Genomic DNA, 114,444 nt, shown 5'->3' on the forward strand with positions numbered 1-114,444 from the left:
TAGCCTTATGACCTGCCTATGAGGAACGGGTAGCATTGTTGCCTAGTGGGTAGGGCACTGGACTGGGACTCAGGAGACTTGAGCTTTATTCCCAGCTCTGCACTGGCCTGCTGGCAAGTCACTTCCCCCCTGTGCCTCAGTTTCCACATCTGTAAAATGGTGACAATGATACTTTACCCTCCTTTTGTGAAGTGATGAAAAGCTACTGATGAAAAGCACTATGGAGTTGGGTATTGTATGGACTACAAAGGAGGTCCCTTGCACTCACACCTGTGTTTTGAAGTAAAACATTCAGAAATGACTCTATCCGGGAATGTTGAGTCCTCCCTGCAGTGCTGTGTTCTTCTGCTCATCTTCACTGAGAACATGCCTATCCTCTGTTTCGTTTCAGGGGGATTATGTATGGATGGACCTCAAAACCGGTCGGGAATTCGACGTTCCCATCGGAGCTGTGGTCAAACTTTGTGACTCTGGGCAGATCCAGGTGGTGGACGATGAAGGCAACGTATGTATGAAGGAGAAGAGGATTGTGATTGTGTGTCCTTTGTATTAGTGTCAGATGTAGGGGCCCCAAATAGGGTTAAGCACTGGGTGCTGTACAGATGCACAGTATGATCCAAAACCCATTGAAATCAATAGGATTCTTTCCATGAACTCCCATAGACTTTGGATCGGGACCACACAACACGAGATAGTCCCAGTCCCCAAGGACATAGGTGGAAGACAAGATACACGGAGGAGGTGTAACAAACAAAAGGAGAGAAAGGGGGCGGGGGGAGTAACTTTGACAAGGGCGACCACAACAAGACAGTGCAGTAACACAAAGTAGCTAGTGAACAACTTGTCTATTTCAGAGCCAATTAAAGGGGCTTATTTAAGCCTTTTCCTGTTTCCAGTTTATTTTATTGGAGAGGAGGGATAGTCCAGGGATTAGGGTGCTAGCCTGGGACTTGGGAGACCTGGTTCAATTCCCTGCTGTGCCATAGGTTTCTGTATGACCTTGGCAAGTCCCTTACCCTTTCTGTGCCGGAGCTCCCAGCCACCATGGCAGGTGAGGGGACCCCCGCAGCAGCCCATCTCCTGTGGGTGACCCCAGAGCTCCCGCTTGCTGCAGGTGGCGGGGAACCCCCTGGCGCTCCCTGCTGCTGTGGCCGGCGTCCCCACCACCAGAGCTGCTCAGCCCCTGCGACCCTGGAGCTCCCTCTCACTGCAGTGGCAGGGGGACCCTGAAGCCTCAGCAGCAATGAGTGCTGAGCTGAACCCGCCTCCCCATTTTGTCAGGGATGTATTCCCCCTTCCAGGGTGGGAGCTGGGAGCAGTGCAGAGGCCGGTTGGGAGCTCCAGCCCCGGGGCAGAAAATATCACCGAGGTCAATGGAAGTTCTGGATCCCGTGACCTAATCGGAGCCTTAACAATAATACATAAGCCTTGCCTTTAATACAATGGACTCCAAAGAGATTTAAACTTAGTACAATGAGGTTTTCCAAGGATACTGCAGGAAATTGCAGTATCTGTCACATGCACTGCCCTGCCTCACAGGGGGAGGAGGGTTGAGAGGATAAATACATCCAAGATTGTGAGGTCAGACATGACAGTGATGGGGGGGGGGGGGGGGAGGAGGCTGTGACAGGGCCTTGTCCTGCTCCTGTCTCTTTTCTAGCCACAAACCAACCACTCGGAGAAAATGCTTTGTGCTGTTTATTTACACTGTTCTTTCCTACCGCCTGCCCAAACCTTTGCAGCTCTGTATTTATCATAACATACAGTCCTTAGCTCACCCAGCCAAGGAGAGGGAAAGACAGAGGGTCTCTTTCTCTGAGAAGCCTGTCACTCTCTCATGTCCTTCCTGTGCCTTCTCTACCTCTTGGGTAATGAGCTAATTAGCCTTTGGGGCTCTCCTCAGCCCATCCCAGTCCACCAGTGAGGTGCAGCTCTTCCTAATCAGGGCTACTCCAGGGCAACTACCTGTGGTTGTGGTCACCAGAGGGCTGCATGAGGTGCTGTTTCCCAGCACTCTATCACAGGCCTATATAAATACTTTAGATTAGGGCTTTTAGTTACCACTGCTCCTGCTAGCCACTCCTCTTCTCCTATAGGATCCCCACTAACATCTTCCCTAACCTGCTCCTGAGTTCCCACCGAGCCCTTCAGTAGCCAGCCCCAGTCATCTGTACCAGTTTCTTGGTTTTTTACCAGTAGGGTTGTCAACCCTTCTGGATTGGCTGGGAGTCTCCCAGAATCAGCCTCCATCTCCTATTAAAATCTCCCGGATTGCCTTTAATCAACAGCACAGTGGGGCTAAGGCAGGCTCCCCACCTGCCCTGGCTCTGCGTGGCTCCCGGAAGCCACCGGCACATCCCTCTGGCTCCTAGATGCAGGAGGAGGCCAGGGGGTCTCTGTGCGCTGGCCCCGTCCTGAGTGCCAACTCCGCAGCTCCCATTGGCTGGGAAACGCGGCCAATGGGAGCTGTGGAGGTGGTGCCTGCAGGCAGGGGCAGCAAGTAGAGCCGCCTGGCCACCCCTGAGCATAGCAGCCAGCGGGACGTGCCGGTCGCTTCCGGGAGCTGCCTGAGGTAAGCGCTGCCTGGCTGGAGCCCGCACACCTCACCCCCTCCTCCACCCCGCCCCAGCCCTGAGCCCCTTCCTGTACCCAAACTCCCTCCCAGAGCCCGCACCCCCTCCTCCACCCCCAACCCCCAGGCTCAGCCTGGAGCCCCCTCTGACTTTCCAAACCCCTCTGCCCCAGCCCAGAGCCTGCACCCCAACCCTCTGCCCCAGCCCGATGAAAGTGAGTGAGGGTGGGGGAGAGTGAGCAATGGAGGGAGGGGGGATCGAGGGAGCGGGGCAGGGCCTTGGGGCGGGGCAGGGTGTTTGGGTTTGTGCAATTGGACCGTGGACAACCCGAGTTACAGAACAGCTTTGTAGATCATGTCATGCAGCACAGCCTCTGAGCAAAGTCTCCATGAGCTCCCGGCTGGATCCGTCTAAAGTGCCCGTTTTTGGCTCCAGAGCCAATTAAACCACAGGAATAATTTGCCAAACCTGAAAGGACAAACTTGCTTAAGGTGATGTACAAACCTGAAGCTCCAAAACCTCGAGAGCAGGTCAGGGATGAACCGGGCAGCCTGTGAAACCCAGTGGATCTGGCTACCAAGATCAGAAAAGTGGCTGAATGCAGTAATTATTCTCATTGTTTATATTACAGCAGTGCCTAGAGGCCCCCGCTAAGATCAGGCCCCATTGTGCTAGGTGCTGTACAAATAGGGTGTCCAGATGGCCTGGTTTTATTGGGACCATCCTCCCTCTCCCCCCCCACCCCCCCGACATCCTGATTTTTCACACTTGCTCTCTAGTCACCCTATGTACAAATGCTGGCTAAGAAATAGTCCCTGCTCCAAAGAGAATAAAGAATAATAGGTTTTCAGGAATCAAAATGCCTCTGCACTCCTCCTCAGAGCAGCTCAAGGAAAGGGTAAATGGAGCTTTGACCCATTCATCTAAATCCCCATTTCATGGACACAGGAATTGTCAGACCAATGGTCCCTCTAGTTTAGTAACCCATTTCCACAACTGACCAGTAATGGATGTTTCAGAATCATAGAATCATAGAATGGAAGGGACCTCAGGAGGTCATCTAGTCCAACCCCTGCTCAAAGCAGGACCAATCCCCAACTAAATCATCCCAGCCAGGGCTTTGTCAAGCCTGACCTTAAAGACCTCAAAGGAAGGAGATTCCACCACCTCCCTAGGTAATGCATTCCAGTGTTTCACCACCCTCCTAGTGAAAAAGTTTTTCCTAATATCCAACCTAAACCTCCCCCACTGCAACTTGAGACCATTACTCCTTGTTCTGTCATCAGCTACCACTGAGAACAGTCTAGATCCATCCTCTTTGGAACCCCCTTTCAGGTAGTTGAAAGCAGCTATCAAATCCCCCCTCATTCTTCTCTTCCGCAGACTAACAATCCCAGTTCCCTCAGCCTCTCCTCATAAGTCATGTGTTCCAGTCCCCTAATAATTTTTGTTGCCCTCCGCTGGACTCTTTCCAATTTTTCCACATCCTTCTTGTAGTGTGGGGTCCAAAACTGAACACAGTACTGCAGATGAGGCCTCACCAATGTTGAATAGAGGGGAATGATCACGTCCCTCGATCTGCTGGCAATGCCCCTACTTATACATCCCAAAATGCCATTGGCCTTCTTGGCAACAAGGGCACGCTGTTGACTCATATCCAACTTCTTGTCCACTGTAACCCCTAGGTCCTTTAATGCAGAACTGCTGCCAAGCCATTTGGTCCCTAGTCTGTAGCAGTGCATGGGGTTCTTCCGTCCTAAGTGCAGGACTCTGCACTTGTCCTTGTTGAACCTCATCAGATTTCTTTTGGCCCAATCCTCTAATTTGTCTAGGTCCCTCTGTATCCTATCCCTACCCTCCAGCGTATCTACCTCTCGCTCCAGTTTAGTGTCATCTGCAAACTTGCTGAGGGTGCAATGCACACCATCCTCCAGATCATTTATGAAGATATTGAACAAAACCGGCCAGAGGTCCGACCCTTGGGGCACTCCACTTGATACCGGCTGCGAACTAGACATGGAGCCATTGATCACTACCCATTGAGCCTGACAATCTAGCCAACTTTCTATCCACCTTATGGTCCATTCATCCAGCCCATACTTCTTTAACTTGCTGGCAAGAATACTGTGGGAGACCGTGTCAAAAGCTTTGCTAAAGTCAAGGAACAACACGTCCACTGCTTTCCCCTCACTCACAGAGCCAGTTATCTCATCATATGACAAGGATGAGCCAAACCCCTCCGTCCATCACTAGCAGTGTTGGTGGCTGGTTTATACCCAGAAACATGAGGTTCTGTATCCCTTATCATTTTGTTATCCTTGCTAATAGTGTAGATATTCTTCTTTTTTCATGTAAGGCCTGATTCTCACTTCACTACAGCCCCTTTACACCACTCTGGCAGTGCAAAGGGGGCTTAAAGTGGGCTTAAATTGCACACCCACTTTTAAAGCCCCTTTATACTTCCAGATCAGTGTGAAGGGGTCTGTAACTCCATGAGAATCAGGTCTATAAAAGTCTAATTCCCTTTTCTTTTCTTTTCTTTTCTTTTCTTTTCTTTTCTTTGATCCTGCTAAGCCTTTGCTCTCAATAGTGCTTTGGGACAGTGAGTCCCACATGTGAACTGATGATGTTAAAACACGGCTATATCCTGGTCTTGCAGGGATCTGAGAGATCATTTCCTTTTCACTATGATCCTTTAAAGTTAATGGCTGTCATGCCCATGTACTGCATACATCCTTTCATCCTGTCCTTTCTGAATCTGTCTCGGGTGCATATCATGGTAGGCTCACTTTTGACCTCTTTCCCCTTTTTCTCTCCAGGAGCATTGGATTTTCCCTCACAATGCCAGCCACATCAAACCCATGCACCCGACCTCTATCCATGGGGTGGAGGACATGATCCGCCTGGGGGACCTGAATGAAGCTGGGATTCTGAGGAACCTGCTCATCCGTTACCGAGAGCACCTTATTTATGTGAGTGTCCACCCGGAGAATGTCATCTCACCCCAGCTTTGTTGTGTTTATTTTCATTTCTATCCTGAACTGGTCCAAGCCCCATGCGTACCTATTCTCTGCCATGTCTGCTGCAAAGTTTACATGCTGTTCCTGCAGGACATGAGATACCATTACACGTGGAGGTTTACTGAATTGGGGAAAGGATATATCTTCTGGATGTTAAGAAAATCTAATTCCTTTTATGTGACCAAATGGGGAGCGCCCCTCACCACTGGGCTAGCGAATTCAAGTCCCACATGGGAGCCTGGGTTTACACCTGAGAGTGGATCCCGAGTGCAGGGAGTTTCTGCAGTTATGAGCAATGTGCTTTGGGTGAAGCATTAAACTGAGTTTCTCATTGTCCAAGTGGAACTTATAGATCCCATGGTAACAACTAACCATCCCCAGGTATTTGCCTGGGCGCGCTTTAAGATCGCAACATGTTTAGCTGACCTAACTGAGGATTACATGCATAGGGGATGTGGTTGAAGAATCCCCACAGTGTGACAGGCTCTGGGAATTAAATAACCTGCGATGTGACAAGGCAGTTTTCCCACAGTGACCTTGCAATACCTGGTGCGTGCACTTAAGACTTATTCATTCTGAATTTCCTGGTTTCTCTCAGCTGCGGTTTGATTGCTACGATATTTTTCTTAGAACTCTTAAATTCCCGACATGCACACGCCACCTTAACGCTCCTTTAAGTGCTGTTTGACTCAGCAAAGCGACTGTAAAATCAGCATTGTGGATTTGCAGGTTTGTCTCTCAATGATCTCATGCCTGGTATGCTCAGTTCCCTAGCTTTGCAAACTCAACTATTTCCTCCTGACGCCGCATTGCTGGTTCTAACACTTCCACAACCCAGATTCTGCCCTACGTGGCACTTGTGCAGCTGCACGGGTTTTCATTTAGGACATAATGTGGAGGCAAATTGAGTTGCACGGTCGTTCTGCTATAACATTACAACTCCAAAAGGAAAGGAGTCGGAGATCAAAGGGTCTTGGTTTGTTTTATCAGAGTTGCGGAATCGCTGGCTGCGGGCTTGCAGGGTCATAAGATGCACAGGTTTGTGCCTGAAGTAAAACATACCTGGAGTGCATGCAAGCATGCTATTTGATGTTGCCAAATAGTCAATGTGACCACATAAGAATGGGGCATTTCCGGATAGCTCTTAAATTGTAAGGCTTGCAGGCACTCAATGGCAGAAGTACATCGTTTTGTGCCCTCACCAATGCCTATGCTGCAGTATAAACTCAGGGCTCAAGCTTAATCTCCCTTTCGTATACACACAAATCATGCTAACCCAGGGCTCGGGCTAAGATCCTATGGGGATGAAGTGTTGGAGTTAAACCAGGGTTCAAGCCTGATTGCATTGCAGTGTAGATGCAGCCCCACTGGACTTGTGTTCTGGGATCCACCAAAAGTATCCCACAATCCCCCAGACAGACATTCTTTGTCCTCTGGACAGTCAAGTTTGGTGGGCTGTCAAGTTTTCCCATGCTGCACCACGAACAAGGCGTTAGCGCGGCCATATTTTGGGAGGACACTAGGAAGTCTGGGACATGGGTGGTTGGATTTGGGCCTGCATAATGCAGTGAGGATACGGGGTTCAACAATTCCTAACCTGGAGTTACAAATGAGTGTAGACGCTTAAGCCCTAGGTTAACTAACCCAGGGTCTGCTAACTTGAGTTCTACTAACCTGGGCTTACATTGCAGTGTAGACATACCCTCTAAGGTCTTTTTTTAAACAATTTAAGGATTTCATTTAAAGATGAGTGATTCATAGGCTGGTAGACTTTAAGGCCAGAAGGGACAATTATGGTCATCTAGATGCTTGTTTGAATCTTAGGAAAACTATCCAAACCTCTTAGGTCAGTAAGGCCCGGCTGGAGAACTCACAAGAACAGGCTTTCCTAATATCTAGAGAGAGCACTCCGCCACAGAAGTAGGGGCCTGTTTGCAGAGCCAGATCTGACACACACTCTCTCACTCTCTCTCTCTCTCACACACACACACACACACCCCTTGCAAAAGTTTGAGGTTGTTCAGATGCTTGTGTTTGGTCTCACACACGCACACTCACTCACACACACACACACACACACACACATCTTGCAAAAATTTGAGGGTGTTCAGATGCTTGAGTTTGGTTCGGGCCTGTCTCTACTTGTGAGATTTCTAGCAGACCCTGTTTCCAGGTAGGTCAAAAATATGGCAAGAGCAGCCTTTCCTTTTGGTATTTTGCCAGCTCCGCTCCTTGCCTCAGATGGAACTGGGGGTATGTGAAAATGAGAAAAAATGTTACATCAGCATTTTCCAAATCTTTCATAAATGCTGGGTTTGGTTCCAGAGCTGGGTGAATTCTCTGGCCTATGTGATGCAGGAGATCAGACCACATCCTCCTAATACTCCCTTCCGGCCTTGAAACCTATGAAGAACCAAGGCAGTCAGAATAGGTTTAGCAATAACTAAGGATACAATTTACTCATGGAGGTCACTGATTCCGTGACTTTAAGGAACCCCGGTGACTTCTTCGGCTGCACCCCTGCCACAGTGGCGGGGGCTGGAGCTGTCAGTCACCTGCAGCAGCAGTGGGGCTAGAGCCCCCCTTCCCCCGTGGCGGGCTCAGGCTTCAGGTCCCTCAGCGGTCAGCCCCTTCTCCCCTGTTATTTTTAGTAAAAGTCAGGGACAGGTCACGGGCCTCCATGAATTTTTGTTTATTGCCCATGACCTATCCTTGACTTTTACTAAAAATAGCCAGGACAAAATATTAACCTTAGCAATAGCTCACCGTTCCAGATGTTGAACAACGCACCTTCAGCTTTGCAGGAATCGGTCTGCAGTTGTCTCACCAGCTATTGCATTGTACAGATTTTGAAGGGCGGAAGACAGTGGGGATGGGGCAATATCCTCCCAATAACTTTCTGGTCGCTTTGAGTGGAAGATAATTCCCTCACATTTTTGTTTCATTAGAGAGAAATGTGCTGATGCACTGGGAAGGGTTAACATAGCCTCTTAGGTTGGAATATGCATTTTTGGGAATTAGGTGAGGTGAGCTGGTTTATATATAACAAACAGTTGTCTTGAGTAAAGGTAAAGGTCAGCTGCTTTGCAGTCATGTCTTCACTCAGCGTTTTTGCGGCTGTCTGTTGCTTCTTAGTGGTATTGACTGAGGACAGATTCTCCTCTTGGTTCCAATATTCTGCTTTCCCTGTGTGTGGGGTCTTTAATAGGCATCAATGAGAGTAATACATCCATCTTCAAAAGTTTAACTGACTAATTCCCACAGTCTGTGAAGCAGGTGATTAGTATTATCCCGTTTACAGATGAGGAAAAGGAGGCAAGGGAAGTTAAAGCCAACATTTACGAATCCACATTTAGGCATCTGAATAAATGGCCAGATTTTCAGATTTTAATGAACAGAAGCTACAAGCATTCAGGTCCTCTGATGCTTGTGCCATTGATTTAGGAGCCTAGGTTTAGGCCCCAAATCTGGAAATGGTGGCCCAAGGCCCCACGGGATTCAGTGTCTAACCCACCATTAGCTATCAGGACTTCCAGGCCCCCAGCCCTGCAGTCAGGCCCTGCCGGTGATGGCTGATGTAGGAGACTGGGCTGCCCCTTTCTCATAGGCTGGCTGCAGACACAGTCTGGGGGAGGGGGAGTCAGGATGCCGGCTGTGGCTGAACGGCAGCATTCCTGGCAGGTTCAGGTAGTGGAATTAATGGGCTTGTCCAGGCATGTATGGGGGTGTCAGCCCAAAAGGCAGGGCGGGATCCTGTGGTCGTTTTCTGGGAAGTGGAAGCCCCCGTGGGAAGAAAGTCCATTGAAATGTCCTGTCCCTAGTTTTCGGTGTGCGGGAAGGGCAAAGAGGGAGACTATTTTAGAGTGAGTCCGAGGAAGAAAAGTGACAGAGACAACAAACGGAAACCAAGAAGCAGGAAGCCAGAGGAGGGTAACGCGAGGGTGCTACTGTGCCAGGAAGCCAGTCTTGTGCTGATGTGCACCTCTCCAGCAGGAGAGCTGCCGGGCATGAGGCCTCTTGGAGCCCAGGGCTATCACGCCTGGGTGCAGCCTGAATCACCCAGCTAGATGGCCCTGTCCTGGGCCCTGGAGAGGCTGGTGCTCCTGTGAGCGCTCGCCAAGCTCTGACTAGGGCACAAAGACTGTGAACAGCTGCTGATTTAGAGGCAGGAGTGGACGGATCTCCTCGTGTGGGTTTCTGTGCAGCAGGGAGGAGGCCCCCTCTTTCACAGGAGATTGGTGGCTGAGTTCTGAGTGCTCGGTGGATGCTGGGTGTCTGTGCCTCCAGCCAGTGCATTAACCTTTTATTAGATGTGCGAAATGCAGCCCCAGGTATCTGTCTCTCATTAGGAGTTTACCCCCTACGCAATGATGCCTTTTTAATCTCTTTAACAACTCCAGGCTTGCCAGCGCTCGCTGAAATACTGCCCCATTCCCTTAGCCATACGCTGCTTCGGTTCTACAGCAAAGTGAGATGGCTGCTAGAGGACTGCGCCTCCCCAAAGCTGGGAGAAGGAGACAAAGGGACTAGCACAGGCTTGGACAGCTGGGCAGTACAGCTGGGCCAATCCTTTGTAGCAAAGAATGTAGTCAGTGAGCTTTGCCCCTGTTTCTGTTTGCGCATTGTCTGCAAAAAGGCTGCGGTGATATTTAGGCCAGGTCTCCGCTGCCAGGGCACTCCCAGGACAGGAACACCAGTGTGCTGTCTGATCGACAAGGTGCTTCTCACGCGGACGCAGCTATACCACCTAAATATGTCTACATGTGCATTCAGGAGCTTAACTTTAAGCATCAACTTTGTAAGATTTTGGTCAAAGATTTTAAAATCTGTTTGACTAACGAAGCAAAACAGATTGGCTTTTAGTTCTCACATCACTGAGGGGCTTTTGGTGGGGGGAGGAGAGGAGGAGGTTTGGTTGGAGAGAGAGAGAAATTTTGACAGGTGAATAAACCATCCCTTTACATTATCTATCACCCTGGCAGAGGAAGAGTGAGTAGAGTTTTGGGAAGTGTGGCTGGCAGTTCTGCGCAGCTGCATATGTCCCTGTGAATGGAGCCGAGGTGGTAGAGACCAACCCAGCAAGCAGCGGTTCCATGAGGTACAATTTGCTCTCACCAGCTGAAAGTGATAGTACTCAGTGTGGTCCGTGACAGGCCTGCGCTGCTTGAGGGGGTTCCCGGCGCTGCTGAATCACGGATGAATCCTGCAACGAGGCTTCCGACAACCTGTGTCTTTCCCGGTTCAGCTTGGGGAAAAGATTCGCCATGACTTGGCGAAAGGCTTTTGTAATCCTGCTCTAATACAATACGTATTTTCCTTTTTCTCCTTCCTTCTTTCCTTTTTAACCCTCAGACTAACTGTGGCGGGAGGGTAAGTATAATGCACAGAACTATCGAGCCACCTTCCATTGCCGCAACGCATTGTGACATCATCCACTGGCTCGCTCGTTTACGTTCACCATTCCTGGCGTTTCTCATTTGTCTTGTGCTGCTTTTCTGCTGCCCCATGAATGCACCCAAACCATTATCCCTTTGGCTGCAGTGCTTTGCCGCAATGACAGAAATGTGGCCTTTTCCTAGAAGAGCAAAGTACCGAGTCTGCGGATGGGATGCCAGATGGACAGGGCTATCACCAGCTATGTGTAAGGAAATAAGCAGATATGTGGAGGAAATAAGCAGATATGACAAAATGAAAAGGGTGATGCAAGCGCTGTTCTGCATGGCTCATGCTTGTGTGTGCTGAGAAAACCTGTGCTGAGTAGCAGGGGTGTTTTGTCATGACACTTGGTTACTGAGCAGGGTTTTGTCTATCTGGAGATGAACTCAAAGCCATCTGCTACTGAATAGGGGTTGCTAAAGTGCAGGAGTATCTGGTCATGGTATGACCCTGCATTCTCTGAGCAGCAAAAACTCCAGTTGAAGCCAAGGCGAGTTTGGGGTGCTCTGGGAATCAGGCACAGAGTGGATTTGTTACGTGGCTAATGAAAATGTAGGTCACACGGGCAGTAACAAGTTTGCAGTGGAACAGCATTTCCTGGTGTAAACTGTCAGCTTTTGTAGAACCATCACCCATATGTACAGCCAAGCTGATCTTTACACCAAAACAGAGGGGCTTTACTCTTAACCAGACTTGGAAATGGGAATTGCAAATATTTTCTTGTAGCTGCCCTTTGGCCCATCATCAGTTCGGGGGCCAAAGTCTTGAATGCTGTCAGCTGTTAAAATTGGGCAAGCTGTTGTATTTGTCAACTAGAAACAAGTCAAACCAAGCTTGTCTCTTGAGATAACACAGGAGTTTATGCTGACAGACTCTCAATGATCACAAGAGAAAGGTCAGTGGGAACATCAAGAAAACATTCCGGCCAGTAATCGTTAACTCCTTTAAAAGGATCTTTGGCTGTAGTCAGAATCACGGGTCTTGGCCGGGACATACAAGTTACCACCAAAGGTTGGAATATAGGGATGTCACAAACTTGCGCCAGAAGCAAAGTCAGTCTTTCTGAGAATGAGTTAAGAGAACATGAAATGGGATATTTCTGCCTCTATGCACTGTTAAACATTACCTAAAATTGCCTAGAAATGCCACATAACTTGTAAATCTCACCAAGTTACGAAGCAGCATGAAAACTTCAGACATCTTTTAGGTTGTGAGTTCAAATCCAGCCCAGGATTCAATCAGAGAGTTACTCCCTTTTGTTGACTGTGAAATGAGTTCGGGGGTCCAGTCCAGCTCCCAGTGGACAAGGGTTCCTATGACAAAATCCTCCACAGCTGGCACTAATTGTCAGCCTGATTGAAAGTCTGAGCAGATGCTAAGGATTGAGTGGGCCATAGAGATGGAGATGGAGCTACCCTCCCATCCCTTCCAAATCAGGATTGAGGCACATTAGCAGGATTATGTGGAAGAAATTTGAACTGGGGCTGCCCATGCTGGTCTCTTGGTCTCTTAGTCCGGCCTTCTCAGGAGTGCTGGCCCGGTATGCTGATTCCAAAAGTGAGTAAAAATTCTAACTCACTCTATCTGCAATTTGCAACACATGTTAGCAAGAGAAAGCTGGACTGTGCCTTACTCTGTAATAGGGATCTTTTATTAATTGCCTGAAACCACCACAGAAACATTCTAGCTCACTCTATGTAAGCTTAGGGTCAGTCACCTATTGGCTGTCTAAGAAGGCTAGCTGCCATGGCTGCATTCCCAGGCAGCTCAAACCCCTGTTAAAGCCTAGTAGAGTTCTTTATCGAGGGAGGGGTCCCATGGAATGGGCTACTTGGCTCCTCCCATCTGGTGATAGTAGAACATGCTATTAAAAGGGTGTAAGGCATTTTATTTATTTATTTATTTATTTATTTATTTGCATTAGAACGACCAGCTCTTTCTTTGGATAGCGTATTCTAGGCAGTATTGGTCTTTTCATTACTTGGTCCACCAGGAGACAAATTGTGTCCTTAACCTTTGGCTTGGGATACATGACTCTTGTCCTGGTCTGTTATCTATATAAACTGGATATTCTTCTTTGAGTTGTGTCCCTGTGGGTGCTGCACTCTAGGGATCTTCATATCCTGGCACCTAAGATCGGAGATTGGTCCTGCTTTGAGCAGGGGGTTGGACTAGATGATCTCCTGAGGTCTCTTCCAACCCTGATATTCTATGATTCTGGGTAGCAGTGTCCGTTTGGCCCGCACCTGCACTCTCTCTGTCTCGTGCTGTGTTCTCTTGTTATATAGCGTTGTGCGGGCAAACCGCTCTCAGATCCTTCTCAGCTGCCCTGGGCCTGAGATGGAGCCTTAGCAGAGCCTGTTGGCAGAGGTTCTACTTGGTGTTTTTTCTTACTAATTTTCCACAGCAGTAATAGAGCTTCAGTTAGTGTTAATACTTCCTTCTTCTATTTTATTTCTTTCCAAAAATTTTTTTATTTCGCTTGTAGAATAGTTGTCTCCTTCGTGTACGTTAGCTTTCTCTGGTTCTTCCCGTTCAGTCGGTGGAGCACTTCTTAAATTGCAGTAGGGCCCTTCAGTTAGAGAGGCTGCACTGAGGTGCCAGCAGTTAACTTGGCACGATCACTCACGCACATCATAGGATATGTAACTTGGCTCGCGGTCAGTTCCTGTAACGGGTTTCATATAAGGGGCCATGGTGCATGGCGGGGGGGAGAAAGAAGGTGCACCTTGAACAGTGCTGTCTAGCGGCATTATGCCCTTGTCTTTATACTCTCCTGAGGCACTAGGGGGGAACATGGTGAGAAGCAGCACCTTTAATGAGCTGCAATCTGAGCTGTCTGCAGTGCTGCCTGGAGTCACCAGCGCAAACAGGGAGTGAGCCTGTGGGATCCCTGCCCCCCGACACTCCTCCTTTGGGGCCACTAGCTTTGCCAGCCATGCTAGCATGTCCCCCATCTTTGGATTCCCCAGCACCTCCTGCCAAATGAAGGCTGCTCTTTGCATGATTGTGCAGAGGAAGGGGCTGCTTGCACCCTCTTCCTCCTCTGCCGCCCCCATGACATCCCCAAAGGAGTATCACAAAAGGAGGGTCGTAGGAAGGTGACAAAGGTCCCCAGGGAGTAGCTGTCCAATATCACAGCACAGCTCCAGGCTCCTGAGAGATCTGTGGTAGAGATGGATCAAAGGCCTTTTCTGTGACATACCTTTATTATTTGGGCTGTTTGTCAAATTGTAAACAACAGGGCTACAACAACACTGCAAACAACTGTATTATTTGGGCAGTCAAGGCAGTGGTCCCTCGTAACGCACCTGACAGATGTGGGTCTCTGGTGGCTCTGACCGTGTTTGTTGCAGAGACGGTCCCACGTTGAAAACCCGGACCTAAACTTCACAGTGATTGAAATCTGGCTCAGAGTGCGGGGTTTGTTTGTGTTGATTTGCACAGTTGGGGCTTTTGCTTCATTTTGACTCCAGAAGTCACCCTGCAAATGGCTTTTTGAAATGAGCAGTGCCTTTCCGGTGGCTGTTGAAAATCCCTCTCCTGTTTTGCCTTTGCCTTTGGTCCTGGGTACCAAAGCTGCTCAGGTGGGGCGCCTCATCCCGATAACCTTCTTTGTGCTTCTCCCCTAGACGTATACAGGCTCGATACTGGTGGCAGTGAACCCCTACCAGCTGTTACCTATCTACTCCCCAGAGCAGATCCGGCTGTACACCAACAAAAAGATTGGGGAGATGCCTCCCCACATCTTCGCAATAGCTGACAACTGCTACTACAACATGCAACGCAACAACAGGGACCAGTGTTGCATCATAAGGTGGGTTTGTGAACGTCAGGCCCAGCACGGGTCCCGAATTAGGACTCCATCCTGCCAAAGGTGCTGAGCATGCTCACCTTGGTTGCTTGTGAAAAGTGCAGGGTAGACCGCACTCCCGGCTAAAGTCCAAAGAGTATTTAGCCAAACAGCACAGCATAGGCAGTGTCCGTGTCAACTTCCTCACACCAGCCTGTTAGTATGGCTCCTCCGGGAGGAGTGTACGGGGCGTTCAGAGTCTATGGGAATATCTGCGCTGGAGCTGGAGGGGTAATTTCCACTTCGGGGAGACGTGTGTCCTCTAGCTTCGATTGAGCTATCCCACTAATCAGGGCTACCCGGAGGATTCTGGGGGCCTGGGGCAAAGCAATTTCGGGGGCCCTTTAATTAATTAAGCGCCTTTTTAATTTTTACTCACCCGGTGGTGCTCCGAGTCTTCGGCAGCGTTTCGGGGCGGTGGGTCCTTCACTTGCTCTGGGTGTGTTTGGCGGCACTGAAGGACCGGCCGCCGAAGTGCCGCCGAAAACCCAAAGCGCCGCTGAGTGACTAAAAGCGCCTCGGGGGGTGGTGCCTTTTTTGTGATCGCTCCCCATGTTCGCTCCCCTTGGCTACGCCACTGGCCCTTCCACACAAAAAAGTTGCAATACTATAGAATACTATATTCTCGTGGGGGCCCCTGTGGGGCCCGGAGCCTGGGGCAAACGGCCCAACTTGCCCCCTCCCCCCACCCTCTGGGCGGCCCTGCCACTAACAACAGAAGTGTGGCTACTGCAGTGCGAGCAGCAGGATGGGCTAGCCACATTCCTGCCCAGGACCCTAGGTACTTCCTTGGGTGGCTAGCCCAACCCACTGCCATTCCACTCTGGCTGTAGTTCCATTTTTAGCATCTTAGCGCCATCACAGCTAGCAGGCGCCTGTCTTGCTGAGGTGGGAATTACACAAGACGTACCTGTGGCTTGGCCTTTTTGCTGAAGCTGATTGGTTCAGCAATTGTGTTCAGTCACAGAAGTTAAGGATGGAAAAGACTTATTAGAACATCCAGTCCATATCTCTCCCCATGAAGGGTTGGTCAAGCCTAGTTTTTAACATTCCAAGTGATAGGCCTTCTACCACTTCCTTTGATAATTATTCCACAGCCTAATCAAGGTGAATCTCAGGATGTTTTCTCTGATATCCATCTTAAACTTTCTCTTTAATTTCATCCCATTATTCCTGGGGTGACTATAGATGCAGAGATCTATAGCTTTGAAGACTAGAAGGGCCCATTATCTTCACCCAGTCTGAGCTCCTGCATAACACAGACCATAGAATTACACCCAGAAATTCCTGCCTCCAGCCATAACTTACTCCATAGTTAAGCTGTCTAAGCACCTGATTCTGCCAAGCTTTGGAGCAGTACCTTGCTCCCGAGTAGGTTGGCTGAAATCCATGGGACTACCTGCACTGTAAGACACTGCCCAGTGTGAATTAGAGTGGCAGAATCAAGCCTCAGTCAGGTGCTCTGAAACTCTTTTGTAGTCTGGACCCGATCTCAATAGAGAGATGGTCAGACAGGCGATCTCCCCTCCTTCTCCCCTCCTATTTACGCTCAAATGAATCGTCTGCAATAGCATCAGAGCCCCATGGCATCTATAAAAATGGCTTCCGTGGAATTGTAATGTTTTAGACGTACCGTGTGTATTCGTCGCTGTCTTTTAATGCAGTTCGGCAACTTGAAACAAGACAGAGAACTTGCTTCACTTGGCCAGCCAGCTGTCCTCTGAACACAAACAAGTATCTCTGATCCAAACTAATTCCTCTGTCTTCTCGATGTTTACACTCTTCAGAAGGCTATAATGCTGGACTGAATTCGCTTATCGACAAGGCTGTAATTCTGCCACGGAGGTCACGGGTTCCCTGACTTTCCGGGATGTCTTCTGGTGCAGGGCTGGAGCAGCTGTCAGGCCAGGGGCCGCCGGAGCTGGTGGCCCCTGCTCCGGTGGCCCCTTAACAGCTGACTGGCAGCCAGCCCAGCCCTGGGGCTGCCAAAGCAGTGGCTGGGGTTGGGTCAGCCCCTGCCACAAGAGCAGCAGTAGTCAGCCCCTGCCACAGCAGCAGCAGCGGGGCTGGAGCAGCTGCAAGCCTCATCAGCACTCTCTTTGCCCCTGCTCAGGAACAGGTCACAAGCTTCTGTGAATTTTTGTTTATTGCCCACGACCTGTCCCTGACTTTTACTAAAAATACCCATGACAGAATCGTAGCCTTACTTATCAACGGTGTTCAAACTGGACACAGGCCTGACCCCAAATTTAAGATCCAGGCCCCAGAGAACTTTGGGTGGTACTCCTGATCCAAAATCAAAGCTGGATCCTAAGCCTGAGGTTGATTCCTATCCCTGTGATAGGCCACACACAATCCCCAGATCCAAACATGAATCACTTTGAGGACGTTCCATGGTCTGTATTAGCCAGGAGGTCATCGTGGTCCCCTTTGGTCTTTGAATTTAGGAATCTGTGAATACATGTGAAGTTTAGGGGGTTTGAAATCCAAATGTAGAATCCACCTGTACTAGAAACACATGCCTTGAGATTTCCAGGTCGTTCATTTGAATGCAGAGTCCAGGGCCCTGGCAGTGGTGAGACAGGGCATTTACTCACATGCATTCCTTTCAACTTGTACAGTGGCGAGTCTGGTGCAGGGAAGACGGAGAGCACTAAACTGATCCTGCAGTTCCTGGCTGCTATCAGCGGGCAGCATTCTTGGATTGAGCAGCAGGTGCTGGAGGCAAACCCCATTTTAGAAGGTGAGCCTTGAAAAGACGGTGGGTGGAGGGAAACACTTCTGCTATTAATAATATGGAGGGGGCTAAGATTAAACTGCATTCCCAATAATTGCTTTACAGCAGGAACCAGAATTGCAAGAGCTCAACACCTGCCCCTGGGATCAGACTTTCAAAAGGGCTCAACCCTAGAGCTGGTCAGAAAATAGATTTTCCATCGTGTGGAAAAAAAAAAAAAAGAGATTTCAGCATTTTTCTCCTCCCTAACTGGAACAAAATGCCAAAACGTTTTGAAATTTTTTACTAACTGAAATTCCATGAAAATTTCATTTCAGGTCAATCAAAACATTTTGTTTTGATACATTCACAGCTTTTCGTTTTGATTTCAACCCTTTTTTCTTTTAAAAAGATGTTTATATATAAAATTAAGAAACTGCTAAACAAAAAGCAGTTTCGAAACAGAAAATCAAAAGAGTCGATGTTTTCAAAATGTTTTTTTCCAATTTCTTTTCCTAGATGAAATATAGTCAAAATTCGTACAATATTGGGGGGGGAAAAGGGGGGTTTAATTGAAGCTGCATTTTCCAACAGAAAACTGTTTCGACAAAAATTTTCCAGTCATCTCTACTCAACGTACAGTATACAGAGCTGTTCTGAAAATCTGTGTGCTTCTTCTGGGGCAGAAATGGGCCCTGTGCTCTTCTTAAAATCTGTCACCATCCTGATGTAGACACGCTGCTCAACTAACAGCTGCGAAGGTTTTGCTCAGTTGTGATTCCGTACAGCACCTTCCATTGGTTTCGCTCACTGGTTAACATGAGCCTGTGTTTAACTTGATCAACGCCTCAGAACCAAACGCTTTGTAGTAGAAAAAGTAATAATAGCCATTCCACCTTGTGCTTTGATCAGGTTTGAACGCTTTAAGCTGCTTGTACAATAACACAGCTTTCTGATTCTAGAAAGCTGCTGTGGAATGAATGTGGAGAGCCAGAATTCTGAATGAGTCAGGAGGAATAAACAAAAGAGTTCAAGGAAGATTCAAGACATAAGGAAGGCCAGATTGTCAGCCCTGTATTTACATAGGTGAGCAGGGACTCCCATGAATAGTCCGATTGACTTCAGCGGCACTAGTTTTGTGAGTTAACTGCTCATTGCTGTGAATACGGATTCACAGTCTTGCCCCAAAAGATGGTTGCAACTTAGAGTTGGGGGCCCGGTTCTGCCACCCTGATTCAAGTCGAGTGATACCTTACTCAGCAACTAGTCCTGTTGAAATCAATGGGAGTGCACACGTCGTAAGGTAACTACTCTGCAAGAACAACGAGGAGTCCTTGTGGCACCTTAGAGACTAATAAATTTGGGCTTTTGTTTGGGCATAATCTTACCCACTTGGTAAAGCAACTCCCATCTTTTCATATGCTGAGTATTTATACCTCTCTACTGTATTTTCCACTCCAAGCATCTGATGAAGTGGGTTTTAGCCCACAAAAGCTTATGACCAAATAAATTTGTTAGTCTCTAACGTGCCACAAGGACTCCTTGTTGTTCTTGCTGATGCAGACTAACACGGCTACCACTCTGATACTCTGCAAGAGTAAGGGTGGCAGGGTCTGGCCCAGCATCATTGAAAACATTGGGCAAGAGTCCGACGTCCTTACTCAATAGTGCTTTACTTCAAAAGGAGTCAATAGGAGTTTGTGTTACTAAACCAGAGCAAGGGTGCCAGAATCTGGCCCAGTGTTACTGAGGTTCTAAAACGCTGCCATGTGCCATGCCAGCTGTGATAGGCACCCTGGTGGACAGGCACATAACAAGATCAACAGCTTATTTCAGTCGGAACAGACTTGATCGAATGAAGTAATAAGACTTAGAGGGGAGTTTTGTCTGTCTAGGAGATTCAGCTTTGGGCCTTTAATTTGTGGGTTAAACTAATTATCTTTCTGAAAAAAGAAAAGGAGTATTTGTGGCACCTTAGAGACTAACAAATTTATTTGAGCATAATTAATTGTATCCAGTTTGCAAATTAATTCCAATTCAGCAGTCTCTCGTTGGAGTCTGTTTTTTGTTGAAGAATTGCCACTTTTAGGTCTGTAATTGAGTGACCAAAGAGATTGAAGTGTTCTCCGAGTGGTTTTTCAATGTTATAATTCTTGACGTCTGATTTGTGTCCATTTATTCTTTTACGTAGAGACTGTCCAGTTTGGCCAATGTACATGGCAGAGGGGCATTGCTGGCACATGATGGCATATATCACATTGGTAGATGCGCAGGTGAACGAGCCTCTGATAGTGTGGCTGATGTGATTAGGCCCTAGGATGGTGTCCCCTGAATAGATAGGTGGACACAGTTGGCAACGGGCTTTGTTGCAAGGATAGGTTCCTGGGTTAGTGGTTCTGTTGTGTGGTGTGTGGTTGCTGGTGAGTATTTGCTTCAGGTTGGGGGGCTGCCTGTAAGCAAGGACTGGCCTGTCTCCCAAGATCTGTGAGAGTGATGGGTCATCCTTCAGGATAGGTTGTAGATCCTTGATGATGCGTTGGAGAGGTTTTAGTTGGGGGCTGAAGGTGATGGCTAGTGGCGTTCTGTTATTTTCTTTGTTGGGCCTGTCCTGTAGTAGGTAACTTCTGGGTACACTTCTGGCTCTGTCAATCTGTTTCTTCACTTCAGCAGGTGGGTATTGTCATTGTAAGAATGCTTGATAGAGATCTTGTAGGCGTTTGTCTCTGTCTGAGGGGTTGGAGCAAATGCGGTTGTATCGTAGAGCTTGGCTGTAGACAATGGATCGTGTGGTGTGGTCTGGATGAAAACTGGAGGCATGTAGGTCAGCATAGCGGTCAGTAGGTTTCCGGTATAGGGTGGTGTTTATGTGACCATAGCTTATTAGCACCGTAGTGTCCAGGAAGTGGATCTCTTGTGTGGACTGGTCCAGGCTGAGGTTGATGGTGGGATGGAAATTGTTGAAATCATGGTGGAATTCCTCAAGGGCTTCTTTTACATGGGTCCAGATGACGAAGATGTCATCAATGTAGGGCAAGTAGAGTAGGGGCATTAGGGGACGAGAGCTGAGGAAGCATTGTTCTAAGTCAGCCATAAAAATGTTGGCATACTGTGGGGCCATGTGGGTACCCATGGCAGTGTGCTGATTTGAAGGTATACATTGTCCCCAAATGTGAAATAGTTATGGGTGAGGACAAAGTCACAAAGTTCAGCCACCAGGTTTGCCGTGACATTATTGGGGATACTGTTCCTGACGGCTTGTAGTCCATCTTTGTGTGGAATGTTGGTGTAGAGGGCTTCTACATCCATAGTGGCCAGGATGGTGTTTTCAGGAAGATCACCGATGGATTGTAGTTTCCTCAGGAAGTCAGTGGTGTCTTGAAGATAGCTGGGAGTGCTGGTAGCGTAGGGCCTGAGGAGGGAGTCTACATAACCAGACAATCCTGCTGTCAGGGTGCCAATGCCTGAGATGATGGGGCATCCAGGATTTCCAGGTTTATGGATCTTGGGTAGCAGATACCATACTCCTGGTCGGGGTTCCAGGGGTGTGTCTGTGTGGATTTGTTCTTGTGCTTTTTCAGGGAGTTTCTTGAGCAAATGGTGTAGTTTCTTTTGGTAGCCCTCAGTGGGATCAGAGGGTAAAACTATTTCCCCATGTTTATTTTTCCCCCGCACTGTTCCTCAGATGTTCTTGTCAACTTCTGGAAATGGCCCACCTTGATTATCACTACAAAAGGTTTTTTTCTCCCCGCTCTCCTGTTGATAATAGCTCACCTTACCTGATCACTCTTGTTACAGTGTGTACGGTAACACCCATTGTTTCATGTTCTTTGTGTATATAAATCTCCCCACTGTATTTTCCACTGAATGCATCCAATGAAGTAAACTGTAGCCCACGAAAGCTTATGCTCAAATAAATTGGTTAGTCTCTAAGGTGCCACAAGTCCTCCTTTTCTTTTTGCGGATACAGACTAACACGGCTGCTCCTCTGAAACCTATCTTTCTGAAGTTACAGTTACAGGAGAGGCTTGAAGCTGTTAGAAAAAGAGCATTATTGTACTGGTCAGCACAGGACTGAAATTGATGGAACTCCTGTGGAGTTACCCTTGTTAGAGCTCTGCACTAACCTCCCGCTCTAATGTGACATATGACAAATTATTTTAATAGGTGCTCTTTTTATGGGGATAGCTGTAGCCAAAATTTCAGAAAAAGCCTTTCTTTCTTGGTTGTAGAAATAAAACAGACATTAAGGTCAGTGTGATTTTCCATTCGGGTTTCTATGTATATAGATCTTGCTGTGATCTGGAGGATGCACTTGGTTTGAGGCCTATATTCCTTAAATTAATATCTGAATTAATTAATCTCTATCGTGCTGATTTGTATTGTTTGTTGAACATGGGCTTCCTCTGGTGGTTGGTGTAGCACCTGCATATTTCCCTGGATGACTCACCATTCCTTTCTGTCCCACAAGCCAAATCGCATTCTCGTGTACTTATCGTCCTCCACCTCACCACCTGCAGTCTCCCCCTTTTGACGTCACCCCACTAAAGTCTATCCAAAATGCTACTGCCAAAATCATCTCTCACCCATCACTTAGCTCAGATCACCCCCTTCTCCTTGAGCTGACAAATGTCTCTTTCTTCACACTGTCTCCTATGCTCCCCATAAACATCCCGATTTTTTCTGCCCTGGGTTGGATTGGGACTTATGACCTACAGGTGAAAGGCTTTGCAACCTGGTACCAATCCCCTGAGCCATCCTTGCTCCATTTTGTGTCTTGTTTCTGTTGCCCTAGACAAGAAAGATTCCTTCCTGAGTCTGGGTACAGATCTCACCTCTGCCATATTGTGTTGCTTATTCACAGCTTTTGGAAATGCGAAGACGATTCGTAATGACAACTCCAGTCGATTTGGTAAATACATCGACATCCATTTCAACAAGCGGGGAGCCATCGAAGGGGCAAAGATTGAGCAGTACCTGCTGGAGAAATCTCGAGTCTGCAGACAGGTGAGGCTGCTGAGAAAAGGCAGGGGTGTGTATTGGTCTTTCCTTTGTTTGGCTATCGGCAGGCTCATCCTCCTAGCAGAACTGATTCCCTCCTCTTCTGCTCCAGGCCCAGGATGAGCGGAATTACCATGTATTTTACTGTATGCTGAAAGGAATGACACCAGAACAGAAAAAGAAGCTGGGCCTTGGGAAAGCCACTGATTATAACTACCTCGCTATGGTAAGAACAGCAGAGCAAGATCTTGGGGAGAACAGCTTAGGCCTTGTGACATGTCCTGCTTACCTTTGTATATAAGGGAGTTACAACCAGAGCTGCGAGAAATGTTCCCTAATCTGAAACCGTGTCGGACCCACATGGTAACTTTGAGGTTTGTTGCAAACTTGAGACCCAGCCTAGAGGTCTATGGTAGCTCTGCTCCTGCAGGAGTGAGCCCCACAGCCTTAGATTAGCAGCTGAAGAAGTCCTGTCTCCTGCATGTAGGGGCTTCTCTACTTCCATTGTTCCTGAGGAGTGGGACAGTTGAGGTGCTGCTTTTAGGTATGCTCGGCCCAGACCATTTAAAGTGTATCTGGAAACGAGGGCCGAGACCTTAAATGTGACGTGATGTTCTAGCAGAAGGCAGTGGAACGAGTGGAGACCAGGGCTGATGAGCGTGCCGTGATCTGTGTTCTGAGGAGGCATGCTGCTGCAGTCTGCACTAGCTGGCTATTTCCCAGGGCTGGTGCTTTCAAGACCAAGTAGATCTCACCGCCATAACCCAAGTGGGAGGTGGCAAAGGCATGTGTAATCAAGTTATCATCAGCATAGGTGGGACAGTTGGAGATAGTGGAAGGTGATCCTTGCAACCCAGTATCAGTGAGGAGTCCAGAAGGGGAGGACTCCTGTACTGCAGTCTGTCTTGACCATCTTTGGCCATGTGTCCCAGATCAGAGGGGACCTGTGACGTGTTTTCTTCTGTCGCTATCTTGCTAGGGTTTAATGTCGGTCAGCCCTTTCTCATCCATATGCTGATCTCAGCCAGACACTGGGACAGATGGATGGCAGTGTTGTCATTGTAGGTTGCAGGTCTGTTTGGACCGTACTTTTGTAGAATACTTACAGTAGGGCCAAATCCAGAGGTCCATAGTCAGTTTTCACTCATTCATTGCTTAGAAAAGGTCCATGGACTTCAGCAGAAACTTAGCTGAGTGAGAACTGAGGATTTATCTCATAATATAGTCAATTGACTTTAGTGGGGAGAATGCGAGGGCCCAATATACAATATGGCTACAGATTTCTGTATCTGTGCTCTTATTGCACATACGCTGCTTCCTGCATGCACTGCATACACTGTGTCACTGCCCTTCCTTCCCAGGGTAACTGCACTACCTGTGATGGCAGAGACGATAGTAAGGAGTATGCAAACATTCGCTCTGCAATGAAAGTCCTGATGTTCACTGACACGGAGAACTGGGAGATCTCAAAGCTTCTGGCAGCCATATTGCATATGGGGAATTTGCGGTATGAAGGTAAGTGGAAAATAGTTGCATATTTACTTATTTTAAATGCCGAACTATCTCGGATGCTGATACATCGTCCAGGTGCCAAAGCCGGTGAGATAATCAAAATACCTAGCTCTTGTCTAGTACTTTTCATCTGTTGCTCTCAAAGTGCATTACAAAGGAGGTCAGTAGCATTATCCCTGTTTTACAGATAGGGAAACTGAGGCACAGGGCAGGGAAGTGACTTGCCCAAGGTCACCTAGCAGGTCAGTGTCAGAGCCAGGAAGAGAACCCAGATCTCCTCACTCCCAGTCTAGTGCCCTGCCCACTAGCCACACTGCCTAAAGACAGAGTCTCTGCCCAAAGAGCTTGCAGCTGGAATTGAGTTTGTACCTTGAATTTCATACATACTGAGCCCCCAAAATTGTGCTTGATGTCAGTGGTAGCAGCAAGTGTTCAGCACCTCTGAAAATCAGCCTGGAGCAGAATCTATCTATCTACCTACCCCACAAACGTCTGTGGTCCTTAATACAATGGTATCTCACCACCTTACAATCTCTAATCAGCGGTATCAAACTCATTCCATATGGCTGGCCTGATCCGATACCCTACCATTTGGCATGGGCCACATTCAGCAGAAGTGATTCAAATAGAAATAGATTAATATAAACCATGTTGGCAATTACTTTCATTTATTGTATGCCCCTCCAGCACCTCTTAAATGCAACCATGTGGTTCTACACCTGTACATGAGGTCCTGCTGGATTGCCATGCCAGAGTCAGGACTATGGGCATGTAATTTGTAGATTGCACCAGTGTGTTGTGCTCTAACTTCCCCAGGTGGAACCTGCTGGTGCGCACTAAATGTTCCTTAGTGTCCTGTTTGAAACAGGATTATATCAATGCACACTTGCAGGGTCTACACGGGGCAGTTAGAGTGAAGCACGCTGCAATCACACCCCTGTTGTGAGGACTCTGGGGTTGCGTAGACAAGCCCACAGATCCATGGAGAGTCGGCGGGCCGGATGAATCTGTTCGTCTGGCTGGATCCAGCCCACGGGTCATACGTTTGACACCCCGGCCTGATGTATTGATCCTCACAACCCCCTGTGAAGCAGGGCTGTGCTGTTATCCCACTTGCCACCTGGAGATCTGAGGCACAGGGAGCCTAAGGGTAACACTTTCCAAAAGCACCTCAGTCTTATTTTCAGAAGTGACTTGGGAACTTAGGAGAAACAACCCCGCTGACAGTCAATGGGATTTACTCACCTAAGTGCCCAAATCACTTTTACAATGAGATTGAGGCTCCTAAATCAGTTAGGCATTGAGAGACTGAGCGCCGCCACCACACCTAAATGCCTTTAAAATCGGGGCCTAAGTGACTTGCCCAAGGGCCAATAGGAAGCCTGTGTCAGAGCAGGGATTTTAACTAAGCCCAAGGCTAATGTGCTGCTATCAGACCATCTTTCCTCTCCTTTTTAAAGGCCCTGTTGTGCCCGGCTAGCATGTGCGTGTGATGGGGGTGGTGCCTTTCCCCTACCCTGTGCCACTTTCTTAAAGGTCAGGCACTTCTGAAACCCCTCCCTACTCTTCTGAGCAGTGGGGAGGAGGCAGGATCACGGCCTTGCCTCCCTCTGCACAGTGCCATGGAACGGGACCATTGACGCTCAGGAATGAGCCTCACCCCAGGAAGGGTGAAGGGGTGTAGCAGCAAGGACCTGCATCGGGAGCTACGAGAGGAGTTTGGCCTCCTCACCCCCAGGGATGGTGCAGCTCCTCACTGTCCCCAGCTGAGCCATAGATTACAAGCTTCTGATCTAATCCATTCTTTGAGACTGAGTGTGGGTGTACGGTGAGTGGCAGTCAGAAGTGGTCAGATGCAGCACCCTGGCAGGGAGCGCTCCGTAACCTAGATGAAAAGGGACTGACCACACAGTCAGCTTCTGCCCATGTCTTCTCTGTGACTTTCCCCATGCAGCACGGATGTACGATAACCTGGATGCTTGCGAGGTTGTTCGCTCTGCGTCGTTAATCACTGCAGCTTCGTTACTGGAGGTCAGTTGCTCTTCTGTCATATTATCTTGTTTGTTTCTTCCTGGGATTGCTTATTCCTTATATTATGATAGTGCCCAGAGACCCTGATCTAATCAGGACCCATTGTGTAGGGTGCTTTGCTGACAGAGGTAGAAGCAGTCTCTGCTCATGAAGAATGTAGAGAGCCCAATTGCCGTTTGTGATCCAGCTGCTTTACCCTAGTCTGACAGCCTAAAGTGGGTGCACACTGATTGAAACTCTCCCTGGGGAAAACCCCAGGCATAAGGAGGTTCCCCTGGTGACATATACTTGCTGGAATGGCCCACACCTTTTGTAGCTCCGACCATTGGGCTCCTGGCCCCTAGAGAGCGATGTATAGGTTAGAGCAGCCCTGAGGTCGCTCTCATTTACATCCAGGGTTGGACATGCTCCTGGCAAGATTGAGATTACAGGGTACTGTAAAGTTACTCAGGTGTATAAGTATTTGCAGGATCAGGCCTATAAACCCTAGGAAAAGTGGTTTTGTTGTTCTAGGTGCTCTCATCACATTCCAGTTACACCTTGCACTGATGTGCAGTAGCACTTCACAGGTTAAAAGGGCTTTACAAACATGAACTAATCCATCCCTGCAAAAACCTCTGTGGCATAAATATTAGCTCCCGGCTGCGGCTGGGTAAACCAAGGCAGAAAGGCTGAGTGAGTCACCCAAGGGACTGACTGTGGAGGGAGTCAGTGTCTGAGCTGAGATTGGAGCTCAGGAGTTCTTCGCTCCCAGCCCTGCGACCAGGCCAGCAGACCACATCTTTCCAAAGAGCTGTTTGCGTTCTGAATCAATCAGCTGTACGTGTTGTTGTACCATGCTCAGGTGGACCCTCAGGATGTGATGAACTGCCTTACTAGCCGCACACTAATCACGAGAGGAGAGACCGTCTCCACCCCGCTCAGCATGGAGCAGGCGCTGGATGTGAGGGACGCTTTTGTCAAGGTAACACCCCATGTGCGCTCATTCTGGCGTTTTCTTTTTAAAACGTGCACCCGCCCGTTTTCGAACGGATTTAGATTCTCCATCACTAGGAAGTCATTGATCTCAAGCGGGGCATCAGTTGCTAGGTGGACTTCTCTGGCCTATGTTATGCAGGAGGTCAGATTAGACCTAGTGGTCCAGTCTGGCCTGGCCATCTATGACTCTGTGTTAGTGCCAATTATGGGGAGCACATAGAGAGCTGTGTCATGAGCTGAGGTGGGCCTATGCCAGAACCCCTGGCTTCATGAGGTTTCAAATCTGGACCTGAGCCCATCTGGACTCCGACAGCATCCAAATTTAGCTCTTGGGGTCTGTCTCTGTACTTGGTTGAACCAGCACCGTGAGTCTGAGCTCTTCTGAACTTCAAGGAAGTGCAACAGACCCAAACCCACGGTCAGATCCTTAGCTGGTGTAAAACAGAGAGGCTCCAGTCGCCCCCAGAGCTGCACGTTATGCTTTGGGCTTATCTGCAACAGTGAGGTAAAGAAAGACAGACAGCATAGAAATAGTATGCTGTGAGTAGGTCTGTGTAGCATCGGAAAGGACACAGCGCCGTGGGGATTCAGGGCAATGAAGGCTTGTGTTATGGTGTGAAGGAGGCATGGCGTTTGCTTCACAACATAGGGTGTACCACACAAACAGTGCCCTGATCCTCGATGGCAAGTGTGGACCTACCCTACCCCCGAGCTCCGGGCTCAGGTACAGCAGGTCAGGTCCTTGGACTGCCTGACTGGCGTGCAGTGAGGATGCCCCCACCCTGCAAAGTTCAGATCTGTCTCCACTTCCTCCAGGTTTGTGGGGATTTGAATCTGAGGTTTTAGATCAGGCCCATCTCTGTGTAGTACTACCTTGGATTATGTGACACAAGGTGATGCCTGCAGTCCCAGGAATGCTGAGGCAGCGCCCGTTAACGCTGGCTGGCTGCTGCTGTACCATTTAAGGAAGCAGGGTCTTACTGAGGCAGGACTTCCTTTATTTACATAGCAATGTAGCATCTCTACTGATCTGCATGCGGTAGATAGAAGTCCAGGAGGATTGTTTAGAGGTGTGGGCAGCCTGTGATAAATGGATATTTCAACCCCTGATCTTAAATAGAAATTGCATCCTGCAATGCAAACTAGAGATGGACCTGTAGCACATAGTTTGCACCCAGAGCCAAGGCCACCGAAGTCTGGGTGTATTCAGATCTGGGATTTTGCGCTGGGCTGTCTTTAATATAAACTTGCAAGCTGCATGTTCCTGGGCTGCAAGCTGGGCAACTGAAGCTTTAAGCCACCTGTTCTGTGTTAATGACTGCCACTCTGAAGCAATCACCTTGCTGTGGAATGTGTCCTTTGGGGGAAAGTCTAGTTTGTGGGGCTCGTACTGGAGAGGGGATGTCACCACAGGTTGCAGGCCAGCAGGGTGAACAACAGCCATGTGTCACCGAGCTCCATCTCTTTGATGATTCAGGGAATCTACGGGCGGCTTTTCGTGTGGATTGTGGAGAAGATCAATGCTGCCATTTACAGGCCTCCCTCCCACGAACTACAGAGTGTCAGGAGGTCCATTGGTCTTCTCGATATCTTCGGCTTTGAGAACTTCACTGTGAACAGGTACAAATCCTGAGACGCCATTGCAGAGCCTGCACCTAGGACCCACCTTAGTGTGTACTCTCACCAGATCTCACAGGCTAAGCAGGGGTAGGCTGGATAGGAGACCTCCAAAGGTGACGTGTATGGTGCTAGGGTCTCAGCAGCTGGTGCTCTTCCTTTTGAGTTAATACTCAGCCAGTGTCAACCTCACTGAGTGGCCTAAAGTGCTTGTGAGTATCCCGTAGAGCATATGAAGTGAAGGGATGAACAGCTACGTGGAAATCAGGGGGATACACTGAATCTAATCTGGTTTTGTCAACCTCATCTCCCCAGTTTCGAGCAGCTCTGCATCAACTTTGCAAATGAGAACCTCCAGCAGTTCTTCGTGCGCCATGTCTTCAAGCTGGAGCAGGAGGAGTACAACCTGGAGAACATTAACTGGCAGCACATAGAGTTCACCGACAACCAGGATGCCTTGGACATGATCGCCATCAAACCCATGAATATCATATCACTCATTGACGAGGAGAGTAAGTTCCCCAAGGTATGTTTGGGGCCAACCATTCATCCTAGCCACTCCATCAGTTTCACCTCTCTGTGTGTTGTTAAACTGACTTTGAGTTTTACGGTTTCAAAATTACGACACAAGTTTCATGCGAACCAATTTTAGCCAATGGGCTGATATGGTGTTATCTGTGTGTTCAGTATTACCACTGTGCGATTGGTCACTTGAGTCACATGGTATTGTTTCTCTTCCCTGATTGCATGACTGCAACTTTAATAAAAAGTGGGGAAGCCATCCTGTATATAGCCCTATATCATATATCTACCAAGTGCATTTGTGACAGCTGCCTTCTTGGTTGACACACCAGAGACTGAACCAGAGCTAAAAGCACAGCTTCAGAGAAAGAGCTGACCCTATCTAGGTGGGGCTGTAAAAGACTTTTATTATCTGCGGATCAGGCACAGAGGAGTTTAGGTTCCATATTTGTTGCCTTTACTGGCATCTCAAGTTTTCTTTCACCCTTTGTTACTGTTGCAAACAAACTCATATTTATGGTGGTGAGGGTGTACGTACAACAGCCTTGTTAGGGAATGGTGTGGTCAGATTGTTTTTATTTTAAATTATTCTCCTCACGTTTTCTCCCCGTGTTTCTCTCATTGAAACAAACTCTTATCCCACTGCCCTAATGAAAAAGAAACAATGATTATTTGAGAACTATTTTAATGGGACAAGAATTGGCCTTTTTCTTACTTATGCAGGGTACAGATACCACAATGCTGCACAAGCTGAATTCCCAGCACAAGCTAAACACCAACTACATCCCGCCGAAGAATAACCATGAAACCCAGTTTGGCATTAACCACTTTGCTGGTGTTGTCTACTATGAAACCAAAGGTATCTGTTGTTGTGGGCTGGCTTTAGGGAGCTGCTTGGTTAGGGTGGGGGAGAGGGACAGGGCGGGTTTCCATTGTAGACCCCTCAGCTCTGTGGATGCCGTTTGTTATGACAAGGGAGCCAGAGGCACTGAGAGGGGAGTATCCTGGAAATATTAATGATTTGTGCTGTCATTCCTGCCCGGTTTGTTTCCCGTTATTTCCTTTCTTTGTGTGTGGGTCTGTGTTTAAAATGCCAGGCAAAGACCGATTTTGGCCACCTTCTGGGATTAGAAGAAAAGAACTTTGGCTAGCATTTCTACCCCTTATTGCCAAAAGTTAAACATCTAAACGCTGCAGTGAGAATGATCATTTTTCTTCCCTCCTCTCCTTCCAGGCTTTTTTGCAGGGCCGGGTCTGTAGGTGTCTGTCTATTGCCTAGCACAAGGGTGACCTGATCCCACTTGTAGGCCCTACTGCAATACAAATAAATAAAAATAAACTGGAGTGTACGTAGTGTGACTACCCCTTACACCAAACCCGCCGGGTGCCAGCAGCATGCCTGGTGTACCACAACTCAGAGGCAATCACTGTAAGTGCTTCAGCAGCTAGGGCCATGTAGGCGCCAGCCCTGGTGGGTCCCAGTAACCACTCCGACGTGGCTAAGGGAAAGGGTATATTGATAGGGCTGGCAGGAAAGGGGAAGATTGTAGATTCCTTAGGTACAGAGGCTAAAACAATCACAGTTCAAGGTCAGAAACAGCAGTAAATGTGTGGGTCCCTGGGGCAATCCACTTGCAGGTCAGGGCTCTGCAGACATAGTGCCTGGGGTCCCCTCTCCTGCCCAGTCTCTATTCCAGCAAACAGGAGCTCACAGGTTTCCAGGCCAAGCTCAGTTAATGTCTCTCACTGGGGGCCCCACTGTGCTGACTCTCTGTCCACCTGTTGCTGCTTTCCCGTAAGTCCCACTCAGACCTGCACCCAGCTCTGATGTGTGGCCCTCACAACCTGTTCTACCCACGCCTCTGTGCACAGCTCCTGGGGCTTCTCTCCAGCTCCCCGCCGTCATTCGGCTCCCACTCACAAACAGAGCCCAGCCTCTTTCTGGTTCAGCACCTTTTCCCTTACCAGGCATGGGGAAAAGAAAGCGCAGGGGGCTGATGGGAGTCACAGGAGGCTTCAGTTGCTTTCCAAAAAAACAAAAATTTAAAGTATTTTTTTAAAGAACTAAAATCCTTAAAAGTCACTTCTTCCTTCTGACCATACCTGAGGTTGGGTTTGATGGCCAGGAGCTCCAATGTTTTTGCTAAAACGTTTCAGAGTAAGCCCATTTGTACAGTGGGTGTACGGACTGAGCAGCACGAGCATATACAGCTGTAAGTGTGTTTCTTCACTGCCACTTTGGGCTGTGTGATGGGGTCAGGACTCAACACCGCTGGCGCCTCCCGCTGGTTGCCCCGGGAATTAGCTCCTGTCAGCTGCGGAGCACCCTTGGCACGTGGTGGCTCGCCCGTTGTCTGCTCTGCTGCCTTGAAACCCGGGTTGCTCCCTGCTCGGTGGCGTCCTCTTCGGGACACTGCCCTCCAGCTGTGTCCACTGTTCCAGTCTCACCCCCTTCCGGCAAGTCTTTCGGCTTGCACCTGCCTCAGTGGCCAACCACAACCCCAAAGTCTAGCCCCTTACTTCAGGAGCAGATTGCAGTCTGTCTTGGACCCACTCCCCTGTGGCCAGGTGCAGTGTAAGGGGGGGACCCAGGCCAACTCGCTACTCTGGGTCCCGACCCAGGGACCCTCTAGCAGAAGCCTCCCTCTGCCCTCCTTCTCTCCGCTCTTGTCCGACTACGTTCCCTGGGCCACTTCCCCTTTGGCCCTGTGCACCTTCTCGACCCTTTTTAGCAGGGCCCGCAGCCTGGCAGGTAACTGGGCCTCTGCTCCCCCGAGCCTGCCCAGCACTGCTCTGACTAAGGTGCTACCTCCCTCACCTCAGGAACCAGTCCTCCCTTGCTAACCAGGGAGAGACTACCCTCTCCTCTGCTAGGCAGCCTTTATATAGGACCCAGCCTGGCCCTGATTGGCTGCCTCTCCCTTTACCCTGATTGGCTCTCCACAGGCCCTTGCTGATTGGCTGCTGGTCTGCACAGCTTCTCTGGCCTGTTCTAGCTCTTTTTCTCATGGAGTGGGGCAGTCGCCCCACTGCAGGCTGGATTTTCAAAATGTGCTGTGTGATACAGTGCTTTTGTGCTCTATCGTTTGTTCATAAAAATGACATGGTTACACGCCTGAGCCCAATTTGCCCATTAATGCCAATGCAAGTGGCTGAGGCGTATGGAAATTCAGTCATTTGCACGTGGAAGTAAATGCCCTGTGCATACAAAGGATGTGTTCTTAATCCAGGTTAGCTAACCCCTGTTAACCCACATGGGTTAAAATAGCAGTGAAGACACAGCAACTCTGCTCTGAACGTGGGTTATAGCTGAGACTGGGGTTGAATTTGAGCTGCTAGCCTGAGTTAAATGCCAGGTTGCCATGTCTTTGCTGCTATTTTAACCCCAGTTAAATGTCTTGAGTGAAGAACACACCTTTTTTTGCAGTGTAGATGTACCCGAAGTTATGCATACACAAGGAGTCTCATAGTCTCTTCAACTCAGCCTCACACCACGTCTGCCCTTCCTCCTCTCCCTCTTCTCCGCTGATCTGTCCCCCTCACCTCTCTCCCTTCCAATGTCTTTCCATTTAGCTGATCCCTTCCTATCTAACCCCATCCGAAAACACAGTTATGGCACAAACATAGTTTGCCACCAATACATCATTCACTGTCTACTCCTCTGTGTATGCCTACCACAATGGGACCTCATCTGTGGCTGGTCCCTAAGCACCACCATAACTGTGATTATAATTAATAATAATAACAAAGGGAAACTGAGGGTCAATTTTTCATTGGCACTTCATGATCCTTAAGGGCCCAATCCAAAGCTTGTTGAAGGCAAGAGAAAGACTGTCATTGACTCATTGACAGAACAAGGAGCAATGGTCTCAAGTTGCAGTGAGGGAGGTCTAGGTTGGATATTAGGAAACACTATTTCACTAGGAGTGTGGGGAAGCACTGGAATGGGTTACCTAGGGAGGTGGTGGAATCTTCATCCTTAGAGGTTTTTAAGGCCCGGCTTGACAAAGCCCTGGCTGGGATGATTTAGTTGGTATTGGTCCTGCTTTGAGCAGGAGGTTGGACTAGATGACCTCCTGAGATCCCTTCCCACCCTACTCTTCTATGATTCTGTGACTCCAACAGGCTTTGGATCAAGCCGTAAGTGTCTGCAATACGATCAGGCTGCAAAGTGGCTGAACAGCTGGCTGCGGGACATATTTTAGCTCATGTTTCACTCTGCCACCTAACACACATGTTCTTCCTTTGTTCCTGTAGGGTTTTTGGAGAAAAACAGGGACACGCTTCATGGAGACATCATTCAGCTGGTCCATTCCTCGAAAAACAAATTTATCAAGCAAATCTTCCAAGCAGACGTGGCTATGGTAACACGCCTAGGAAGATTCTTAATTGTCCGGTCTCATGTAGTTGGGATTCCTGGGTGGAGAGGGAAAATTTGCAAGGAAACCTACAGAAGTGATACTATGTCTTGCATACTCCAAACCTGTTTTTGTAATGGATTAACGTAGTATTAGCATGGGGTCCTAGACACAATCACTCTAGTAGTCACAGCTCAGCAGGACCGTTCATAAAATATTGTTATCTAGCTCTCATCACCTAGATAATGCAGTGATTGGCATGATAGATATTAATTATTTTTATTGTTTTATTTCATTCTACAAGTATGAAAGATCTATAGATAGCTAATGCTGCATAGCAGACCAGATATCCAAAAAACAAAACCAAATCTTTGCTCTGAATATTAAAGTCTTAGGTCACAGACAGGTCCAGAACAGTTACCATCCAGAGCAACAGTGAAATGACACCATCGCTAGATATTAAGCCAAGAAAGCACTAAGCGCAGGACTGGGGGAGGGGCTGGCGAGAAGTGAGGGTCTCCAAACAATGGAAGCGGAGAGACAAGTCACCGTTTCTGCTTTTCTTAAAGGTGAACTATAAAGCTTACATCCCCAGAACTGTGCCCATGGAGAGAATATAATGTATTCCCTCCAGACAAACCACAGTGCTAATGGGTTGGTTGTTCAGGTTGTGAGGGGAAGCACTGAAGAGTTGGAACTTCCTAATGTGGAGGTTGCAGACACAACCTTAACTCTTGTGAGTACGTGTCACTACGACACGGGCTTTACTTATGGGATCATAGAGTATGTCTCAAACAGTACTATGTGAGAGACATTTTTTCTTGAGCAAGATGAGCATCTACAATCTCCAGAGACTCTTCTGGGAGCTCAACAACCCTGCGCCCCAAAGTAAAGGAAAAACAGCTTTTCATGATTATTATTGGCTTTTGATATGTAAAATGTCATTGGACGTCTTGTCATTGGATCTCTACACGTATATTCCCTGTGGGCAAGTCCTGCAATCCAAAACTGAAGGACAGCAGAAGATTTAGGGATAACATTTTCAAAAGCAACTAAGGACCAGATTTAGGTGCCAAACGATGCAGATAGGCGCCTATTGGGGATTTTCAATGGCGCTTAGGTGCCTAACATGCATTGGTTTCAATGGGTTGTCATCTAGGCAGTTCTGAAAGATTTGCCCTTAGCATGATAGTTGTGCTCCCACTGAAATCAACAGCAAAGCTCCCATTGACTTCAGGGGAGTAACATCAAGAATATAGGCCCCATTCAGTTAGGTGCTGAAGTAAATGTCTAACTTTCAGCACACGAGTGGCCCTACTGACCTTGATGAGATGACTCGTGTACTTAAAGCAACACACATGCTTAAGTACTTTGCTGTGTTTTCTTTTCATATTTTTGTTTGTTCTTTTTTTATCATCCTGAAAAGCTTGGCAGTTCACCTTGGAGATGATTCTTGCTTGTTTGGGGCGTGGGGAGGCAGCATAAATTTAAACTTTCGTAATCCAAAGGATCAATAAAACAGATCCTTTCGGGCTTGCACGGCTGTCCAGACTTCTTCAGTGACACCTTCAGCCAGCTATCGCCCCCTAAATTCTAGCCCGCACTCTTCAGCAAATTCTAAACAAAATACTGGCGATCCATTTCAGCAGAGTTGAGCTGCATACGCAAGCTTGGCATTGTCTCAAATGTAAGAATAGAGAACTTTTAGAGCATCAAGTGACTTTCTTGAAAATAACCCCTTCTTGGATAGTTTTAGCTTTCTGTGGTGGTCCTCTGAATCTGTCCCTGGTGTCAGTCTCTGCTCCCTGGTATTTTAATGATGACTGCTCTTGGGTTTTTTGGAGTAAGGATATGTCTGCACTGTAAATTAAGGTGTAATGGTAACACAGGTTGGCAGACCTCCACTAGCTTTAATATGGCCAGCGGGAGCAAAAATAATGTAGACCTGGGGTATGGGCTTCAGTGGAGGCTAGCTGCCCGAATAGAAGCCTACCAGATACCCTAGGTACGTACTCAGGGGGCGAGTCTGGGCCAAGGTTCTCTGCTATTGTTACCCATGCTAATGAGATCAAAGCTAGCACAGGTATGCCCAGCTGAGCTACAGTTGCACCTTAATTTGTGGTGTAGACATACTCTATGAGATTTGAAAACACCTCTCCGATATGGGACTGGAGGAGGAGAAATTGTTGCATTACAGCCAGAGACGAGCCCTGCCTGCCGATAGTTGGGGAGCATTGTGAGGGCAGCAGGCCTCAGAAGTGTTACTGAACATGCTCGGTCTGAGTGAGCATGCTCAGTACAAGCCAAACAGCAAATCTGGGGTGGCACATGACCCCACATGCTCCCCCTGATTGCAGTCCACCTAAAGCGGCCCTACATAAGATAGTTTGGGAAGAAGCCTCCAATACCCAAATCCAGCTTTTGACCTTAAAAATATCATGCAACAAAACTGCAAAGAGATTAATTTTGTAATGGTTTGAACTGCTTTCGATGTTTTCTTTCAGTAACCGTAAAATTTTGCAGTGCAGCAGAGTTGTGCACAAACGATAAAGGCATGGCTGATTTGGGCTGGGATTTCCTTCTTGTTCCCTCTGGTGCTGAGCGTTGGTGAGACAATCTCTGGATGTACCTTCCAGAAGAGACTCATATAGGAGTTGCCATAACAGATAAAGCCACTGGTCAATCAAATCTAGCATCCTGTATCCAGCAGTGACCAATTTTTGACGCTTTGGAGCAAGCTAGATAACTTACGTACCTAGCCAAATGTATCTAAAAGCGGCTGGCAGATGGAAACCATGACGCTGCCTGGAGGCATGACATTTGATCAGCCTAGTCTCAGTGCACAGGGAACTTTGGATGCTGCAAACTGAGTATTGCTATAACACAGTGCAATTTTAGGCCCTAATCCACCAAGTGTTAATGCACGTGAGTAGCTTTATGCCCAGTTGTGTTAAGTTATTCACGTGTGTGTTTGCAGAATTAGGGCCTTTCTTTGTACAGTGTCTCTCATACAGCTCAGTCCTGCAAGGCATTGGATGTAGTCGGAGTTGAGGACGTGGAGTATCTCCCAGGATTGGGGTCTGCACCAAAGCACTTAGACTCATAGGCCTGGTCTACATTACACAGTTCGGTCGACGTCAGGCAGCTGACATCGACCTAGGTATGTCAGTGTGCACTCTACAACCTTGTCCCGCTGGCGTAAGTGCGCTTCTACACTGACATTATAACTCCGCCTCAGTGGCGTAGCTAGGATAGGAAAACTGGGTGGGCTCCGGCTTTCAGGTGGGCGGCAATGACAGGGGATTATGGTTTTGTGGGATGCTGGGCCAGGACAAGTGGGGATCCCTCCCCACCCTTTCCCCCTGCAATCCGCCCCCGCCACCCCTGCTCCTGCCAAGGAAATGTGGTTGGAGTTTGGGGGCTTGCCCCATCCCCCAGTCCAGCGCTCCTGCCGGGGAGCTGGTCCCGGAGTGGGTCTTGACCCGCTCGGAGCTCCTGCCAGGGAGTAGGGTCAGGGCGCAGTTTGGGTGGGCTTGGATGCTAAGTGGGTGGGCCATGGCCCACCCAGGCCCCCTCATGGCTATGCTCCTGCTCCACCCCCACGAAAGGTGTACGGCTTATATCGGTGTAGTTAGGGCAATGCAGAGGCAGTGTAGACACTACGTTACTTACCTCAGCTGTTGGCTTTCTTGACAAGGAAACTGGGCTGTTAGAGCCCGACTGCCCCTGGCTCCTCGCTCAGGGAGCTGAGATGCCTGGGAGACTGTCCCCAGCTCCCGGCAGGGAACGGAGAGGCGAGAGCCTGGGGGGCAGCTGGGCTCCCAGCAGGCAGCTGCATGGAGCTGAGAGCCCTGGCTCTCAGCCCCCCACACTGCCCCTCTTCAGTCGGTGAAAGTGCTCCTGGTGAAGACGCGCACCTCCCACGGAAGGAAGGTAGTGTGGCCATCCGCTGTGGTGGCTGTAAGTCAGCCTAATATAGGTCAACTTAAGTCTGTAGTGTAGACATGCCCTTAGACTTTAAGGCCAGAAGGGACCCTCATGATCATCTAGTCACACCACCTGCACATTGCAGGCCACAGAACCTCACCCACCCACTCCTGTAATAGACTCACAACCTCTGGCTGAGTTACTGAAGGCCTCAAATCATGATTTAAAGACTTCAAGTTACAGAGACTCCACCATTTACACTAGTTTAAACCAGAAAGTTACCCGTGCCCCACACTACAGAGGAAGGCAAAAAAAAAAAAAAAATCAAAAACCCGGGGTCTCTGCCAATCTGACACAGGGGAAAATTCCTTCCCAACCCCAACTATGGCGATCAGTTAGACCCTGAGCATGTCGGCAAGACCCACCAGCCAGACACCTGGGAAAGAATTCTCTGTAGTGACTCATTGCCTTCCCCATCTAGTGTCCCATCCCTGGCCTTTGGACCTATTTGCTGCTAGCAGTCGCAGGTTGGCTATATGCCAATGTAGGCAATCTCATCATACCATCCCCTCCACAAATGTATCACGCTCAGTTTTGAAGCCAGTTAGGTTTCACTTGACAGAGTTTGGTTGTACGGTTGCAGAGAGAAAGCTTATGACAAAGGGGGATGGAAGTTAAAAAATAGAGCAGGCTGGGGAAAATATCATCTAAAGTTTTGCAATATTTTGTTTCTGATTTTTGGGGGAGGGGGCCTCAAACTTTAGTTTATATGGAAATTTTCTGACCAACTGGCACTAAAAGTGGGGGAAGAAGGGAGAGAGTTAGGGAAACTTCATTAGGTTTTTTGTCAGCATTTTGTTGTTGTGGACATTTCCCAGCCAGCTCTGTATTAAACATTCTGGCTGAAGGGGAGCAGTTGTGTTTCTTAGCGGGGTTTGAAAAGGGATGGAGAATAAATGATTCGGAGAGAGGCAGGAAGGTTGTTCCAAGTGGCAGGAGCTGTGGGACGAATGCCCTTTCACCAACAGTAGTGAGAAAGCTGTGAGGAGGCCAGTGTTTAGATAAGTGGAAGGAGAGAGGATAGAAATAGACACGGTCCCGAGAATTATTGCATTGTTCTGGGAGGCACGAGTGGTGCCGAATCACAAGGACTGACCGAAAACTCAGAACTCCCCTCTTAGTTATTCCTTCTTTTCACTTTTTTTCTATTCTCTATCTCTCTTTTTTGCCTTTGCTTCTTGTAGTTTCTCTGTGGCTATGCATCCAGTACTTTTGGCCAGTCACCAGCACCCACTCCAAAGGTAAAATAAATACATGAGTTCCTCTTTGAACGTTCACTTCTCTTTGATAAATACTGTGCTCCTTCTGGTTCACTCCTACCCCTGTGTTGTTTGTGATGGACCTGTCACAGCTGTCCATCTTGTCCACAGAATCTGCTTAGGCTGTGTTCAGTAGATAGAGGAATATGAGCCTTTGTGTGTATTTGCTAGATTCAACCCAGGAAAGCTGAGGTTCTGCAGAGGACCCAGCGATGATGGAAAGCCAGTTTGGATAAAGTCATAACCAGCCCACACTCTTGGTCTTTAAACCAAAACCTTTTTTGAGCTTTGAATAATTATGGTTAACTTTCATTGAACTCGATAGGCTAGATCTTTGGCTGGCCTAAATCAGTGTAGCTTTGTTGACTTCAGTGGAACTACGCTGATTTGCACCAACTGAAGATCTGGGCCAGTTCCATTTTCACACAGCTCTGGCCTTCTGAGTTTCATTTGGGAGAAGAGGGGGGCTGTTTGATTGTATTGGCGGCTCAGTTGGAAGTACCGCTATTCTCATGAGCCGGCTTGTTCTAAGGATAGCTCAAACTGACCCCAGAGGATCAGATACTGTAAGTATTAAACTTTTGGGTGCTTATCCAAACTGGAGCTCTTAACCTGTCAGAGGTCCTTCCGAATTAACCTTTAGTCTTCGCTCTCGTTCTGATAGCTTTCCAAACCTTCCCTGCTTCTTGTTTGGCTATAGTGTAGCATATAGTATAATAGAGACTAACATTTGTGGTGCTAGAATTGTGGTTGTGTCAGCATTTCCACGACAATCCTCTGATATCAGGAGGGTTATATTAGAGATGGGCCTGACTTGCAAACTTCAGATTCAGATGTGGGTCTGAATTTTAACCTCTCCCAACTCTGCAACAGTCCAGGGTGGCTGAATTTGGAATTCCAGTGTGGGCACTTATAAACAGAGGCCCTGATTTTAAAAAAAGAAAAAAAATTCACATCCAAATTTTGAAACCAAATCTTCTTCCTTTCTGCTCTCCACGTTCCAGGGCATGTGGGCTGTAGAGTGTCATTTGGGCCCATCTCTAGTTTTAGAACTTCGCTACACACCAAACAATCCCTTCGAGGCTGAAACGTGATGGGTTCTAAACACAGGAGAGAATTGATGTGGAAAATGTTTGAGAAATGCAGCTGCCCAGTTTGAGTTTGAGGAAAACAACAGGACAAACAGGTTTTACCAACTTCCTCCATTTTTCTGCTCTCTTCTAGCTCAGAATAACTTGATCTTTTAAAAATAATGAATTAAAATAGTAATTGTTAAGCACTGAGTCAAGCGGTGGAATGGTCATGTGGGAGCATATTTTTAATCTGTGCTGATTTTGATGATCTGTGTAACAGAGATCCTAGGGCGACAATAATACTTAGCACTATTAAGTAGCATTTCAGTATTCTTCAATCTCAAAGCACTTTCAAAGATTGTAAGCTGTTTGGGGCAGTGACGATCTTTTCATTTGATGTCTGTACAGTACCTAGCATAACGGGCTCCTGATCCTTGATTGGAACCCCGAAGGACGTCCCACAATAATTTTTTTAATAATAAAGAAGGGGTACGTATCACTGACCCCAAATTTCAAATGGGGAAACTGAGGTACCAAGAAGCAATAGTGAATTATTGAATTCTAGTGAATACAGCACTCAACACTGACTTGGGTGACCTGAGTTCTATTCTGGACTCTGGCACTGACCTGTGTGTAACCTTGAATGAATCACTTTGCCTCTCTGTGACTCGGTTTCCCCTTCCACCCTTTCTCAGTTTGGTCGTTTGGATTGTAAGCTCTTCATAGCAGGGTCTGTCTCTTACCTCACCTAGTACAATGTGCTATGTTAGTACAAATCGTAATAGCGAGCAGTGAAATGACTTGCCCAACACACAAGAGCTCAGTGGCTGAGCTGGGAACAGAACCCAGCTCTCAGCGCTCTGTCCTGTGGGCCTCATTGGTTCACTCACTCACTACTTACAGAGATGTATGTATGTAGCAAAATATACGGTAAGACAGTGGTTTTCAACCTGGGGGTCCGTAGACTATGTCTAAGATTTCCAAAGGGGTCTGCACCTCCCCTTGACATTTTTTAGGGGGGTCGTCAAATGAAAAAAGGTTGAAAACCCCTGCTGTAAGACAATGGTACAGAATTGCTATGATCCCTCAGTGCACATCCCTGTCTTCTTGCATCCTGAAAACCTGGATCCTTCACAAGCTTCAGGAAGCAAGCGAAATAAGTTTTTTTCTGTCACAAGCTCAGTTAGTTACCTCAGCTGCTCAGAGCCATGTAGGTGCTTCCCAATTGAGTGAACTCCTTCCATTCCTGAAATAGACAAATCCTTTCTTAAGGGGAAGATTCCCTCGTCTGGAACCTCAACCTGCCACATGTCTTGCGTTGCTGAGGATGTGTGTGCGTCTCTGCCTTCCCCTCCATTAATGCCAGTGTTCTGCGAGCGCAGATCCTCTTCCTCTTTGAAGAATGTCACTGTTACCGTGAGGTATTCAGTGCCTACCCCTGCGTTCCTTGCACACCCCGAACTCCAAGGGAAGTCAGTGAGAGTGAAGCTACTGAAGGACTGTCAGGTTGCACCCACACCCTATGGCTTGGCATTCATTCACAATGTGCCTCCTTTCACTTGGACCTTTGGTGACATGGGCCTGGTGTCAGCTTAGGACCGGTGCATGTCTTGAACGCTGCAAAGGCAAAAAGCACTGTGTCTGCCAGAGGAATGGGCTAGTAACCGTCCTCGCTGGTGCTAAGGAATGATGCCCAGGTGCTCCAGCCTTGACCATGGAGAGACGCAGGCAGTCAGCACTGGGCGAAAGCCTGTGTTATGTCCCGCCAGCGGGGTCAGTGCTGATTTGTATCCCGCGCGGTGTTACTGCATACGGCAGCCTGCCGTTTTCTGGCTGTAGAACCCAGGCTGATCTGAGCTGCTGGAAGAACGTGCCTCCAAAGCGTGTATGAACACTGTGCAGAACACATGCCTTCCCGCATCTCCCTTCTGTACCTGTATTTCCCACCTATATCATCTGAGTCCCTTTGGGTTTTTTCAAAGTGGAGAAATTATTTACTTTAGGCCAGCCTAGTTTGAGACCCAAATCAAACTTCTGTCTTGGCTGGCCATTAGGGAGGCCTGCTAGCCTTCTGCTGAGGTACAATATTTATGGCATTGTCCAGAAGCCCCAGTTCCAATTGGGGCACATATAGTGCTGGGTGCTGTACAAACACAAGTAAAAAGATAGTCCCTGCCCCAGAGACTTTTACAGGCGAAAGCTGCAAAAGCTAGGAAGTATATTACAATGAGAGAAGCTATGTGAATGCTGGTCTTTCTCCAAGGGATACCTTCTGACCCATGGAATTGTGCTGCTTTTGGAGCAAAGGAATTTCTTTCTCCCAGGTGACACTGACCTGGCCTTAACCAGTCTTTCTGGAAGGTTCTTCTACTCCTCTTTTTGACCCCTTAGTTGGAATAAAAGAAAAGGGCCTGATTCTCCTCTCCCTGACACTGGTGTACACAGGAATAACACCATTGAATTGAGTGGAATCACACCAGCATGAGAGGAAAGTCTGGTCCAAAGCCTTGCTTGAGGTTTGGTTGTATAATTTAATTTCTCACCCGGATCCCTGGCCCTAGTGTTTGTCACACTGCGTTTTTCATAGTGATCTGTGTATAGAGGTGAGATGCAACGTGTGGGGATCCTGCAGCTGCTGAGCACTCTATTCTGATTGGTCGAGTCGTGGACTACATAAGCCCTGCCTGTATATAGAGCAGTGGTTCTCAACCTATTTACTGTTGTGGGCCACATCCAATACTACCTGAATGGCCCTGAGGATGTCACATGGGCCGCAGCTCTGTGCTGACTGGCCTCAAGCGGCCTGTGGGCCGCAGGTTGAGAATCACTGATATAGCGGCTGGAGCGTTTGGAACCTAAGTTGCTTTCTGGCAGCTTGTGTTAGAACCATCTCCCCAGTCATGCACTGGATGAGGCACTGAGGCCTGGAGGTGAAACCTGCACCATGCCCCTCCGCAGGCGTGGGAAGAGATAGGAAGAGGCGGACGCTGAGGAGAAGCTGGGCAGCAATCTAGAGAGGCAGCATCGCCCTCTCCCCATTTTAAAATGTTCCCCATTTTAGGAGGCCTTGGAAGGCTTCTGATGACCTCTCCGCCGCAGCATGGCCGAACAAGGGCTCCCGGTCAGGCCCAGATCGTTCTGCTGGGAAAGGGGCACATTCACTTCCAAAATGGGAATTTGCTAAGCCTGGTTTCTGCCTCTGTGTCTGCTTCTGACCCCTCCAGCAGCCAGCCCGTGGTGCTGCACTGGAGGTGGCTACTTACACTGTGGTGCTGTTGATCTAAAGCAGCCCCATCCCATTGCCCTCCTGCTATCCGAGCAGTATTATTGCTGACACAACCTGTCCTCCTCAAACCAGACTCTGCTAACAGGGTATTTATCACCAACTCCACAGCGCTCGCAGGGGTCCGGGTCTGTGCCTGTTGATATAAATGACACATGTTAGCAATGTATCCCTGTGTGAAGGTTTGCTGGGATAGCTAACGGCTGCGGCACTAAACTCTCCTGTTCTGGCATTGCTGGGTTTTTCTGGTGTGTGCATGAGCTGGGTTTGAACTGTTCACTTTCCCTTTTGGAATTCTATTATGACTTTCTGTTTTGTTGTTTGGGCTTCATTGTACAATCACCTATGGCCAGAGCTGTGCAAAATTCCTGAGAGTTTTCCTGCTGGGTAAAAGTCTTCACTGTTGATGTCCTCCAGAAAGGTGCTACTTGTATGTTTAGTGCAGTGCCCAGAGACTTTGGTGATGGGCAATTTTAGCAACTGGGAAAAATACATAAAATTTGGCAAATATTGCCAATGATAGTGGGGCCACTTTTTGTCTATAGCCCCTGTTCATCAGCCAGTAAAGAACACAAGGCCTTTAGAAAAGACCTGGCAAAATCCTTTCTTTTTGGACCTTCCACCTGCTCCTCTGGAATCCTCCCAGGATTGATTATCTAGTGATTGTCTAGTGGGATGTCCATGTCCCATGGAGTTACAGTCTGATGCCCAATTCATCCGAGTCCACTGGTGTTACCTACATCCTCCATAAGCTTTCTTTAAACATCTAGATAGCTTTTGATGGATAGTTGAACCCCATAGATCTGAATAGGACAAGGGACACACGATTTATTACTCTGCTTTATCAGTCTAATTGATGCACATTGTAGGACGTAACCCAAACACGGTTAATAGAGATTTCTTGATAAAAAGGACTCAGGTAAACTAAATTCTGCGGCACTTTCCTGGGGCTTAATCTTACAAGGCTTTCAAGACCTGCTCTGTTCATAGTTTTCACCAGCTAGGGAGAAGTAGCTAGCAGATTGAAATGTAATGTACACTAAGCCAGAGCGCTAAGGCTTGAATGGATTTTTTAAAACCTACCCAGAAAATAGCAATTGAATGGACATCCACAAAATCACCCTAACTCACCCCAGATTAAGTTCTCCCCCCATCAATCCAGTTAATATCCTCTTCCAAACACAAAGAAGATGCTCCCAACATGAATCCACTCAATGGAAGCTGGGGAATAAACAACCCTTGCCAGCATCCCCTGAAAGTCAACAAATCCAAGTTCAAGACTCTTCAGTGAAAATGCCCTGGTGCTATTTAAGGGCTTGATTGTGCCCCTATGGGCCTGAAAATCCAACAGTCAGTAAAGGTAATTGGAGTCTTGCATGACACTATTGGCAAATTACAATACCCCTGGCATTGGGTCTGCTGTGCTGCCCGGTGCATCAGATAGGGCAAGAGCCACTTCCTACCTATGTGCCCAGACTCAAGGTCCACATAGCCCACACAGAGTGTAAGGCTGAGACACCTCACTCTCCACTGTGGTCCAAGTCTCTATTCACAGACTTTATAGACGGATACGTTTTAAGGCCAGGAGGGACCATTAGATCTAACCTGACTTCCTGTATAACACCTTAACAATGCAACAAGCCAGTGCAGATCCTTGTTTGGAGCATCAAGCAGGTCCATGAGAAATAAAAATTGTGGCCTTTTCTTTACTATGAAGCTCCTGGGTTCCTCTGCCCGGAGCTAATTCCAGCACGCTCAGGGATTTCCTCTAGTCCTCACTAAGCAAGCATTATGTAAGGCACCTTTGGCTGACTGCATGGTCTCATGCCACATGCACTGTCTGGAACAGGGAGATGGAAATATGCACAATTGGGCCAGATCCTCCACTTGTGTAAATAGAGCTGTGCTGACTTCCACCAACTGAGGAGCTGGCCCAACTCATAGCAAACTATGAACCTGAAATCCTCATGGGCAAAAACCTCCATGTAGTTTCCAGAAACAGATGATATTTCAGCTCTCCCCTTTGCTTCCTCAGCCAGTAAGTCTGAACGCCATCCGTGCACCACATTTGACACACACCCCGCCCCTGCTCCAGCTAGAGAGGAGGTTCCCAGTGACTTGGCTAGAGGGGAAAAGCTCTGTTATCTTTTCATTTCCTGAGACAGATTTGTTGTGGTTCCACTCTCTTCCAGGGAGCAGAGACAAGGAAGCGCTCGCCGACACTCAGCAGCCAATTCAAGCGATCTCTCGAGCTGTTGATGAGAACCCTCAGCGGGTGCCAGCCCTTCTTCGTCCGCTGCATCAAACCTAATGAATATAAGAAGCCCATGGTAAGCGCTGGTTCTTCCTCTTCGCGTGGTGTGTTTTGAGTGTCCTTATAGAGGCAGGTTTCAGAGTAGCAGCCGTGTTAGTCTGTATCTGCAAAAAGAAAAGGAGGACTTGTGGCACCTTAGAGACTAACCAATTTATTTGAGCATAAGCTTTCGTGAGCTACAGCTCACTTCATCGGATGCATACTGTGGAAAATACATAAGATGTTTGTATACACACAGACCATGAAAAAATGGGTGTTTATCACTACAAAAGGTTTTCTCTCCCTCCACCTCTCTCTCCTGCTATTACCAGCAGGACAGCAGGGGGGAAAAAGCCTTTTGTAGTGATAATCAAGGTGGGCCATTTCCAGCAGTTGACAAGAACGTCTGAGGAACAGTGGAGGTGGGGGGGCGGAAATAAACATGGGGAAATAGTTTTACTTTGTGTAATGACCCATCCACTCCCAGTGTTTATTCAAGCCTAAGTTAATTGTATCCAGTTTGCAAATTAATTCCAATTCAGCAGTCTCTCATTGGAGTCTGTTTTTGGAGTTTTTTTGTTGAAGAATTGCCAATTTTAGATCTGTAATCGAGTGACCAGAGAGATTGAAGTGTTCTCCGACTGGTTTTTGAATGTTATAATTCTTGACCTCTGATTTGTGTCCATTTATTCTTTTATGTAGAGACTGTCCAGTTTGGCCAATGTATATGGCAGAGGGGCATTGCTGGCACATGATGGCATATATCACATTGGTAGATGTGCAGGTGAACAACAAGTGAACAAGGGAGGGATAGCTCAGTGGTTTGAGCATTGGCCTGCTAAACCCAGGGTTGTGAGTTCAATCCTTGAGGGGGCCATTTAGGGATCTGGGGCAAAAATTGGGGATTGGTCCTGCTTTGAGCAGGGGGTTGGACTAGATGACCTCCTGAGGTCCCTTCCAACCCTGATATTCTATGATTCTAAGCCTCTGATAGTGTGGCTGATGTGATTAGGCCCTGTGATGGTGTCCCCTGAATAGATATGTGGGCACAGTTGGCAACAGGCTTTGTTGCAAGGATAGGTTCCTGGGTTAGTGGTTCTGTTGTGTGGTGTGTGGTTGCTGGTGAGTATTTACTTCGGGTTGGGGGGCTGTCTGTAAGCAAGAACTGGCCTGTCTCCCAAGATCTGTGAGAGTGATGGGTTTCAGGATAGGTTGTAGATCCTTGATGATGCGCTGGAGAGGTTTTAGTTGGGGGCTGAAGGTGATGGCTAGTGGCGTTCTGTTATTTTCTTTGTTGGGCCTGTCCTGTAGTAGGTAACTTCTGAGTACTCTTCTGGCTCTGTCAATCTGTTTCTTCACTTCAGCAGGTGGGTATTGTAGTTGTAAGAACGCTTGATAGAGATCTTGTAGGTATTTGTCTCTGTCTGAAGGGACACCATCATAGGGCCTAATCACATCAGCCACACTATCAGAGGCTTGTTCACCTGCACATCTACCAATGTGATACATGCCATCATATGCCAGCAATTCCCCTCTGCCATGTACATTGGCCAAACTGGACAGTCTCTACGTAAAAGAATAAATGGACACAAATCAGACGTCAAGAATTATAACATTCAAAAACCAGTCGCAGAACACTTCAATCTCTTTGGTCACTCGATTACAGACCTAAAAGTGGCAATTCTTCAACAAAAAAACTTCAAAAACAGACTCCAACGAGAGACTGCTGAATTGGAATTAATTTGCAAACTGGATACAATTAATTTAGGCTTGAATAAACACTGGGAGTGGATGGGTCATTACACAAAGTAAAACTATTTCCCCATGTTTATTCCCCCCTCCCCATTCCTCAGAAGTTCTTGTCAACTGCTGGAAATGGCCCACCTTGATTATCACTACAAAAGGTTCCTCCCGCCCCCCCGCCCCCCGGCTTTCCTGCTGGTAATAGCTCCCCTTACCTGATCGCTCTTGTTACAGTGTGTATGGTAACACCCATTGTTTCATGTTCTCTGTGTATATAAATCTCCCCACTGTATTTTCCCCTAAATTCATCCGATGAAGTGAGCTGTCTCACAAAAGTTTATGCTCAAATAAATTTGTTAGTCTTTAAGGTGCCACAAGTACTCCTTTTCTTCTTATAGAGGCAGCGTTTACATGTGGACACAATACAATAAAGCCCTGGACCCATTGAAGTTGATGGTAAAACTCCCATCGAGGTCCATCTGTCTGTCTAGAAACCTGATCTGCACTCCTTACTCATGCCTGGAACCCCATTGATGTCAATTGAAGAAGGGTTTGCAGGATCGGGTCCTTTCTTTGTAAAGCATCTTCTACAAACTGTCCCCCAAAATGTTTTACAAAGTGAGGGCCTCATCCCGGCACCCTTAGAGACCCATGCTGGAGCCTCTTCCCTTTATGAAAAGCCCTGTAGATTTCCATAGAGAATGGTGGTCTTATAGAATGTTTGAATGAAGCTGTAGAATTCAGGAGCAGGGCTGCAATTCTCCGTTCAGTTCTATGGGAGGGTTTAAAAATTCTGCAGAAATCATCTCCTTCTATAGGTTTTTAGGTTGATAGCTTTCAAATCCTATTTGATTTCAACAGAACCTTCGTAGTTTCACCCCTGTTAGAGCAAAATCTAAGAAGGTTCTATAGAAATTATATAGGATTCTAAAGCAATCAACCTAATAACCTACAGAAGGAGATCATTTCTATAGACATTTTTCATGTGAGTCAGGCTTGCTGGATTGTGTCCCTAAATGCAGTTAAAAGAACAGATGTTAGAGATATTGAGAGGCACAGGTGAAAGGTTAGCAATGTTTTCAGCTGCAATTTCCAAGAAGATGCAGAGATGAGCTGGAGAGGCCTGTTCCAGTTTTAATGTTTTCAATCTAATGAACATATAACAGCCCATTAATCCATCACCTTTGGCAGGCAGTGAGAAGTGCATTTTCACCAAGCCGATTGACCTAGCAGCTGAAAGTCAAAGGAAATAATTACTCAGCCATTGAAAATTACTAATACATAGTAAAACGATGATCTGTTTATTTGGGTTTGTTATGACTATTTAAAATTCATTAGTACTTTGGGGACAAATTGCAGTTACCAGATGAAAGGGAAGATAACACTTATACATATCCCCCAATAAAGTAAACTCTTTAGGGTCTGATCCTGCATTCTTTGCACACTCATAGTTCCCACCTAAGTCCCTTGGGTGTGCAAGGACCATGAAGCATTGAGCTCCTCATGCTGTGTGCTGAGCATCCCCAATTCCACACTTTGCAGGGCTGGACCCTAACTTTACTAAAAATCTCTACTGGTCACTAATCATTACTTATAATACTTGAAAAGAGATTCTCTTACTTATTCCTAGTTTGCTGTGTGTTATGGTTTGTCTGTGACTGGTGTCTTTGTAAGTTATGTATACACTGAGCAAAATTATGCTGTCTGTTACATCTCTGTCCAGATTTAGTAGCTATGGGCAGAATTTAACTCTGAATGTTACCAGGGCAAAATGGCACAGAAATTCTAAAATCATAAACTTCAGTTTGGTAATTTTATCTATATATTTGCAGCGAACATATATGTGTGGATCTGTTGATTGGCAGAACAAATATGGTCAGACAAATATTTTGATGGCTGTCTATGAGCAGGTTGTTCTGGCCCGATGTTTGTTTAGTGGGAGAATGGGAGAGACCGAAATTTAAAAATATATATAAGTGCACTTAATTGCATGTTAACCTCAAAACATAATACTAGTGTTTGTTTATCAGCAGAGAGGATCCCAAATCAAAACCACGTCACTCCAGAACTTGGAGTGTGTTGAAAATTACAACCTGGATCCAGATGCAATTTTAGCAAATTGTTCCAAAACCCCAGTTTTGAACTCCCCTGAGTTTTAAAATGATCTGGGTTTGGAATTTTGCATCTATTTAACCACTCTGTAAGGACCAGTTCTTGCAGCCCCCAAATCAGTCGTGCCTACTCACACCAGTAGCCACAGGGGTGTCAGTGAAACTATTCATGAGCGTGCGGATTGCAAGATTAATCCAAAAGAGACACACAAATTGGACAGTTAATGCTAAGCTCCGTGCTGCAGCTTTGCAAGATGTATAATGTGGTTTTATGCTAAAATGGGAATGTTTATTTTTTGAATGAGTTTAAAAATACAGAACTGAAAAACAGATCATGGAACCTAAGGCTGTGCAGAAAGGTTGTGAAAGAAAAACATTTTCTGTGAGTTAATTTTCTGTCCCAGGATATAAAGGAAAGTGTGCTGATAATGATAGGAAATGGGATAGCAGGAAGTGAAAGGCCAGCGGAAAGCCCTGGTCATTTGTTATTTTACATCAGGAGTCAGCAACCTTTCAGAAGTGTTCAGAGTAACAGCCGTGTTAGTCTGTATTCGCAAAAAGAAAAGGAGTACTTGTGGCACCTTAGAGACTAACCAATTTATTTGAGCATAAGCTTTCGTGAGCTACAGCTCACTTCATCGGATGCATACCGTGGAAAGTGTAGAAGATCTTTTTATACACACAAAGCATGAAAAAATACCTCCCCCCACCCCACTCTCCTGCTGGTAATAGCTTATCTAAAGTGATCACTCTCCTTACAATGGCCCAGAAATGGCCCAACTTGATTATCATACACTTTGTAAGGAGAGTGATCACTTTAGATAAGCTATTACCAGCAGGAAAGTGGAGTGGGGGGAGGTATTTTTTCATGCTTTGTGTGTATAAAAAGATCTTCTACACTTTTCACAGTATGCATCCGATGAAGTGAGCTGTAGCTCACGAAAGCTCATGCTCAAATAAATTGGTTAGTCTCTAAGGTGCCACAAGTACTCCTTTTCTTTCAGAAGTGGTGCACCAAGTCTTCATTTATTCACTCTAATTTAAGGTTTTGCGTGCCAGTAATACATTTTAATATTTTTAGAAGGTCTCTTTCTAGAAGTCTTTAATATATAACTAAACTATTGTTGTATGTAAAGTAAATAAGGTTTTTTAAAATGTTTAAGAAGCTTCATTTAAAATTAAATTAAAATGCAGAGCCCCCCGGACCGGTGGCCAGGACCCGGGCAGTGTGAGTGCCACTGAAAATCAGCTCACCTGCCGCCTTTGGCATGCGTGCCATAGGTTGCCTACCCCTGTTTTACATGATTTTCAAACTTTTGTCCATAACTTTTTTGAATGTTTTGCTTCCCTGTGAAGCTAACTTTGGAAAATGACTTTGTTTTCATCCAGGTGTGTCTGAGTGTATTCTCTTGCTCCCGAATGGTTGTTTCTGAATAGTTGTGTGGTGTTGTAAGTAGTGTGAAAGAAACAAATGTGATTAATGAACAGATTGTGGGAGGAAAGAAAAGAATATCCATAAATTGGCGGCAGGCTCTGTAACGTAGGAGCTCACTTAATGCCCAATTCAGGAAGATATGTAAGCACATGCATAACTTTCAGCATGTGAGTAGCCCCATCAACTTCAAGAGGACTATTTGTGAGCTCAGTTACACACACACACACACACACACACACACGTAAGTACTTTCCTGAATCAGGGTGTAACAGGGTGGGTCTGCCCCTTTAAGATCCTGGGGCCAGCCAGCCTTGTTCAGTTAGCAGACCCAGCTAGGCAGGGGTCAGGTGATGCCTGTAAAGTTCTGAGAGAGCTCAGTTCTGGGGAGTTGCAGGAGGGAGGTTTGCTCCTGGGTCTGGATCAGAGAAAGGGGTACAGAGTGAGAGGCCTCCAGGCCCTTGCAGCTTGCATTGGTCAGGGGAATGGCCTTGTTTTTCGTTACTTTGGGAGTTTATTTCAATTAATAAACCATGCCCCGGGGGAAGGGCCCGAAAGCATCTCTGGCATGGTGTTAGTCCTGCTGGGACTGGGGAGACAGGCCAGCAGCCCTGCCCCGGGCTTGATCCTAAGACTGCTGGAGTCAGTGGGAATCTTTCTATTGACTCCACGGGGCTCTGAGTCAAGTGCAAGGGCCAGATTCTGCCACCCTTTGTTCACAGCGAGTTGCCCCTGAATCTGCAAGCAGCGGATGGTTACTGCTCGGTATTAGCAAGGGTGGCAGAATCTGGCCCTTTATGAAGAGGAATTATTATTAAGGGCACTCCTTGCAGGCTCTCCAACAGCAGAAGGTTTGAGACATGGGCCGCTCTGTAATCTAAAACTCCTGCTTTGTTAATTAGGGGAAGGATTTTCTTCCCTTTTGGCTTCCTGAATGACAGGGCCAAATTGCCACAAGAGAATGGTATCAAGGCTGCTACTGTGGCCTCAGGGCTCCCACCCATCCGCTCCGTGAGGAGAAATGACCAGACAGTCCCCCAAGCTCCCTCTGCATCTCTCCTGTCCCCAATCCAGGAGGCCCACCTCGAGCAGTGCCAGCACATAGTGGCGAGGTGGGGGGTGGGCTGAGACCAAGCCTGCTTGTGTTACAGTCACTTCGTCTTTACCCTGAGCCCCACACTTGGCTTTCACCCACCTGTTACACCTTATACTAACACTGTAAGTTCTTTGGGGCCAGGATATTTGTACAGCACCTAGCACAATGGGGCCCTGATCTGCCTGGGGCCTCTGAGCACTACTGGAATACTTGAATAATAATGACTAACCCCCACATGATCCCTCACAGAGCACAGCTCTGAGGTGCTCAGGGTGTAGAGACTTGTGCAGGGTCCCAGCAGCATCCTGCCCCCCTCCTCTCCAGCAGGCCTGAACTGGTCCCAGTAAGTCAGACCCCCCCACACACATGGAACAGGGGGCAGGATTTGCCCCTCTGAGTCCGAGGTGTGTGTCTGTGGTGTCCTGAGAGAGCTGGCTGGGAAGGTCCCTGTAGTGAGTTTCCCCTTCTCAGCTCATTATTAAGGGTTTTTGTGCTTCCTTTATTTGACATTTGAAGCTGAACACTTGCGTAGGGCTGGTAACACTGAGCTGGGGCAACGTGCTGTTGGGGATTGAGCTGGGGAACCAGGATTCCTCGGTCCTGTTCTCATCTTTTGTGCTAATTCCCTGAGCCAACAGTGGACAGGCTGTTAACATCTCTATACTTTGGTTTATCTGCTTGTACCTTGCCCGATGCGGTCATCATTGATTATTGTGTTTCAGTGCTCGGCGAGAGAGAAGGCGCCTTGGTGTGTGGAGAGGTTTTATCAGATGCCCTTTGGGAGGGCTGCATTACACAGGTCGGCCAGGCCATTTGGAAACTATCAACCACATTAAATCAGAACTGTGCTGTTGCTGAGCCAGGCCAGGCACAGCCACACGGCAGAAGCACTCCTGAGTTCGCTCCTTCTCCGGATCTCCCAGTGTGTTTTTGCCCTGACCTATGTCTGTCTGTCAGAGTTTAAGCTCTTCAGGGCAGGTACTTTCTTCTTCTCCCTGAGTGGAAGGATGGCTCAGTGGTTTGGTAGATTTCAGAGTAGCAGCCGTGTGAGTCTGTATCTGCAAAAAGAAAAGGAGGACTTGTGGCACCTTAGAGACTAGCAAATTTATCTGAGCATAAGCTTTTGTGAGCTACAGCTCACTTCATCAGATGCATTCAGTGGAAAATACAGTGGGAAGATTTATATACACAAAGAACATGAAACAATGGGTGTTACCATACACACTGTAACAAGAGTGATCAGGTAAGATGAGCTCTTACCAACAGGAGAGAAAAAAAACCCTTTGTAGTGATAATCAAGGTGGGCAGTTGACAAGAACTTTTGAGAAATGGGGGAGGGGGGGAGAGAATAAACATGGGGAAATAGTTTTACTTTGTGTAATGACACATCTACTCCCAGTCTTTATTCAAGCCTAAGTTAATGGTGTCCAGTTTGCAAATTAATTCCAATTCAGCAGTCTCTCGTTGGAGTCTGTTTTTGAAGTTTTTTTGTTGAAGAATTGCCACTTTTAGGTCTGTAATCGAGTGACCAGAGAGATTGAAGTGTTCTGCGACTGGTTTTTGAATATTATAATTCTTGACGTCTGACTTGTGTCCATTTATTCTTTTATGTAGAGACTGTCCAGTTTGGCCAATGTACATGGCAGAGGGGCATTGCTGGCACATGCTAACCCAGGAACCTATCCTTGCAACAAAGCCCGTTGCCAACTGTATCCACATATCTATTCAGGGAACACCATCATAGGGCCTAATCACATCAGCCACACTATCAGAGGCTCGTTCACCTGCACATCTACCAATGTGACACATGCCATCATGTGCCAGCAATGCCCCTCTGCCATGTACATTGGCCAAACTGGACAGCACGAGCATTCCACATTAATGGTTTGCTTTGTGTCCCCGAGCAGATCAGCACAGCACCCAACGGCTGTCAGAAACGGTGCTTTGAAAGGGGAAGGGCGCATGTCTCCAGGGCAGCCAAGTTCAGAACAATGAGCAGAGAGGTCACTTGAGGCATTATGGGACCACTTTGGAGGCCAATTACAGCACAGAAAGCAATCAAGTGTCTACACGGGCAATAGAGCGCTGGGGCCTCGTCGAGGTGGTTTTTTTGCAGCTCTGCAGCTGCTGAGTTTCTGCACACAAAGTGGCTTGGCCGTGTGTACATGCCTGCAGTTTGAGCGCACAAAGCTGCTTTACTGCGCAGAAACTTGGCAGTGTAGACAAGCCCTTATTGTTGTTGTTCATTAATAAGAACAGCCCCAAACAGTTTGAACCCCTCTATCCCTAACGACAGGTTTCAGAGTAGCAGCTGTATTAATCTGTATCCACAAAAAGAACAGGAGTACTCATGGCACCTTAGAGACTAACAAATTTATTAGAGCATAAGCTTTCGTGGGCTACAGCCCACTTCATCAGATGCCTAGAATGAAACATATAGTAAGAAGATGTATATATATACATACAGAGAAGGTGGAAGTTGCCATACAAACTGTAAGAGGCTAATTAGTTAAGATGAGCTATTATCAGCAGGAGAAAAAAACTTTTGTAGTGATAATCAAGATGGCCCATTTAGACAGTTGACGAGAAGGTGTGAGGATACTTAACATAGGGAAATAGATTCAATATGTGTAATGACCCAGCCACTCCCAGTCTCTATTCAAACCCAAGTTAATGGTATCTAGTTTGCATATTAATTCAAGCTCAGTAGTTTCTCACTGGAGTCTGTTTTTGAAGCTTTTCTGTTGCAAAATTTCCACCCTTAAATCTTTTACTGAGTGGTCAGAGAGGTTGAAGTGTTCTCCTACAGGTTTTTGAATGTTATGATTCCTGATGTCAGATTTCTGTCCATTTATTCTTTTGCGTAGAGACTGTGTGGTTTGGCCAATGTACATGGCAGAGGGGCATTGCTGGCACATGATGGCATATATCACATTGGTGGATGTGCAGGTGAACTAGCCCCTGATGGCATGGCTGGTGTGATTAGGTCCTATGATGGTGTCACTTGAATAAATATGTGGACAGAGTTGGCATCGGGCTTTGTTGCAAGGATAGGTTCCTGGATTAGTGTTTTTGTTGTGTGGTGTGTGGTTGCTGGTGAGTATTTGCTTCAGGTTGGGGGGCTGTCTGTAAGCGAGGACTGGTCTGTCTCCCAAGATCTGTGAGAGTGAGGGATCATTTTTCAGGATAGGTTGTAAATCTTTAATGATGCACTGGAGAGGTTTTAGTTGGGGGCTGAAGGTGACAGCTAGTGGCGTTCTGTTATTTTCTTCGTTGGGCCTGTCCTGTAGTAGGTGATTTCTGGGAACTCTTTTGGCTCTGTCAATCTGTTTTTTCACTTCAGCAGGTGGGTATTGTAGTTTTAAGAATGCTTGATAGAGATCTTGTAGGTGTTTGTTCATGCCAGGGCCCAGCAAGCTGCACCATTTTCCAAAGCAGTTTCATTTTCTGCTTGAAGGGGGGGGATTTAGCGTGAATGCTAACACACAACCTTCCAGTTCCCTGCAGCACACTATGGGTCATTTCTTGATCCCATTGTGCAAGTGGGAGTTAAACAAAGGGACGGAGACTAACGTGCTCAGCGCCCCACTGATCAGGCCCTCCCATGCTGCAGTCCTTAAAGTTTCTATGGAGAAGATGTTGTATTTGTTCCCCCCACAAGACTTCGGATTGTCCCCCACATTCAGTCTGGCCTCGGCTGGATGGTACGGCTTAAGCCAGTCCACAGGCCAGCGAGGTTTGAAACCAGAACCAAAAGAGCCCCTGATGTTCTGGTCTGATTTTCCCCCTCCCCAGTTGTTTGATCGGGAGCTGTGTGTTCGCCAGCTGAGGTACTCAGGGATGATGGAGACCATCCGGATCCGCAGGGCTGGCTATCCCATCCGCTACAGCTTCGTGGAGTTTGTGGAGAGGTATCGTGTCCTCATGCCCGGGGTGAAGCCGGCGTACAAGCAGGTACAGGTTTAAGCAGAGGCTTGGATTTTTATCAAAAACCATCATGCTAATGCCCTGGAGAAAGTCAAGAGGAAGGAAGACCCAGTGGTTAGAGTGCTAGCCAGAGACCTGGGTTCAGTTCCCTGCTCTGCCACACTTACTGCGTGACCTTGGGCAAGTGGTTTTTAGGACCAGATTTTCAAAGGTGCTTAATTCCTGTTGATTTTAAATGGGAGTTAGGCACCTAAGTGCTTTTAAAAATCTGGCTCTTAGTCTCTGGGCCTCAGTTCTCCAGCTGTAAAATGGAGATCGCACTTCCCTGCCTTACAGCGGGGTTGTGGGGATGCACACATGAAAGACTGTGAGGCCCTCAGTTACTATGGAGTTACTTAGATAGGATGGGGTGTCTGCGAGACTATGATTCAGCTGAGCTCAGAAGCCCCAGTAAGTTAAACTAACTGGATGAGCCTGTACTGCCTGAAAACTGCAGGCAACACATTCGCAGGGGCCACCATCAGCAAGCAGGACCTCTCCCCATGCTCCCCACAGGCCTCGGTAGGTGTTACTATCAAAGGCATAATGCCTCTGACCCTGCCATTGGGGCGGCGTGCCTCCTCCGTCTTCCACCACAGCCCGGGCCTCTGCAAGCCACGATGCAGCCCACTGTGTTGCTCCATCACTGCACATCTACTGTATAGACACTGCAGTCAGCAGTGACGGCCACTGCCATGGATCAGGGATTGAGACTAGAACGAATCGTCGTCTTCATTCACCGCTTCTAGGCCAGCCAGGAGAGGGAAGCATGCAAACGAGGAGGAGCCTCATTAATGTCACTGGATTACGCCAGTGTAAAACAGGTGGAAGTGAGATCAAACTCCACCCCATGTTTATAGCTGGTAGGGGCGGCTAGTGTTCATCTGAGGCATAGGCTAAGTCCCGCTGCCCCATTTCTCCTAGGGCGACCTGCGTGGAACGTGCCAGCGAATTGCTGAAGTGGTGCTTGGGAAAGATGATGATTGGCAGATTGGCAAGACAAAGATTTTCCTGAAGGTAAGATGCTCTCAGGCTGTCCATGCATTGAGGTGCCGTTAGAATAATAGAATCATAGAATATTAGGGTTGGAAGAGACCTTAGGAGGTCATCTAGTCCAGGGGTGGGCAAACATTTTGGCCAGAGGGCCACATCTGGATATGGAAATTGTATGGTGGGCCATGAACGCTCACAAAACTGGGGGTTGGGGTGCGGGATGGTGTGAGGGCTCTGGCTGGGGATGAGGGGTTGGGGTGCAGGAGGGTGCTCTGGGCTGGGACCGAGGGGTTCAGAGGGCGGAAGGGGGATCAGGGCTGGGGCAGGGGGCTGAGGCACGGAAGGGGGTGAGGGGTGCAGGCTTTGGTCAATGCTTACCTCAAGCAGCTCCCAGAAGCAGCAGCATGTTCCTGCTCCGGCTCCTATGCAGAGGCGCAGCCAGGTGGCTCTGCATGATGCCCTGTCCCAGATGCTGCCCCTGAAGTTCCCACTGGCCACAGTTCCTGGCCAATGGGAGCTGCGGGGGTGGCACCTGGAGCGGGGGCAGCTTGCTGGCTGCCCCTACGTGTAGGATTTGGAAGGGGGGACATGCTGCTGCTTCTAGGAGCCGCATGGAGTGGGGCAAGCCCCCAACACCACTTCCTGGCTGGAGCACCAGAGCAGGGCAAGCCCCAGACCCTGCTCCCTAGTGGAGCATCTGGAGGGCCATAGTTTGCCCACCCCTGATCTAGTCCAACCCTGAGCTCAAAGCAGGACCAACCCCAGCTAAATCATCCCAGCCAGGGCTTTGTCAAGCCGGGCCTTAAAAACCTCTACGGATGGAGATTCCACCTCCTTAGGTAACCCATTCCAGTGCTTCACCACCCTCCTAGTGAAATAGTTTTTCTTAATATCCAACCTAGACCTCCCCCATTGCAACTTGAGACCATTGCTTCTTGTCCTGACATCTGCCGTTAGCTCTGAAGGACTCTAACACCCATCCCAGTCGCAGGTTCCATAACTAGAACTAATCCCCATCCACCACCCAGGTCTCTGGCCTGATTTGATGGGGACTGGGCCAGGAGATGGTGTTGGATCCAGATCAGGTGAGAGTTAGGAGTCAGAGAATGGGTGAAATCCTGGCACTCTGCTGGCACAGAGCCTGTCTGGGATGTGCACACGCCCTCATACCCGCACGCATGGCACTGGTCATATCCTGAGCGGCGCAGGCCTCTCTGTGAGAATGCAGGCAGCTTTGTGGCTGCCCAGCTGTATCCCCAGAGCAGGGACAATGACTCCACTGCCAGACGTGGCAGCAGAGTCACTGAGGAGGGGCTTCAGGGCTCAGGCAGTGCCCTGCCTAGGTCCCTGCAGAGGACGGGTGAGGGGAAGCTCCCTGGCTGACTGACACCCATGGAGACAGTGAGAGAGTTGAGCTGTTGAGTTGCTCCCTTCATTCCACCCCCTGCCCAGGCTGGCTGACAGCCCCGGAAAGCTCCATAAGCCAGGACAGGGGCCCACTGCCCCAAAGATCCCACTCTGCGCACAAGCAGTAGGGGATGGTGGGGCAGCACAGGTGCCCTGTGATCCCCTCCTCTCCACCACCTGCTGACATTTCCCAAGGCTCTTCCCGAGGCCCTTATCATCAGGCCCTGTCAGGCAGATGGCGACATTGGTCCCCAAGGCTGCCATAACCCCTGGGGCACCTAGGTGGGGGAGAGAGAGGGATCTGGCTCAGCAGAAAGCCAGTGGGCGTGACAGAAAGGTCTGCAGCACCCTAACGCACCGAGCGGAAGATCAGCAGCTCTGTGTCCCTTGCGATCGGCAAGGCCAGTGCAGTGCTGCTTAAGGAACCCAGGGCCCTGAATGGCACCATAAGACAGCGGCAGTGTAACAAAGAGCTGTCTTGTTCTGACGGCCCTACTCACGTGCATTTGTTTTTACGATCCCATCTCTAAATCCCTCCAGGAAAACAAAGCCAAGTTGTCAAGGAGCGAGCCAGGAGGCAGATGGGATTTCTCTAGTGTTTCTCAGATGTAATCCTGTTCACTTATTTTTAAACATCTCCCCATCTATTTCTTAGAAACTGCTCCTGACATCCCTTTAGCTTTCCTTTCCAGAGAGCGTTATCAGGACCCTGCAGCTGTCCAGGCAGGAAATAGGGAAACGAACAGGTTCTGAAGGGCAGTGCAAGGTCGGGTAAAACGGGAAGCATGCAAAGTTGTATCGATGCACCCAGCTCTTGTAGCAGCCAGGAAAGAAATTAGTACAGAAATCAATTTGGAGAATACAGAAAGGAGGCTAGAATCATGTGACTTGACTGAATTCCACAAAAGCAAGGAAACACAGAGTGAAGGGGTGCCATTTTGTCCTTAGCCTGCCTTACTATGTTCAGGATTTGCAGCTCCTCCGCTTTACTGGAGGAGGGAGTGACGTCTAGTAGTCAGAGCAGTGGACCAAGACTCAGGATGCCTGGAGTTTGCTCCCAGCTTTGCCACAGTCTTCTCCAGTGCCCTGCTTCTGGTGTAGTCATTAGTACCTGCACAACGTGGGTGGGGAACGCTACTGAATCAGGTGCATGGAGCAACCTCACTTGACTGACTCTTCAGCTGACAGTGTAGTGAGCCAAACGTCAGAGGGCGACATAATTCACACACACGCTGTTACTAAGCCCTGCAGTGCATGCTGCCTCTGGGATGAAGGGGTAATGCTCAGCAGTGACCCCTTCTGGTATATTAGGAGTGGCATGGATGAGCGGGAAAGATTCAAGTCCAGTTCTTCTTGATAGGAGGGGGAATGGCTGTGCTGTAGAGCCTCAAACGTAGTGAGTTGTAAAGTGGGACATCCTTAGATGTGACTGGGATGCAAGAACCTCTCTGGGGTGGAGCCTTATACCATCCCTCTGTTCCTGTCATGGGATGGCCAGTGGTCACAGGGTAACTGTTGTGGCGGTTCATTCCCCAGGATCACCATGACATGCTGCTGGAGATTGAGAGGGACAAGGCCATCACTGACAAGGTCATCCTCATACAGAAGGTGGTTCGTGGGTTTAAAGACAGGTATTATATGCCAAGGAAATGCCTGGTGAATATTGGGGGATCTGTTAGTGCGACTGACTAGCACACCATATTGCAGTTCATGGCACTCTGCTAAAACAATGTCCTCTTTGCCTCTGGTACCACTAGCTTACTCTGCCCATTCACAATGTGACTGGCCTATTGCTTTAGCTTGCAGTGAGCGCGATAAAGCCCCCCAGGGGTTGACATTATGATATAACTGGTGCTGGAGCTGCTCAGAGCACGAAGGAAATTATTAATGTATATTTTCAGGCTGTCAAATTTCAGAACAACGGGAGTAAGGATTTCTGTCCACACTCAGTTCTGCACTTGACAGAGGCACTCTTCATTGGCCAACTTTAGTCATACTAGCAGACTATTCCAAGATCTCTGCCAGATCTTGGTCCCATTGAAGTCAATGACAAAATTCCAGTGGGAGACTAAAGGGGGGTGATATTTAGTCTTATGGCAGCAAAGAGCAATAGTATGTTACAATGCCATTCATCCCAAGGCGCTGTACAGCCATTCCCACTGAAACCAGGCACCGCAGAGATCAGATGCAGGAAGCCAACCCATGTAAAGCACACTGCATAGCAATGTGGGATAAACAGAAAATGATGGCCAAGGACTCCAGGACGTAGTCCTGTCCTTAGAGAAGCAGCGCTGAGTATTGCTCAAAGTCGGGGACTAGCAATCAGGGTTTCTGTCACCTGTCCCTGACTCTGCCGCTGGCTTGCTGTGTGAGCTTGAACTAGTGACTTCTTATTTCATTCAGGCCCCAAATGTGTGCTATGCACCTCTTAGAACATTGAGAAGACAGAAAGGGCCAGATCCGCACCTGGCATCAATGGCGGTGGGTGCATTGATATCAATGGAGCTACGCTGATTTATGCCAACTGCAGATCTGTCCCACAGTCCTTATTCGGATGAGGTTAAAATCTAAGACTAGAGGAAACAGAGTAGGAAGATTCCAAATGCAAGGGATGGGGAGGAGGGGGGGGCGAGGGGTAAGTCACAAGAGCCTGGGCCTGAGGTGTCATCCAACAGTTCAGGGCAGGACCGTTGATCACCTAGCCCTGGATTGGCACATTTGGACTGCTCTTCCCATTCCTGTTTTGGACAAAGCACAGGGAATGGGCAGAGAAGAGCATGATAGCACCACTACAATGCCTCTGCTTCCTCTTGCATGGGAAAGGAAAGCTGGGACTGGCATTATCCGGCAGACGACTGAGCTCAAGGGGGTGGAGGTTACTCCAGCTTCCTCCCTTACAGTCTGTGAAGAATGTGGCCGGCTTTCCCTGCGGGCCAAGGTGACGCTAACCCCCAGCAGACCAGCACAAAGTGTTGTAATGCCTTTCCAGGTCCAATTTCCTGAAAGTGCGACGTTCGGCCCTGATGATTCAGAGATACTGGCGGGGACATAACTGCAGAAAGAACTACGGTGCTGTAAGTGTTGCCAGTTGTCCTTTATGTTCTTTACCGCCTTGGTCTCATTGTCTAGGATCCAGGTATCAGTTTCCCTTTTGGTCCAGTCAAGCTCCCCTGAGGAGAAAGATCAAAGGGGGGAGAGCTGGCTAGTGTGTTGGGTGGATGGAGGGAAGGGGGGGAAGCTATACTCTCATTGCCCTCTGTTCTGAATAAAGGGAGCGACCGTCTCTTTGGTTGTCCTCCTCATGCCTTTGTCATGAGTTGAACCCATCTTACAGCAGCTGATCACCTGTGGTCCTGGATGGCTTATGTTGTTTCTCAGGAGGCTGCAAACTCAGGGCCAGTATTAAAGCTGCTGGAAGTGGTATAGCTCTGTCCTTGGAAATGCACTGGATCCAGGTTGTCCCTCAGACTTTACTGCAGCTGCAGCCATATTTTTCTAACAGTCCCCCCACTCCACAACCCCATCCAAAACTGCGCAGGTGTGGCTGACATCTTATGGTGTCCTGGGTATTTACACAGGCCCCCTTAGCATCCCCAAGCATGGCAGATCCCAGAACTCAATAGGGAGTGTGGGACGGAAGAAGAGAATGCACCCGACATGATATATGACCCTCTTCTGGACCCAACCCAGCAGAAGACCTGCAGGGGGCCCACCATGACATTTGCCCTGCTGAAGTGTGCAGGGGGCAGGCTGAGAATGGGAGGGTTCAAGGCCAGAGGGATGGCCGTTCTCTGCAGTATCATCCTCCACGCAACCCAGCTTAAGCTATGCCTGACTGAATCAACGTAAGTGCCCGCTCCTGTGATGTGGAACTGCTTGGAGGAGACAATGTAGTGGTAATAGCCATGACAGGAGGCAGGGGGAGATGCTGGGCCTCCTTGTGCATGGCCCTTTCTACCTGTGATTGCCCTGAGATCTGCGTAGATCTGGGGGATCTTGAGAGTCAAACCTCTGGAGGGAAGCACAGGGAGGAGACTGTGCTTTATGGATCACTGAGCCCATAAAGACTTGGATCTCTAGCCCGTGGGAAAACTCCCATTGACTAAGTGAGCTTTGGATCAGGCCCCCAAATCCAGGCACCCTTTGTTTCTCTGCCATCTCACAGCAGTTTTCCCCTGCTTTCTGTGGGGGGGAGCGGGGGCTCTTTGCTTGTTGCTAATGTCATCAGGTTTTTATTTTCAGCTGCGAGAGGGCGGACGAGCGAGGAAAATCTGATTATGGCCAGTGAGACCCTCAGGGGCCCCCAGTGTCTTAACTCTGTTTCCTTTGCAGATGAGGATTGGGTTCCTGAGGCTCCAGGCCCTCTACCGTTCCCGCAAACTCCACACGCAGTACCACATGGCTCGCAGACGCATCATCGAGTTCCAGGCAAGGTGCCGGGGCTGCCTGGTGCGCAGGGCCTTCCGCCATCGCCTATGGGCTGTCTTCACGGTCCAGGCTTATGTCAGGGGCATGATTGCACGGAGGCTGTATAAGCGCCTTAAGGGAGAAGTAAGTACCATGCAGGAAATGCTGTTTGCTAGCACGTTTGCTGGAGAAAGACAGCAGCCAGTTAACAGGACCAACAGGGCTGGTTTCCCCAGAGCATGATAGGCTTTATAACATCCATCCTATGGCCTTTGTCTAGCTGTCAGTGTCTCTCTGTCTAAGGGTATGTCTACACTAGATTTTTTTTAACCTGGAGTTAATTGATTGCCAATTAACTTGAGTTAGTTAACACTTTGGTGAAGGCTAATATGGGCATGCCCCAAATGTTTGTTCCAGGATACAAAAGTCTGTGGTTACCCTAGAGGTCAGCTCCCTAAATACCATAGAGAGAGGCAGATCACAGTAGTATGTGGATCACTGACTCTGTGCAAGGGAGTGCAGAACACAAACTCTTTCCTCAAGGTCTTGACAGAATGAAATAAAAATCAGAAAGGAATGTGAAAGCTGGTAGCCTCTCTCGGGCTAGAAACTGACTCCCATTATGTTAGTGTTCCTTGAGACATACCAAGGGATAGACCTGTGTTTGTGTCTGTACTGCGTGCTCCTGTGATCTGGATGTTAGTAGGGCAAAAGTGCTAACTGCCTTTTTAAAAGCCCACTTGTGTTTTCTTTCCCAGTATCACCGCCGTCTGGAAGCAGAGAAGCTTCGTCTGGCAGAAGAGGAACGGCTCAGGAAGGAGATGAGTGCCAAGAAAGCCAAAGAGGAAGCAGAAAAGAAGCACCAAGTACGTCCTGACTTTTCTCTTTCTTGGCTTCTCTTTAGGGCCTGATTCTACTCCCGCTGAAAAGTGTAGGGGCAGAATAAAGTCAATTGAAGGCAGCATCCCAATAAATAGTATGAGGACTTACTGTCCTGTTGTACTGTTCGTATTTGATTCAGTAAAGGCGTCCCTATTTTAACTTGAATGAAGCTAGCACAGATTTTCCAATCTGCTACACCAGAATGCCACAGATTATGCTTATTCTTTTGGGTACTATGGGACTGCATAAAGGACCCCTCCTGAGACTGGAACATTGCTACTGTGCTAGGTGTTCTATGTACATAGAGTAAAAGTTCTGCACCTGGGACCTCGTGCTCTAAATAGCCAAAAGAAGAGAGAAAGAAGCATTGTTGTGTCCATTTTGCAGGTGGGGAACTGAGGCACAGCTTTAAGCATTGTCCAAGGTCACACAGTGAGCCAGTGGCAGAGCTGGGAATTTATCTCAGATCTTCTGCATCTCAGTCTAGTGCTTTAACTCCAAGACCTTCCTTCTGCTCTAAAGCCAAGGGTCCATGCTGCAGAATTTAGGACCAGCTTGCCAGAGAATGCACTCTAGTCAGCGTAACCATTCTCTTCTAGGTACGCCTTGCCCAGCTGGCCCGGGAAGATGCTGAGAGAGAGGTGAAGGAGAAGGAGGAAGCCCGTCGGAAGAAGGAACTCTTAAGCAAAATGGAGAAGGCCCGAAATGAGCCAGTGAATGACTCAGATATGGTGGACAAAATGTTTGGATTCCTAGGGACCACTTCGTCTCTGCCAGGCCAGGAAGGACAGGCACCCAATGGCTTTGAGGTACTGCATAGAGAATGGAGCAACAGACAGGGCTTGCCAGTGTTGCTCAGAGTAATATATTGGGACAGATGGCAATCCATCCCATCTTGGTTCAGCATCATCACCCTATTACCCTAATGGTTTGCTCTTGGAGTGCTCATCATAACTCTTTTTCCAGTGTGTTCACACTTGCTGCTTCTCCTACTGCCTTTGGGAGTCTGTCCCACAGAGGAATTCTCCTCAGGATAAAGAAGTATCTACAGACCTCACGTGGCCCGGATCCAGCTCCCCTTGAAATCACTGGTTTCAAGGGGAGTTGGATTGGGTCCTTTGTGCCTATTCTTGTCCTAAGAACTGATCCTGGTCCTATTGAAATCAGTGGCAGAACGGGGAGCAAGGTCAGGTGCAGGGTGAGGGAGCTTTAAAAAACACAAAACCAAACAGGGCGTGTATATTTTCCTCCCTCTCCAGGACCTTGAGCGAACCCAAAAGGAGCTAGAGGAAGAGGATTTAGATGCAGCTTTGCCCCTCCCCGAGGAAGAGGAGGAAGACCTCTCAGAGTACAAATTTGCAAAGTTTGCAGCCACCTACTTCCAGGGCACGACGACGCACACATACATCCGCCGGCCACTTAAGCAGCCCCTTCTGTACCACGAGGACGAAGGAGACCAGTTGGTGAGACAGGAAATAATCCAGAAATGTCCTGGTCATGAAGAATGGGGCTGGATGGTTCAGCGGGTTGGTAATAGGCTACAGAGCCCTTCATTTCTAGGACACCCATTTGAATCCATCCCAGTAGAACACACGAGTCTGAAGATAGTTTAGGAGCAAAGTCCTTATCTGCTATTGGATGTCCCGTGTGACATTCATTGATGGCTTCTCTTTCTATTGGGCAAGTAGCCACCAGCCTTTTTACAATAGTCATGTGGCGCACCCTAAGGAAATTTCATTTGCGATGTGCTTGAGCACCATGTTTAAGAAATAAAACAGTGCAAGCCAGTAATAAAACAATCCTCCCCAAGCATTCTGAACCTGAATCTAGTACTTGTGTAGCAGGCTAGAGTTAGAGCTTAGGAGGCAGAGGGCCACCAAACAGGTATAAATATACAGCAGTAGGACAGTCTGGTCCCACACTGTCCCACCCATGTGCCTCAGGATGGGAAGTCAGTCCACATGCCCATTCAGTCCTTGATGTCTCTGCTGAGATGCTCTGACAGTCAGGGCTGGCTCCAGGCACCAGCGAACCAAGCAGGTGCCTGGGGTGGCAAATGTAAAGGGGCGGCAGGACATCGGGCTCTGGGGCGGCAATCCTCCCTCGGCGGCGGCGGGAATTCAGTGGCCGCTCCGTCACAGCACGTTTCGTGCTCGGCAGCAATGCGGTGGCAAGAATGTGACTCTTCTTTGGTTGCCGGCAGCAATTCGGCGGCCGCACCATCCACCTCTGTGTTCGGCGGGCAGGATTCCGCCTCCCCATTCAGCGGCAAAAAATTTTTTTGACCGCTTGGGGTGGCAAAAACGCTGGAACCGGCCCTGCTGATGGTGCCCACTGTGCTCGTGGTGACCAGTCTGTTAAGGATTGGGCCAAGAGCCACGTATACAGGGTGTGCACAGGAACTATCTAGGAGACTTGTGCCCAAACTCCTTAATGGCCCTACATTGTATAAAAAGATGGATCGTAGTATCCTCCCTGTTTGTTATTATTCTACTGGCCTTTCTGTTCGTGCAGCTGAGAAATGATGGGACAGAAAACCTCAACTTAGTAAGAAACCCTTTTTTGATACTAACAGTCTGATTGTTCATTTTGGGCGGGAGGGAGCAGAGGCAGGGACTTAGTTTGTTTTGGATGATCTAATTTGAGTAGTTTCTCCTTCATACACGACTTTAATGGAGAAGGGTGTCATGTATTTTCCAGACTGCAGTCCATGTTGCACAGTTTTAGTTTAATTTGCATTTACAGTACACGTAATGAACTAGTCATTTTGCACTGTATACTCACCACTAGCCTCTCGTGGACGGATTCAGAACTGCTCAATGGTTTGTCATAGACCTGCTAATAACCAAAGGAGAGTCTCCTTTAGCTCAAGTAGCAGGGGCCTGTGCTTTTCGAGCAGGGGATCTGAGTATTATCCACGCTGTCATGAAGTGTTTAGTGCTGGGATGGGACCAGTCACTGGTGGCCATGGCTTTATTACAGTCTAATACACACAATTAATTATATTAACCCAGACCAAGCTAAGAACTCTAGTAAGTTACATCTTTATTGCAAATAGGCAGCACTGGCAGTATGGATCACTATTCTTCGTTTCATGGGAGACCTTCCTGAGCCTAAATACCATACGGCTATGAGCGACGGCAGCGAGAAGATTCCAGTGATGACCAAAATCTATGAGACTCTAGGGAAAAAGACCTACAAGAAAGAGCTGCAGGCTCTGCAGGGGGAAGGAGAGGTGAGAATGCTCTTTCCTTTAATGTTACAGCTGTAGAAGAGCCCATATTCTTGATGTACCATTCGTGAAAGTAGAAATTTATCTATGGAACAAACTGCTGATGGGATTGATTGAGGCAAATAGTTTTGTAAATTTCATCCGCCACTATGCTAGCAAGGAGAAAACTACAAAGGCTCTCATCCCTTGTGTTTCAAAGTATAAATTCTATTCCATATAGATTCTTATACCGCCCTCCTCACCATAGTATTCTACTGATGCAAAGCACTCTAGCAGAACTAGGTATTATTATGATTATTAGTGCGTTAAGCTATGTGGCTAACACTTGTCACATGTGGTTCATTCTCTCATCCTCTCCCCAGGCATGTGTGTGCGGTGGAATGTTTTTGGTTGGATTTAAATGAACATGTGGCTCTGTGTTTGTGTTAGTCAGGCCAAAGATGTGTGGGAGCGGTGAGGTCTGGGATTGTCCCACGGGATTCAACCCCTCTTGGGGTCAGAAGAAAATTACTCCTATGGTAAATGGTATTGCACCATTAGGTTATTATGGGACAAGTACACTTCACCATAAGAATCCATCTTTGGCTGCTGCCAAAAGCAGGACAAAAGACTGGATAGACCATTGGTCATTGCACTCTGGCAGTTCGTATGCTTTCGTCTTTGAGAATCTGCCTTATACAAGATGGCAGGACATTTTCAGTGGCCTGGCTTGCTGGTGGCAGGATGTGATAAATGGTACTGCTGCTCTTAGATGTGTTTGTCAATTACATCAAGGCCCTCTAGAGCAGGGGTCTCCAGAATTTTTGAATCGCGCACCTCCAGGGCCAGCTCTGGGGAAGCAAAAAAAAAAAAAAAAGAGTGGCCGCCGGTGTGCCGCCGAAGACGGAGCGGGGAGAGCCGAGCGGGCGCCGGCGTGCCACCGAAGATGGAGCGGGGAGAGCCGAGCGGGCGCCGGCGTGCCACCGAAGACGGAGCGGGGAGAGCCGAGCAGGCGCCAGCGTGCCACCGAAGATGGAGCGGGGAGAGCCGAGCGGCCGCCGGCGTGCCACCGAAGACGGAGCGGGGAGAGCCGAGCGGGCGCCGGCGTGCCGCCGAAGACGGAGCGGGGAGAGCCGAGCGGCCGCCGGCGTGCCGCCGAAGATGGAGCGGGGAGAGCCGAGCGGCTGCCGGCGTGCCGCCGAAGACGGAGCGGGGAGAGCCGAGCGGCCGCCGGCGCACTGCCCAAGGATCAAAGGTCCGTGCCGGCGGCACTTCTTCGGCGGCGCTCCTCCTGCCGCGCACCCCCACGGATGGCCTGGCGCACCCCACTTTGGAGACCACTGCTCTAGAGTCTAAGAACAGCCACCTTTGTTTGCCGCTTTTGGTAGATCTAAATAAATAAAATGCCTGGTTCTAGTCATATTCCCAGAAACAATGATATAATGTAGCAATTTCATTAAAGCTGCTGGTGAGGAAAGTAATCTCCATTGGGATCTAATTATGTTAAAATATACATGAAGAATCAGGCTTGGTTCTGTATAATTAACCATTTTTTAAATTTTTTTCATTGGACAGAAGATCATATTTCAGTCGGCTGTAGCATCAGCAGAGCCCCTAGAGAAGAGAAATAAAATTTAACAATGTATTTTTATCTTAGAGACAAACTGTTCTTCTTGGACAGTAATATTCTCATTTCTCTGGGTAGTATGAATGCCTGGTTAGATTGAATTAGAAATGGATGGATGGATATTCATAAGCGGCCAGCTGCTTCTAATCCATAAACTACATATTAGAGATGGGTTTGAGCTGTAATTTACCTTCATGTCAAACTTTCCTAAAATATGAGGTTGTTTCAATCCAGGTTTTGATTTGGCCCATTAAAGAGACAGAGGCCAGCTGCAAAATTGAGATCCAGATCTGAGCATTACAGTGGGTTGGAGGAAATTAGATATAGGGGTTTGGTTCTGGCCCATCTCTCAGAAATATCAAATCTGTGCTCCGAATCCACTGAAAATGTTGCCATTTCTAAAAGCTGATGAGCCGAATACACAGGAAACCCACTCTGCAGGGTTGTGTGTGTCTCAGGAATAAGGCTATATTTCTTGCCTTTGCAGAGCGCTCACATAGATGGCCACAAGAAGAACAGTGTGCGGCACAAACTGGTCTCCTTGACTCTAAAGAAGAAATCCAAACTGACTGAAGAGGTGAGAGGAAATGCTTTGCAGCTGGTTACCACAAGTGGTATTATATGATCTGCAGGGCTCTCTGACTCTCTCCTGCTGCTAACACAACCAGACCTTCTCTGGGTTTGCTGCTCGCTGTGTCTTTGGGGGCCTGAAAGATTTAAAAGGGAAAGGTTGGCTCCCCGTGTCTCCTTGAGTCATCCTGCACCTCATGCCTTCTTCCCCACTGTTCCCTATGCCTGGGACAGCTCCCACTCTCCAGTCATCAAGCCGTCCATCTCCTCTTTTCACACCCCTCCATCTGCATAGACTTCCAGTGAGAGTCGCCCATCCCTCTGTGTTGGCCTGTACATTCTCGGTCTTTCTCGCTTCAGTCCCACCCTGCTCGGCTTTAGATTCCAAGTGGATTTTCACAAGCACTCAACATTGGCCTAACTCCTCTGCCATTGATATCTGTGGTCAAACTCCCATGTGAGCCATGCGGCCAGTGCTGAGCACTTCTGAAAATCCCACTCTTTGGCTCTTGGGGCAGAGAATCCTTTTTCTTGACACATCCTCCTTTTTATACGGTATGGTAGAGAGGAATTATCAGTGGTTCACAGTCAAGCTGGAAGGGCATATCACGTGGAGTCCCGCAGGGATCAGTTCTGGGTCTGGTTCTGTTCAATGTCTTCATCAATGATTGAGATAATGACATAGAGAGTACACTTGTAGAGTTTGCGGATGATACCAAGCTGGGAGGGGTTGCAAGTGCTTTGGAGTACAGGATTAAAATTCAAAATGATCTGGACAAACTGGAGAAATGGTCTGAAGTAAATAGGATGGAATACTGTAAGGACAACTGCAAAGCACTCCATTTAGGAAGGAACAATCAGTTGAACACATACAAAATGGGAAATGACTGCCTAGGAAGGAGTACTGCAGAAAGGGATCTGGGGGTCACAGTAGACCACAAGCTAAATATGAGTCAACAGTGTAACACTGTTGCAAAAAAAGCAAACATCATTCTGGGATGTATTAACAGGAGTGTTGTAAGCAAGACACGAGAAGTAATTTTTCTGCTCTACTGCATGCTGATTAGGCCTCCACTGGAGTATTGTGTCTAGTTCTGGATGCCACATTTCAGGAAAAATGTGGACAAATTGGAGAAAGTCCAGAGAAGAGCAACAAAAATGATTAACGGTCTCGATAACATGACCTATGAGGGAAGACTTTAAAAATGAGTTTGTTTAGTTAGAGAGGGGATAACAGTTTTCAAGTACATAAAAGGTTGTTACAAGGAGGAGGAAGAAAAATTGTTGACCTTAACTTCTGAGGGTATTACAAGAAGCAATGGGCTTAAATTGCGGTTTAGGTTGGACATCATTAAAAACTTCCTAACTGTCAGCGCGGTTAAGCACTGGAATAAATTGTCTGAGGAGGTTGTGGAATCTCTGTCATTGGAGATTTTTAAGAGCAGGTTAGACAAACACCTGCCAGGGATAGTCTAGATAATACTTAAGTACAGTCACAAATTGTACCATGAATTCTGAGGGCTGGATTAGATGACCTCTCAAGGTCCCTTCCAGTCCTACAATTCTATGATTCTATGATGTGCACTTACAGAGGAAACCAATAACAGTGATCACAACCACGAATGTGCTTACACCCTTACAGCCATGGTGTTGTGGTTTTGGCTGATGGAGCATCTTTTAATTGTGTTACTGGTTTTTTAATGATGATTGAATAGAGATGAGATGAAGAGCCAGATCCTCATCAGTTATAGGCTGGTGTAACTCCACTGCCTTCTAATAGAGTTATCCCAAGTGAGGGTGAGGCTCGGAATTGTGGCCTATGGTGCTGTTGTGGAAAAACTGGGGCAAAGGAGTGGTCTAAGACAAAACAGATACTATAAGAAGATGCTCTAGGTCAGGGGTCTCAAACACGCAGCCCATGGGCCGCATGTGGCCCGCGGAGTTATTTGCTGTGGCCTGCCAAGCTCCCTGCGCTCCCCCCTCGAGTTATTTCCTGTGGCCGGCAAACTCCCATCCCCCGCCACCACCCCCAGCACACCGCGTCCCTACTCCTCTGCCTTCCTCCAGGTGCTTCCCACTGCCAAACAGCTGTTTGGCAGCGCTGAGGGCTTTCCAGGAGGGAGGAGCGGGGAGCCGTACACTCAGGGGAGGAGGCGGAGAAGAGGTGGGGCAGGGGTGGGGATTTGGGGAAGGGGTTGGAATAGGGGCAGGGAGGGGGCGGAGTTGGGTTGGGGACTTTGGGGAAGGGGTGGGAAGAGGTAGGGTGGGGTCTCATGGAAGAGGTGGAGTGAGGGTGGGGCCAGTGGCGGGGTGGGGTGTCAGTAATCCTCATGTGGCCCTCCTGGTGATCTGAGTTTGAGATCCCTGCTCTAGGTAGATTGATTAGACAGAACTTGGTTCACCTTTATATGTACTATACAAGGATTTGGGGGATTAAAAGCAAAAGAGCTGCATCCAAATTACTGGTAAGTTAGAGGGTAAAATTGAAGCCCTCTGAATAAACAGGAGATGGGGTTCTCCTGGGAACTGTCATGACTAGATTATAGTCCTACTTGGGCGGGGGGCAGCTGTTCATAAAGGCCTGGGTTGGAGGAGGAGAGAACCATAGCAACAAGTTATCCAGAAAGAGAATAATGTCTTTGGTTGACAGGTGACAAAGAGACTCCATGACGGTGAGTCCACCCTCCAAGGCAACAGCATGCTCGAAGACCGACCCACCTCCAACTTGGAGAAGCTGCATTTCATTATTGGTAATGGCATCCTCAGACCAGCATTAAGGTTAGAAATCAGTGCAAAGAGTCGACCATCATTCTCTGTTTTTCCCCCCTATTAGTTAAGCTGCTCTCACTAAAAAAAAAAGGGTTTTGCTAATCTGTGCGATTGATTAAAACATGTATTACACTGTTCTTCAAGCTCTCTTCCTCTGTATGATTGGGGCTAGGCTCCCATCATGTTTGTTAGATGTTCATTTCAGGCTTGATCCAAAGTTCACTGGAGTCAGTGGAAAGGCTGACATAGACTTCATTGGACTTTGGATCACACCCCCGGTTATAAGCATTCCTTTTTTCTTTTCACTGCTTATTTTTATCCAAGCCATTACAGCCTAAGCTGCTGGGTCTTCTTTTGTTAGAAGAATAGATTTCTTTTATTGCATACAAAAAACTATGTTAAAAGAACATTGTTGCAGTTGCAAAGTCAAAACTCAAAAGACAGGAAAAGCCAGAATTATGATTGCCCATGCTACCTTAATTCAGACCCTTTGTGCATATGCATTCAGACACAATCTTTAATTACAAGATCATATGCTGTTTTTTCCATCGGACCCTGCCTCGCTCAGTGCACGGAATGGACAGTGCTCACTTAATGAACAGCTATTCAATATTTTGTCCTACTCACTGTCCAGTGTGTGGCCCTTGGCCTTATTTCTGCACATTATTCCAACCCTGTTTCACGCACAATTAATGTATCTTCACTACAACTCTATGAGATGAGGGGGTGGTATTATGCCCGTTTTACAGATGGGGAACTGTGTGATAAAGGCAGATTAAGGTTAAAATTGTATACTGATTTAGGGGGCCCAATTTGAAATGCTTCAGACCTGATTTTTCAGAGCATTATATAGTGCTCGATATATTCATAGCAGGAGGACCTCAGCTGCTTTTGTGAGTGCCTGGTAGCAGATAGTCGCTGTTAGGGGATGGCGTATGCTGGCAGACTCTGTGGAGAATTCTGCTGCCAAACTCCTCTGAGCATGTGCAAACTAATATTTTCAAAGGCTCATGAACTTGGCCAAACATGGGTGGATTTTCAAGGGGATGGCAAAAAATACCCCCTGACCACAGGGCAATCCCCATACCAAATTGTAAGTCCCTGTTCCAAAACGTGGCGGCACTTAGAGCTTCTCAACAAAACAGAAGTAAGAAGCTTTTAACATGGACAAAACACGTCTTTTTCCTAAACCTCGTTCTGAGAAACAACCAAACTGTTTTTGCCGAAATTTTTTTAAAAATCAGCATAGAAAATTTCAGCCCAAGCAGTTAAAATTTGGCCAAGTTTAAGGAACAGAAAACAGGGTCTTCTTATGGAACGTTTTGGGCCACCTCAACTATAGGGTGTCATTCTCTGCACCACCTCTGGTATGTTTTGCCGTTCATCCCAAAAGCTCACAAAGCTCTTCACACAAACAACATACAAGGCTCATTTTACGCACCACTGACAAGATGCTGCTGCTAGGATGGAACATGGCGGCTGTTTGTTTAAATGGACACAGCAACACTACGTAGCAATTCAGCACGAGAAAGCTGAGACTTTCAAAGCTGCCTGGATGCCCAGTTCCAGAGCTGCTTTTCGGCAGCTTTGGAAGATCTCAGCCAAAGTGTAGAGGAATGCCGTTTCCATTTGAATTTGCAAGGGGGATTTCTGTAGGAGGGATGTAATTGTCAGAGTTAATTGGCCAGGGCAACAAGGTTAATACCCCTAGACTGACATAAAGTGCCACGGGACCTTTAATTATCAAGCCGTCAGGGTCTGGTTTTACATCCCGTCTGAAAGACAGCAGCCCCTTTAACATCTAGTAACAGTTTGCAAGCTTGAGAGGCAGATTTCACCAGAAAAAGTAGCAAATTATTCATTAAGGGCTTGATCCAGAGCCCACTGAAATTATTGGAAAGACTCCCATTGACTTCAGTGGGCTGTGGATCAGGGATCCACTGAGAGGGAAATAAGAAAAGGAGTACTTGTGGCACCGTAGAGACTAACCAATTTATAAATAAATTGGTTAGTCTCTAAGGTGCCACAAGTACTCCTTTTCTTTTTGCGAATACAGACTAACACGGCTGTTACTCTGAAACCTGAGAGGGAAATGGTATCTTGAATGATTGGCTGGGATCTAACCCTGATTTCTGTTGCAGGGACGAAATCTATTGTCAAATCTGCAAACAGCTCACCCAGAACCCTTCCAAAAGCAGCCATGCCAGAGGCTGGATCCTGATGTCACTGTGCGTGGGATGCTTTGCTCCTTCTGAAAAGTTTGTGAAGGTGAAGAGCGAATGTTATTTATCATTTGCCTGGAGTATCTATTTATACATTTCCTTTCGCAATGCTGGAGCCAACTCTTCTCTTTGGTTTCTCTGCTTGTTGACTGTGTCGTGACTCCCTTTCCACACAGGGTCTGATTTTACAGGAAAGCTCTATTGTAATAAAAGCTAAGGACTTAAGCACGAGCTTTAGCCCCATCGAAGTTAAAGTTTAGCAACTGCTTAGATCGTTTCCTGAAATGGGGCCCGAAAGGCTATTCTTCTACCCAAATCATTGAATTATAAAGAAGAATAAATTATTAGGAAATTGTTTTTAATTGAAACCAAATCTCAGATCTCAAGGCCGTGCAGAAATTTGAATCCAGATCTGCAGCCAAACTTCACAGCTGACTTGTATTTCTACAATAGGCTAATCTAAGCACACCTGCAAATTCGGGATGCTCAGATCCCAGTTTTGCAGCCTGGCCCTCTCTTGTCCTACACATAATAGCCAAGAATAATTAACAGTCCTATAGGAAGCTGCCATCCGGAAAGGCTGGTAACACAGAAGAGGGCTCAGAGAAAGCAGCTGCAGTTTATGTATGTGAGAAAGCAGGGACTTCTGGGGCCACATTTTCAAATGCATGCGTCTGAGTTGCTTCTGCAAAGAATATGCAAACACCTACGGGAGGCCAAACATCCATATTCTTGCACAAGTGGGATCTGCACATCCAGGCAGCATGTTTATGCCTGCAGTTACCCCACAGGAATATACAAAGGATAATTTGTATATGCAGATGGGGTTTTTGAACACTAAGTTGATGCCTCTGCTATGCTGGTAAATGTGTCTATCAGTGGTATTACAAGGTGAGCTCAATTCTGCTGAAATAAAAAAAATCAGCATAGAAAATTTCAGGCCAAGCAGTTAAAATTTTATTTATATATATACACACACACACACACACATATATATATATGTAATGTGTGTGTGTGTCTGTTTTAAATTAACCCCAAATCTATGAGTGTATTTTGTTCGGTTGCTCTACCCCCCTGTATCCTACTTCCTCATGTATCCAGATGGAAGCCAAGACCTCTAGATGAGCAACCTTATCTCCCAAAGTACTGGGCATCCAGCAGCTCCCACCGAAGTCACTGGGAGCTGCTAAGTGCTCATCACTCTTGCAATTCAGGCCACTTCTTTGGATCCCATTTTTAAAAACAATTTTGGCCTAAATCCATATTTAGGTCCCTAGATAAAAGTAGCCTGACTTTGAGAGGTGCTGAGCACCCAGAATCATGGTGACTTCAATGGGGCTACTCAGGCTTACGTTTAAGCATGGGCTTAAGGGCTTTGCTGGGCTGAGTACTTAGCACGTTGCAGGACTAGGCCCTCAGTCCTTGCTCAGGCAAGACTCCTATTGCCACCATGAGAGCTTTGCCCAAGGAAGAACTTCAGAACTTGTAGCCTGATCCCAAACCCAGTGAAGTTCAGTTGGAGCATTTCCACTGACTTCAGTATAGTCTGGATCAGGACCTTGGTCCTTAGAGCTGAATCCAGGAGCCAAATTCATCAATAGAGTTCTTTGTGTCAGCCACAAGGCCTTCCTGTAGGGAAACGGATAAGGCAGATAAATCGTGTGTGAAACAGCGGAAGATTCCATTATGCCCAGAAATGAGACCCAGTAAATCATGTCACTAGAGATGACCCATGGAGTGTTTTAGTCTGTGTTTAAATCTCTGATAAAGGAGGACTTATTTGGGGAGAGTGCAGCACAGCTAGAAACAAGTTGTTAATAGTCTTCAAAATATACCCTTTGGCTGGAACCCTGGCCCCACTGAAGCTAGCGGCCAAATTCCCATTGACTCCCGTGGAGCCAGGATTTTACTCTCTGTAATCTTGGGCTGTTGCATTCTGGACTCTCGGTGACTCCCTCTGAGGTTACTGTTAAAGGCCCCGATCCTGCAAGGAGCTGCAGGCAAATCACTGGGGTCTCCTGTACAGATGCCATTACAGAATCAGGACTTAAAATGTCAAGAACTCTCTTTTTTAAAAGTATCGTAGCTGTTAAATGCTGGCCATGTGCACTGCTGGCAGAACTCATCTGAGGGGATATGAACTATATTTTCTCTCTCCTTCTGTCTCCTTTTGTACTATTTGATGGCAAAAATATTTGTAGATTTTTTTTTTTGGACTCTGGTGAATACTTCTGTTTTGAAAGTACATTTATCAGGAGCACTTATTCTGATTTATTTCAGAGTTAGCAGAAAAATTCTGCATCAGCCCCAGACTTTATCTACCAATTCCAAAGCTGTTAGTTTTGTGGGTGTGGATTTTAGAGGTGATGCCGAAATCAGGTTTACCATGCAAACTCTGTTGCAACTATTACCACGGAGTGCCTAGCTGTTTATCTAAGTTATTTATAGAACGTCTAAGTTATGATTTATAGATCTAGCAAAGTGATTTATAGAGCCTCCCAGTTATGATTTATAGAGCTGTCTGTCTAAGTTATTTATAAAGTATTTTCTGTCTGTCATTCTGGGGAGGCTGCTGGGTTTAATTTTTTTCTGCACAAATGTGGTTGCATTTTTAATACATGGGTCAAGTACACAGAGTCCTGGATAGGACCTCTTTAAAATGTATATTTTTAAAAATCTAAGCAATTAAATACCTATCTAATGTATTAATGACGTATCAAAATGTTCTCTGTGTGTGACACAGGGTACGTCTACACTATAGTGGGAGGTGTAATTCCCAACTCGAGGAGACGTATCCATGCAAGTTCTGATCAAGCTGGCATGCTAAAAACAGAAGTGGAGCCCCAGCAGCATGAGCAGCAGGACGGGCTAGCTGCCCATGCTCATGTATAGCATTTCAGCTGTGATCTAGCAAGTGGCTATCTCACAGTGCAGCAGCGATATTTCTATTTTTAGCTTGCTAGCTTAATTGGAGCTAGTGCTGGTTTGTCTTCTTGAGCTGGAAATTACACCTCCGGCTTGTAGACATACCCATTGAGTCAGAGAATTTAAGGTCAGAAGGGTCCACCAGATCATCTAGTCTGACTGGCACGTCACAGGCCACTAAACTTCGCCCAGTTACCCCTGCAACAAGCCCATTAACCTGGATTAGACTAAAGTGTTACAGCCCTCAGGAGACCAAACTATTGTGTGCCACATTCGGATAATAGGTGGGACCAAGCTGCACCAATGCGCAAGGCCCCTGCAATGGCAGGGAATTGATTTGGTGTGTGCATTTGGTTAAATTCAGTGTTTATCTCCCCACTGCTCATTACTTACAGGTCTATTTGATTTATTCCCCCCTTCTGACCAACGCTGCAATAACATTTTGGGCGGACAGTCTTTAGAATGGAGCCATGGACCTGTGTTCAAGCCAACAGCAGCCGTCAGTCGTCTAACCAATACATTCTCTCTTGCCAACAGTATTTAAGGAACTTCATCAATGGAGGTCCTCCTGGTTACGCTCCCTATTGTGAAGAGAGATTGAGGAGGACATTTGCAAATGGGACTAGGACACAGCCGCCCAGCTGGTTAGAATTACAGGTCTGAATCCCCTAGAGCAAATAGAGTGTGTCAAAAAGGTTTTATTGAAATGTTGTTGAAAGTGACTTTTGACTGAACAGAAATTTGCTTTAGAAAATGTTCATTTCTGTCTGAATTTTTCAGATTTTTGTAGGAAAATTTTCTTCTGTCTGTGACGACTGAAAATGGGAATGAACAATATTTTCAGTTTTTAGTTGTCGTAAACCAAAAAGTTTGGTTTTCAGGTTTTCATTTCTTTCAGCCAAAACCTAACAAATTCAGTGGAAGTGTTTTTCTTTGAAGCGTTTTGTGGGGAAAGAAACAAAGTTTCTTTCCAGCTCTAATAGTGAATGCCGTTCCATTTAGAGGTATAAACATTTTCTCATAGTCCCTTAATAGGATGTTGTCTCTCTTATTCTGAGGATTAGCAGTTCAGAAGCAGAAACTATGTCTTCCTTGTGGAGAACAATGATTATGACTGACTTGCATTATCGTCAATCCACTTGTTACTGTTCCTCTTGTCTGCACTCTTCTCCATCTTCTTGTATTTTGAAGGTGGTACAGAACTGTGTTCCACGTAGTTTGAGGCAGTGGGTATTATCCAAGTCTCTACACAGATTTAAAGGTTACACATGCTTCCAGGATTCAATCCATTGTCCATTGAAGAGAATCAAAAATTACCATTGACAATTAACTGTATTAATTAAAAAATTTGGGAGTTGCAGCTGCTCCCCATTACTCAAGTTGTGACTCTACATTATACTGTGGAGAAGTATATTGCAGCCATATTACAAATGTAGCCATAAGTACTAGAGCAAAGGATCCAGAAAAGGCACTGTGACTGTTGGGAGATAACTTGTAAATGGGCAAATAAATCAAGCTGGTATGCCTTTAAAAAGTTTGACTCTAATCTCCTAGGCGACCAAGTCCAAGAAACCTATCATGCTGCCTGTTACATTTATGGATGGGACAACGAAGACGCTGCTAACTGACTCTGCAACGACCGCTAAAGAGCTCTGTAATTCCTTAGCTGACAAGATCAGCCTGAAGGACCGATTTGGGTTTTCGCTTTACATCGCACTGTTTGACAAGGTACGTGCTGGCCTAGATGCCTCAGAGAAGGAGAAGGTGGCTCTTTTCTGATATAGAAAATATGTATCTTCAGGGTGGCAGTTCTGTCATGTGATGAGAGTGGGGAACTGAGCACTAAGTCATTGTGTCAGTAATGAACTTTTGGAGGCTACCGGTAGATACGACTCCCTAAGAATAAAGGTCAGAGTCAATGAGAAGGCAAAATAGCCTGAGAGTAAAATTTCATCCAGTCAGCCAGTAGCTACAGCCTGCCTGTGTAACTCCATCTACTCCTAATAAACTGTCATGGCCCTGTACCAGATATGGACTGGCTACAGAGCTTGCTTCTGAGCAAGATACACACCAGATGTGTTCATCATTAATGCACTGCCAGGTAGCTTAAATAAGGTATTTTTACACGCACCGCCACCTAGTGGTTGAACCATACAATACAGTTTAGCATTCCATTACATAAACCTTGAAGTCTGGACAGAGCTGTGTCGTCCTTGGAAATCCTCTGGTCTGTTTCGAAAGCCTACAGCAGGTGTGTGTACCCGTGTAATGTCTGGAGAGAGACATTGCACTCAGTCTGGCTTTCAATCAAATGTTCCAAGCACAGGCATGGAACCTGCACAATCAATAATAGCATCATACACGCAAACCATGGGCTAGATTGGGCCTTTCAGACACAGGTCCGGTAGGCAGCACAGTGCGAGCTGGCTAGCCTTAGAGAGCTCCCGGAAGCATTGTGCTCAGGGAGACAGAATCAGTCCCACAGTTCCTGGATAGCAGAAGGTCTGTGGCATCCCATAGGAGGGTGCAGCATGTTCTCCACTCCATGGCTGCCCATCTCTGCTGGCTGGTAGAGAGGGGACTGGGTTTTGCGCACACCCCTCCTTGTCCCTTTAGGAGAAGCTGGTGCTGTTGTGGGCTTTCACTCTGAGGAGTTCTTGCAGTTGTGATTGGCCCCTGCACAGGGGCATGGTAGGAGGGTGATGGGGGCATCCTTTTGCTCTGTGTTTGTACAGCACCTATCACAGTGGGGGCCTGACCCATGACTAGGGCTCTTAGGTGCTATGGTTATACAAATAATACATAATAATAAAGGCTCCTTGCTCCCCTTGTGGAGTATAATCTCGTCCTACTAAATCACGATGGGTCTCTCCTTTCATACGGAGTGTGGCAACTGCTGCTAAAAATATGGTGACCCAGCATGTACCTTCGCTGTCCCCCTCCTGCCCTGGCCAGGTCTCATCCTTGGGGAGCGGCAACGACCACGTGATGGATGCTGTGTCTCAGTGTGAACAGTATGCCAAAGAGCAGGGAGCCCAGGAGCGCAATGCGCCGTGGCGACTCTTCTTCAGGAAGGAGATCTTCACCCCTTGGCACAATCCAAGTGAAGACAACGTGGCAACCAACCTCATTTACCAGCAGATAGTCCGGGGGGTGAAGTTTGGGGAGTACCGATGTGACAAGGTGAGTCCTCAACATTGGCAGACCTTGGCCCCCTGGCTTGGGAAATTGGGCACGTGAATATTCTGTTCTCATTTAGGTAGGTGGGATCCAGAATCCTTAAAATGAATGCTGTTCTTGCTGTCTGTCTCTCTACTAATAAGGGACCCAACACCATGAACTTCCTACATTAAGAGCCAAATTTCTCCTCCGGAGAAACTCACAGACAACTCTCACCAAAGTCAAAGGAGCCAACTTACAAACAGCGAAAATCAATGGGAGGTGCCCCTGAGTATCTGAAATCGGTGGGAGCTGCACATAAGCATCCCAAGGCAAAGTCTGGCCCCTTGGCTTCAGTGACTAGTGATTCTGACTGCCTCAGTGTTTGGGTTCCCAACCTGAGAGACCTTAAAGAGGACTGATTTTTAGAGAGCCAGGTGCTCAGCACTTCTGAAAATCAAGCCCCTTCAAGGTATGTCTAATTAAGCACCCCAAAATTGTGGAACCCAAAAGTACTTGTTACTTTGAAAATGTAGGCCCTAATCTTCAAACGGAGTAGGGACCTAAATACCACTGAGAATCTGGGAAGGATCTGGGACTGGGTGTTTTGTCCTCCTTGTTTTTAAAGTATCCATGGACTTCATCCAACATATCTATCTTCTGTTCTGTCTGCTTCTAACCCTTTTTCTCCTGAGCTCCACTTGAGATTTCTACTGTGTGTCTATAAAGTGCCCAATCACCATGATATCTAGATTACCTTCTTGTATCTCTGCCTCATTGACTCGCCATCTCAAATCTTATCTGTAGTCCTATCCTTTGTCCTTTGCCTATATCTCTCACTCCCAGTCTCCACTTCTGTAGCTATATCATGTCTCTATAAAATACTTTGGGATACAGTTGATATGAAAGACATAATACAAAATAAAGGTGTATTGCATTCAGGTATCTGTTCTTCAGCAATTTGCCTGATTTATGAAGAGAGAGGTGATTTGCTCCGTAAGTGCAAGAGATGTGCTGAGGCACAATTGATTTATACTCACTAAGCCTTGTCTACACTAATAGAATTACCAGTTGCTGACTACAGGTATCAGAAAAGGGTGTCATTGAACCAGTGCTGAACAGGATTGAACTGCAAGTGTAGACAAGGACAGAGTTGTTCACGGTGCTCAAACCTGCTCAGGTTTTAACCAGAGTTCCTGGCGCTCTGCTGAACTCAGTTTGCTCTCAGCTAGACTTGTGCCAATCCAATGTTCAGTATTGGTTCGGTTGTAAACCTTGCTGACACCAGTTGCCAGCAACTGGTCACTTTGCCAGCTTAGACATGGCTCTGGAGCAAACATGGCCATAGCATCCAATGAGATGTTATCTGCATTCAGGTGACACCTCTGGTGTGAGAGGTAATTTCGTGCATCTCAGTGCTCAACAATGGATGCTGAACCTGCTTAATCAAAAAGAGATGATGCCATCAGTTGAACTAAAGTACTAGAGCCTTTGGTAAGCAACATTCAGAGAGGAATTTTCTCTACTCTTCTGTTATCCATTGATCTGCAGTTCATGTAACAGTTGCAGTGATCACTGCTAAGCACATGAGACCCAGTCTTTCTCCCACTTGAATGCAGGTGGGATCCATAGAAAGGGGAGGTAGTTAAGGAAGTATTTGTGTGATGTTTTATTCATTGAGGAGTTAGTCACTTAGGGCACATCTTCACTGGCTCTCCCAGCACTCCAAAAACCCCCCACCTTTTTTCACCCCCGAGCGAGAAAGTTGCAGCGCTGTAAAGTGCGAGTGTTTAGAGCCTGGTCTAAAGCCCAGTGAAATCCCTTTGAAATTCAGTCAGTCTGTGTCAGCAAAGGGTTAATTGAGCTCCAGGAGAAGGGAGGTTAAAGTGACTCCCTCCTTGTAGTTTCTTTCCTTGTTGGTTCCTACAGGAAGAAGACTTGGCAGAACTGGCTTCCCAGCAGTACTACGTAGACTATGGGGCAGCGATGGTGCTGGAGCGACTCCTGAACTTAATCCCCTCCTACATCCCTGACAGAGAGATCACTGCTTCGAAAACCGTGGAAAAATGGGCTCAGCTCATTATAGCTGCACATAAAAAGGTAGGTGTTGGCCAGAGGATGAGCTCCAGCAAGGCTCTGTGCATGTTAAACAGCCAGCAAGTTTGGCTGCATCAGCCTATGGGGGTTCAGTCTCAGCCCCATCTGAGGCTGAGACAGAAATGGATTTTTCCCCCAGGGATCAATTTAGAGCCAGGGGCAAAAACCAGAGTGTGTAGCCATTCTTGATGCCGGTTGGGTCACAAATGAAGGAGAGAGACACTTCAGTGGTTTGGTTTTGCACTGGGTTTTGAAGCAGGAACTGAATGGCAGGAAGATATCACAGAGGGCCTTATTTTTAAGGCTAAGACTGTATCACTGGGGATTTCCACTTAAATCATGGGATTCTTATATGGTGGTGTTACGGCTGTGCCTAGAGGCACCGGTCAGGATAGAGGTCCCAATGTTCAGGGCACTGTACAAACACACTGGCCACCTTAACACCCAGTGACATTCTGAATGGAGCCTGGTCCAAGGGTGAGGAGATAGCTCAGTGGTTTGAGCATTGGCCTGCTAAGCCCAGGGTTGTGAGTTCAATCCTTGAGGGGGCCATTTAGGGATCTGGGGCTAAAATTAGGGATTGGTCCTGCTTTGAGCAGGGGGTTGGACTAGATGACCTCCTGAGGTCCCTTCCAACCCTGATATTCTATGATTCTATGAAGTCCTACACAGCCTGGCTAGGTGTTTCCTCAGAGGTCCATTCCTGATGGATTTCTAGCTTTGGAGGAGGGCAGGGCAGAGCAGAGACTCCATTCATGACAACAGGTTTTGAGATGAAACACTATGGGCCTGATTCTTCTCTCACTTCTTACACCAGTGTGAGACTTGTGAAACTTCCTGGACTTCAGTAGAACTGCTCCTGATTTATACTCCTGGAGAATCAGGCACCAGGACTCCCATGGCTTTGTCTCCACCACTGGGTATTGTTCATCTAAGTACAAGGGTTGAAAGGTCCTATTGGATCATCTAGACCTTCCCTTGTCCCTTCCAGTGCAGGACCATTCCCTACAGTGTATTCTCCATACCTTTGTCCTGTCCAGTCCTTTAATAACTCAAGTACTGGGGCTTCCACTACTTTCCCTGTGAGTTTTTTAAGCCGTTGGTCTCATCCTGATACTGTCGGAGGTCTCGTGACTTCAAGATCTTCAGCTGGTGTAAACTGATGTAGCCCCATTGATTTGTTTTTAATTAGACCTCTTCCTGGCTTTTACCTGGGTATTGTTGATTTGTTTTTTCATGCTGGTTTTGGTTTGGTTTGCCTGTAGGGAATTTATACCCAGAAGAGAGCAGACCCCAAAAAAGTCAAGGAAGAAGTGGTGGATTTTGCACGTTTCAAGTGGCCTTTGCTGTTTTCTAGATTTTATGAAGCCTTCAAATTCTCAGGTAACCCAGCAGTGAATGTGTTGCCATAAGATGAGCATCCATGAAATAAAAGAGAATTATATATGCTAGAGATGAACAAGACCTACTGGGTGATCTGGTCCATCCTCCTGAAGGCACAGGATTGCCTTGTATAGCACTTAGTGCAACCTGGCTATAAATGTCTCAAGCTATGATGCTTTTACCACATTCCCCTAATGAGCAAGGCGGGGACTTTCTGGCCTTTACAACTTGATTTGAGAGCTAAAAGTCTGTCCAATTTGTAAACCATTTTTAACCAGCGTTTTATCGTTTACAGTCAGATAGTTGCCTGCACATTTATCTATTGTGCATATTGTCTTCAACCCAGGGCCCAGCCTGCCCAAGAACGATGTGATTGTAGCTGTGAATTGGACCGGAGTGTACTTTGTGGATGAACAAGAACAAGTCCTCTTAGAACTTTCCTTCCCAGAGATCACAGCTGTCTCAAGCAGTAGGTAAGGAAGAACAGAATGAGTCAGTTCGTCCTTGTGTTGAGGTAACGATGTGTTAAAACAGTTGTTAAAAATGGTGTGTTGAATTCCTTGGCTTTAAAGGACTTAGGCTATGGCTACACTACAGAACTGATAGAGGCTCTAAGCTGATGGGAAAGAGCTCTCCCATTGACTTAATTCCTCCGGCCCCTGCACGCAGCGATGGCTAGGTCAGCAGGAGAGCTTCTCCCACTGACCGCGCCATCCACACTGCTGCTGAGGTCGGTGTAACTTACGTCACTTGGGGGGTGGCTTATTCACACCCCTGAGTGACATCACTTATACGGATGTAAGGTGTAGTGTGTGCATAGCTTTAGCACGGAGCTGCACTGTAGGAAGCTTAGGCCAGGTCAGGGTGCAGGGAGACATCAAAGCAGCATCTGGTGACTTAGCTACTGTCTCCTCTGCTGAAACAGGGTGCTATTTGGCGGATTCCGCCACACTTGCCCTTTTGGCCGAGTGTTCAGGAACATTCATTCCAGTTGGAGTCCTGCAGCTACATCTCTCACATCCCATGCACTCTGCCAAAACTGACCTGTGTGGCTTAAAGTTAGATGTCTAAATCCATATTTAGGCATATTTTGACTCAGGGGAAGTTACAAATGCCCAGCACATTTGGCTCTTAAGCCTCCTTTATTTAGATGTCTGACATAGGCAACCCTAGTTTGACAGTATTGGTCTCAATCTTTATTAACCAGCATGGTGGTTTCCCTACTAGCAGTTAAAAGAAAGGACACTAAAAGCATGTGATGTTTTCCACAAGGCAATACTTGGAAGCATCTTCTTGCAATTAATAAGCAGGAGCAGCTTCCTCTTGTCCAAGGGTAGAATTTGCTGTGTTGTGTTAAGGGGCTTATGGGCTTGTCTGAGGCTTCTCCTGAGCACTGTATACATGTGAAATATTCAACATAGAGTCAGAACAGGCTGCAGACATAAAGCATGTCTTGGAAGCACATGAAGAGAACTACATTCCTGCTGAACCTAAATTGAACCTCAAGGCCATTTCTGAAATGAAGCAGAGACCAGGGTACTTTGGCAGTTCTTTAGATCTATTCTCCTCTGCACCTTGCTCTGTACGTTACAGAAAACTTCTAGGATACTCTTGCTAGACTGATTTCTGGTAGGCACAGGCATGTTCTGATTTCTATTATAGGGAGGAGTCAAGGATAAATTTGTCTTATTTACAAACCGAATTAATTCCGCCACACAGTGGTACCTCCCCATAACTTTGAATGTATTATTATTTGTATGGGCCGAGGACTCTTAGTCCTGAAACAGGACCCCATTGTGCTAGGCGCTGTACAGAGACAAAAAAAGACAGACCCTGCTCCAAAGAGCTTAACTGTCAGATTAGAGCTCCTGCTATAGATTTGCTCTGCTCTTTCCCCCATTCCCAATCAGCATTCTTCTTCTTCTTCACCACACAACACAAAAGTGACCAGGCACCAAACCCAGAAAATGAAAATGACCTCTGGTGTTTGTTATGCAGGAGGTCCGGCTAAATGACCGTAATGCTCCCTTGTGGCCTGGGAATCTGTGAGCCAATTTCGCCTTCACACTAGGACCAAATTTTAAAAACTCTCCACCTGAGTTGTGCCGGCAAAATGGGTGTGCGTGTACCTGTGTGTGTGCCTGGATCCCAGATATGCACTTGCCCAGCAGTGTTTGTATATAGAGGGAACAGTGCTCCATGCATGTTTGTCCTCACGGGTGGCAGTGCGTGTTTACAACAGGCGCATGTGCACATTTTGCAGGAACGATGGAGGTGGCCAGTCGTGAACCTTTTCCCCCAGATCTCGGGGTGACACTGGCTTAATGAATGTGTTTCCTATGATCCCTGTTCTAGAGGGGGAAAGCTCCAAGGACAGAGTTTCACCTTGGCCACCATTAAAGGGGACGAATACACCTTCACCTCCAACAATGCAGAGGACATCCGGGACCTTGTTGTCACCTTCCTAGAAGGACTAAGGAAAAGATCAAAGTATGTTGTCACTCTCCAAGACAACCCAAACCCTGGTGAGTAAACTGACCAACCCCAAGGCAAAGAAATTCTCTGGCTTTAGGGCAGGCAATCGTTCGTATGTCGCACTGGGAAGGCTGCCTGCTTCTCCTGCAAGAGGAGCATTCATGTATAAAAGGTTTTGTTTAATCATGATTGGATGTCTCTTTCAAAAATATATCCTCTATCTCAACCAGAAGATATGGGCTTGCTGCAGGGATTACTGGGTGAAATTCTCTGGTCTGTGTTCTGCAGGGGGTGAGATTAGATGACCACAGTGGTCTCTTCTGACCTTGAAATCAGTGTGTAAGACCTTTGGTTAGAGTGGGATTTTCAAAAGTGCCTGAGGGAGCTGAGCATCCTATTTCTATTGAAAGCCAATGGGATTTGGAAGCCTAACTCTCCTCGTTCCCTTTGAAAATGCCAGCCCAAGCACTTCTGTAAGTGGTATTTGTTCACTATACACATTTAGCAATCACCTGTTTTATAGGATCTGATTTCCCAGGGTTAGGTGTGTTAGGCAGGTATGTAGACAAGCTAATTACTCCAAAGGATGTTTGGAAATAACAGCAGCCACTTCTGCTGCAGTGGGAGAAGAATCTGGATTCCTCAGCTTCCTTAAAGGAGACCTGATTGTTATGGACCAGGACACTGGAGAGCATGTCATGAACTCGGGCTGGGCCAATGGGGTCAATGAAAGGACCAAACAGAGAGGAGATTTCCCAACGGACTGTGTTTACGTCTTGCCGACTGTCACCGTGCCACCTCTGGAGATTGTGGTAAGATACCCTAAGGGGTGGTGCATCTTGGCAGGTACCTGATACAAAAGCCATTGAAGTCAAAGGGAGTTGTTCCATTGTCTTCAAAGATTAGATCAGGCCCGTAATCTCCCTGATGATGATGTGGTGGAAGCAAGAAATGACTAAGAGGGTAAACAAGTCATCGGGTCAGAGGGGAACCAGATTTCATCTGCCTGGACAACCTATTAGCCTTTCCACTGGGCTTGCTAGTTTGAAAACCACCCACTTTGGACCTAGAATATGGCTGAATCTTCTTAGATGTCACTGCAGCTTGAATTTGAAGATGATATTTGGGCAGGGCAGATGTGTCTATGCAGCTATGAATGAGAGGGGAAGTGGGTCCATAAGATACTTTCTGTCTTAGGATGTGGTCCACACTGTAGAAACTTTTGAGATCCTCTGTGTTAATTTCTAAGAAATGCACGGTACTGCATAGTTGAACTAAGATTGAGCGTTGTTGCTGTTTATTAGTTTGAAGTTAAGAGTTCGGTGTTTTTTCATTACAGCATGATTTTCTTTCATCTTCAGTCTTTTCATTTTTCATCTGCTTTCCCTCTCTGGACACGCAAAGATTCTTTCATCTAAAATACATTGACTAACCATGACTCTTGTATTCTCTAGGCGTTAGTCACGATGACCCCTGACCAGAGGCAAGATGTTATCAGAATGTCCCAGCTGGCGATTTCGGACAGTGAAGAAAGAGTGAAGCCGTACACCTTGGAAGAGTTCTCCTATGATTATTTTAGGTGAAGCTTTAAAAAAAAAAAAAACCTTTTCAGCCTACATAAGGGACTTGAGTTCATTCCTAAGGCAGAGCCGAATCAATGGCTGCATTTCAGGATTATTGGAAGAAAGCTTTAGATTTCAGCTGGTCTGGCCCATTATGACTACAGCTCTGATTTAGGATGTTGTGTTCTGTATATAAGCTGGCAGAACATCGGAAGTCTGATCATTACATGAAATTTTATGGCCAGTGTTATTCAGGAGGTCCGACTAACTTATGGTCCCTTCTGGCCTTGCAGCCTCTGAATCATATGTAGAACATTACACAGGATCATGGAAATGTAGGGCTGGAAAGGACCTCAAGAAGTCATCAGGTCCAGTCCCCTGCACTGAGGCAGGACCAACTAAACCTTAGACTATCCCTGACAGGTGTTTGTCCAACCTGTTCTTTAAAAAACGTTAGTCTCTTCTGGTATGGCAAATCCTGTGTGTTAACTCCAGATAAACTAGAGCCTGGCACCTGTTCTAGGCAACTAGAGGGCTTGCCCAGTGATCACTGAAGGCAACGGAGAGACTCCTATTGACCTTAATGGGAGTTGGATTGGACCCTATAAGAGCGCCCTAATGCAGAACTGGGGGCCTTACATTTGGCCCCCAAATTCAGAAGCTGGGCTCCATAGAGCCATCTCATCCCTCATAATCTCTCCACGATTCCTCATTGCTTTGTTTTTGCTGCTAGGCCGCCTCCGAAGCACACTCTGAGCCGGGTCATGATCACCAAAAATCGAGGAAAAGACAAACTGTGGTGCTACACCCGAGAGCCCATCAAGCAGCCCTTGCTGAAGAAGATCCTGGGCAGTGAGGAGCTGTCCCAGGAAGCCTGCATGGCGTTCATTGATATCCTTCCAGTGCTGTGGAAAGGTTGCCCACAATAGATCAAACCGACATAGGGGCACGGCCCAAGGAGTCACATTATGGGGTGATCCAAAGCCCACTGAAGTCAGTGGAAAGACTAACATTGACTTCAGTGGGCTTTGGGTCAGGCACCATGAGTAAGGCTATGATTATGTCACGGAGGTCAGGAAATCCGTGACTTCCAGAGACCTCCGTGACATTTTCTGTCCTGGGGCTGGAGCTGTCAGCAGGCAGCCCACAGCTCAGAGTCACTGCTACCATCAGGCCCCCCAGCAACTCCTAGCCTCCAGGCAACTGGGGTCCCCCGGAGCTCCCAGCCCCTGTTGGTGGTGGTGGTCCCCTGGAGCTCTCAGCTGCGAGGGCGGCAGGGGGACCCCGGAGCTCCCACTTGCTGCCGGTGACAGGGCTCCCCGCAGCTGCCCACCCACAGTGGATGCAGCGAGTGGCAAGGGGACCCCAGAGCTCCCAGCTGCTGTGGTGGGGGGGAGCAAGGGGACCCCAGAGCCCCAGCAGCAGTGGGTGCTGGACCCTCCTCCCTTCCCATTTGGTCAGGGATATTTTTAGTAAAAATCACAGACAGATCATGGGCAATAAACTAAAATTCATGGACACCCGTGCCCTGTCTGTGATTTTTACTAAAAATATTCCTGATGAAATCTGAGCCTTAACCATGGGACTCCATACAAATGCTAATGATGAGAGATGGGTCTGAACCAAACTCCTGGACCCAAACAGCCCTGACCTCTGAGGGCCGGTCAAAATGCATACACAGACCCAGATGCAGATTATGCAGATGACCTGCATCTTTATAAGCTGGATGCACCAAACTTGGATTCAAGCATTATGTGGTAGTTAAAGCTCATATCCTAAAATTGCAGTGTGAGCCATTTCTTAATAATAATAAGCGGAAAATTTGGTCCAAAATGGGAGGAAATTTTTCGATGAAGTTTTCATAAATTTTTTTCCTGTTTTTTTTCCCCCAATCAAAATTAAATTCAGAAAATTCATTTCAAACACACTGTACTAAACAATAATAGTTACAATAGAACTAACAGGATGGGCCAGACCCCTTAACTGGTGTAAATGTGTGTAGCTCCATTGACTTCAACAGAGCTATGCCAGCATACACCATCTGAAGATCTGGCCATTAATAATAATAATTCCATGGCACTTACATGGTCAGAAGAAAGGGTCGCACTCATTCTGGGCCTATGTGTCCCCCCAGCCAAGACTCTCCACCCTAAGAAAGCAAGATGACACATAAGGGTCTATGATTATGGGTGCCATCCAGAAGGATCCCAAAGCACATTTGAAGATTAACTATATACCTACCACCAAAATGCAGCCACCTCTGGAGTGATGCATAGCAACTCTTTAACTGGGTCGTTATCAGAAGCAATTCCCTAAGCCTCCTTGTTGCTGTATCCTTGACTGCAGCCATGTACCTGTGCTGAAGTATATGGGTGACTATCCATCCAAAAGAACCCGCTCAGTCAATGAGCTAACAGACCAAATATTTGAAGGTGCCTTGAAAGCTGAACCATTGAAAGATGAAATCTATTGTCAGATCCTCAAGCAGCTCACTGACAACCACATCAAGTAAGAGTCATTCTTCCCCATGTATCCCGCTCTAACTGTCTGTGTCGGGTAATGCAGGACTGACGGGGGGGTTCTGCAGAATGGGTAGGCCCAGAAGTCTTCCGTTCTCTCTGTCGTCTTTAAAGACTTTTATCATCACTTTATCTACCATCTCTGTGCTGATGACTCCAATCTGTCTGTCTGCTCTGGACTTGTTTCTGTTCCTCTGCTTCTGCATTTCCCTCTGGTTCTATGACATCTCCTCCAGGGCAGACGTCTTGCCATAAATTTAAGTTTAACAGGATCTACATTTCCACCTATTCTCCGTTGCTACTGACCCTACCACCATCCTCCCAGTCACTCAGGCCTATACTCTGGTGTGATCTTTGACTCCTCCCTCTTCCTCTCCCCAGACATCCAGCCCAGGTGCTTATGTGGCAGCTTCTTCCTCCGCAGCAGTTCCATGGTCCATTCTCTACAGTTGTCTGGTGCTGGTGAATCTTCTCTCTACAATCTCTGCCCTCTGATGTATATGTAACCCCATTACTAACATTAGTGTCAGTGCGATAAGGCTTGAGATAAGCAGCTTTCAGACCCGAATTCCCGTCTGTGCTCAAGTTCCTTACCCAACTCTGACAGTGTTGAATGGGATGAAAGTGGGGTAAATGCCACTGATGGCCACTTTCATGCCCCTCTACACTGCCAGAGCAGTGTCAAGGGGGGCCTTAGTGTAACGGAGGCTCAGACCTTTCCGGTAGATAGTGTTCCTTTGGGGAGTTTGATTTTCCTGTTGTGTGTCTGTCTCTTTAAGGTACAGCGAAGAGAAGGGTTGGGAGCTGCTGTGGTTGTGCATAGGCCTTTTCCCTCCCAGCAATGTTCTCCTGCCACATGTCCAGAGGTTTCTCCAGTCCCGGAAGCATCACCCCCTAGCCACAGACTGCATACAAAGACTGCAAAAAGCACTGAGGTATGGTACCACATTCTGCTAGATGTGATGAGCACACCTGGGAGATGTGATGGGTGTGTGTGTGTGTGCATGCTATTTGTCAGCATTTGCTGGCTGAGGAAGTGGGGAAGGGTTAGAACAAAGCGTTAAGCATCTCTCTGTCTGTCTACTCCAGTGGACAGGGCTCTGAGCTGGAAGTTGGGTGCTGTGGGTTCTGTTCCTGTCTCCGCCGTGAATGGCTGTCGGAACTTGGGCAAATCCCTTTGGGGGAGACGCTCAAAGGTGCCTAACCCATCGCCTTTCTCTGCAAGTTGAAAATTTCCCCATGTATCTTTCTGCCCCTCTGTTTTCCAGCTGTGAAATGGGAATAACTCTATTTACCTTCCTTTAATAAAGCGCAATGAATAAAAAGCCAAGTAGTATTAGTCTGGCTATCCACGCATTCCTAATATACCCATCGCTGTGATATCCAGGAGCCAAATAAACACATTCTCCCCCTTCAGAGCTCTGCTTAACCCTTGCATCTAGTAAGAGGCCCATAAAATCCTCCATGGCTAGGCTGCTCTGGTGCTATGACAGCTACTTACTATAATAACCACACCTCACTGGCTGTGACCTTGAGCTCCCTCTCGCTGATCATTGTAGCCGCCTCTTGTCTCTCTTCAGACACTTAGACTATCAGCTCTTTGAGACAGGAACCATTCTTTTGTTATATATTTGTACAGCACCTAGCACAATTCAGCCCTGATCCTGCTTATGGCCTCTAGGCGCTACCACAATACAAATAATAAAATAAAGCAGGGCAGAAGAATCCTTGCCGTGACTGCTTTGTCTGCTCATATCTCCATGGGCCGTTCTGGGGGAAGGTAGATTGGATGTGAAAACTACAAGATGTATTCATTCCTGTACCTAACCAGAGCAGCAGCCCTAATAAATCATAGATCTTTCAGCCCCTTCTCTGTTGTGTCCTCCTCTTGGCTGCTGGATAGCCACGCGGGTGAGCCCTTTCCCAGCTCCTATCCTAAAACCATTTTCCATGTAAGAACTCTTTCCATTTTGTGTTGCTCAAGGGGTTTCATTAGTTATGGATGATACTATTCTGTTTTTGTCAGGTATAAAAGTATATCAGCAGCGAGTTCTCCAGTGCCATATTCACGGTAAACCTCCTGTCTTATAGGAATGGCTCCAGGAAGTATGCTCCCCATCTGGTCGAAGTGGAGGCAATTCAACACAAAACCACCCAAATTTTCCACAAAGTTTACTTTCCCGATGACACTGATGAGGTAAAAGGGAGGAAAAAAAAATCTGAATTCCTGCAGGACAGACTTACGTTTTCTCTAATTAATGCCCAACCTAGGCTAACATCAGTTCTGGCTCGGGCTAGGCTTGCGTAAGACCATGGAGTGCAATAGCGAGTCATAGATGTGGACACTTAGCTACACGGATCAAAATCAACATGAGTTTGATTCATTGCCATTTCAATTCAGGTTTTCGAAACATAGACCCTGTTTCTCTTGTCTCTTCTGCTGGCGAAGTTAATAGAGGGACACCAGTGTCAATCTCGGAGACGGGAAGCGGGACCAAAGCCACCTCTAATTATAAAAGGAACAAACCTGATGTGTGAATGTGAAAACATGTACCCTTTCCTCATATAGGTAGGGGGTCTCCCAAATTTGCATCCGTGAAAATCGTGTCACAGACCATGAAGTTTGTTCTCCCCCATGACATCTGGTCTCCGGCAGATCTGAAGGCAGAGGGGAGAGCGGCAGCTGCTGGCCAGGCACCCAGCTCTGAAGGCAGTGCGGCTGCCAACAGCATGGCGGAAGTAAGGGTGGCATGGTATGGTATTGCCACCCTTACTTCTGTGCTGCTGCTGGCCTTCAGTGACACTGACTTCAGAACTGCTGCTCTCCCGCCGCCCAGCTTCAGGCAGCACCACCGCCAGCAGCAGTGCAGAAGTAAAGGTGGCAATACCGGGACCCCCCCCACACACAATAGGCTTGTGTGCCCCTTTTGTGTCGGGGGCCCCCAGTTTGAGACATGCTGTGGAGAAATCGCACATTTTTCGTGGATTGGTCACAGCATAAATAGCAAATTTTGTGGATGTGCAACACATCTGCAAAATCTGTTATTTATGCCGTGACCAACCTGTGAAAAATGTGTTTGATTTCTCTGCAATTTAAGTAGACCCCCTACATATAAGTGTCCATCCCATTCCTTCATGGTCTTATCTCAACTAGACTGTCAGCTCTTTGTAGCCAGCAGCATGTCTTTTATTGCCTGCTAAGCACCCTGCACGCTTATGGAGATGAATAGGAATATTTTTGCATGAGCAGCTTTGTGTGTGCAGTTCCTGGCATGTGCCATTCTTACACGCTAGCACTTAGTACTGCAGGAATGCACGCACAATCTTGTGTGGATTTGCACATCTAAACACTGTTGCTGGCAGGTACAAGACACAGAAGGTGACGAATGCCCAGACAAGTGAGTGCTTGTACAAAGCTGGGCATGCACAAGGGGAGATCAGGGAGTGTCCCCCTCTGACAGGGTGGACCCATCTGTCGTAGTCTGTCATGGAGATCTTCGCAGCCACACTGAGATGTTATGTCTTTAGCATTCTTTCCATGGGCAGGTCTTCACTACAGCTCTGAAATCGATCCACCGGCGGTCGATTTAGCAGGTCTAGTGAGGACCCGCCAAATCGACAGCAGATCACTCTCCAGTCGACCCCTGTACTCTACCTCCAATGAGATGAGTAAAGTAAGTCGACGGGAGAGTTTCTCCCGTCGACCCCCCCACAGTGTAGACCCCGCCGTAACTCGACCTAAGACACGTCAACTCCAGTTACGTTATTCATGTAGCTGGAGTTGTGTAGCGTAGGTCGACTTACCGCGGTCGTGTAGACATAGCCTAAATGTGACAAGAGACAAGCCAGACAATGGTTTACAGACACATCTTGGGCAGCCCGAAGGCAGACACAGTGGGGACTTGAATGTTAGATGGGTTAGCCACCGATGCACCCATGGTGATCTGCACTCTAAAGGCTGCACAATCAGCTGGGTTATGGGCACAGCAATGGTGTGACACTCTGAATATCATCAGGTCCTGTGCTATTCAAAAGGATAGCCAGGAGCATGGAGTCGTACTACCCCCAGACAGCAAGAGGCATGTGTGCCCTTCCTGGGTAGAATGATGTCTGTAGGCCTGGGGCATCTCGAGCCTATGCATAGGCCCAGTGTAGTGTCTCTCCCTTCCTCTCATTGCACAATGAAACTGCATTTCCTCCCGCCCTGAGAACCAACGGCAGCTGAAAAAAAACCCCCAAAGCCCTGTCCTGTGCAGATTTGGGCCCCCTTTCACTGATTTGGGGGAGGGAGGGGTCTCAGTTGTAGGGTGCTCGCATTGGACTTGATTCACAGAGCTGCAGAGCACCCACAACTCCAGCTGAAGTTATTGGGAGCTGGAAGTTGCTCGGCACCTCTGAAGGTCAGGAGCCAAAGTAGCTCAAGGGAGGCCCACAAATCACTGATCACTGGTCAAAAGTGAGCCCCGGGAATGAGCGGAAAGGTAGGAACGCCCTGAGTCTCTGAGGCCGCAGAAGCAAAAGCTGAGCACTGACAGCTGCTCAGAATAAGGAGAAGAACTGGAACCTGCTGATGAAGTAGGGAGATCTTAGGCATCGCCTTTCTCCCCTTGAACAATGGCAGTGATACGTTAGCACAGAGGTGGGCAAACTAGACCAGCCTGCCTGGCCCCTGAGCTCCCGGCTGGGGACGCTAGCCCCCAACCCCTCCCCTGCTGTTCCCCCTCCCCTGCAGCCACGCCGCCGCACCCCCAGCGCTCTGGCCCACCGCTCCTGCCGGGCAGCTCAGTGGCGTGGCTGGCTCCGGCATGGTAAGGAGGTAGGGGCAGGGGGTTGGATAAGGGGCAGGAGGTGCTGGGGGGCAGTCAGGGGACGGGGAACGGGGGGGTTGGATGGGTGGGGGGCACTGAGGTGGGCAGTCAGGGGGCGGGAAGTGGGAGGGGGCAGATATGGGGCAGGGGCCAGGCTGTTTGGGGAGGCACAGCCTTCCCTACCCGGCCCTCCATAAATTTTCACAACCCCGATGTGGCTCTTGGGCCAAAACATTTGCCCACCCCTGTGTTAGCATCTAGGGGGGACCAGGAAGAATGCACAGAGAAGCAATGGTGTAACTCAGCAGGACAGCTCTGCCTCTGTGCAAAGAGCACCTCTAAGTTCCCCGCGAGAGAGGGTAACCCAAGAATGAACAGCGAGGTGGCTGAGGTGTGGGTTCCACCTCTCTTTGCAGGCATTTGAAGTGGAGTCCAGCACTAAAGCCAAGGATTTCTGCCAGAACATCTCCAGCAGACTGCTGCTGAAGTCATCGGAGGGCTTCAGCCTCTTTGTCAAAATCTCCGACAAGGTGAGCGGCGCACAAAGCGATCGGCCACGGATTGAGCAGCTCTGCGTTGCAGAGCCTTTGTTGTGCCATGTCCCGCTGGTGTAAATCATCGGCGCTCTGCTGAAGCCGGTGGAGCTATGCCACTTTACACCGCCTAAGGGCCTGGTCCATTGCTCCTGAGCGCCTCCCTGGATCTGACCCCTGGAGATTTGTAGTTAAAGGGCCAGGCAGTCCTGCAGCCCCTACTCACAAGCCTCATCCCACTGAAGTCAAAGGGGTTACTAATGGCTGCGTGTACAGCTGATGGGAGGGCTGCAAAACTGGGTTCTGCGGGAGCTGGCTACATGATACTGTCAAGATGGGGTTTTCCAAAGCACCCAGCGATGGCCTAAGTCTGCTCCAGTTCACATCAATCCCATCCCCAGTCAGTGACTTCAATCCAGGCTGAGCACTTTGGAAGATCCCACTCTACAGCTTCAAGGCCTGATCCTGCCCCCCTTCCTGACTCCTGTGGCAGGGCTGGTGTGCATAAGGATTGCAGGACAGTGCCCTTAAATTCTGTAACATCTTGCATGCCAGTTGCATCTCAGACTGCTGTAGAACATAAGAACAGCCATAGTGGGTCAGACCAATAGGCCATCTAACTCAGTATTCTGTCTTCCAACAGTGGCCAATGCCAGGTGCTTCAGAGGGAATGAACAGAGCAGGGCAATCATCAAGTGGTCAATCCTCTGTCATCCACTCCCAGCTTCTGGCAGTCAAAGGCTTGGGACACCCAGAGCATGGGGTTGCATCCCTATCTTGGCTAGTAGCCATTGATGGATCTATTCTCTAAGAACTTATTTAATTCTTTTTTGAGCTCCATTATAGTTTTCGCCTTCACAACATCCCCTGGCAATGAGTTCACAGGTTGACTGTGCGTTATGTGAAGAAATACTTCCTTTTGTTTGTTTTAAACCTGCTGCCTGTTAATTTCATTGGGTGACCCCTGGTTCTTGTGTTATGAGAAGGCTTAAATAACACTTCCTTATTCACTTTCTCCGCACCAGTCATCATTTTATGCCCTCTAGCATATCCCCCCTTAGTCGTCTCTTTTCCAAGCTGAAAAGTCCCAGTCTTTTTTAATGTCTCCTCAGATGGAAGCTGTTCCATACCCCTAATGATTTTTGTTGCTCTTCTCTGTACCTTTTCCAATTCCAAACTATCTTTTTTGAGATGGGGCGACCAGAACTGCACACAGTATTCAAAGTGTGAGCCTACCATGGATTTATAGAGTGGCATTATAATATTTACTTGTTATATGTCCCTTTCCTAATGGTTCCTAACATTTTGTTAGCTTTTTTTTACTCCTCTGTGGGGTTAAATCATCCAAAAGGCAGATAGTCTGCTACAAATGACCAAGGAGAGAAGTATATAAATGCTTTGTGGGTTGAATAAATTGAAGCAATTATTTACAGGATCAACAACAAAGAACAGTGGTATTGTCAGCTGCATAACCAAAGGCATCACAGAGCCAGGAGCTGATAGCCCCTCCCTATATGGCTCTGGTCCAGCCGGACCTGGAATATTGGACCAGACAGATAGTGACCTATTAGAGGGGAGCAAGAGGACGGTCACGCTGCTGAATAGACTGATTTACAAGGAAGGATTAAATGTGGTACACAAGAACTGTCCAGAAGCAATGGAAAGATGAAGGGATATGAATTGATTAGGGTCGAACAAGAGAAGATAACTAGGAATAACTGGATGAAATTAGGTGAAGGACAGCGTAGAAACAGCTAGGTCAGCAATAGCTTTCTGATGGTGAGATCTGTGGAAGCCTCACCATCTGAGATATTTAAAACCAGCATGGGCAAGGCACTGCAAGACATACTGGAAGAAATTATCCCCCAGTGGCAGGGGGATGGGCTAGGCTAGCCCACATAGTAGGCTTTTCTCCCCTATAATTCTCTGATTAGCTATTGTTTGGTTGGTTTTATTAACAGTGGAATGTGTTTCCACAGGTTATCAGCGTCCCAGAAGGAGATTTCTTCTTTGACTTTGTCAGACATCTTACAGACTGGATAAAGAAAGCAAGACCTGCAAAAGATGGTAATAATGTCACTCTTCTGTTTTGCTGCCATTTCCTCTCCCAAGTAGAATGCTGGCCAGGGAGGTCTCATAGAACCCATTGAAATCATTTTTAAAAGGCTCCTCTTGCCCACCATAACATGATGAAAACTACATCTGTAATGTGTTTGGCCCCGTATAATGTTTGGGTCTTGGATGTTCATGTAAATCATGTCAGCAGCAACTCTGCACCTAAGCAATGATCCATTCTTGGGCAGAGAACAAGCTTTTACTCTTGCTATCCATAACTTCTAAAAAGAACTGCACAACAGCTAACACCCAGCAATTCTCCAAGCTCTGACTACTTATACGTTCAGTTAGAGGGCACTTAGTGTCTTTACATTACTTAGGACTTTATATTGCCACCTGACAACTCCCAATAATTTCACAGTATCCACTTTAATCCTGTTCCCATTTCTATTAAGGGAATCAAGAATCTTCTGTGGTCAGACAGGTCACAGGTGCCGAGGGCTGGCAAGGCAGAGATCAACTAGACCAGGCCTCTAAATAAGTGACTTCCTCTGAAGGTTGAAGTTTTGTGGTTGCTGTCCGGACTTTGGCAGATGCAGAAACTTTCTGTGCTTTTAGCATTGCTTTGCTAGCTGAAATGCAGCTCCATTAACTGGCCCCAAGTAATTTTCCAGAAACTGCTGCAATACATTGTACTGCTGTTGCTATGAAATTAAATCCATCCTCCTTTCATTCAAAATTTGCAAGTGAATCCAGTGCTTATTTAAGTGAAAGCCTGAAGACCACTAACTTAAGAGGTCAAAGAGCAATTTAGGCAGCCACTCTGTAGCCAATGCACTTCAGTCATGGGCTTTAACACTCTTGCTATTTCATCCCTGAACCTCCTGCATCAGGGACGGTGAATTGCTCCAAGGAGCGAGTGTCTCTTTTATACAGGTTTCCATCTAGTGGTTGAAGCGTTTGTTACAAGCCTAGTCAATGTTGAACGGATTCCTTTTTGCAGGTATAGTGCCTTCTCTCACATACCAAGTGTTCTTCATGAAAAAACTGTGGACAAACACCATGCCTGGGAAGGATTCAATGGCAGACTCCATCTTCCACTATTATCAGGTACTCCATGAGTTTACAATACTGCGGGAGGTCTGGATGACTTGGGGAACTAGTAAGGGGATAAAAAGGCTTCCTCCTTCTACATCAATAGCTCAAATCCAACTCACACTAGTAGTGACAAATAGAGGTTTCCATGTGCTGGCTGGACTGGAGGTCTTAGTCCAGCTCCTCTTGAATAGGTGTCGCCATCAATGTTCCCTCTAATTTTTGACAGGCCGTGTGCGCAAAAAATGTCTTCTGTGCAAATTGTTGTGCTTCTGTGCAAATTGTTGTGTGCACGGTGTTTCGCCGTGTGCACAGGGTTTAGGATCTGTGTGCACATGCACACAGCTTAGAGGGAACAGTGGTCGCCATCATAAAACCGTGGGTCAGAGGCACTAATTCGCCCTCTTCTTGGCAGTCTCAGCAGAGAAGCCGCACTCTGGATAGCCTGAGATTTTTCATCTCTTTCATGTCAAGGTGATCTGCTCAGGTCAGATTCGAGTGGCAGAGACAGGGCGGAATGCCGCACCGCTGCTGTACTTGTTCTGCAGCTAACGAGAGGTCTCTGTTCCTCTGGACTGTCTGGCCAGCTACTTTCAAGTGTGAAATTCATACGCACGCACCATTGATTACAGTCATTCTTGATAAAATGGTTGTTCAAACACGAACGTGCCTCCTGCTGATTATGTCATACAAGATCTTGTTGACAGATGAGGGGTACTTTTTAAATCATTTTCGAGGTTATATAACATAGAGGGGAACTGGAAAGCTTGATTTGAATAAAAGAAAAAGCCATTAGATTCCAAATGATCCCCCTCAACAGCTGAGCTCCTCTGGGCCAACACAAGTTGCAAAGTGCGTTAGAGTATGAGCTAAAATGGCCTTGGCCAAAGCAGTCTGGCTGAGAGATGAGCATCTAGTGTGGCCGAGCTAATCCAGAGCTGGTGCTTTAACAAAACATTTCCACCTGCCCCAGCACAATGATGATTTCAGAAAAATATTGCAGTTCCCAGGCAATTCCTCCATAACTAGAGAGGGGTCAACAGCAGCAAATGCCATGAACTCCCCTGGGGAATTCCCCATATAGATTGAATTTACCTGGGAAGCACTTAGTTATCGCTGTGATGGCAGCCATTGAAGAGATCTTTAAGATTGTAAGAGGTAAATGGTGCTGTCAGTTACACCTCAAGGAACTGGCTGTAACTTGCATGGTGAGAGGGCAGAAGGGGGGTGATCAAAGGAAGAAACAAACAGGTGTAAAATAAAGCAGGGAGAGGCCTCAGCTGCATTGCATCTGCCACCAGCAGTGCAGAGGGGAAGACTCATTGGGGATGAGCCTGCCTGCCTGGTGCCTGAGAGCCAGGCTCAGAACCAGAGTCCAGCCGATCCACAGGTCTCGCTGGGTTGCAGTTCAGGAGCAGGTTTTGGTTCCCCTCATTTTGGGCCAGTCATGATGTCGCGCTTTAGGTTTAGATCTGGCTTCACCGAGGCTCAGGCTCTGCAGATCCAGTGTTTTACCCGGGACCCATCGCTAAGATTCAGGTTTTTCATTCAAATCCCCAAAACTGTTAGACTTGGGTTCATTTCAAACGCGGGGCAAAGATCAGGTGAGACCCTGTTTTATTGAGCTCAGATTCCTGGCCGCAGTAGTGCAAAGGGTCTCGGTCTGGACTTCGTGAAACCCCCCTTCCCCACAGGGCCACCAACCATTGTGCCTTTCCAGTGTTTCTGAAGGGGAAGGGGGTCCCAGCTAAGTGGGGGTTCCAGGCGTGGGTTGGGTTGTGGGATGGAAAAGGCTGAAGATCACTGCACTAACACAGCCAGCTTTCAAGCAGCTTCCTTCTATAGCTGCCGACCTGCTAGATTTCCCTTAGCCAGCGTCTACGTGGCATTTGTCTTGGGATGGTTGGGTGCTGCCATTCAAGCAGCCTCTGTCTCTCGGGACAAAAGGACGTCTTTGAGAACCTGGATGTTTGTGACCGCCCCCGTTACCTTGTGAAACGCTTTCGTGTGCAGGAATTACCAAAGTACCTGCGTGGCTACCACAAGTGTACCCGGGAAGAGGTCTTACAGCTGGCAGCTCTGATCTACAGGGTGAAGTTTGAGGATGACAAGTCCTACTTCCCCAGTATCCCCAAGCTCCTGAAGGAGCTGGTGCCTCAGGAGCTTCTCCGGCAGCTCTCTCCGGACGACTGGAAAAGGGTAAGGAATGGCCTGGATAACACCGAGCCAGGCTCAGAGAGCGGTGCTGCGGGTATAGCATCTCGACAAGCTTGTGTGACAGCTGCCATCCTGTCCAACACAGCAGGGACTGAACTGGGGACCTCCAGAGCTAAAAGCATGAGTGCAACAGCTTGAGCTAAACCTCCTTAGGTGGGGCCGTAACAGAATCGATGCTCTGCCAACCGTGCCCAGAGTGGGACTGGTAACTCACTCACACTAGTAGGTTACACTTACACCATAGGGAAGCAGCGCTTAGGGCCCAGCAAAGATCAGAGCCCCATTTTGTGAGGCACTGTAGAAGCACATGGTAAGAGACAGTCCCTGTCCTACAGAGCTTACATTCAAGACAGACAAAGGAAGCGAAGATTGATTATCCCTGTTTTATGTGTGGAGAACCAAGGCACAGAGAGATTAAGTGACTTGTTCCAGATGAGACCGGGAGTCAGAATCAAAGCTGGGAATTGAATCCAGATCTTCCATGCCCCAGTACATTAACCACAAGACTCTCCTTCCTCACCCTGGAGAAAGCACTTGTGGATAGTCAAACCTGTACTGGCTGGAAGATGGAAAAATAAAGTATAAGGTCTTTTCAGGCTCCTGCGTCTGCACGGGCATAATAGCGAATGGGCAGGTGAGGGCACGGTGGATTTCTGTTAAAACAGGCCGGCAAAGTCTGATGTTTTGTGGCAGGAATAACATGATATCTGTGTGTCATGATGCTCTTTGTATTCAAATGTCCTAGTTCCCAGGTGGTCTGGCAAACCCTTCAGTAATGTCATGTTGTCCTTTGCAGTCCATTGTGGCGTATTTCAATAAGCATGCAGGCAAAACAAGAGAAGAAGCCAAGCTTGCCTTCCTAAAGATTGTCTTCAAGTGGCCTACATTTGGATCAGCCTTCTTTGAAGTGAAGGTACAGATTTCATTGTGTGTGTCACCTGGCAGGAGCAGGAACCCCGGGAAATGGCTGGTTCTCGCCGCTCCTCCCCCTGACAGATTATAAGGATTTCTAAAGGGAAGAACTGCTGGCTGTTCGGTGGCCACTGCCTGGGCCACGTAGGCTCGTTTGCCAGCCTGCTCCCTCTAATTAGGTACTTCCGTGGTACTCATCATTGCCAGAGGACCTCCCACTCATGAGCGGGTCTGTCCTCTGTGTGGGAGGGCAGTGCTACTATTTGCCATTTTACAGATGGGGAACCGAGGCACAGGCTAGAGTGAGACTTTCAATGGGACTTGGGCGCCTAAGCCACTTAAGAGCTTTTGAAAGTTCTGTTTTAAGTGACTTAAGTGCCAGCCAAGGAGTCGATGGATGAGCCAGGAATGGATCTCAGGTCTCCCGAGTCGCAGTTCATTGTCCTAGCCACAAGACCTTGCTTCCCACCCCTTGACTTGATTCTTCCTGGATGAGCTGGAGGCAGAATGGCTGGGTGTGTGGGGAAGCCTGCGTTGCCACTGCCCTTATTGGTTCTGGGCTGCAGGACTGAGGCCTTTGGGAGTTAGGTGCCTCCATACCTTTGAGGATCTGGCCCTGAGTCTCCAGAACTGTCTGCCCAGCATCTCTGACCAGCACTAAGGAACCTAAAGCCAAACGTAGGCCGAGCAACGGGAAATGATGCAGTTGGCCCAGGATTCCTTCAGACCAGAGGTACTAAGGACAGGAGAGTCAGTGCATCAAGCAGAGGTGATCTGAGGAGGGAAGGGCCACCTGGGGCTTCCCACTGCATCCCAGCTCATGCAGTCCACAGGCAGGATGGCTCCCCTACCAGCTGCTTCCATTGGCAAACTGGGCGGGGAAAGAAATGGAAAAGAAGGAACTTTAAAGCCGCCAATCGCTTACGCCTTAAAGTCACCAGGTGTTTGAGGCGGGGGTGGGGAGTCTCGTCATTAGCTGGATGGTTGTTACCATAGCAGTGAAGAGGCCTTGATTTATTTTGAGCTTCCTTAAAAGGATAAACTAGAGCGCGCCCCATGGGCGAGCTAAAACGCAGCGGAATTCTTGCCATGAGGATGCTCCTTCCATTGCTCTGACAGAAGGGGCCCTCAGCCGTGAGTTGTCCGCTCTTCTGGGCCTTTTCATGTGACTGCTTCTTCTCGTTTCTAACAGCAAACTACCGAGCCAAATTACCCAGAGATCCTTTTAATTGCCATCAACAAGCACGGAGTCAGCCTCATCGATCCCAAAACCAAGGTAAGCCAGACACCATCAGTTACTACCTGCGGAAAGCTCAACCATGCGCAACGGGGCAGGGTGTGCCTCCCAGGGCTAACGTTAGCAACCTGTGGGGGGGGGAGGTAACATTAAGCATCTAAATCAATGGCCTGATTCTTGAAGGTACTGAGTCTCCTCCGCTTCTTGTGAGGTCGCCAGGAGCTGTGGGCACTCAGCACCTTGAAAAGTCAGGCCACTTGGGTGGAAGTCTGAACACTTTGGCCGTGACTCTGGGGTTTCTGAAAGGGACACGCTGACACAAGGTGGGGCTCACCGCTCCTGCCATTGTTTGCACTGCAAGTGCCATGGGCCAGGTTTGCACACATGAGTCCATTGTGAGGGTGCAGATGCACTCTGCCCCAGCCACGATCCTGCCTGGACTTCCCTGATGTGCAGTATCCCTTTGGGTGCTGCAGCATGATACCCCGTGTGCTCAGCTGGCTAGAGTGACAGAGGGCAGAGCTATTGCTCCCCCTCTCTCACCTCTTTCCCTGCTCCCCTTGGGATTGTTTGCTCTCCTGAGTGCAAAGATTGCAGCGATTAGATGTGCAAACCCTCTCCTGGTGCAGAGGCAGTTCCCTTTATGTTGTGCTTTTGTGCCTCCCAACAGCTGCACATGGCCCAGCCCCAGCTAGCCCTGTGTGCAAAATGTAGGGTGACCATACGTCCCATTTTGGCCGGGACAGTCCCCTTTTTAAGCTCTGTGCTGGCCATTCCGACTTTTTTGACAAAAACGGGCCTTTGTCCTGTTTGCTGTTCCTAACTGATCAGTTGGGAAGAGCAAACGAACAAATGCCAAATTTACCAAAAAAGCTGGGTCCGCTGCCCCCCTTAGGGGGGCGCGGAGGAACGTTGTAGGGGCAGTGACGCGAGGGGCCAGGCAGAGGGGCTCGGGGGCTCAGCCCCAGCTGCGGGAGGTACAGAGCTTGACGGGGGGGTCAACCCGAGCCATGGGTGGCGCAGAGCTCAGGGGGATTGTCCCTAGCCCCAGGCAGCAGTGAGGGGGCAGCTCTGGTGAGCCCTGCAGGCAGGGGGGGCGGCTCGGGCAAGCCCAAGGCCATTCCGTTTTTACTTTAGGAAATATGGTCACCCTAGCGAAATGGCTCTTATGTTTAATGGAAAGTGGTGTTAGGTACACACATCTCAGGAGTGTGTAGCCTGCCTTGCTAAATGATGAGGAAGGGAGACAAATGACGGCTGCCGTTTGTAAACAGCAAGGCAGGGGATTGTTTAGGGTGGCATCAGGGGCTACAGTTAGGCCCGATAGGATGAAATGAAGATATGGTCAATTTAGGCTGACTACCAGAAAGAGCTTCCGGAGGCTGAGCCACATTACGCTGTGTAATGGTCATCCCAGAGCAGAAGGCCTAGGACAGGGGTGGGCAAACTTTTTGGCCCAAGGGCCACATCGGGGTTGCAAAACTGTATGGAGGGCCAGGTAGGGAAGGCTGTGCCTCCCCAAACAGCCTGGCCCCCGCCCCCATCCGACCCCTCCCACTTCCTGCCCCCTGACCTCCCCCCTCAGAACTCCTGACCCATCCAACCCCCACTGCTCCTTGTCCTCTCCCGGGACCCTCCGCCCCAACTGCTCCCCCCCCGGGATCCCACCCCCTATCCAACCCCCCCTGCTCCTTGTGCCCTGACTGCCCCAACCCCTATCCACACCCCCGCCCCTTGACCAGCCCCCCTGGAACTCCCACGCCTATCCAACCCCCCCATTCCCCATCCTCTGACCGTTCTTCCCCATCCAACCGCTCCCTGTCCCCTGACCGCGCCCCGCCCTGAACCTCCACCCCATCCAACTGCCCCCTGCTCTTTGTCCCCGACTGTCCCCTGGGACCCCTGCCCCTTATCCAATCCCCCCTGCTCTCCGCCCCCTTACCATGCTGCTCAGAGCAGCAGTATTGGCAGCCCCGACGCCCGGCCACAGCCAGCTGCCCAGAGCACAGTGGCTTTGCGAGCTGAGGCTGCAGGGGAGGGTCCAGGGGCTCGCTTCCCCGGCTGGAAGCTCAGGGGTCGGGCAGGACGGTCCTGTGAGCCAGATGTGGCCCACGGGCCGTAGTTTGCCCACCTCTAGCTTAGGAGCACCATTGCTTGGGACGTGGAAACCTAGCCTGGATAATGCACCAGTTCCTTTCCTAGTCCTTCATTGTTGTCAGTGAGCTGTGGCTCAGACCCGGAGAGGGGCCAAACTTAGATGACCTCCTGCGTAAGCCCTGCATCAGAATTGCCTAGTGGCTCAGACCCATGGTCCCTCTAGACCTCGGGCCTGTCTCCAACAGCGACTGTGGGTTACAGGAAAAAGGCAAGAACCCCCACTGATCTCTCCCCCTCTCCGTTTCTGGTGGGACCATGTCACCTCAGGAAATGCATTTGGTTTGTTGGGGTGGGAAGCCCAGAGGGAAATGAGGGGTTAGCCGCTGGGGATTCAGCATATGTTCAAAGTATCTGACTGTCCTTCTGCGCCTCTTAGGATATTCTCACGACTCACCCCTTCACCAAGATCTCCAACTGGAGCAGCGGCAACACGTACTTTCACATCACCATTGGCAACCTGGTGCGGGGAAGCAAACTGCTCTGTGAAACGTCACTGGTAAGGAGAGTTCAGGGCTCTCGCTCAGTCGCTGAGCACAGAGAGCAAGAGGGGGGATCTAACTGAAGGCTGAACCTCCAAAGCCGCACCCTGGGTTCAAATCCTCTTTTCGTGTCACATTGCCTGTGTCCGAGCGTCTGGGCCAACAGGCTTTGAAATGGAAGAACAGCAGTGTGCGGCAGAGAATTAGTGAGCTCACTAAATATGTCCCTGCTTCCCTGCAAGCTACGGCTAAGACATCACTGGGTCTAGCACAGCTGTTACTGGTGCGGGACTAAATCGGGCTTCAGGCAGGGGCAGTGTTGGAAGTAATTCTGCATTTTGGAGCGGGAGGGGCAGGTTTCTGGAGCCAGCTGATTGAAAAGGAAACTGCAGCTGTTTGAAGCTGCTCAAAGGCCTGGGATGTTGGACTAAATCCTGTGGAGATGGATGGATGGGGAGAAGGCAAGCGAGCTGGCCAAGTGTGCAGGATAAATTCATTTATTCACTCCCTGGCTGTGAGGACAGGAACAGAGGCCATAAGCTGTGCTACGTACTCACAAGGGCCAAACCCTCTGCTGGTGTCAGGGGAGCTGCACCGATTTACACCAGCAGAGGACTGGCACATAGAGTCCATTTCAGCTTTGCCCAGGGCAGTAGTAATGGCTTAGCCTGTTACCCCGACTGACGGCCCTTGTCTGTGGGTGAGGGCTCTGAATGTTCAGCCAGGTTAGTCACCAGGTGCTTTATAGCAAGCCGAACAGGCAGCATCACCACCGTAGCAATCTGGTGCTGTGCACTCTGGAACTGACTAGCATGCTCTAGACTTAGTTCAGGTCTTAAATCCAGTACCAAGCTTCTCTGCCCACCATCCCGTAGTGAACCAGAGTCAGTGATACTCTGTCATGGCTTGCTTTGGGTGACGGGAGAGCATCACAGTCTGGTTTTTAGCTCTCTGCCCCCATCGGAGCAGAGGAATTGCCAGACTGGATCAGACCCGAGCTCCATCTAGTTCAGTATCTTGTCTCTGGCCATAGCCAGCACCAGCTGCTACACAGGAAGATGGAAGAACCCCACTGTAAACTGACATGGGGTAATCTGCTTGCACATGAGGTCTGACCCTGATCTCTAATAGGTAGAGATTAGCTTAAGCACTGAAGCATGAGGTTTATATCCCTTCCAATATTTATCACCATTAATTATAATTACTCTGGAGATTCTTGATATCCATATAATAATCAAAATCCTTTTTGAACCTGGCCACAACAACTTCCTGTGGCAGAGTTTTCCACAGTCCAATTATGCGCGTGCGAAAAAGTATTTCCTTGTATTGATTTTGAACTTGCCATCTTTTCATTGACTGACTGTCCCCTGGTTCTTGTCAAAGGGTGAGGCCTCTACCAGGCAAAGTTCAAGGTTGTGGTGGTGGGGACGTGGAGGTGGGTCGCTGATGATCCTGGTAATAGTTCATACCAAAGGCATTCAAGGGACGTGATCCGGCGACCAGCAGTTATGCTGTCTGGGTGATGTGTCTGATCTCTCATAACTTCCTACCAGGGCTACAAGATGGATGACCTCTTGACCTCGTACATCAGTCAGATGTTAACAGCCATGAGCAAACAGAGGAGTGCAAAGGGCAGCAGCAAGTGAACTGAAAGAAGCCACTGGCAGATGGCCATGGAGCTAATTCACCAGCTGAGGCCTGTGGGATACCCCTGCAGCTGGGGCCGAACCTTTTCTGCCCAGATGTGGAAGATGATCCGGACCCCATCAGAAAGCTCATCCGACTCTGACCTTGAGGGCTCGAGTCCCATTTCCCCTTCCAGTGAGGATGACTATCTGTGATGCTGACTTCCAATTCCCCCCTCCTCCCTAGTAAGCCCTGTTTTAAACTTCTAAGCTTTCTAGGTGACAGACAGTGACTGATCAACAGAGAAACTCCAGCGGGATGTTTACTATCAAACCAAATGACTGCAGTTTGCAAAGGATTGTAGGAAAAAGTTGTGAGTGTCGTTTTTAAAAAGGGGAAGGTGGTCAGGGTGCCGTTAAGGGCTTTGGAGAAGTTCTGGGCATCTGAGATTTGCAGATCAGTCACCTAACCCTGCTTCATTGAAAAGAGAAATCCCATCCACTCTACTGGGGGTATCTTGACATTACAACAGAACAAAAAGAAATCCATTTGTTCTAAAAAAAGCCGAGGGAAAAAGTGCATTTAAAATAGTGGTTGGTTTGTTTCTTCTTAATCCTAATTGAACAGCCTGTACCACGGCAAAGCGATGATGGGAGACGGGCGCACAATGTTGGAGATATTTAAAGGTTTCGTTTCTTATTCTTGTATTTATTTATTTTTTAAAGAGAACGACGGTTTCTGGGAGGCTGGCTCTGGGGAAGGCCCCACACAGCTCCAAAGGCTTCCCCCAACAGAACCGCTCACACACCCAGCGCCCCATTGTCAAAAGGATGAGACTGAGTGTTCAGAGGTCACTCGGTTCTAATTAGGGGTGGCCTAAAGTTCAGCATTAAATCCCTACTCGGCAGCATGGAAACTAAGCTGCTAAAGACAGCTGACCCCGCCCCCTCCGCCCACAGAATGCACCTTGCAGGATCAGGCTCTTAGCTGGAAGCCTGACTGTGGCTTTAGGTCCTGAGAGGTGGACAATGTTGGCTAGGCCATTCTGTGCTGTGTGAAATGCTGCAGAATGGATTTGTTCCACAGCCACTTTATAACAATAGCAGGACATCCAGAGGGAAAGCAGAGCCCGTGTATAAGAAAAATAAACCGTATCTGCAGACAAACCTCCCATCGTCCTCTGCACCTCCGCTGCTGTCTGCTAGGCTGTAACAAGTATGTGTTCTGTGTCACGTTGCTGCTTACTATTTACCCTCTGCATTTCCTGGTTTGCTTCAGGTGGGATGCTCTGATGGGGATGGGAAGCTTCCAAATTCTGGGACCGTCTCCCATCTCTGCAGTAGACTAACCTAAAACTTTGGCCCCGGCCAGCCCCCTAGGACCTGAACTTTGTGGCTCGGCCCCACCTCTGATTTTTAACTTTAGCTCTGACCCATTGTGGCAAAGGAAGGTTGAATAATTAGACCTGGCTATAAACATAGGCCTAGTTCCTGATGCAAAGTTCATTAATTGGGGGCTAGCAGGAGAACGCTACTGAAAAGCAGAGAAACTTAGGAGGATGCCAGCTCCTGTGTTCAGTGCCTCGCCCCTGAGATCACAGGCTATGCCCACCTCAGCCTGACAGATGATCCCAGCATTCGCTCTCCGCTGCGTCTCCTAGCATCACTGCGTTTCAGCTGAGAGTAGACAGTCACTGTGTGTTTTTAGGAGGCCTTACACTGCTGTGATATGAACACAGCTAAACCACGCAGGCTCACTGTACTGGGCCCTAGAACATACATAGCAGCAAGGGCCACGCCACTGCTCAACAAGGTGGTTTGGACCAAAATTCTGCCCTGCACTCTGAGTCAAAGAGGGCGTCTCCTGCATCGGTGACTAGAACAGTTAGTGGTACAAACTGATCTTTTCTGCCTGTAGCCTCCACGGTTCAATCGAACAGATCATTTGTGTGGGAGCCTTTCCATCAACTTCAGTGGGCTTTGGATCATGCCCTTGGTTAGCAACCCAAATCCGCCACCTGTCAGTCAGCTCCGCCACCAGGCACAGCATCGACAAGCCTGGGAACGCAGCTCTGAAAGGACAGTAGCCCAGACTTGGGTGTCATGGCATCAAACAGGGAGTTGTGTGTAGCCGACTAAAGGGAGGATGTGGCTGATGCTATGAATGAAATTTAAGTCGTGTTCTATGGTTGGTTCCCAGCAACCAGCGCTTGAAAGGCATGATCTCAAGGGGCTGTGACAGCAGCTGGGCCTATAAGAATCAGCTGAGGTTGAGTTTTGATTCTGGTGTCACTAACACTGGGTGGGTCTCAGCAGAAATGTGCTTAGTTGGCTCAACACCTTTGATTTGCCTCATACGAGCCCAATCCAGAACAATCGGTGTTGCATTCTCACGCTGCTCGTCCCAACGCTCAACTGTCTTCCTCTGACCTTTCCCTCTTCCCCACCGCTCTCTGCCTCGCTCAGCACTCGAGAACACGGGTACGACATTTGCACTGTCTTACTGTCCATCACTGGACTTCGCACACAGCAGTGCACAAATTAACTTCTTCATTATCTCCTAAACAAGCTGCCCAGGACCATACGTAAAACAGTGACACTGGGCCCTGTTGTTCCACTGTTCCTGCATTTGACATGCATGAGGGGCTGCACATAGACATCTGAAGGCAGAGGATGCAACTTTGTCCTGGTTCTGAACCACTTTCCGCCTGTGTAAATAGGGGCGATTCACTGATGTCAGTGGCGTTTCCCTGGAGTACGACCAATATGGGGGTCAGAACTCAGCCTGCTAGGTCACCCAAATCAATCTTTCGTGGCCCTTTTCCGCTACACCCCTAGCAGCAATGGTTCATATTGCACTCTTGTGAGCCCCCTGTTATTTTGCCCTTCCCGTTGCCTGGCTCTGCAGGCTGCAGTAGGCCCCAGCCATTCATTACTCTTGCTCCGTTTGTACTCCGTAAAAGACGATCACTGGTTTCAACGCTACCACGGTTGTGTCACCTCGACTCATTCGACACGGTGCGGGTCATGCAAGCAGCAGCCTGGCGCTCACCCCAAACATGCAGCGATTAGCCTGAGCGTGTGTTCCAGTTTCAGAAGTCCCTTTGGGGTTTTTGTGTGTGTGGGTCTGTGTCATACCTTGCGTGTATTAGTGGCTGTTTGTTTATGTTCACACACGCAATGTAACATGAAAACTTACGTCTGTGTGAAATACGCTAATAAAAAAAATAAGAATAGAAGGACTCGTGAGAGGCTCTTTGCAGTTCCGTTCGTTGAAGAGATGGCTACGCGGTGACTTGTTCATGGTCTGTAAGTACATACACAGAGAGAACTGAGAGTAGGGAGCTCGTCAGTCTACCAAACAAAGCCGAAACAAGCTCCAGCGGCTGGACGCTAACACTAGACGCATTCAGGCTAGACATACGGTGCAAATTTTTAACACTGAGGTTGTCAAGCTGTCTGGAGGGGGCTCAAAAACATGGGTGCCACCTTCGGGCAGACTGTCACGACACTAGCCCCCAACTGGTTGTGAGTTCTATACTTAAGAGTTCACCAACCAAGTAACAAGTGTGAACTCCTCAACAGCCTTAGCATGGAGTCACGAACAGGCCCCTTGGGCACTCCGGGTTCTCGCTCCCCACAAGGTAAGGCTGCCTTTGTGATAGATGGTCCCTTACACCAAACACTATTCAGGGTACTCCCAGTCCCATAGGACCAGTCACTTATCTCAGGTCAGTGGCACCCCAAAACTCTCACCAAAGACAACTTAAGAACGGCCATATTGCATCAGACCAATGGTCCATCTAGGCCAGTATCCTCTCTTCCAACAGTGGCCAGTGCCAGCTGCTTCAGAGGGAGTGAACAGAACAAGTCAATTATCGAGTGATTCATCCACTCCCAGCATCTGGCAATCAGAGGCTAAGGACAGCCAGGGCATAGGGGGATGGCATCCCTGCCCATCCTGGCTAATAGCCATTGATGGACCTAGCTGCCTTGAATTTATCTAGTTCTTTTTTGAACCCTGTTAGAGTTTTGGCCTTCACAACAGCCTATAATAAGTAACGCTCATTTCTTTTTCTGAGTTAATTAATTATGTACACACTTAAAGCAGGTAAACATATACACACAAATGAGTTACAGTCTTTCTTAGGTTTCAGAAGGTAATAAATGCTGTTGTAAAATGCTTAAAAATCTTTGCCCCCCATCCCTCAGCACCGAAGCAGCATGTGGACCCAGTTCCTTATTATGAGGCCTTTTTAATTCCCTTCCCCACAGTTCAAACTGATGGAGTGTGTGTGTGTGGAAGGGGGCGGGGAGGCAAGGGGCGGCAATCACCAAAGTCTTTGTCCTCTGATGTTTCACAATGGCTCGGTTGGTTGCAATGGGACGTCGTGCGTGCAGGACCAACACTTGACGCTAATTACCGGTAATGCTTATTTCCTGTTTGGTGAGTTACACGGTTACAGAGGTTTACAATGCAAACACTCTGCATCACTTTGCACCATGGACTGCAGACGTTATAAGTGAGACCAAGGCGTGCAGCATCCTACAATCACTTCATCAAGTCTCAATACTAATCACATTCTTAGCAACATAACATCTATTCTAACAACGCTAACACACAGGTAAGCCAGACAGGTTTCCAGCTATGCATTGGTCAGTGAGGCCTAGGGGCCTTGGCATGAGCTGGTGTAACCCACACACCATTCTGGGTGTGGTGTGCTGTCCCATCTAGTGGCACTGAGCAGAGAGAGATAAAAGTTGTCTTTTAGTTCATGCGGTAGAGGCTCATGCACTAAGCTCCAGAGGTTGCAGGTTCGATCCCGACAACCGGAATCTGTCAGTGTTACACTGGCACATGGGCTTCCAGCATCCCAGAGGATGATTAACCGTTGGAACAGATTGCAAAGGGCTGTGGTGGATCTGCTAGATCCTGGCATTTAAGTCATGCTTGGCTGGCTTTCTAAATGCTATGCGCTAGCTCAGCCCCAGGTTGTGGGCTTGACGCAGGCCGCACTACGGCGTGAACCTCTACGGCCTGTGCTGAGCAGGAGGTCAACCTACCATCCATGAGCTTAACAGTCTCGTTGGGCCTTGCTCTGCAAAAATAAAAGAGCTGTGACGATGGGGCGAATGATGATTGCTATAAAAATAAATCCAGCACTTACCCCTTGGCTTCTGGGCATCATTGTCAGCAGAAGGGCTAAGGGGAAAACCAGCACCATTACCAATCTCCTGCCTGCCTGAAAACTGAGCTGGTATGTACTTGTATGCCATAGTGCAGGGCCTTTGGCCCCCATCTGGTTCTATAGATACTGATAGTTTGGGGTTTTTTTAAAAAAAATAGTTCTTAAGGAGGCAAAGAAAAAATTTCCCCTGTGCAGTTAGCCAGGCCTGAACCTATAGTGCAGCGCCCTCCTCCATGCAGCTCAACGGAGCATTGGCTCTGAAACCTAATGACTGATGCTAAAATAGCAATAATAATATTGACTCTCTCAGTGCTGGCAGTTTTATTTAGCAGAAACATGCAGCTATTCAGGGATTGCCTATGGAGCACAAGGTTGGGCCCATAAAGTATCGCCATGTTTTCCTCCCAATCTGAGGCTTGTATGTGGAACACCTGCTGAATTCGAGTGCAACAGCACCAGACTGTGTGAGCTATAGTTTATTTAAAATAGCAATTACAGTTTACAGCATGCATCAGCATATGTTCAAATGAACGGTTATGGCCTAAACCTGGGAAATGTGCACATGGCTCGTCAGATTTATTGCAAAGCTGCATTTAGCGACTCCCATCATGTGTTATCAGCAATCTGGATTTTAAAAAGGTGAGGTGGGGCACAGTTATAAAATGCCTTCTAAAGAGAAGAGCCAGAGAAGAAGGGATTCCCCTACAGCAGACCCCATTAAAGTGAAGGCCAGTGCTATGGAGTGGGCCCCACTGCAGTAAACCCACAACCAGCTACCCTACCTACCTTTCTTGGCCTCTCTCCTGAGATTGACAAGGAAACCAACTCCCCAGCTCTCAAACCCCCCCCACCACAGCAGGGGTGATGCACCTTGGCATGGGCTAGCCCCTTACACCACCCCCATGGACCACAGGTATCATAGGCCAGGGGAAGTAAGCCTCCCCTAACCCAAGCCATGGTTCACCTCATGCTCTGCGCTGAGGCCCCACCCTCGCTCCCCTGAAGCCAGTGGGGGCTCAGCTCCAGCCGGTGGCCTGGGGCTTGGGCCAGCCATCAGCCTAGGTGGCTGGGTTGGCCAGAGCGACTGTGGTGGGCTGGCCGGCAGACGGGGCAGACGGGCCGGGGCACCTCCTGCTGCTCAGGGGGCAGGGCTCCAGCTGTGGGGGTGGAGGCTTCAGGGGTCTCGGACACAAGGGGCAGGGCAGGAGGGTCATGCACCATCCATGGGCACCCCTGTCTGTGCTCTACCTGGTCTGTGAGAAATACAGGGCTCTATGACCTGGCAAACCCTTCACCAGCCCTCACAAGATCTTCGCCCTGCCCCCTCCCAGTAGCAGCCTAGAGAGGATGTTAAAGCCCCACCGGCATGGCATAGGGCAGCCATACATGGATGTGCCGAGGCTGGATGGGGCAGACACACATGCTGCATGCAGCCCAGGCTCTGGGCTCTTGACTACCTGGAGAAACTCCTTGTCTTCCCAACACCCACGCTGATCATAGTATTTCAATAGTCTGTTTTTTTTTAAATGCACCATAAAGCCTGTGTGTTTGTCCAGGAGCAAAGAAAAGTCTCCTCGCAGGGACGAAGTCCAGCCCCTCTGGTGCAACACGGGCAGCTTGTGGGGGGACTGAGCCTCAGTGAAGGAAGGAAAGCAAGCAAGCGCCAGCTACTGTGTGTACAATGCAGCCAACGGAACAGACAGTTCGTGTGCAGCAGTTACTGTGCCTTGCAGGCCAGCCTCCCGCTGTAAGCTGCCTAGGGGATTGACACACCCGGTTCTCTTTGTTACGTGTAACGGGGTGTCCGGCTGCGGGCTGTAGGTTTGCACTCGGTGCTGCTCCCTTTCCCCGGGCTGAGTCCTGGGGACTGTGCGCGCAGCCAAGTGGCAGCTGAGCCTTTCCATAGCCACTGCTGGGACCCCGCCCTCCTGGCTCCCAGCTCTGCAGCAGAGAAGGGCTAGTGGAGCCATGTTCTGTGGCTGGGCTGAGCCAGAGCCTCATGAGATCACCGGCAAGAGGCCCATTGGCTCCAGTGGGCTTTGGGTCAGGCCCATTATTCCACCATCACCCCC

At 48.1% G+C, this 114,444-nt stretch overlaps 1 protein-coding gene across 1 annotated transcript; it reads left to right on the forward strand.

The window, feature by feature from the left end:
• Positions 1 to 394: 394 nt before the first annotated feature.
• MYO7A (myosin VIIA) lies at positions 395 to 107,204 on the forward strand. Its single transcript, XM_077841927.1, has 47 exons — positions 395 to 505; positions 5,393 to 5,545; positions 14,662 to 14,846; positions 17,504 to 17,625; positions 22,460 to 22,602; positions 22,709 to 22,822; positions 23,958 to 24,111; positions 26,063 to 26,139; positions 26,984 to 27,103; positions 28,595 to 28,737; positions 29,050 to 29,260; positions 29,980 to 30,115; positions 33,514 to 33,620; positions 45,409 to 45,546; positions 55,687 to 55,845; positions 56,782 to 56,874; positions 59,794 to 59,888; positions 61,247 to 61,331; positions 62,590 to 62,808; positions 63,423 to 63,530; positions 64,146 to 64,355; positions 64,806 to 65,009; positions 66,605 to 66,781; positions 68,872 to 68,961; positions 71,605 to 71,732; positions 73,865 to 73,991; positions 77,408 to 77,527; positions 78,425 to 78,598; positions 79,826 to 80,053; positions 81,959 to 82,129; positions 83,392 to 83,509; positions 83,856 to 83,982; positions 85,865 to 86,034; positions 86,606 to 86,796; positions 87,439 to 87,563; positions 88,280 to 88,437; positions 89,901 to 90,054; positions 90,845 to 91,000; positions 92,157 to 92,262; positions 95,290 to 95,403; positions 97,386 to 97,473; positions 98,465 to 98,571; positions 100,570 to 100,755; positions 101,570 to 101,686; positions 102,878 to 102,961; positions 105,456 to 105,575; positions 107,112 to 107,204. Exons 1-47 carry the CDS (start codon positions 407 to 409, stop codon positions 107,202 to 107,204), a joined length of 6,504 nt encoding a protein of 2,167 aa, XP_077698053.1. The 5' UTR covers positions 395 to 406.
• The last annotated feature ends 7,240 nt before the right edge of the window (positions 107,205 to 114,444 follow it).

This window comes from Eretmochelys imbricata, chromosome 1, assembly GCF_965152235.1.
Source record: "Eretmochelys imbricata isolate rEreImb1 chromosome 1, rEreImb1.hap1, whole genome shotgun sequence".
In the NCBI taxonomy this organism is placed as follows: domain Eukaryota; kingdom Metazoa; phylum Chordata; order Testudines; family Cheloniidae; genus Eretmochelys; species Eretmochelys imbricata.

Coding starts and splice junctions, on each gene's coding strand:
- MYO7A (XM_077841927.1), top strand. CDS start 407: ATGGACCTCAAAACCGGTCGGGAATTCGACGTTCCCATCGGAGCTGTG. Junction 61,332..62,589: donor GCAGAAAGAACTACGGTGCT/GTAAGTGTTGCC, acceptor TTTCCTTTGCAG/ATGAGGATTGGGTTCCTGAG. Junction 102,962..105,455: donor TCATCGATCCCAAAACCAAG/GTAAGCCAGACA, acceptor TGCGCCTCTTAG/GATATTCTCACGACTCACCC.